Source organism: Trifolium pratense, linkage group LG1 (assembly GCF_020283565.1).
Source record: "Trifolium pratense cultivar HEN17-A07 linkage group LG1, ARS_RC_1.1, whole genome shotgun sequence".
Lineage (NCBI taxonomy): Eukaryota > Viridiplantae > Streptophyta > Magnoliopsida > Fabales > Fabaceae > Trifolium > Trifolium pratense.
The window spans coordinates 10,381,441-10,524,295 of NC_060059.1; the positions used below are offsets into that span (position 1 = coordinate 10,381,441).

The 142,855-nt window shown below is 33.6% G+C and overlaps 17 protein-coding genes, 2 non-coding genes and 1 pseudogene across 24 annotated transcripts; 6 read left to right on the plus strand and 14 right to left on the minus strand.

The window, feature by feature from the left end:
- Positions 1-948: 948 nt before the first annotated feature.
- Positions 949-7,095, plus strand: LOC123922155 (protein BTR1). Its single transcript, XM_045974903.1, has 8 exons — positions 949-1,464; positions 3,198-3,436; positions 3,539-3,645; positions 3,975-4,168; positions 5,154-5,281; positions 6,185-6,280; positions 6,364-6,425; positions 6,558-7,095. The coding sequence occupies exons 1-8, from the start codon at positions 1,377-1,379 to the stop codon at positions 6,652-6,654; spliced, it is 1,011 nt and encodes a 336-aa protein (XP_045830859.1). The 5' UTR covers positions 949-1,376; the 3' UTR covers positions 6,655-7,095.
- A 2,619-nt stretch (positions 7,096-9,714) lies between these two features.
- On the minus strand, positions 9,715-10,323 carry LOC123888178 (glycine-rich cell wall structural protein 2-like). The gene is made up of 2 exons (XM_045937142.1): positions 10,212-10,323; positions 9,715-10,130 (listed from the first exon to the last, which is right to left on the minus strand). Exons 1-2 carry the CDS (start codon positions 10,321-10,323, stop codon positions 9,715-9,717), a joined length of 528 nt encoding a protein of 175 aa, XP_045793098.1.
- A 6,454-nt stretch (positions 10,324-16,777) lies between these two features.
- Positions 16,778-17,975, minus strand: LOC123902295 (peroxidase 41-like). The gene has a single exon (XM_045951982.1). The coding sequence runs from the start codon at positions 17,906-17,908 to the stop codon at positions 16,910-16,912; it is 999 nt and encodes a 332-aa protein (XP_045807938.1). The 5' UTR covers positions 17,909-17,975; the 3' UTR covers positions 16,778-16,909.
- A 5,050-nt stretch (positions 17,976-23,025) lies between these two features.
- Positions 23,026-30,165, plus strand: LOC123908124 (acyl-CoA-binding domain-containing protein 6). 3 transcript variants are annotated; one of them, XM_045958771.1, is made up of 14 exons: positions 23,026-23,207; positions 24,196-24,360; positions 24,575-24,652; positions 24,725-24,838; positions 24,985-25,051; positions 25,182-25,243; positions 25,559-25,698; positions 25,791-25,917; positions 26,881-26,995; positions 27,415-27,503; positions 28,188-28,271; positions 29,072-29,392; positions 29,473-29,532; positions 29,618-30,165. In XM_045958771.1, exons 2-14 carry the CDS (start codon positions 24,271-24,273, stop codon positions 29,789-29,791), a joined length of 1,521 nt encoding a protein of 506 aa, XP_045814727.1. In that variant the 5' UTR covers positions 23,026-23,207; positions 24,196-24,270; the 3' UTR covers positions 29,792-30,165. The 3 variants fall into 3 exon arrangements, with proteins under 3 accessions (XP_045814727.1, XP_045814798.1, XP_045814654.1); XM_045958842.1 differs by having other exon boundaries at positions 24,225-24,360; XM_045958698.1 differs by having other exon boundaries at positions 23,027-23,207; positions 24,239-24,360.
- Positions 30,166-31,033: 868 nt separating this feature from the next.
- Positions 31,034-33,279, minus strand: LOC123908313 (probable CoA ligase CCL5). Its single transcript, XM_045958962.1, has 4 exons — positions 31,838-33,279; positions 31,653-31,720; positions 31,473-31,575; positions 31,034-31,159 (listed from the first exon to the last, which is right to left on the minus strand). The coding sequence occupies exons 1-4, from the start codon at positions 33,251-33,253 to the stop codon at positions 31,034-31,036; spliced, it is 1,713 nt and encodes a 570-aa protein (XP_045814918.1). The 5' UTR covers positions 33,254-33,279.
- A 1,697-nt stretch (positions 33,280-34,976) lies between these two features.
- TRNAL-UAA lies at positions 34,977-35,059 on the minus strand. Its single transcript has one exon. It is a non-coding gene; the product is annotated as a tRNA-Leu (tRNA).
- A 2,007-nt stretch (positions 35,060-37,066) lies between these two features.
- Positions 37,067-41,399, plus strand: LOC123908406 (malate dehydrogenase [NADP], chloroplastic). Of its 2 annotated transcripts, XM_045959143.1 has the most exons (13): positions 37,067-37,553; positions 37,639-37,729; positions 38,873-38,959; positions 39,068-39,152; positions 39,302-39,483; positions 39,573-39,643; positions 39,725-39,815; positions 39,924-40,100; positions 40,206-40,328; positions 40,464-40,532; positions 40,619-40,687; positions 40,840-40,893; positions 41,000-41,399. In XM_045959143.1, the coding sequence occupies exons 1-13, from the start codon at positions 37,393-37,395 to the stop codon at positions 41,051-41,053; spliced, it is 1,314 nt and encodes a 437-aa protein (XP_045815099.1). In that variant the 5' UTR covers positions 37,067-37,392; the 3' UTR covers positions 41,054-41,399. The 2 variants fall into 2 exon arrangements, with proteins under 2 accessions (XP_045815099.1, XP_045815021.1); XM_045959065.1 differs by having other exon boundaries at positions 37,166-37,553; positions 40,206-40,532.
- Positions 41,400-43,691: 2,292 nt separating this feature from the next.
- Positions 43,692-46,954, minus strand: LOC123908545 (NAC domain-containing protein 53). The gene is made up of 6 exons (XM_045959251.1): positions 46,438-46,954; positions 46,026-46,300; positions 45,583-45,870; positions 44,670-45,197; positions 44,466-44,580; positions 43,692-44,327 (listed from the first exon to the last, which is right to left on the minus strand). Exons 1-6 carry the CDS (start codon positions 46,592-46,594, stop codon positions 43,915-43,917), a joined length of 1,776 nt encoding a protein of 591 aa, XP_045815207.1. The 5' UTR covers positions 46,595-46,954; the 3' UTR covers positions 43,692-43,914.
- Positions 46,955-51,937: 4,983 nt separating this feature from the next.
- Positions 51,938-58,194, minus strand: LOC123908634 (NAC domain containing protein 50). The gene is made up of 4 exons (XM_045959366.1): positions 57,741-58,194; positions 57,153-57,448; positions 56,567-56,854; positions 51,938-52,904 (listed from the first exon to the last, which is right to left on the minus strand). The coding sequence occupies exons 1-4, from the start codon at positions 58,015-58,017 to the stop codon at positions 52,155-52,157; spliced, it is 1,611 nt and encodes a 536-aa protein (XP_045815322.1). The 5' UTR covers positions 58,018-58,194; the 3' UTR covers positions 51,938-52,154.
- Positions 58,195-72,496: 14,302 nt separating this feature from the next.
- Positions 72,497-76,259, plus strand: LOC123908800 (annotated as a pseudogene).
- A 1,322-nt stretch (positions 76,260-77,581) lies between these two features.
- Positions 77,582-78,052, minus strand: LOC123888186 (agamous-like MADS-box protein AGL80). The gene has a single exon (XM_045937152.1). It carries the CDS (start codon positions 78,050-78,052, stop codon positions 77,582-77,584), a length of 471 nt encoding a protein of 156 aa, XP_045793108.1.
- Positions 78,053-81,570: 3,518 nt separating this feature from the next.
- LOC123908719 (ras-related protein RABC2a-like) lies at positions 81,571-85,107 on the plus strand. The gene is made up of 6 exons (XM_045959469.1): positions 81,571-81,838; positions 82,721-82,789; positions 83,929-83,994; positions 84,138-84,259; positions 84,359-84,487; positions 84,675-85,107. Exons 1-6 carry the CDS (start codon positions 81,688-81,690, stop codon positions 84,777-84,779), a joined length of 642 nt encoding a protein of 213 aa, XP_045815425.1. The 5' UTR covers positions 81,571-81,687; the 3' UTR covers positions 84,780-85,107.
- Positions 85,108-86,680: 1,573 nt separating this feature from the next.
- On the minus strand, positions 86,681-87,151 carry LOC123888191 (agamous-like MADS-box protein AGL80). Its single transcript, XM_045937165.1, has one exon. The coding sequence runs from the start codon at positions 87,149-87,151 to the stop codon at positions 86,681-86,683; it is 471 nt and encodes a 156-aa protein (XP_045793121.1).
- Positions 87,152-92,438: 5,287 nt separating this feature from the next.
- On the plus strand, positions 92,439-95,683 carry LOC123908886 (monocopper oxidase-like protein SKU5). The gene is made up of 9 exons (XM_045959648.1): positions 92,439-92,595; positions 92,702-92,811; positions 92,901-93,171; positions 93,346-93,466; positions 93,611-93,971; positions 94,196-94,564; positions 94,698-94,954; positions 95,073-95,166; positions 95,429-95,683. Exons 1-9 carry the CDS (start codon positions 92,467-92,469, stop codon positions 95,487-95,489), a joined length of 1,773 nt encoding a protein of 590 aa, XP_045815604.1. The 5' UTR covers positions 92,439-92,466; the 3' UTR covers positions 95,490-95,683.
- On the minus strand, positions 93,207-93,290 carry TRNAL-CAA. The gene has a single exon. It is a non-coding gene; the product is annotated as a tRNA-Leu (tRNA).
- A 4,909-nt stretch (positions 95,684-100,592) lies between the features above and the next one.
- On the minus strand, positions 100,593-102,561 carry LOC123908967 (zinc finger protein ZAT5-like). Its single transcript, XM_045959760.1, has one exon. The coding sequence runs from the start codon at positions 102,162-102,164 to the stop codon at positions 101,103-101,105; it is 1,062 nt and encodes a 353-aa protein (XP_045815716.1). The 5' UTR covers positions 102,165-102,561; the 3' UTR covers positions 100,593-101,102.
- A 6,542-nt stretch (positions 102,562-109,103) lies between these two features.
- LOC123909055 (60S ribosomal protein L6, mitochondrial-like) lies at positions 109,104-110,068 on the minus strand. The gene is made up of 2 exons (XM_045959864.1): positions 109,914-110,068; positions 109,104-109,805 (listed from the first exon to the last, which is right to left on the minus strand). The coding sequence occupies exon 2, from the start codon at positions 109,780-109,782 to the stop codon at positions 109,474-109,476; it is 309 nt and encodes a 102-aa protein (XP_045815820.1). The 5' UTR covers positions 109,783-109,805; positions 109,914-110,068; the 3' UTR covers positions 109,104-109,473.
- Positions 110,069-111,643: 1,575 nt separating this feature from the next.
- LOC123909151 (pullulanase 1, chloroplastic) lies at positions 111,644-120,390 on the minus strand. Of its 2 annotated transcripts, none has more exons than XM_045960038.1 (28): positions 120,004-120,390; positions 119,753-119,891; positions 118,840-118,892; positions 118,577-118,685; positions 118,255-118,391; positions 117,948-118,147; positions 117,632-117,781; positions 117,463-117,523; positions 117,216-117,336; positions 117,011-117,101; positions 116,833-116,926; positions 116,588-116,683; positions 116,350-116,490; positions 115,952-116,002; positions 115,585-115,655; positions 115,366-115,458; positions 115,000-115,090; positions 114,777-114,848; positions 114,163-114,219; positions 113,877-113,945; positions 113,649-113,705; positions 113,481-113,555; positions 113,194-113,282; positions 112,987-113,064; positions 112,483-112,621; positions 112,222-112,331; positions 112,039-112,138; positions 111,644-111,948 (listed from the first exon to the last, which is right to left on the minus strand). In XM_045960038.1, the coding sequence occupies exons 1-28, from the start codon at positions 120,331-120,333 to the stop codon at positions 111,832-111,834; spliced, it is 2,991 nt and encodes a 996-aa protein (XP_045815994.1). In that variant the 5' UTR covers positions 120,334-120,390; the 3' UTR covers positions 111,644-111,831. The 2 variants fall into 2 exon arrangements, with proteins under 2 accessions (XP_045815994.1, XP_045815919.1); XM_045959963.1 differs by having other exon boundaries at positions 119,753-119,897; positions 120,004-120,388.
- Positions 120,391-122,215: 1,825 nt separating this feature from the next.
- On the minus strand, positions 122,216-126,008 carry LOC123909296 (probable disease resistance RPP8-like protein 2). Of its 2 annotated transcripts, none has more exons than XM_045960214.1 (3): positions 125,986-126,008; positions 122,739-125,269; positions 122,216-122,630 (listed from the first exon to the last, which is right to left on the minus strand). In XM_045960214.1, exon 2 carries the CDS (start codon positions 125,049-125,051, stop codon positions 122,784-122,786), a length of 2,268 nt encoding a protein of 755 aa, XP_045816170.1. In that variant the 5' UTR covers positions 125,052-125,269; positions 125,986-126,008; the 3' UTR covers positions 122,216-122,630; positions 122,739-122,783. The 2 variants fall into 2 exon arrangements, with proteins under 2 accessions (XP_045816170.1, XP_045816111.1); XM_045960155.1 differs by lacking the exon at positions 125,986-126,008 and having other exon boundaries at positions 122,739-123,457; positions 123,533-125,266.
- Positions 126,009-136,851: 10,843 nt separating this feature from the next.
- LOC123888206 lies at positions 136,852-139,041 on the minus strand. The gene has a single exon (XM_045937179.1). It carries the CDS (start codon positions 139,039-139,041, stop codon positions 136,852-136,854), a length of 2,190 nt encoding a protein of 729 aa, XP_045793135.1.
- Positions 139,042-142,855: the final 3,814 nt, after the last annotated feature.

Here is a 142,855-nt window from a genome sequence, read left to right on the forward strand (position 1 = left end):
GTCTGTTGCATCTCCCCCATTGAGGGACGTCTTATGGATCACACCGACATCATGAGATTCATGACTAAACGTGAAGTCATTGAACTGATGGTGGAGCTCATTTGAGCAGATTTCTTGTCCTTATACACATAATGCGATATCCCTATAAATTGAGATAAGCTCACAAGGACATGACATCTTCAAACCTAACTCGCTTAAATTGCATCATTTCGATCTTAAATACAAGGAAAAAATGGGAGTATATAATATAAACATTATTAATCATCCTCTTTTAACCATAGTTGTCACCACTTTTTCTCTTCATCTCGATCTATTGGAGAAATGTGATTTAGGTCCAATTTTAACTTAGAATCACCCATCAATCATTTTTTTTAGTTAAATAAACGTGTTTTACCATGTATGTTTATGTTTATTGTTTTCTTTTTTTTTTGTTTGTTTTTTGTGATTTTATCGTCTTAGCGCGACGTTGTTGCTTGTTTGCTTTAATTTTTCGTCTTAGTACGTTTTTTTTTGGTCTTAAGTGTGGGGTATTGTTATTTCGTCTTGGTTGCGGTGTTCATTTGTTTCAGTTTAAAAGATTAAGTTTAATCCAATGCATATTCAATCAATAACTCTAGTGTCATCAAGATCCAAAGACATGATTTTCTGAACACTTTAAATAAAGTCAAATACTCTATTTTATGTATGTTCACACATTTATCATTTTATGCTATTAAAATATGAAAGGTGTGAATTTGTTCGAAAATTCATCATTTTATTTATTTTTTGGGAAATTTTATTTTAATTTTTAGCGATTTTAAATTTATATTAAATAAATATGAATATTATTAAATAAATATTAGTACATTATTACATCAATATTAAATGAATATTAGTACATGACAGTGGTAAATAAACTAGACTGTGATATAATAGTAGCAGTATTTTCTGCAATAAGGTAATTTATGTGATTCAGTGGACGGGACCTATTTACACAGAGAGCGAGAGAGAAACAAACACACACACCTACTCATAAAACACGCACACAAATTGACACATCACAGCAGCATCATCAGCAGCATATTATTATCGATAGATAGATAAACAAAACAAACGTGACGTTGGGTGGGTATGTAGAGAGCACAAACCAAAAACTGCAACATCAACTTCTTCTTCTCCTCTTCTTCTTATTCTTCTCACCCCTCTCTATCTCTCTCTCTCTCTCCCTCGCCGTTTTCACTCAATTCTCTCTCCAACACTTTTCATTTCTCTCCTCACGCCATTACTATGCAACTTTCTCCCTCACTTTTCTAACCATCTCTTTCTCTCGCTCTGAAACAAAGGAGTGAGAATTAGGTCGTCGTTGTTGCTGCTACTGCTAAACAACAACAACAACAATGGAGTCAACGGAATCTTCATACGTTTCATCACCAGAAGGACCAAGGAAACACGCTGGTTCACCTCCTCCCAAATCACCTTCTCAAGGTATATCTCTAATCCGATCTGATCTGTTTTCTCTCTCTGTTTTTCGTTTCTTATTTTTCTTCTCTACACTGTAATGTAGCGTACGTTACTCAATGTCGGTGGTGAATTTTCTCGGTCAACGTTTTCATTCTTAACCCTAATTGTTTACAATGCTAGTTCTTAGATTTGAATTTTTTATTCATTAATTGAGTTCAAACGTGGATGTGATTTTTTTTTTGGTTTGTTTGAGTTTTATTTATTAATTTTAAATTTAGTGTATGTATTTTTTTTAAGTTATTTTTGGTAATTGAATTGAATGCTTAACTTTATGATTTTGGAGTGACATAATTGTTATGAATCTACGTTTCTTCAGTTCTTAATTTTATAGATGTCAAGCAACATAGAAGGAAAATGGAAAACTATGCTCGCCGAGTTAATCGATATGATTGAAAATATACTCTGTTTTATGTTTTTTTTTTAATAATAAAAATTATTTTATATATGGTGTGTTTTGGTTATTTTATCCTGTTGAGTTTGGCCATAAGCAACAAAAATTCATGCTCACCATTTTCAACCTGTATCCTTACTGGCATGGAATTTGTTGAATTTGGATTCCCTGTCGTCAGTAGGTTCCTTCATTCACACAGTTAGCCACATCGGTGACCGTTGGATCAAGATCGGATGGTAGAGATTTCAACGGCCACCAATGTGGCTGATTGTGTGAATGTGGAAGCCTGTTGACTACGGGGAATCCAACAGATTTGAAAATTTTAAAGAAGCTTTTCTTTTGTGTTTAGAAATGTTGGAGTTAATTTGGGTTTTGTTAAGAGTACCGCATCAGATGTGAGATGACCTGAACACGAGTTTATAAGTAAAGACAATCATCACCTTACAAACCGATTTTATAGGGTTGAGTTGGACCCAACTCCCAATTCTAAGAGGTTTCGATAAATCTAAGCTATATTCTACTTTATGCAAATTAGAATTGAGCTTTATCAGCCCACTTGGGTTGGTGCATTGGTATTGGCTTGAGACCTGGGAGTGTGCTCCTCTTGAGGTCTGAGGTTCGATTCTCTCTGGCACCAATTTGGGTGGGCTAATTTAGCTTCTTCAAAAAAAGAATTGAGCTTTATCGTGCAACTAAACTTTCACTCCGACTTATCTTTAACGGAAAAGTTACGATATGGGTATCCACTTAGAATTGGGAGTGGAAAATTCAGGGTTGAGTTTGCCTTGTGATTTTATTTTTCATACTGTTTATTGAAGGGAAAGCACCATCAATTTTCATGATCTGTGTCAAATTTTTCTAAATATAAAATATGGAGAAGAGAAGTATGCTATAGAATGCTTGTTTGGAATTATCAAATTTAAATGTTTACTAACCTTTCTTGTTACTGAGAGGCAAATCAACATCCACATTCACACTTTCATGTGATTTACTTAGGACTTGTTGCTTTCTTGCTTGGTAAAACAGCTACTTGATGTATGGACTTTGCATTTGTTTTGTTTTATGGGTATAAAAGTATGTTGTTGCTTGCTTCAAAAAAAAAAAGTATGTTGTTGCTGGAGAATGTAATCATATAATTTTGTTAATGCTTTTTTTAGGCAATTTTCAGAATGCTTATTTATGTAAAAATATGAAATTCAAATCATTTCTTTTCCCAACTACACCAGTTCTACTTTGATCTCTAAATATGTAACAGTATTTAATTAATTCTTTGTGTCATTTTTATATAATTGTTTACTTCTTTCAGATTCTGTGGAAAAGCCAACATATGTTAGGTTTCTGGTATCAAACTCTGCTGCTGGTTCTGTTATTGGAAAGGGTGGTTCAACTATCACTGATTTTCAGTCACAATCTGGAGCACGAATCCAGTTGTCGCGCAACAATGAATTCTTCCCAGGAACTACTGATAGGATTATCATGGTATCTGGTGCAATCAATGAAATACTAAGAGCCGTAGAGCTTGTTCTTTCAAAGTTGCTCAGTGAGGTAATCACTTGATATTGATTTAATTAGTTAGTGGAAATGTGGAATAAAATATGTCTTGCATTGCTTGCTTGCTTCTGAGCTTAATTTGACTTATATGATTAGCTTCATAGTGAGGATGACAATGACGTTGAGCCAAAAACAAAAGTGAGACTCATTGTTCCTAATGGTTCTTGTGGTGGAATAATTGGCAAGGGAGGTGCTACCATTAGGTACCATTCCTTTTCTTTGTCAAGTTGTAGGGCCTACTTGTTTGCAATATTTATGAAATTAGCACTTATCATTAGTTTTTGATACTTATGCCTTCTGATTTGTGTTTTGGGAATATGTTTTGAATTTTGATTTCAAGAGGTTGTTTCTTATATGAATGCCGGTTCTTTGTTGTCAGAGTTTTTATTTCCCTATGACCTATGCTTCCCCTGCAGTTAAATACAAACATGTCAACTCTTATTTTTCATTGCACGATTCTTTCTCTCTGTTTTTTATGTTATTCAGAGACGGGGTAAAAAGCATAGCTTATGCATTCTTTGTCTTCGATCAGGTCATTCATTGAAGACTCTCAAGCTGGCATTAAAATATCTCCTCAAGATAATAGTTACTATGGACAGAATGATCGGGTAGTGACCCTAACAGGAACTCTTGATGAGCAGATGCGCGCAATTGATTTAATTGTTTCTAAATTAGCTGAAGATCCTCATTATTCACAGACCATGAATTCTCCGTTTTCATATTCTGGTCAGTGTCATTTATTTATCCCATTGAATATCTCTTATCCATTTTTGGATTTCACTAATACTCATTTATTTTGGTGCACCTAATATGGATGATGGCAGTAGTTTATAATCTTTATAATGGCACTTCAATATCCTCCATTAGCCCTGTTTATGTATGGGTCCCTTAGATTACAGACTTCTTTCACCTTTATTGCAGGAAGTAGACGGAAGCATTACTTTAATTAGTATATCTTCCCAACTTATTATTAGTTTAGCTTGTTAAGTTCATGTACATTTCTACCCTTTTGCTTTCTTTTTAATGAGATGGGCCCATCTGTCTTTCTACTAAGTGTATTATTTACTTGTACATCAGGGACAGTAACGATAAGGAAATGTTCTCTTTACAAATTTAAACAGTGTGCTATTTCAAAATATTTAACAATATATTTATGTGTGTAAGGGTAAAATGTCATTAAGATGGTTTCATAACGAATCTGAGTAACAACTGTGATTTATAGCATACCTTTTGATTTCACCAGATAAGGAAGACTTACAAGAGAAGTTGAAAAATAGTAAACATTTTAATATCATTTGACTTTAGGAATAATACCTGCAAGGTTCATACACCTAGTGTGAAAAGACTGGTTGTTGTTCTGAAAGGATAAGGGTGACAACTGACAAGTATCAAACTCTCGGTGATAGTGATTTTGGTATTATTACGCCAAAAAGGTTGAGGCCCAATACTAGTTTAAATTCCTTACTGTGACATTTTCTGAAATAGAGGAGCAATGTATTACCATGGATGCCTCTATAAATACAACAGTACAGGGCATTCTTATAATACAGCAATATACTGATTTTGGGGAGTTGTGTATTTTTAAAATATGAGGGTATTGTGTATTTTGTATGATAGTAAAATGATGATAATGTAGATTTAATATGTTTGGTCTTGTATAAATAACTTAGCGAGTTTGATGCTAATTATAACTTTTTAACATGCATTTTAGGTGTTTATGTCTCGGGTTATCAGGGTGTTCCATACACATATGTGCTTCCATCTGTTGCATCACCAGCATACAACGCACCGAATTACAGGTCTAATGGTACTGGAGGAGGAAAGTTCCAGAACAGCAAGGTTTTCTTCATTCCATCAATTTAATCTCGTTAATGGTTTCTAATGTTTAAGTTGCCAAGTTTTCAGACACACACACACACACACACTCAAATCAAATGTAGAGTAAAGCTATACCCTAGTCATTGCTACTTAATAAATATATCTTTGTACTTGTAATTGCAGATTCAGAGTATATTGTTTTATGTCACTGCAGATTATTTTTTATTCTTAAAGAAAGTTGAGACAAAACTGATTATAAACAACAAAATGTGGCATTCAATTTTTGTTTTGTTTTGTTGTTGTAGTATTTTACAGAACTTTCATATGGTATTTTTATGTTGTAGTGCAGTAGCTAATTAGCTAAAAGGGTGCCAGTTTGTGTTTTTGGTAAATGGCTGGCTGCTCATCCCTAATAACCGCTGACATTAATGGGTACTAACATGTTGGATGACTGAAAGGAAAGATGTTGCATAGATATGATGATTTTTAAGAACCAAACCTCTGAAATAACTAGTTGAATAGCTCTGTGCAGCATTTCGAACCATGATGAGAACCTGCTCGTTTGCTCGAGTATTTTTGGGGGCGGGTGGGGTTATAGTATTTTCTTAAATGAGCACAGAAAGACAGTGTCATGTTTGAGGAATTTGTTACTTTACTTGGCTCACTCTCCACCTGTGTCCTTCTTTTACTATCACGAATTATATACTTATATGTCTATTACCAATGGTGATTAAAAGAAACTACATATCTTTGTTTAATTCATGCATCCTCATGTAACGGTTATTTGCTGAGTCATATGCCTATATGTCTATTACCAATGGTAAATTTAGTGAATGAAAAAAGCTATGCATCTTTGTTTAAATCCATGATGTAATGGTGATTTGCTCTGAGTTTACACTGACATAGTCCTTTGTTATCTTCCAGGAGGATCGAAGTAACTCAATGACCATCGGTGTTGCAGATGAGCATATAGGGTTGGTTGTTGGCCGTGGTGGAAGGAATATATCGGATATTAGTCAGGTTTGCTAATGCCTAATGGTTTAACATGGCATAATGAGATTACTTATATAATCAACTAACTTGACTAACTTTTGCCTTTGCAGACTAGTGGAGCAAAGATAAAGATATCAGATAGAGGCGATTACATATCTGGAACAACTGATAGGTTAGTTTTGTTCACTTACATTTTTCCTTCCCTTATACCTCAAAGTATAACAAAAACCATTAATATAATGTCGCCGCATAAATTATTTGACAGCAGATGTTTTACGCTTGTTTTTATTTCATTGTTATACAGGAAAGTTACCATAACAGGATCGCAGAGAGCAATTCGTACAGCTGAATCTATGATACTGCAGAAGGTTGCTTATGCTACTGAGAGAGTGGCAGAGTAGTTTGCAAGTTCACCGATCTACTGTTAGATTCTTGGTGAACCTACTTGCGACTGCTCATACATTTGCTGAATTTTGGGATTTGTTTACATAAACTATCGCCACTTGATATACTTTCGGAGATCTTTATTGTATTGCTAGAGAGCATGGTTTTTTCCCTTGTACTTAGACCGTTCTTACAGGATTTCTTCTCAAAACCATTGAAAAGGGCTTTAGTGCTTTTCCAAATGTAGTATTTAGAACTATATTCTTTTGTTGTAAGTCAACTGTTGCTGATATCATCCAGAGAGATCACTCCTTGCTATCCTTAGCAGCGGTTGACTTGTATCTTCAATTACTGGCATGAGATAGAATCTGAGACTTGTTTATTTCCACTGATGCCAACTGAGAATTAAGAATTCACTTGTGAGTTGTCACAACCCTACACCACCAAGTTGTTAGTTATGTGTGTGCATGTGTTTGCATGTTTATTGGTTTTGCATTCGTTGAATTTACTACACCATTTATATTTGATTAATCTGATTGCTTGGTTAATGGTTAGTTGGTTCTATTATTGAGTGTGGTTGTCTTGTCTTGATACTTGAGAGTTCAATTTCTATAGAATTAATTAAAGCAATAAGTCCTCTCTTTAGTACAGTGATAAAACCATCATAATTATTTCTTAAAATGAAACTTCAACATTGTTTAACCGAGTATTTATTTAACATAAAAGTAAAACTTAAATTTCTTCAATGATCTGGCTATGATTACTACAAATTCTATCTCTTTCGGTGGTGTGTGGTCATAAAAGTACTGTTGCTTGTTCAAGTTTATTAATGCTTTACGCCAGGTACAAACAAGCATGCGTGATCGGTTGAGTTATTCCTGATTGAAGCTTTTGGAAAGTGGGGGCAGAACAGAACCAAGTTTGGTTACGTCAGGATTTACATTTTGTCGTCTAACATTCATAGTGGACCTGGCTAGCTACATGTCCTATACTAGAAAAGGACTTCTGTCTTCAAACAAAGAGGATTGAATTATAGGTGTCCAATTAATTTGAATTGGACAAAGGATTGGGTATTGTGTAGTTAAATTGAAAAGTTTACTAAGTGCTTGTTTGGATGAGCGTTTTTCAGCCTTGGACTCACGTTTAAAGTGTTAAATGTGATTCTACTCTTTTGTACAGTTGTTTGGGTTGGAAAAAGCGAAGCACTTTTGATGCTCAAAATCGATTCTTTGTGAAGCAACAAAGTGGAGCTTTTGCGTCAGAACAAATCAATTCTACAATTTCCTGGTGTGTGATAATACATGTTCTTCCTTTGTGGCGTTATTACCCTCCAGATGACTATTGAAAATAATATTTGTTGTATTTTATGTAATATTGCTCCAACTCCTCAAAATTAATAAAAAAATGTGTGGACTGCTTCAAATTATACATTAATTTTATTAAATTTATTCCGTCAATTTTTTTTATTAAATTTATTATTTATAGGACATTAAAATTTTATAATTATTTAAAATAGTGTGACAAAGACATTGAAAACTATCACACATACAAAGTGGAGTGATTAGGGTTCGAACCCCGATCATGACGTCCGACAGTAGTAATTTCAACATTTCTTTCAGTTGTGGACACGATTATTTTATTATTTTATTACAATTTACAATGGTCCATACAATTGACATAATTTATTAATTAGTAATAAATATTGTGCCAAAAAACTAATTAAAACACTTTATAATACAATTTAGTAAAAAAGAAAAAACAGTTTATAATACGATATAAATTTATTTAAATATCTATTTTGGTTTATATATATATATATGTATGTTAAGACCCTTTTGGTAATTTATACCTTTAAAAGTAATTTTGATTCAAATTACCCAAACAACATCAAATGTTGATAATCATTTTTACGTTAACTATCCAAACATAAATCAATTATACTCAACTCACTTTTAACCAAAATCAATTCTGTCAAACTCAATTCTGCCAAAATCAATTCTTTCCGCCTCTGAACCAAACACATACTAAGACTCTTTGGCAAGATTAATTTTCGAGTTTGTAGTTGATAACTTATAGTTTATTAGCTCATATTACTGATATTATGTACGCTTTATCGATGTCTGTCAAAAGAGTACAAGCAAACTTCTCCACCTGTATGTGACCCTCTAAATACTAGATGAAATGGCCAAATGGGTCTTCACAAGATGGAGAAAGAAACACTTAATTAACTGAGGCAATAGCATGCAAATTTATTTACTCCAACTTGTTGACCATGATGGAATTATCATTTTAAGAAGAAAAATGGACCCTGTTTGCACACTACATGTTTTGTCAAATAAATGTCATTATATTTTTCCCAACAGAAATAATGGGTTTGGGTTTAATTAGGCATCACTCATCTAATCCATTATATTTTTCCATAAGTTTTTCCCAACAGAAATAATCAATCATATTTGAAGTGTGCCAGAGATTAAATGTAATGTCTGTTTCGGTCGATATTTAAATATTAATTTGCCATGTTATAGAAGTATATCTCAGACAAAATGTAATGTCTCTGTCAATCGAAATTTAAATATTAATTCATCACATCGTGAGTATAACCCATTACATTTATATCATTACTGATTGATCCTAATGTGTTATATCAAGATAATTATGTGTTTACCGGTATGTATGCCTGATGGCTTTAGGATTAGAATTCTGTCAAATGGAGTATAAGCCATAAACGAATAAAGCATAAGGATCAGGGTTGAGTGCAGTCACCACTCATAATTGCATGCAGTTAGAGAGATCATAATCATGTCAACATCAATGTATGATTTTAATAAAAAAAGAATGATTTTAAAGAGGTAGAAATGAAGGGAAAACAACTAATATTAACTCCAACAGAAGTATTCTTTTATTAATGTTATATATGCTTTACAATATTTTTGCAATAATGATGCACATAAATTTAGTAACCATGGTACACTATATAATCATGCATGAAGCAAAATGACCCGAAGTCACAATGCAAATTATTATTGAAAATCACATATATGATATGAAGATTGAATAATGCTATTAATACTATACGTTTAAGGGTACTCATTATTTCCTCCCGAACCAGAACCATATCCCGAACCATAGCCGGAGCCACCGCCAGAGCCATAACCTCCATTACCACCACCGCCTCCGCCACCTCCACCTCCTCCTCCTCCCCCACCACCACCTCTTCCTCCTCTTCCACCCCCTTCGCCATATCCACCCCCTTCACCATAACCAGAACCATAGCCTGAGCCACCTGAACCTCCACCACCACCTCCACCTCTACCGCCACCTCCTCCACCACCACCGCCTTCACCTTTCCCACCACCAGACCCATATCCAGAGCCGTACCCTGATCCATACCCAGAACCATACCCTGAGCCACCATTCCCACCACCACCTCCGCCACCTCCTCCTTTACCACCACCGCCACCTCCTCCACCACCTAGTGATCCTCTACCATACCCTTCACCCCCACCAGACCCATACCCCGAACCACGCCCACCACTACCACTACCACCACCACCTCCTCCTCCTTCACCACCACCTCCACCACCACCACCAACACCTCTACCACCACCAAGTAACCTAGCAGCACATGCTAGGTCTACAATGAACAAAACAATGAAAACAGTCCCTATGAACTTGGAACTTGCCATGACTAGTATAGTACTCTTTTTTTAAAATGAAAAAAAAAAAATAGTAGTAGTAACACTACCACAAACTCAATGTATATGTATATGAGAAAGTAATGTGATGATATGAATATGATTTTCTATATACTAAAGTTTGAGGACAATAAGAATAATATATGTTGCAATTGCACTTGGTTGCATAAAAGTGTGAGGTGAGGGACCCTATTTATACACATTGTAAAGGTTGTTCTAGTAAGTTCGATCCTTTTCATATATTATAATTTTACACCTAACCCGTTACTATTTCTTTGTATGAACAAATTTGAAGAAACGTGTTTAAGGGGATTGTGTTAGTGGTGGTGTCAATGCACGTAAAGATAGTGGGATATTTGGTGTGGGGGAATCTCTGCCTTCTTTTTATTATCCTTTATGCAATACACTGACTTAACCTAGCTAGCTTTGCTTCAACTTTTGACTTAACTCTTAAGCTTAATGTAATTATAGAAACATAGGAAATTAAGCCAATGAGCCGCGTCCCATTTAGTCAATCTGTTCACATGTATGAAGGACACGAAATGTATGATGAATTAATGCATGATTACACAAACTAAGTGTACTTTGCAAATTAGCACTATAGTGAAATATGATTGCATGTTCATATATATTATTAGATAAATATATGATGGTTTGACTTCTAAATATTTTTCTTCATCAATTAACACGTGGCTTTTGTAACAAAAATAAAAAAGATCAACACATAGTATATACTAAAATATTTCATTGAAAGTGGAGACTTTTAATTGTAGAGACTAATCTTCATATTACGTGCTATGTAGTTGAGATGATTTCTCAGAACATCACTAACTTAGGTTCGACACCCGATACACCGTAGTTTCAATAATCTTTAGATTAGGTAGAATCACAATAAGCGGTAAAAAAACTCCTTCAACAAGTTTAACACTTAGGTTAGGAAAATCGTCCTCCAATTGGTTCCTTTGATTGCAAATACGCTGGTTTATAATAAAGTGTATGGATTTGTCTTTATTAATTTTTTTCTTGTTTTACGAAAATTTAGGGTGTCAGGAGATTGTGTTTCAGTCCAAGGTAGAAGAAAAGACCTTAGGCTCGTAAAACACTTACAAAGGTAATTACATTTACCACCCAGATTCAAAACATGGCTTTGTCTAACATGAACAAGTCCATCAAGTTGTGCATGGTGCACAAGTAGCTATTTATATTATAACGAATACGAATTTTACAAAATCTACTATTGGATTGAAAGTTTATATCATATAGATCATCTATAAAAATTTTAATTTTTTTTAAAAAATCATTTGATATGTTATTGAGACTCATCAAAATTAACGGTTTATGAGTTTTTATTAAATACCGTCTCAATAACATAGCAAATGATTTTAAAAAGAAAATCAAAATTTTTATAGATGATCTATATGATATAAACTTTCAATCCAACGGTGAATTTTGTAAAATTCGTATCGATTATAATATAAATCGCTAATTGTGCACCATGCACAATGAACTTGTTCATGTTAGAATTGACATCAAAACATATCTTCTTAGCACTAAACCAATCGCTTGGAGTTGTCTCTAGTCTCTACTAGTGTTTTGATGAGGCATCCACTACCCTAACCTGCACAAAGTATTTGAAATATTCGTGATCTACCAACAAATCGACAATCGACAATCGACCGTGGAGTAATTTTTTTTTGTATTTTTCTACTTTCTTTCAAATGTACTATTAATTTAGATTGTGACAAATGGCAGTATTCATGTCAATATAATTTCTGTAGCTTCCTGTATCCCACTCATGCTTTCAATCATTATAGGATTGAACTATATCAATATTATGGCCTCATCTAAATGGGAACAATGAAGCATGCACCGTAATTTTCTAGTATAATATTCTAAGGTTAATTCGAGATAAACATAATATTAAGAGTTAAGCTAATGTATGGGTTAGACTTAGAATTTAGAGTATTCAGTATTCACAATAGAGCTACTCATTTTTGAGTACTTAAGTGGCCCCACATGTACATATCATTTATTTATAATTTTTTTAATAATAGTACATAATAAGTAGTCATTCCCTCCAACCCAAAACATTTTCAAAAGTTTTAAATTGGTCTCACTAGTAGCACATCTATACAATAACTCAACATCATTTTAAATGGGTCCCACAAAAATTATTTAGGTACTATGTCTTATTGTAGAACTAGTACCTATTAGGTACAATTTTGTTTTTGGTCCAATGAGAGTACCTATTAAGTACTAGTACTTAAAAATATAAGTACCACCATTGAAGACGGTGGTAGAGGCACCACTTATTTTTGTTTTGACATGGCCACTTAATTTTGCTTAGGATTATTTATATTTCTTTTGTGGGTATATGTAGCTTAAAAAATGGTACGCCTATCCTATCAAAAGCATAACACGTACGGTGGTTAGTGGTACGCGTACAAGTGTTTGTCTCCCACCCAAATTAGCTATACGCATGGCAGAATCAAAGTCTAACAAGTCTGGACAGTTACTCGAACTTTGACCAAAATTTTAATATTTTTAAGCATTAGTTAGGATAAAACTAAAAATTTTGGGGGTTAGTTTAAAATAAAATTATGATTTTTTTGTCGAACTATTTATATATAATGTTACATGTGAAAATTTGTCAAGACTTTATAATTTTTCTGACTCTCTCCTAACTATACATGTCATTGGTGGTTAGAGTCTAATCTTCGACTCTCGCATATGTAAAGAAATTGATTGTAAGAGGAGAACTTATTTTATATGCTCTCTAGGTTCATTTTCAAATAGCAGTAAAAACTTTGTGTTCTGGACTGGGCCAAGAGCTGGCCCAATCACTTATGCCCGACATTTGGGGCATGGCCCAACAAGGGGAGACCTCCCCGACACGTCAGCCTATGACGTGTCCTGCTCGACATAACGGATTAGCCCCACGCTAATCACGTGCTCGTCTATCCATGCACGATGACTCATTCAGCCTTAGCTTAACAGCTAAGCAGCACGTTTAACACGTGCTCCATTATCCAACCGCATCTGTCACGGAGTCATCCATTACCCGCCAATAGCGGAACGACTCCAACCAGGATAGATGCAAATAACTGTCTTCCCCTACGATACAGGGACTATCCTGGCAGTTGAGCCTATTGGGCCGGTTATCCAGGCCCAATAGACCAACCTTTGGCCCAGCGCTGGGGGCACTATATAAGCTCTCCTATACAGGAGAGCCAGGTATTCTGAATCATTATTCAATACACTTTCTCTCTCTTCTTTTGTATCTCTCTGTTCACTTTGCTGACTTAGGCATCGGAGCACCTGCAGGTACAAACCCCCCCTTCGGTGTGGACGCTCGCTCAACGGACCGGCCATCAATCTATTCTGATCACCAGGTACGATCACTTTGTATAAATAAATGAATGGTATGTAACCCAAAAAAGTTATACATAGTGCCTTCATCCATTTTTTTACAAGACAAAATAAGTAGGCATCAATACACCGATAGCATCCACAGGAAATTACATTTGATATTTGAGGAGTGAAATGGATTTCCTACGTTATGTTTTTATAAGAGTTTAAAGACTACGCACTGTCAGCGTAAATTAATTTTACACTGACAACCAATAAGAATGAAAGCATTCTTCAACATCATATTAAGAAAGTGGGGTTTAATGAATGATGTGACGAAAAATATGGTTAGTATTGGTTGACAGTGTAAAATTATTTTACACTGTCAGTGCATGTTCTTTTTTCTCTTTTTATAAAGTTTTGACATAGTTTTATATGACAGTTGTCCGATTTAAAATGTGCGGCTGAGATAATTTTTATGCGATTCTATAACTACGTTAATCTAGACCGTTCGATATATAATCAACAACCAAGATTTAAAAATGCATAAAAACTTTGTTAAAAATTACTCCAACAAACCTGCATCCTTTCAGGAGGGAGAGAAATTCGACGCAACTTCATTTTTTTTTTTGAACAAGCCAAAATGATATATATATATATATATATTAAAAAATAGTCTCCCAGCACAAAGGTGTACCGAGATCGACTACAAATATTTACAAAGAGTCAAGGAAAAAAACCATAAACAAATCATAAAATGCCCAAACAAAGTAAATGATTAGACCATCAGCTATGGTAGTTTGAGACTAAAGTCACACTCATCGTCTTCAACCACCTATAGGAGAACAACTTGATTTTATCCAACAATTGATGAAGAGTACTTGTTGAGCCGCTGAATAATCTATGATTTCTCTCCGTCCACATAACCCACACACAAGCAAGCCAGATAAGCTCCATGAAAGACCGTCGTGCTCAAGAACCATCTTATGAAGAAGTGAACTGGACAAAAAGACCACACAAGGAAATGTAGTCCACCATAGGAATGCTAATCCACGAGCGAACCAAAGCCCAAAGAGAACCAAAAGTACTACAGGAAATGAACAAGTGATGGGCCAACTAGACCTCTCCACATCCAGAAACACAAGAGAGAGCTGTAGATAATAAGATGCCTCGGGTAACCAAGTTGGCTTTAGTGGGCAGCTGATCCCGTAGTAAATGCCACGCAAAAATAGAGACCTTCAGGGATACCTGTCTGTGCCAAATAAGATCATAACTAGCATCCAAGATAACCGAGTCCTGAGAAGTCAAAAGTTGATAAGTGCCGCGAACAGAGTAACTGTGGTCGGGATCATGCAACCACATTTGCGCGCGAACACTATACCCCATAAACAGATTACGCTCCACCATGACCTTCATCCACACATTTAGGCCTTCGGCAGCCAGCAAAAAGAGAAAAGGGGAGAGCGGATCCCCTTGTCTCAGACCCCTCTCAAGAGGGAACTCATCTGTAGGACTACAGTTGACTAAGACAGAAGCCATGACCGTACAAACACACTCTTTGATCCATTTCCTCCAGAGAGTCCGGTGATAACTACTTTCTTTGTCAAGGTATCGTAATTTTTCAGGCTCCGTCACCGGTTATATGTGTCATTGTTGGTCAGACTCTAATCTTTTGTTAAAGATTATTGCAACAAATCTGCATCCTTTAAGGAGGGAGAGAAATCCGACGCAACTTAAACTAAGAACCATAACATGAAAGTGATAACTACTTATTTATTAATCATTCGATGGATGGTTAATAAATTGTCACACTTTGTTATATTCATTACTTATTGACTAAAATTAATTAATCACATATTTAAATTTTGTTAACCATCCAAATTATTAACGAATTTTGTTGTCAAATTTTGTCAAAATACTATTTATGGGGGCTTGGTACTGTGTGTCGCGATTCTGCAGGTCAACTTGTCGCAGCTGCTACATAGGAGCTCCCGGGATTTGACGTCAACCCAACTACGGCGGAAGCATGTGCTCTCTACTATGCTGCCCGATTCACCGTAGATTGTTGCTTTAGGGGATTTTCGAAAGCGACAACAGCAGCGCTATCTCTCGTCTTTGCAGAATCACGTCATGGTGCCTACGGTCTTATTTTGGGAATCTAATTTGGGGTAATCATACCAATTTTACGGTTTGTCAATTTCAACATATTGCGAGAAATGTCAATAGGGCTGCTCACTTGTTTGCTAGTTTTGCCCATACAGTGCTCAATAAGATTTGGCTTGAAGAAACACCCCCCACCCAGTTTGTACCTATTCTGATCATGAATTTTATCCATTAATAATATTTAGTTTACATTAAAACGAAAATGTTACTCCGTAATAGCTAAATGACAAATTAATTGCACTTATTAATAATGATTGAATTTAAATATAAATAAATATTTTATCAAATCAAACTTATGCTGCCTACCTGAAGTCCAATTAGGCTAATTAGTCACATACATGCGAGTTCGGATTCTCTCCCATCACATGATAAGGGAGTGAAATCCTGACCATAGATTGAAAGTTTAAAATTTTTAAAAAATCAAAAAATCTCAAAAGTTAAATTTTAAAAATGTTATTTTAATGGTAGAATTGTTCACTGCTAAGCAATTGAGGGAATTTGGTCTCCTCATATGCTTTTAGAGGTCTGGTTGAAAAATACTCTTATCATCTGAATTCACAATTTGATGCTTAAACCCTATATTTTTTGAGTTTTTTACACCCATCTATTTTGACAACTTTATAAGATTGAATATCTTCTTCAACTATTCATTAGAAAATATTATATGGTTAAACTTTTACACAGACATACACATAAATAAATATCTATAAATACAGGTTAAACTTATGGATTCAAAACAAATAAAAATTATGGATTTTTTATATCCTTGAACACATTAATAACAGCAAAATCAAATTGCAAAAATATTTGATGAGATAAAACTACATAATGTCCATCACAATCCCTCTAATTCTTTCTCACACTTAATAAAACAAAAAAAAAAAATAATCAAAAGGAAACCAACATATATAAAATATTCAAATACAGGTAATTAATGTCTCAATTTTCTTTTGATAATTAAGGACAATATATACCCATGGCTCTCTAGATACATCATAAATACATATAAAATATATATAAATACTATAAAATTTCAGTTTTTAGTAATTACTTATTAATCACTCCTCTAATTAGGAATATGATTGAATTGATCACACCTGCTCCTCACTTCACCTTTCTTACCAGTCTTCACTTGAAACACAGAAACTTTCTCCATTGCCTTAGCAAAATCTTCAAAAAATACTTGTTCATCTTTTGCATATAATTCCACAATTGGCTTTGTCCTTGGATCAACTCCCAAAATATAATCAGTTGTTAATAATCCTAAACCCTTCAACACATTTTGAAAATATGCATTATCAAATTTCCCTGGTGACCTCACATCATTAAATGCAGCCATTGTTGGATCATGAGTATAATTTTTACACACTTCTCTTAAACCTTGAGCCAATTTTGGATGAAGTGTTGGATCAATCTCAGAAGTTTTGCTAAAGTTGAAAATCCTATTGGCGAATTCTTTGCAATGTGTGAAACCAATTGTATGTGCACCAGTTAATGCAACCATTTCTCTAATAGTGAAATTTTTTATGGTAAATTTTTCAATTATACCATCTAATGACATTTTTGTTGTTGGAAGAGCTTTTTCAGTTCTTGAAGCATCTGATACAAAACTATCTTTTCTTCCTAACCTCACTGGATAAAATGGACCACCAACCATCTTAACAAGATCTCTAGTTGCTTGAGCAATAATATCGGAACACGAAACAATGCCGGGACATGAAAGTTCTAATGCATTTTTTATCTTGACAATGATATCAAATGCATCGCCGGATAAGGATAGGTTAAGATCAGCATCACGCTCAGCGTGAGGGTTGTATGCGGTCGAAGTAACAAGGAGGGAAGCATCACAACCGTCGGTTATACAATCGTGGAAAAAAAGACGGAGGAGGCCTGGCGCGGTTGCCGGAGTTGTGCTTTGTTTTGTGTAAATGTTTTCTCTAACAATTTTTTCAAAGTCAGGACATGTTGTTTTGTAGTAATTAATGTTGAGTTTGGCTGAAGAAAATGGAAGGGAAATGAAGAGAAGGAAAAGGATAGGGAAAGCCATGGGGTAATAATTATGCATGATATTGTTTATTAATTATTAATTAATTAATTAATAATTATTATTTTTTTATTTCCAAGAGAAGTTATTAAGAGCTAAGAGACTCTTTTTTTTCCTCTCTTGGGTTTGTAAATGAGAATTCCTTTTGGGGAAGGAAGGGAACATATTGAGGTGAGGGGAAGAGAATGAATTATGTGCCAAGTTTTGGGAACAATGTGAGGTGGGAAAAAAGAAACTAAATGTGTGGAAGAGAGGGGTTTGAGGAGAGTTTAGTTATATTTTTGTGATTATGAAATTTCAATTCAGTAGTTTGTTTTTGGATTTGCTATTTTTGCATGGTCAATTAACTTCTATTAACTATATTTATACACTTAAATTGAATTAATCATGAAGGAAACAATGTTATTGTTAATATTATTGTTTTCTTCAGGTTTGTTAATAATAATACAAAATAAAAGAATTAGTGATGCATGTCTTTGGAGAATTTTAAGGTTATTTTTTGTTTACAACTTGTGTTTCAACGTATAATACGCTTGTTCAAAGAAAACTTGAAGTTTTTTTATTTTATTTATAATTTTAGAATAATGCATGTCTTTCTTTAGAATAATATGTTCAATATATTCTTTTTATAAAGTTTATAGTTTAGTAAGTGACAAGGGTTGGATTTAGCAGAAGGGGTTAGACTTCTCGGGAGAAATAATATTGTTTTTTAAGTAAAGTGGAGTAGCAAGAGGACTACTACCACCAAAATGCATTAATAAAGAAGAAAAACAGTACAAAGACAAGTATGAGGTTCAGACCAAAGAGAAACAAATTAATCTAAAGCAAGGCATACCAAAATTGTTCCTAGCAAAATTAGAGCACACTTTAGGGGGAATTTGGTTCTAGAGTGTAATGAATTAGTAACTTATCGTAGCAAAGAATAAATTAAGCACAAGCAAATTTATAATTTTACTTAGTCGGATGAACAAATTTTTAGACCGATGTGAACATTCTTTTTATAGTGAATGTACAGTCTGGATTCCTTTTTTTTTTACGTATTTAGTAGGTAATGATGATAATGATTAAAACTAAAATAATGATGATGATTAAACTAAACTTATGATTTTAACTTTGTATGATACTTAAGACATATTTTTTCTTTGTAATAACCAATGTTAAAATTGTAAGTACTAATTTAGAATAAATGTTAGGTGGTGGAGATACAACTCAACACTTTATACGTAACACTCAAACTCATTATTTATATATTTCTACTTTTAGTAAAATCTTTTTCAAAATACGCGGCGGAAAATCAAAGTTTGTTATTATAAAAGTCATGGTTCGAGCATTACACTCTTCAATCAAAATAATACTAATGTAATTAATTAGTAAAAACAGTGTTTATACAAAATAATCCTCTTTATCAAAATGTATAGTTTTACAAATAAATACAAGAATGTCATAAAGACTCTATACCCTAAGTACACCCTTTTTCCCGTGTCACAATCAGAGCGGAGCTTCACCGACGACTCGACATCGATAACCACAAAACCTGTAAATCTGGACCCCCAACGGTCCAGCACATAACACATAAAAGAGAGTTAGACGACATACTCAAAATATACAAGTGTAAGTAAATGGTACTTAAACACTTCTTCATAAAACATGCATAATCATACATTATACACATACATCATCATCTATCATTCAATTATAAGTTCTAGATCATTATAATCAAACATCATTTCATCGAATAGAAATAAGCACACTTAGCAAAATAGGTGTCACTTAACAATTATCGCATAAATGCAAACATATGTGTCACATATCAAATATCAAATAATGTACACATATCCTAATGCAATCTAATGCCACAATCTTCATGCTATGTCCCCTAGACATATTTAATGCATGTGGTACCATCGTCTTTATTAGAGTATCTCACCTCTAATATCCTTCTTTATCGGATAAATATAATCCGATATCCTTCTTTATTGGAATATCCAATATCCCTAATATAATTCATGAATGCATGTATGTTTTCATGAATATTCTCACATCAACAATCACATTTAGCATTAAGCTCGTCATTTATAAATGTGGAACACTATCCAACATTTCGTCTTTATTAAGATAACACTATACCTTAATATACGTCTTTATCGAATAACATAATTCGATATCCTTCTTTATTAGAATAACATAATCCTAATATCCTTCTTTATTAAGTTGATTAACACCTTAATATACTTCTTTGATATTTAAACAAACATCATCAACACAATCAACACATACCATGCATTTACTCACATTTTTAACACAATACTAATAATATAAGTAAAGTGTGTTAAGCATACATTTTATCATAAAACAAACTCCGAAATCGGAATCTACGCGAAAAACTGGGTAAAATACATAATATAACATATTGGAACCATCAAAGCCCTTCAAATTTCAAAACAGCAAAGTGTTGTGCTGTCACGGTGGCTGAGCGACGGCTTAGCGAGCTATAGCGAACCTGCTCTGTTCGCTGAGCGAAGGCTTAGCGAGCCGTAGCGAACCACACCAGTGGAACTCATGCTCGTGGCGAGCTGTAGCGAGCCGTAGCAAACAGCTCCTGCCAGAACTGCTCAAAACATGCGATTTTCACCCAAATTCACCCAAAAATCCCATTTTTCATGTTATAAACCCCAAATGAGTTTGTATTCAAGTGCAACAAGCATATCTAAACACAAAAGGACGGTTCATTTCACCGATCTACCATTTTTACTACGAAAAAGTAAAGATTTACCACTTTTACTCAAAACACTCAAGAACACAATGTTCTTGAGTTTAATCCTTTATAAATCTCGTTTTTAACCATTAGATTCGTTCATACATCATGATAAGAGCATGTTAAACATGTTATGAACCTTAGAATCGATTTCCATTAAGAAAATTCATCCAAAACTAAAACGAAAATGGGGTGGAGGAAGTTCGGGTGAGGAGAAATCGACATTCTCCCCTTCCTCGAGTCACCCACGAAAATGAAATCTACTCTCTTACCTTAGATCGACGAACTCACGAAGATTGCTCCTCGAATCTCCCCTCCAAGCTCTTGCCCTAGCTCTCCTCTTGCTCTCCCTTCTCTCTAGCTTTCTCAAGAACAATGAAAAATATGAGCTTTCTCTCTCTACCTTGCCCTATATGGGCGCCCCTCACATGCCAAGGCCCATTGGGCCTCAAGCCCAATTGGCTGGCCCAATAACGCGTTAACTCACACTAACTCGCGCGTTAATTAAAACTCTCGATAAATAGCTTAAAGTTACTATCTTACTTAAAAGTCACGTCACCAAATAATTAAACACTTAAATAGTGAATAATAAATTTGGGTCGTTACATTATACCTCACCATCGCTAAACTTTCACCTAGTATCATTTGGAAAATTTCTCATCCCACCCACCACATTTCTAGCCTACCCTCCAAACTTCCGATTTTGCCCCTGCTATATTGACTTCGGAAACAAAATGTTGGAAGAAACATGTTTGGTAGACAGAGTCGCACGCATTCTTCTGCTCGTAGAGAGGCTGCTGCCAATCCTCCTAAGTCAATATAGAAGGGCAAAATCAGAAGTTTGGGGGTAGGCGAGAAATGGGGTGGGTCGGATGAGAAATTTATCATTCGACCATTTTATGATTCCCTAATCATAATTATGGGCCCTTCTTTTTTAAAAAAAAATCACTATTTTTTTATTTTACTTGTGTTTGTTTCAGATTTTTTCAAAATACGTTTTAGTAAAAAAAATCATTTTTTCTTCAAAATGAAAAACTATTTTTAATAGCTTTTTTCAAAATCTATTTTTTTGAAAACCATTTTCTAAAAAAATAGATTTTTGTGATCGTAAACAAATAGAAAATGACTTTAGATTTTCTTCAAAATCTCTAAAAAAAATTCTCTAGATTTTTTTTCAAAAAAAATCACTTTTTTAAGCTTAAACAAACAGGGCCTATATTTTGATGACTTAGCCGATTTTTAGATTATCAAAATTTCATTCTCGTGAAAATGAGAAATAGAGCCTCAATAGAAAAAAGAGTAAATTATATAATAAATCATTTAATCATTTTGATAACGTATAAGAAACATGATATTCATGGAAGAATGAAAGAAAATAGCTCAAAAATATATAATATTGATGAAGGAAAATTATTACAAATGAGAAAAGTGAGTGTAAAAGAGTACATCAAAGCTATATATATATATATATATATATATATATATATATATATATGCATCAACAAACTACTAACTGATCCTCCTAATAACTAACTAACTATATCTTTTTTTTTTCTTTTCTGGTTTACAACTAACTATATCTTTAACAATACTCTCATTCTTTGAGAGTTGTTTAAATTACATTATCATCATCTTTTACGTTAAAATATACACTTTCCTCCTCTCTTGTACAAAATATATTGGATAAAGTTACACTCCCCTTCCATTATAGAGAAGCTTCAATTTCATTTTCCTCCCCTTATTTAAAACCTACATTTATCTCCTTTAATAAACACTTCATTCTAATATAATCAAATTTCTAATACATATGTTTTCATATCTTTTATTCACATAATTAACATCTAATTTAAACGATATAATAAACTATGAAACTATACAAAATAAAATATTTGGATAAATTACTAAAGACAAGTTTTAAAAAATACTTTAAATTGAACTTTATATTCTAAAATCATTTAATTAAATGATAAATTTTTTAAAAAATAGAAAATTAATTTCTTAAAATGATGATTCGAAATTATTTTGAAATAACATAATAGTTTAAAGTTAATTATTATCACAAAAAAACACTTTTTTTTTTCAAGAAAGGAGAATGTAATTTACTCTAGAAAAAAAAAATGTACTCCTCCATCTTATTAAACTTACGATTTTCCTTTATTTAAAATGTCAATGTTTTAAAAAAAAAATTGGGCTCAGGCCCTCTTGTATTTAAAAACAAATGTTGAAAAAAATTAACATAATAATTAAATTAAAACTAATATATCAATTTCTAAATTAATTTTCTGTCAAAAAAAATCTTCTAAATTAATTATTAATTATTTAAATATAAAATATCAAAAACTGTTGAAAACAAAACACCAAATATTCATTGAAGTTACTTTTACTGCAGTACAGAGAGCTTCTAAAGTTATTGCCGCTACTTTTGTTCTGTTGTGTCCGAAACAAAGTCTCGCACTCTCACGACGACGACGTTTCAACTCACATTTTCGACGGTGGCTCACGATCCGCCACCGTCCGATCTCCTCCTCCTCCGTTTCCAGATCTGAAATCTCTCTCCGATAACAGGTTTCATTCTGCTCACATTCAATCCCAATTCATTCATTTCCACGTCTTCCAATTTCGAATTTGAAATTCAGGATTTGAAATTCACCGTGATTTTACACTATTTTCTCGATCTAGATTTGCAATTTCAGATTCGTTTAGCTTGTTATTTAAGCATTTCCGAAAAATCACGTGATTCTGAGAATTGTGTTAGAATTATATTTTTTTGATTGAAGGAGTAATGCTGGAACTTGTATTGTGGACTGTGGAGTAATGCTATGTGAATTTGTTTGTTGTATTGTATATTCTTGATTCATATTGTCTTTTTATAAATTCTTAAAAATAGATAAAGTTCTCTACCATGATTTGGCTTTTTATCATAGTATTTCTTTTAATAAGAGTTTAATTTGTATACACCGTCAACAAATCGCGGATGAATGGCTTAAAAAATTAAGTAGTTATGAATAAAGTCAAATATTTGTTATGATCCAACTGATATGATTGATTGAAAATGTAAAACATTTTTACTCTGACGGTGTATACGAATTAAATTCATTTAGTAATACTAATGCAATCAGGAATACAATAAAATTAAGGACATACTTTGAAAAAGTGCTTTAGGCAATGATGCACTTTTGTTATTATTCTTCACTTAGAATAGAGTACAACTATAACAAATTATTTTAAGGGGTGTAAAAGAAACTTTCTCTTCTATTAAAAAAACTGTCTTTTTTGTGAGAGGAGCGGCGATAACAGGATAAGTGGCACTGCACTGAAGTTTTGTCCTAAAATTAAATTAGTGATATTATTTAGATTGATGTAATTACTAATGCTAACTTTTAAAATGATGTTTCTCTTTTAATTTAAGATTTGTGTTTCTGTGTTAATTTTATTTGTCGCATTTTTATGTTCATGATTGTATATGTGCTTTCTAAATTTTATTCCTTTGGATTTTTTTGCATGTGTGCTTTAAAGAATTTGTCATTTGAGATACTTTGCTTGTTTTTGTCAGTTATCTTATAACCTGAAGTGACAATCAAGGTGATTTGAAACAGTTATTCCTGGACTGAAGGAGAACCGGAGAGATATGGAAGTCAACAATTGGCATAAAGAACTTACATATGATAATTGGGCACCTATTACTGTATCTGGTGCACGTCCACCCGCTCGCTACAAGGTTTCTTTTTCTTTTATTTATTTCTATTAGGGGATGGAAGAATTAGAATTTAAAACTAATACGAAGGCATAAAATTAGTTCATGATTAGTTGGGTCTTTTCATGAGCTATTTTGCTTTGAATGCTAAATATTATGTCATTCTTGGTTTCTTAGCTGAAAACTTCCCTTAGCCTTGGGCCAGATTCTTACTCCATTTGTTGTCCTGTCACTGTAGCATGCAGCAGCAGTAGTTGATGAAAAATTATACATTGTCGGTGGAAGTCGTAATGGTCGGCATTTGTCAGATGTTCAGGTATATGGCATGCTCAGATGCTGTTGAATCTTGGACTCTTTGTAGCGAGTTATATGATTTTGTTGTTTGCAGGTTTTTGACTTGAGAAGTTTGACGTGGTCTTCTCTAAAGCTAAAAGCTGATACTGGGAAAGATCATGACAACAGTTCACAGGAAAATCTGTCAGCCATATCTGGTCACAACATGGTAAAACTCTATGTGCCCAAATCTCTCTGCATGCATACATGTTTCAGTATTAAAAATTACTTTCTTCGGTTTGGCATTTGATGAACCTCGAGTTTTAGTGACAATCTGGATGTTTGATTTATTTAGAGATTTGGAAATTTTTGCAGATTAGGTGGGGGGAGAAACTACTTATTCTTGGTGGCAATTCAAGGGGTTCTTCTGATACATTAACAGGTTACTATCTTTAAAATAATTTTTATAATGGGGAAGAAATATGTATAAGTGCCTCATTTATTTCCTATATGTACATTATAATATGGTGTGTTACATTGGGAACTCACAATGTTCATTGGATTTCTTGCAGTTCAATACATTGACATTAAAACGTTCCAGTTTGGAGTTATTAAAACTTCTGGAAGTGTTCCAGTAAGTGTGTCCATTAATTTTAAAGCTTGAAGTCTCATCCTTGAATGTAAATTTTTTTGTTTGGTTAAGGACTTCGATATCCCACTATAAATGGTTTCACTGAAAAATTGGTCTATAAGAGGGTAATGGTGTTGATTGATTAATGTAGCTAACCCTAGTAGTGGGTGTAAGGGTTGATTGTTGCTCTTCTGTTTATATCCGTACATCTTTTTCTTTTTGAATTATATTTTAGCCAAGGATATTCAAACTGTGCAATATTTTTCTTTTCGATTGTGGTTAAATAGACATTTGAATGTTTTTAGTCAATTTTTCCAGGTAGCCCGTGTGGGACAGTCTGCAACACTGGTTGGTTCAAGAGTGATATTGTTTGGTGGAGAAGATAGGAGCAGGAAGCTGTTGAATGATGTCCATGTTCTCGATCTTGAAAGTATGACTTGGGATATGATAAAGACTTCGTAAGTAGTAGCTATTTAACACTTCCAGAAAATGTGTTTTCATGCTTTAGAGAAATCTAGTGTGATCATACCACCTTCTTGTGTTTTGATAGGCAGACACCTCCAGCTCCTAGATATGATCATGCAGCTGCTATGCATGGGGAACGGTACCTTATGATTTTCGGTGGTTGCTCTCATTCTGTCTTCTTCAATGATCTTCACTTATTAGACTTGCAAACTGTGAGTAGATGTTATTTTCAAACTTTTTTCACAATTTTAATCAAATCAAAGTATTAAGTAGGTTGTTTGACTGTTTCTTCTATCTGGGGCGTTCAGTTATTTCTGTATGTCACCCATACACAAAACAGTTTTTTCTGTATGTCACCCATACACAAACAAAAGTGATTTTTTATAATAGTTAGACCTCCCATTACCCAAGTGTACACTTGGAAGAAAATGGACTGTAGAGAGTCAAGGCATGCATGCAATTTCCTGTGCTGTGATAGCATAATCAGAGGAATCTGAGTTGGTAGAAATAATAACATGATAAGGGGAGGATTGGAAGTAACAAGTGAGGATTGAACGGAAAGGTTGGGAAGGAGGCAGCCAGACCCTGCGAAGTGTCTGTACTATTCAGTTTGATAGATTACATGGCTTGAATTTTGCATATAATGCTAAAAGAGATAGGTTTGTTCAGTTTGAGTGTTCATCGATTGAGCTTTTCTCCCCACCTCAGTTTTTGTCATTAAGTCTGGGTGCTAGCTACTGAATTAGAGAGGACCCTCTGTTCTACTGTGCATATTTACATCATTGTTTCATTGATTGGACAGTTTGGTATTAATGATAAGTTGATAACTGGAGTGCATATTTACAACTCCTACACTTTTATGCTTCATATGTTTGACAACAACTACTAATTTTAGTGATATCCTTTCATATGCTGGTTTTGAAGTAGAATGTCTCATTTGAAACATAATGCTTATGGTTTTACTGTGTTTATCTGAACACTGTAATCCTTGGAATGAAAGCAAAAAACAATTTTGATGTTCCTTTTAAACTTCGAAGTTCAAATTATTATACTTACATTTCTTTATCCTGGAAAATGCTTTAGTTCTGGCTGTTGATCTTAAAAGATGTTGATTTTTTCGTTGTTACAAGTTTAGCACCAACAATCTGATGATCTAACAATCTCATTTGGTTCAGATGGAATGGTCCCAACCACAATCTCAAGGTGATTTAGCATCTCCCAGGGCTGGACATGCTGGTATCACCATTGATGAAAGCTGGTTCATAGTTGGTGGTGGCGATAACAAAAATGGTATGCTCTAAATCAAGAGAAATAGAAAATAGTGACGGAGAGAATGAATAACGCTGCATGGAAGTCCGATTCATGTGCATTTTAGAATAATAACTAACTTGAAAGTGCTTTGACCTTAGCACCGGGAAACCTTAAACACAATCTTATCTTGCAGCACATTCCAGGGGGAAAATGACTTCCTCCAAGTATTTGTGGACATACTGCTCAAACCAAATATATCAGAGGACTGCTGCATAAACCCCACACTCCAAAATAATTTTTCCTTTCTTATTTCTAAATGAACCATAAGAAACTGCTTAAAAGCAAGGGATTGTTAAATTAATTATTGACGTCAACTATGCATACATTAATGATTATGCTCTCTAGATTAATGAAACTCTTTTCTTTATTGATGTATGATTATCTGATTTTTGAAACAGGTTGCCCAGAAACCCTGGTCTTAAACATGTCTAAACTTGTTTGGTCAGTATTGAATGTTGTGAAGCAAAAAGATCCACTTTCTAGTGAGGTAATTACTTTATATAATCTATCCATTTTATATATTTTTAATATTTCCAGGAATGCTGTATGGAGGATTGTAATTTTCTCTTTCCCAAAATCTGTTATTGTATAAAAATATTTTGTTCTTTATTTATCCAAATTTCAATCCTGCAAGGGGGAACCACTTTCTTTTCGACCCACATTTTCTACCTTCTGACTAAGTGGCTAGGTCTGTTTGCCCTTGTTATTACCGAAGTTGTAGAAGATGCATCAAGATTAGTTTCCATTGCATCTTAGCATTGGATATTGAACCTCGTTCTAATCATCTTGGACTTCGACCCATGTCATTAAAAAAAATTCATGTCTACCAAAGTTCAAGTTAGATTTAAAGGATTTATTGAAAGAAAACACACAAAAACTTTACAAAAAGAGAACAGAAATGATTGCCACCTTGGAGAGAGGTACAGCAACGGCCCCAAAGGGCAACTTTGAAGATGAAAACTAGAGATGCTATCGAAAGATGAAAGAAAGTGGGACCTTAATTTTTTATAACTTGCTAAGTAGATAATCAAAGTGAGCGGGATGCTCTTTATATATAATTAAATATTATTGTAGTTGTGTGAGCATTTGCTTGTATAAAAAAATGTGAGATAATGATTTACGCCCTTTGCATATTGATTTATATGTGACGTAAGTTTTCATTGCTTATCAGGGTCTTAGTGTCTGCTCAGGATTGATTGATGGTGAAACATATCTGTTTTCTTTTGGTGGCTACAATGGGAGGTATAGCAATGAGGTATGGAATAATCTCATCTCTATCTGAACATTGAGTATTTAATAACTAAATACCATTTGTGTTGTTAAAATCGTAACAAAGATTATTTTTCTCATAGTAGATGGATGCAATACATAGTTAATTGATTTTATTGAATTCAAGTAAATTAGGCTCTACTATAAGACGAGTCCAAATTGGTTCAGGTTTTTAGAATAATTAGCTATTTTTGTTTGTTAACATCGGCATACCTTCGCAACTTGACTTGGATAATTTTTCCGGATAGCTACGAGACCAGTGATTCTGTTGGTTGTCGATGTTGGGCAGTAGTGACATTTCCACAAAAGAAAAAAGATAATGTTGTGGAGATCATAATGCTGAGGTGGATGAGTGGACATACAAGAAACAAAAACAAAAAGATTAGGAGTGAAGATATCTGGTCATAAGGCTGACAAGTCGTTCAAATAGGAGATAGTCCAATTCGGAAGACCGTACGCTATGAGCATTGTGACTAAGATTAGGATTGGTTTTATTGAAAATTTGGCATTCAATGCTAATAAAACCCGGTAGCATCAATTATCCACATAGGAAGCTAGTGTGATAAGGTTTGATTATTATATCATGCAAATTGACAGTTTAATTCAATCAAACTAAATTCTAATTTTCTACCTGACACCATGCATTGCAAACGGCATGCTATGCCACAAATTTTGAACTTGCTAGTTTTACATATTTTTAAGTGCGGTTTTATTTTTGAATTAAAATTTTGGTGTATTCCATATAGTGGTTTATGTGACTGATGACTAGGGACTATGCAAATTTAGGTTTTTGTTATGAGACCCAAGGAAAAGGACACCTTGCGTCCCAAGATTTTCCAGTCACCGGCTGCCGCAGCCGCAGCAGCTTCTGTTTCTTCTGCTTATGCATTGTCTAAATCTGAGAAGTTGGATTTCATGCAACTAGATGATATAAATCCCAAGTCATCTGTAAATGGTCATCATCAAGATGATGCCACAGTTAAAATTGAAGCCATTAAAGAAGAAAAGCGCTTATTGGAATTGTCAATTACAGAAGTCAGGGCCGAAAATTCTAAGCTTGGAGGTGAGATACATGAAGTAAATAGTACGCATGCTGAATTGACCAAGGTATGCATTACGATTTCTCTGCGAATGTGCACTATAGTTTAATTGATAATTGTAGTTTTCATCATTAAATATATTTTCAGGAACTCCAATCAGTTCAAGGACAACTTGTGGCTGAGAGATCAAGATGCTTTAACCTAGAGGTTAAAATTCACTTTCCCATCTTTGAAGTTAACTCTGGATTATGGTCGTGTAGGATTTGAGTATATATGTGATGTTTGTTTCCAGGCCAAAATTGCAGAACTTCAAAAGTTGCTGGAATCAATGCAGTCTGTGGAAGATCAGGTACAGGCTCTTCGGCAAAAGAAGTCTGCTTTGGACCAGGAGATGGAGCAGGCTGCAACTGCTCAGAGGCAGAGTTCTGGTGGAGTTTGGCGATTGTTTGGTGGGAGTGAAAAATGAAGATTGTGAGGGAAATGCAACTATGGTGATTTGAGAGTTTAGTCTCAGAAATTTCAACTTTTTTACAAGCAGCCGATTATTGTGTTATTTTAGTTCCTGCAGAAAATGGCATTTCCTTCTACAAAGCTTTGGGCCGTCATCTTGTGTTGTAATGCATGATAGATAAGATGTTGAGCTTCAATTTTGATGGACTGCAACTTTCAAAAGATGGGTACACAGGGTTTTGGTATTTGTAATCCGTACTTTTCACAGGTTTACTTTTGTCTGGTTCATTTCATACTCATGTTTCCATTGTATTCGACAGGATTAACTTTGATTTCATTTATTTGAGTGTTTATATTGACATTTTAATTTTATTCACTTGGTTTATTCCATTTTAAATCAACTAATTAGTATGTTACTTTCAATTGCTAGAGGAACAATTTTTATTTTTTGTTTCAAGCATTATGACTGCTTTGGCTACACCTATATTATCATCTTATAGAATAGAACTTTTGATTTGGTGGCTGTGGAACTCCCATCACTATTCCAACGGCTGCTGGTTGGATTCTTCAACTTTAGCCCCTTTTCATTCATTCAATAATCCCAATGTTCTTCCTTGGTTTTCAGTTTGAGTCAAAGAAGAATGATTACAGGGTAAGGTTAATACCACCATGACATGGTTCCCTTGGCTGGTGGTCCTACCTTTTCGGATCATTGTTTGTTCATGTCTTGAATGATTTCATCAGTATTCAAATATGAAAACGAGCATCATTCTTCTGCCATAGGCAATGAATCCACCGCCATAGTCCAAGATTGTAGCAAAGCTTTCAAATTTGATTGTTGCTCGTTGAATTATTTCAAGAATGAAGCGTTGCTCATTGTATTATTTCAAACTATTCTTTTATTTTTTGCCCGAATCTTTATACTAAACCGAAGTTTTAAGAACATTGTCTACTGATTTAATTAAAATTCTTAAGCGTGTATGAGTAAAGTTTTGAACTAGAAAATTTATTTAGCTATCCATTCACATCGCTCAAGAGATATATGAACAACATTTTATCCCAACTGATATGTTAATTAAAACTGGAGAAACATGCACAGAAAATGACCATTTCCCATGTAAGTTCCAATTGAAAAAGGGTGGCTTCTGTTCAGTTTGGAACTTCCCTTCATAAATTGAAGACAAAGTTAAACTTTCTGTAGCGCCACCATTTATATCCAAGTTACTCATAACTTGGAGACAATCATAAAAAAGAAAACTCATAACTTAGAGATAAGTTGATATTTGCTTTGAGCAACAAGATCCTTCCGCAATATCTTGCCAGCAGCTGACCTTGGAATACTGTCAATGAAACTCACCCTTCTCACTTTTTTATAGGGAGCCACCTGAAAATTCTCAATTTTAGTTTGACTGAAAAATAAAGATGAACAAATTAAAATGACTCTAAGAAAAAAGAGGAGGCAGGAGCTAAGAGTGGCAGGAATAAACTTGGATGAAAAGTTTTTGTTTCAAGTTTGTATGTTAAACCTAATTAGGTGAAATCAGAATATGAAGTTAATTTTTAACTTCATTAAATTGTGTTTAAATAACAAACTTAGAATATGAATTGTTTGATCTTCATCCAACGACTGAGCAGCAATGAATACAGCGACTGCGGATTTTTTTACTGCACGAAATCAGGATCCAAGAGTGGAATACCTGGCCTGCAACAAATTGAATGACCTGGTCTTCTGAGAGTTCAGAACCAGCTGCTCTCACCACATACGCCATTGGTATCTGTCCAGTTTCTTCATCTTCAACCCTGCAACATATCTTTTCACATGAGAAAGTCACAGAGAGAATGAAAATAAGATCGAAAACGTACTGAGGGTAACGTACGGTATAACTGCTGCATCAACAATAAGGGGATGACTTAGCAGCACAGATTCCAGTTCTGCAGGAGCTACCTGACACAAGCAATTCACACATGTATCAGTGAAAATTAAAACTATTACAAACTCAATTTGATACCTTAGAACTACTTGTCACCATTGAAAACTGAAAATATTGATGGCTTTGAGTACCTGATACCCATTGTGCTTGATTAGTTCCTTTATTCGTTCAACTATGTAGACAATTCCATTCTCATCGATATAACAAAGATCTCCTGTCTTTAACCAACCATCTGAATCAATTGTTGCAGTTGTTGCCTCCACATTTCCTAGATATTCTTTCATAATAGTAGCACTTTTCAGCCATAGCTCTCCTTCTTTGTGAGGAGGCAAAGGCTTCCCTGTTTCAATATCTATCACTTTTGCACAAAAAGTTGGAATCAACTTTCCACATGCTTCTGGATGAGCTTCAGCATCTTTATCCGATCCGAAAAATGTTGCTCCACCACAACTTTCTGTTAGTCCATAACCTGACCTTAGTTCAACCGAAGGAAATATCTTTCTGAACTCCTGTGACATTTCCTTACTCAAAGGTGCAGCACCTGAGCCAACTCTTCTCAGGCTAGACAAGTCACACTGATTTTTGCTTGCGTGTTTCACCAACGAATGGATCACTGGTGGCACTGCTGGTATGTTATTAACTTTGTGCTTCTCGATAGCGACAAGCATAGATTGGAAATCATATTTCTGCATCAAAACTGTCGTAACACCAACACACAACAGCCCTAATCCAAAGAACATCAGTCCATAGATATGAAACATTGGAATGAATGCTAGGAAAACATCGTCTTGAGCTGAAGATACATCGGCAGACCAGCAGAGTAGTTTCATTATGGTTATGAGATTTGCATGTGTCAAAACAACACCTTTGCTTACTCCTGTAGTACCTGAAGAGTAAAGTATAGCAGCAGTGTCTGATTGTTCCACAGGAACATGCGGTAACTCTTGTGAACCGTAGCAGCCTTCTATTAACTCTTCAACTGATAAAAACTTTCCGCCGGATGAACTGGAGGTGAGAATTGTAGGAACTCCAGTCGGAACCAATTTGTGTAACTCTTCTGGTGCTGAGATGGCTAGTTTAGCACCTGAATCATGTACTTGTTTCGCGATTTCCGACTTAGTATTAAGAGGGTTGGCAGTGGTAAGAATTGCACCAACTGATAACACAGCTAAGCATATGGTTGAGTACAAAATTGAGTTTGGAGACAACAAAAACACCACGTCGCCTTTTCTAAGCTCAAGTCCATGAAACAAAGCTGTTGCAAGGGAGTAAGCTGATCGATGAATCTCGCCGTAGGTTACACTGTTATTAGTACTTAAATCAATGAATGCAATTCTTGCATCAGCAAGTTCTCCTGTTGGGAACTGTGATAGCACAAGACTTGCAGTGTTAAGATCTCGCTTTGTTGGGATTTCATGCTTGGTTTCAAGCTTAACAAGAGAGTGATAAATTCCTGTTCTTGAATTATAGCCACTACTGTTATCAAATGGAGGCATAGATGTGTTAGATTCTTCTTCTACTGGTGGCCAAATTTCCTCTCCTGACATTTTTTTTATCCTGCAAAATTGTTTGATTTGTTGAGCAAATACTAATAAGTCAATGCTATGTAGTGAGTTCTGAGGTAAAATGAGTGTGAACCTTAAACAACATATATACAAGGCTTTTTTTGTAAAGTACTAGGTCTAACATTGTTACCTATGTTGGTACTATTGAGGTTAAGGTTAGTAAGACAATTATATCTTTGTCCTGAATATTTTGTTGCCGGCCAAGAGAGTGAGTGAGACATAGATAACTAGAAGATATGTACTTGATGTTCTCTGCATAGGCCAAGAAAAATAATTGAAAAATGAATATTCTTTTCATCAACAATAGAGTATTTGAAAGTGTTGGTATTTCCTCCTTAATTGATTATGCATTGTCAAATCATCACAATAGTTTCAATGCATGGGAGGGTTGGACAATTCAAGGTCTTGGAATTTCTTCTTTCAACCTTTTTTTTTATAGATAGAATTCTTTCAACCTTGAGAATATACATTCAACTTAGAAAATGTGAAGATGAGAGTTATGTCTTGCAAATCTAAACATTAATTATCCATCTCATTTGAAGTTTCTAGGCCATGTTCTTCTCCTATAAATAGGAGGATTTGTGAAGAGTTTGTTCATTCCATCCAATATCTCCTAATTAATTACTGCTCCGTTAGTAAAATTCATTTTTAATGGAGTATAGATTAGATATATCAATTATACAAGGTAAACAAAAAAAATTAGTTATAATATGTAATGGAGATTATGGAAAGAAGTGAGCTTATAATTAGTTATAATAGTTATAACTTTGTTCTATATGAATTGACTCAACAAAAGAAAAGAAGTGAGCTTATGGAAATAAATAAAATTTTATGCTAATTTATAATAAGTTCTCAATGACGAAAATCGTATTTTTATAAGTTATTTTTATCATAAACTACTTTGAAAAACTTATAATAATACATAAAAATGTATTTATTTGCATAACTTGTTCTGCATAAGCTGAAAAATAAGTTAATTCAAACGGGTCTTAAGAGGATTCAAATTTGAGAACTCAAGAGAAACACACTCTAAAGTGTTAAGTCTTTCCTAGACCAACCTATGTGGATTTGCTAATATTAGCTAGTTAGTTCGTCTGAAATGTAGTGTATTATTTTCCTCTAGTCTTTTTTTTTGAAACATTTCCCTCTAGTCTTTAATATAAAAAACTTTTGTTTTTTATATTGATAGAATGATTGATGTATTTGTTCCATTTTTTAGACCAAATACATTAATCATAGTCATTTACAATTCCCAAAAAAAAATCTCGAACTTATAATTGAACTTTTATGATCTGTTTGACTGAGTGGAAAGAAAGATGGAGAAGAAAATTACAAAAATCAATTAATGAACAAAATTTCACTAACGCTGTCATTTCTTTTCTAAAAAAATTAATATACTAACATTTCATATTAACAAAATTTATTTTATCTAAGAGTTTAATTGTTTACGTTAATAGTGCATATAAATTAAATTCTTTATCTAGAGATATAATTCCATTTCATTTTCTATTTAAAATTTAATTATATGATAAATTAAAATTTAATGTTTTTTTATATTGTCGTGGAAAAAGTTACTTCACTTTTTTTTTTTTAAAAAAATAAATTTCTTATAAATTTATGTTTTATTTGTTTTGTTTTTAGTTAAAACAATTATTGAATAAATAAATAGTTAATAAAAAGAAAAAGTGCTTCACAAAAAACAAGATGCAGGCTGTGGGGTTCGAACCCACGCGCACTCAGTGCAGTAGGTCTTAAGTCTACCCCCTTAGACCACTCGGGCAAGCCTGCTTGATGTTAAAGATGGATTTGTATTTGTTTATGAACGTATGATTACGTATTGAAACCAATTTGATCAAAATTAAGTTTTTTACTCAATAAAAAGAAGTATGTAAAAAAAATAATTATGGTTAATGTTTTAAGAATATATAAAGTTGATGGATAAAAAAAGAGAATTTAAATATTACATCATTAGATACAAGTCTTTCTTGTAATTATTTTATAAGGTATCGTTTGACCTGACTTTTTTTTTCCTCTTATTTAGAGCTTATGCAAACAACTTATGTAATTTTTATATATTATTATAAGTTTGTCAAGATAGTTTATGATAAAATAGCTTATAAAATTACAATTTTCACTAGTGTGAACTTATAAAATAACATAAAACTTAATTTATATTGCATAAGCTCAAAAAAAGCTAGGTCAAACGGACCCTTCCTTTTACGTTTTCAATTGTATTAGTATTTTTTTTCATCAATATGTATATGTCCCTAATTATGTTATATTTTTTCTGCAACTTGTAAACTTGTAATTAACACTATGATTAAAACATAAACAAACTCTTTCATTAAGTACTAACTATCAATAATAAAGTTAATACCATTAAGTATCAATCTTCTCAAATCTCGATTGAATTTTTTCTAAGACGAACCATTCAGAAAAATACGAGTTTGATTTTCGGTAGAAACAATTTTTGACCAGTTTTTATTTACTTCCTAGCCAAACTCTGAATTAAAGGGACACCTTTTCCGAAAAACAAGAGGATTAATAATAAAATTATAAAAAAAAAGCAAGTGGAAAAAATAGGAATGAACTCTCTCATGTGACATGAGAGTCCATTTAAATTACTAGATTAGGGGGATTCAGACCAAAAATGACTCCCCCAAGAAAAACGAGTGTAAAATTTTGGCTAATCTACGACCGTTTCAAACTTTGATGTTGTCGGATGTGGATTGTGAATTGGTCGGTGCGGTTTATTCTCATCAGCACATCAATAAAGAAATGTATGTGCAATAATATATAAAGATAATAATAAAATATTTTCACTTTAAGATAATTTGTCAATGGATACCACCGAGAGACTAAACCAACAATACAATAGATCCATAATTTAACTTTTTTTTTGTTACAAGAGAGAAAGCTAACAACAACAAAAAAAAAACAAAAAACAAAAACTAATCCCTAAAAAGGCAACTCCCCATGCATCAGCAAGAAAGGGGATAGACAACTCAGCAGGAGGAACTTCAAGCTTCACAATGGGAAAGATAGAATTAGCTCTCATCTTAGCTAGCATATCAGCACACGCATTACCCTCTCGGAGCGTGTGATCAATAACAACATGTCAATCTCTATCTAGTAATTATCGGATACTACTAATCTCATTTGCAAATTTATGATAAGGCGAGACGCCATCTTTGACAAGAGTGACCAATTTAACTTTACAATAATACTATAGTCTAAACCTTGTGTATAAATGGCTTGCAGTTTTTCTTATTTATAAGAGAAGCGATGTTTAATATCTAAAATAAAACATAAAGACCCGTAATCTTACAACCTCGATCGAATTCGATTAACTATATATTTATTTAATGTCAAACTTGATCACGTTTAACCATTTTTATTCATTATTTATCAACCATAAAACTTATATAAACGGATGCACCAAATGTAATTTAGATTAATATAGATTAAATCGATTTAAATATTTTTCCTTACCTCTATTATAAATCTTTACCTTCCATCGTATCGTAAAGGAGAGGATGACTTTTTAATAAAATACAACTAACCAACGTAGTGGACACAAATAATAGATATTTGAGTCCCTTAACCATTTAATTTGGGTTCGATTTTTGGCTGGTGCTATGGAGGAATATTTGTTGTGAGAAGTTAACTCTTTAAATGAATCTCAGTTATCAACCTCGAGAGAATTAGTCTTTATAATTGCGCGCGAAGAATATATTTGCTTCGAAGATAAAAATTGTGATGATCAATAAATAATTAGAATGACAACTCAACCTCAAATCATTTTAACCCAAAAAAAAAAACCAAGTTGTGGATGATGTTTACAGTGATTGAGTACATTGACAAGTGTCATTACCTTAGCCTTATACTTGTATTTCAAATCCATCCTATTTGTTCCCTCATACCCTCCTTTTTTCTTCCTTCCTTCCCTACACTTCTCTTCATCAACTTTCCACAACCTCTGAACCAAAATTTCTATCTTTTCTCATTCTCTTATACCCTTTTAGAAACTTCTTCATAAAGTGTTGTTTTTTATCACTCTTTTTAAGAACCACAAAAACAGTTTTTCTTGAATTCTTAGATTTTTTTTTCTTCCTGTAACCATGGCTTTGGCACAGTTAAACAACCCCACTTGCTCAAAAACTCAACTTCATTCATCACAACTCTCATATCTGTCTAGGAATCTCCCTAAGCAATATAACTGTACTTTTGCACCACTTCATAGAACTCAACATGGCAGAATTACTTGTTCTGTTGCACCAAAGTGAGTAACTTTACTCTTTTTGATGCAAATTCATATCAATTCAGCTTATTGGGTCTGAATGAATTATACTTGTTTTCATTTTCAGTCAAGTGCAGGCTCCAGCTGTACAATCACAGGATCCTAAGAGTAAGCCTGATTGCTATGGTGTCTTCTGTCTTACCTATGATTTGAAGGCTGTAAGTAATCCTTCATTCATGTTTATAAGTTGTTTCAGCTTGTTTTGTATTCAAATTGTGGGGGTTTTCCATGGTTCTTTGGTTAATATGTAGAATTTTGTTATAAGAAGCACTTGTGGTGTTTGTTAATATGTGCATGTTGATGTATAATTTCCTTTGTCATGTATATAGGCTATATATATATAGAAGTGGAACTAATTGGTGTATGTTAAGTTTGTGATTTGATCAGATGTCTTATTTTTTATGTTGAAAACTATGAAGCATTGACACAAACACGGACACCAGGCAGACATGACATGACACATAGATATCCGTAATAATTTAAGAAAATATAAGTGATTGATAAATCACACGTGTCATGTGTCAGTGTCGTGTCGTGTTGGATATTGACACATGTCAGACATCGGACACATCTTGAATTTGAAGTGTTGGTGCTACATTGGTTGAAAGTTGAAACACTAATAGACAACCAAAGCGTGGGGGTGGGTAGCTCAATTGGTATGAGCTAAGGGTGAAAGGAGTTGAGGAGTAAAGTTCAAGTCCTGGCGACGGGGAAAAAATACTAACACTAAAAACTCATTACTAACTTTGGCCGTTTAAAAAAAAAAAAACTAGTAGACAACCAAAAGACTTCAAGAGCACTACTGCCTGTCTCCCATAACAAGTCTTTGTTGCTGTGTCAAAATGCAGAATTTAATCAGTTTTTTACTTCATTATTATTTAGTCATAATCTTCTAACAGAGAAGTTTTCAATCTTCTTGGTGTAATTGGAGATCACCAATATGTGAGGAAAATCTAAAAGACAACTGCTGTCTGAGCAGTTTAGGATCAAATATGATAAACAACATGGAGTTAAATCCATGGATTCGTCCTCCACTTCTTGGAAATTCATACTACCTTAATCCTATTAATTCATCCAGATACAAAGATTCTCTGTTCAGAACAAAATCATTTGCTTCATTTGGCATCCTTTCCAAGTTTCACGCTTCTGTTTAATGTAACAATGGCTTTCCAGTTTTCTGTTTTCATATTCGATTGAACATCCAATCTAATGGCTCTTTGATGTCAGCACACAGTTAAATATGTTAATCCTTACTATGTGTGTTGACGTCCTGTGGAAATGTTTGGCCAATGTGTTTGCAGGAAGAGGAGACAAAATCCTGGAAGAAATTAATCAACATTGCAGTCTCAGGTGCTGCTGGAATGATTTCCAATCATCTACTTTTCAAGGTAAGTGTGTCTTGTATAAATCAGGATTATGTTGGTGAAGCACAAGTGATTTACTGCCGATAATGGTCACGAAATTTAGTTCCATTCTGAGTTAATTTCTTATGCCAGCTTGCATCTGGTGAAGTTTTTGGTCCAAATCAACCTATTGCTCTGAAATTATTAGGATCAGAAAGGTCATTCCAAGCTCTTGAAGGTAAGCTTCCTACAAGCCTATCATGAGGTGTCAGCTCAGTTTTAAGAGTATGATTTTGTAACTTCAAGGGTTGTAATTCAATTCCCTTTGGAGACGGTTGTAACATGGCCATTAACGTCACTTTAATTAATAATAATTTAACATTGCAGGTGTTGCGATGGAACTGGAGGATTCTTTGTTTCCTTTGCTGAGGGAGGTTGTTATCAGCATTGATCCTTATGAGGTGTTCCAAGATGCAGAATGGGCTTTGCTAATAGGCGCAAAGCCTCGAGGACCTGGCGTGGAGCGTGCAGCTTTGCTAGACATAAATGGCCAGATTTTTGCGGAGCAGGTAAATTTGTTTACAAACAAAATTAAGCCATATCTAATGGTTTCTCTGTTAACTATATTATTGACACTATCTTTCCATGTGTACAACAGGGAAAAGCACTAAATGCAGTCGCATCTCGCAATGTCAAAGTTATAGTTGTGGGAAACCCTTGCAATACAAAGTCAGCTCGGTGCTTCATGTGTAAACTAGAAGTTGCACCTTATTCCTAGTGTTGCTAATGTTCATGTGTATTTTAATGCAGTGCATTAATATGCTTGAAGAATGCTCCAAATATTCCTGCAAAAAATTTCCATGCTTTAACTCGTTTAGATGAGAACCGAGCAAAATGTCAGGTAACAAAGTATATAAACTTCCTTTACTTCATTTTTAAAAAGAAAAACTGTTCCACAGAAGAAGCAATAACATCTATTTTTTCTGTATTGCTTTGACCGAATGTGCAGCTAGCCCTCAAGGCAGGTGTCTTCTACGATAAAGTGTCAAATATGACGATATGGGGAAACCACTCAACTACTCAGGTCCCCGATTTCTTAAATGCCAGAATTGATGGTTTGCCTGTCAAAGAAGTGATTAAGGATCAGAAGTGGTTAGAGGAAGAGTTCACCGAAAAAGTTCAAAAGGTAAATTTTTTAAATTGGCATCCGTAGATTAGAGTTAAATATGTGGAATAGATAATATTTAGTTTCCTTGTGTAAGAAGTTAACAAGTTATTGTTTGATTTGTAGAGAGGTGGCGTACTTATTCAAAAGTGGGGAAGATCGTCTGCTGCATCAACTTCTGTGTCGATAGTTGATGCCATACGATCTTTGATCACTCCTACTCCCGAGGGTGATTGGTTTTCTACTGGTGTAAGTTGTTATTACTTAAAGCACCTCATGTATTTACTTGATATAGAATTATATGATCTTTTGGTGAGATTTTGTCTTCATTCTTTTCTGTTTTCTGGTATCTACTTAAATCACAGTTTGCAATTGCAATACCAGGTGTATACTGCTGGAAATCCTTATGGAATAGCTGAAGATATTGTTTTCAGCATGCCATGTCGATCAAAGGCAAGTGTGTCTGCTATATATTCTTCATTATTTATAATTTCTGAATTGTTTTTGTTCCTCCTGTGACAAAAAATATTGTTCATTAGGGAGATGGTGATTATGAACTTGTCAAGGATGTTATATTTGATGACTACCTACGACAGAAATTAGCAAAGGTGAGTGTGAAACTTCATATACTTTATACAGCAAAAACAACTTCAGATATTTTGTGTACAAATTAAAAAATCACAGTTACTATGATATACTGTCTAATTGTTTTACAAGCATATATGTTTCAAATTTCATGTAAAAATATCATATTTTGCAGACGGAAGCTGAGTTATTGGCCGAGAAAAAATGTGTGGCTCACCTAACAGGCGAGGTAAATATCGCAGCCCAAATTGCAGTCGTTGCAAACCTTCTTTTTAAAAAAATCATGCATGTTCATAATGTTCACTTTAATCTAAACATTTATATTCTTTTTTCAGGGAATTGCTGTTTGTGATCTACCTGGTGATACCATGCTCCCAGGAGAAATGTAACAAGCTAATCTTCTGAATATCAAAGCAGATATGGAAGTAAGATCATACGAACTGATGTAGAATAATATGGTTACGTAATAGCCAAGTCTCGTGGTAGATCATGTGGTGGAAAAAACAATATTCCTTCTATGTGTCCTGGGTTCGATTCTTGTTCGCCAAGAAAGAAATAGGAATATGGTTATGTAAAAATAAAGGTGAAAAACATTTATTCAGCAATAATATAAATTTCAAAACATTCATTTGTTGTAAAACCATAAAGCTCATTAACAATGTAATAAGTGGGATTTTGTATAACCTATTTCTAGATATGAAGCTTGAGATGGGGTCTGTCTAATGTGTTATACAAGTTGGAGTACGATTTGTGTCTTAACTCCTAAGCATACTCTAAAATTTCTTGTATTGTCAAATTAAACTAACTATTTAAGTCTCATAAGTATAGCTCAAATGGTAAAAGGTTACAAGGATATTTGATTTGTCGAAGCACGAGCTTAAATCCGCAACTCTTCATTTTCTCAACGCTTAGTGTGTGTGTGTGTGTGTGTGTGTGTGTGTGTGTGAGTTTTGCCGCTAGGTGCTATGAAACCAAGACAAGCTTGAAGCAACACTATTTAATTTAATTTTTTTAGCTATTTCAAGTTAATTTTAAATAAAATTGAAGTTTTATAAAATATGTTATTGAATAACTAGGTTGGTTTTATCAAATTTAGTTGGTAAAAATTATATTAGAGATTGTTTATCTTATTTATTTATTTATGCACAACTCAAATTTTACAATAGTACAAGAGTTTCTCTTCGGGTCATCTGTAATGTTGTCTACACAGAAAGAGATAAATTGAGTGAAAGCAAATTATGTGGAAGGTAAATGGTCAGAGCTGTGGTGTGTTCAAGCACCACCAAAGGCTCGTCATTTGGCATGGCGAGTATGCAGGGACTGCATTCCGACGCGTGAGAAGCTGGTGCGGTGTCACGTTGATTGTTCACCACACTGTCCTATGTGTGATGAGAATGTTGAAGATACAGCTCATGCATTTTTTACTTGTCCAATGGTGAGTGCAAGCTGGACAGTAGCAGGCGTAGAAACAGTTTTAAACTCACGAACGCATCTGTCACATTCTGCTGCAGAATTTATTTTCAATGTGTGCAGCACTGAAGATAGTTTAGTTGCCGGTCGTGCGTTAATGCTTATGTGGTGTCTTTGGCAAAATAGAAATGACATGGTTTGGAATAGTCACTCGCAGGAAGCACATCAAATTGGACAGCAAGCTTTCAACAGGTGAATTTATGCAAGCTCACCAAATGGATTCACTCTAAGTTATCTACAATTGAAGGAGAAGGAATAGCTCTTCTTGAAGCAATTTCTTTTGCTGTCAAAAGTGGCTGGGACAAGATTATATTTGAGTCATTCTCAAATCTTGGTTGGTTCTATTTATGCTAATAAAATATGAGTTTCAGAGTTTACTTCTATCATTACTAGAATTAGAGCTAGTTTATCTTTTATTCCCAACTTTGAGGTAAAGTTTATGAGGAGACAAGTGAATATGGTTGGTTGCTCACACCCTTGTGAGGGTGGCCATTTCTTGGGTTAGTCACCGTGTTTTGGATACAATTCCTCCTTATATTGAACTATTATTATTGATTAATGAGAATAGTTAAGTTTGTTTGTTTCATAAAAAAAATTACCACAAACCCTCACAACTCATCAAGTCCTCGTCAATTCTTACTCTCTCGCAACGACACTCTCAATGACTTCATTTTCGGACCCTCCCAACTCTCTCGCTTGCAACGACATCATTTTCGGACCCTCGCTTGCAATGACATCATTTTCGGACCCTCGCTTGCAACGACATCATTTTCGGTCTCACTTGCAATGACATCATTTTCAGACCCTCGCTTGCAACGACATAATTTTCGGTCCCTCGCAACGACTCACATTCCTCGTCAATTCATAACATTTGGTTAATAGTTTATAATATCTTGAAAAATCCATCCTATTAATCCTTAACGTTTATGAATATGTAGAGGAATAATATATTAATATAGCAACTATTTATAAAATATGGAGTACTTGTTTATATAAACTTTAAAGACCAAATAATAAAAGGAGTGATACTATCACTTATTTTTTTACAAATAGTGATACTTGACAAACTATATTAAAGACGACGACGGTTTACAAAAATAAAACATATTTAAGAGGAACTCGTTTTAATAACAGCATTTGTCTTTGCAACACCCATCATAGGATCATAGGAAATTTAACATCATGTTGGATGGAGGATAAAACGCTCATATTTCAAAATTGAACCTTCTGAAAGACATTAAATATGAATGGTTGAAATATTATACTAGCAACTAATTTCTTAAAACTACAAGGTCGATGTCTTCACAACCCTCAAATATGGACTGCCTTCTGGTGTTCCAAAATAAGAGGAATCAAAGTTCCTCAACAGAAGAACACTGCCGAGAACAAGTAAAAAAAAACCACCCCTAGAAAGAGCAGAAAGCCACCAACTTGGTTTTTAAAAGTAGAAGAAAATGGGTATCACAGAGATGACAGAGTGAAGAAAATTTAGTGGAACAAAATCTACATTGGTTAAAAGCTAGGCTAATGCATAACCTATAGGTCGGAATTTGAAACTATTGAGGTAAATAGTTACTAATATGTATAACTAATTGTATCAAATAATTCTGTTTGCACTCTTGAAACCAAAAAAAAAAAAACATTTAAGTTACAATGAATCGGTATGACTAAATTACCGTAAATAAATCTACAAAGTCATGGAAGTCATTTAATGAGTGCCATCAAACAAACCATACTTAACTGACTGCGGATTATTCTATCGAAGCCAACCTTGCATTTGTCATTTACCCGTATACATGAAGCATCCAATCTTGAAACTGAGTGAAAGAATCACAACTGAGAAACCCGTTAAGAAAAGCCAACCATGTGATAACACAAGTGCAGTTTTGCTACAGATCAAGCCAGAGAGAGGAACCATAGTAGGAGAGTTAACATCAGGTTGGGGAAACCCAGTAGACATTATGGTGTTAAAACCTCCATTCTTGCCCACCATCCAATCCATTGTGTTGCCTCTAAAAGTAATGTCTGTTATGCTGATCATACCTGCAGCTATATGAGCTGAACTGGAAGCCTCTGATCCAGAATGCATCCCAAGAGCAAACTTCTTAGCAGGAAACTCTGAAGCAAATGCAGGTGGAGCTGGTATGTGGGCTAAATATTTATTGGCTTGCTTCACAAAATAATTTGCATCATCTGCCATATCAATAAAAACAGAAGTAAGAAGTGATAGATTACACTAATGTACATGCTATATCAATCAACAATAACACGCATGAAAAGAACAGCTTAAGAAATCAGAATGTAAAGTGAAAACGTGAATGAGATTGTCACCTGAAACCCAGTTTGATCCATCAAGATCGTTGTTTGGCAAAACTTTATTGCTAGACTGTGCTTCAAAAAGATGTTTGTTTGGCAAGGAACTACCATTGGTTTCGCCCTCCAGATTCTGTCAATGACCCAAAATAAATATTAAGACAGCTATAATCAAAATAAGTATACAAATGACTTACAAATCTAGAGCAAACCATAATTAACCTGATCAATCAAAGGTTGTCCATAGTTGGCAATGAGGCTTTCACTCCCTGCATTCATAGGAGAATCGAAGCATATATATTTGGAAATATCTTCATCAGGGTAGGTAAGATACTCATCTACCATTGCTGCAACAGAAGGATCTATCTCAGAGGGAACAACTTCGTTAAGATTCCTAATATCATTAGTTTCAAGGTACTCTTCACCCAAATCTTCACCCAAACCCGTGAGATAAGCAGAGGCATCAAAATATAGATCTGGATCTTCAGATGTAAAATTGAAATTCAGAGGATTCTCATTATGGGTTGTCTCACCATTGTATCCATCTTGCACTGAGTCAATATTCACACCATATAGATCAGCCATATTATCAGGTTGATCAACCTGATTATCATAAATACCAACAGCAGCTTCCAATTGCTTATTATCATTAATAAATGCTTGGGAATACTGAGGAAGGTTACTAGACTCCCCATAGCAGTAGTTTGATGGAAGATCAGCGCTTCCAACTGTGTCACTAGTATCAAGATCCTAGTAATTGAATAGATTTTTTAAAATTAGAAGAATTAAATATGCAGGAAACATCAGGAAAAGCAGATCTTATAAAAACAATAATTTTATTTTAAAAAAAAAAAATTATGCTTGAAGAGGAAATCACAAAGAGAAAAATAAAAGACAACTGCAGATGTCTACATTCAACATAAAAGGCCCAAACAATGATAAAATCTGTGCAAGAACATATCGGAATGACAGACATAATAACAAATAAATAAATCTCTACCCCATGGAAAGTTTAGTTAAAAAATCAATCAAAGCTACAATAACATTAATACAACATACAAACATGCGTCCAACAATCTATACCATGAGCACAGTTTAATTAACAATCCAACATCATTTGGGATACAACACAAACCTGATCAAGGTCAAGGGTTTCAACAAAATCATCATCAACGGGAGCAGGCAGTTGTTTGAAAGGTTCATTATCAACAGCCACCAAGGAGTTCACCCATTCATTGACATCAGGAGCATGAGCAGACACTTCTTGTTTCAAAACAACCTCGTTGTTAACAGGCGGCAAAGGAAGCGCTTGTCCTTCAACAACATTCTCCCATTCAGCTTCAACAAAGGGTGCCCCATATTTCTCCCCATTCTTCGGCCCCGAACCACTCTTCTCAAATATCCTACACAGAACATATGCATCCTGCTCCACCAAAACCAAACAAAAATCAAAACATACACAAACCTCATCTCAAATAACAATCAAATCAAAACCCAATTCAATAAATTCAATCGATTAAACACAACGATAACAATTCAATAAAATATTCACTATCTATGACTACTATAATAGTATACCTGCACTCCAGCTTTTGCCAATGATTCATCAATCATCCTATATTCATGCATAACCCAATTTGACCTGTCACCATGTGGAGCCCTACCCAAGTGATAAACAAGAGTCTTCTTCATTCCAACAGTAACCTCCCCATTCTTGATAACACGATCCTTGCCAGTAGTCTTCCAGTAACCTCTATCAGTAGCACGGTTCGTCCTGATACTATTACCATACTTCTTGTCCAGCCCAGTGAAAAAGTACCATTCCAAATCCCTAGTTTTCAACTTAGACAAACCTATAAAAAAAAATCAAATTTTTAGACAATCAAAAAATCAATTAACCTAATTCAAAAAAAAATCGAAAGAAACCCTAAACCTAAACCTAAACATAAACAAAATAAATGAAATTGAAGAACAAGAGAAAATCACATACTTGGAAGATCCCAGGGCTCGAACTTGTAGATATCGATAACGGCGAGATGATCAAAACACGAAGGTAAATTTCCGGTGAGTTTTCGTTTCAAGTAGAAACAAACGATTTCTTCGTCCGTAGGGTGGAATCGGAATCCAGGACCCTGATAGATAGCCATTGATTGATCGATTGAATAGAGAAAGAATCGGTGAAGAAATAAAAGAGAGAGAGAGAGAGAGAGAGAGAGAGAGAATTAGGGTTTTATGTTAATTGAAATCTGAGATATGAGACATTTTTGGGAAATTTTTGAGATATACTTGTGGGAAGGTTCTAGTAACATTGAATTGTGGCGGAAGAGGGAGGTAGGATATTATATAGGTACTCCATGGTGAGGTTGGAAGTGTCGCACGTTTATAAGTGTGTGGGAGTGAAAAAAAAGGGTTTGGATACTACGTGGTTTGATGTGATTGGTTGAGTGATGTCTACGCGGACAAAAATAGTAAAAGGAAAGGAAAAAGAAATACTCCTATGATAATGTGAGTAAAATGGAAAAGTGTGAATCTATAGACTATATCATATAAGAAAAAAGATACATTGAAATATTTTGTCAAAAGATATATTAAAATATTAAAATATTTTGTAAAAACAAAAAAGATACATCGAAATATTAATATATTTAGTCTAATATATCAATATTTTAATGTATCTAGAATCTGTTTGGATTGACTTGTTTTTTGAATCTATGTAAAACAACTTATGTAAATAAATAAGTTTTTATGTATTATTATAAGTTTTTCATGGTAATTTATGATAAAACAACTTATAAAAATACAGTTTTTGTCGGTGAAAACTTAAGAACTAACATAAAAGTTTATTTATTTGTATAAGTTCGCATAAGCTCAAAAATAATTGTCAATCCAAACAAGCCCTAAAAATGTACTTCTTTTTATATTAGGGATTATAAGGCAAGTAATTTGGATATTTTATTTTATTTTTAAAAAAATAGAAGGAATAAACTATAAACAGAATTTGATTAAGTTTAATAATCTAACATAAATATATTTTATCATACTTATGTTATAAATATATCCACATTGTTGTAAAAGTATAAAATATAAATGAAAGAAAAATATAAATGAAAGAAATCGTTCACAAGTCATAGTCCAACTATCTCACGTATGTGAATTCATGATGACTTTATTATTTTGTCTATGTACAAATATTTTTTGAAAGAAACTGTAAAATTATCTTCAATTTGTTATTAAACTATTATTTTTATTTATTTTGGTTTTAAAATATTTAGAAATAGTATGTTACAAAAACAATTATCCTTAGAAGGTAATTCTGGGAGGACGGTGGACCAAAAAATTGGGGACCCTATTAGAGGCTCCTTGTATAGTAGTACTATTGTATATTTTGAAAGGAAAAGATATTCAGGAAAAGTTAAACAAATAGTACATTCGTCCCTAATTATAAAATTCTGTTTAACAACTGCACGTACGTCAATGTACAATTTTGATCACTAATATTTTTAATTGTATATTAGTAAAAATTATAAAAATTTAATATTTTAAAAATACTCATCAAAACAAATTGAACAATATCTTATATGTTAATATTTACATTTATATATTATTAAAAAAATACGATCAAAACAAGGTAAATGAATAATACATTTTTATCAATCAGGATCTTATAATTAGGGATGGAGGTAGGACTTTGTATTATGGTTAAGACATCAATATTGACAATAACTTAGACAGTTAAAGATATTTTAAATTGTTTCCGGGTTATTTGTGTGTTTTTTTATATTATATAATTTGGGTTATTTGTGTGTATCAAAACAATATTTCTAAAATTATAGATTCATAATTTGTAAAAAAAAAAAAAAAAATTATAGATTCATAAAGTAAACGATATGGTCACAAAGAATGAGGGTTGAAATGTGATACCTTAAAAAAAAATGTTGTTGAGACTATGACAAGTACCAACCAAATGGGACGGAGCCAGAAATTGAGTTTAAGGAGATCAAGTTTAAAATTACAATTTAATAAACAAAAAAACAAAATTTTACAAGATAATATTATAAATTTGCATTTTATGGTTATTGTTTTTAAGTTGAACTTTTTTTGCCCTCTATTTTTACATTTGGAAAATGTTAAACGGTGCCCCTTGGACCCAAGTTAAGAAAATTAAAAATGAAATTTCGTCTTGGAACTTGTGCATTCAATGCCTTGAATACTAATTTTGTCTTCTTTTTTTTATATGCTTAACAAGTATCTTGGGGCACTGTTTAGTATGACCCTTTACATTTATTGGAATTTTGGTTTAAACTCGTGTATTTTGCCCTAAAAAATGTTATTTTTTGGGTAAAAAAAGATGAACTATAGTCTCTTTTTTTTTTTTGGAGATGAACTATAATCTCAAAAAAAGAAAGATATTTTGCCATTAAAAAATATTGAGACAATAAAATATTTTTTTGTCAAAATAAATACCTTTTTCAATGAGAAAAATCCGTTGAGATCAAATTTATAAATAAAGTCCAAAATTTTGAATTAGAAAAGGGGCTCGTAAGTTTAATAAAATAGGGGGAAAGTAAAAATAAGTCAATAATATAATAACATACTAGTATAAAAATAAATAAAACTTAGAGGGTTAAACAAAGATACCATACAGATAGGGATGACAACGGGCGTCCATGGGTGCGGGTTTGACACTTACCAAACCCACACCCGAAATCATCACCCAAACCCAAACCCAAAGACTGTTCGGGTGGCAAAACAACACCCACGTCCACACTCATTGGGTTCGGGTTTTTTCCACCCAAACCCAAATCCGCAACACATTTAAAAATAATTTGCAAATTTAAGAAATTAAATTCCAACATAGACTTTGAATTAAATTACAACTAAAATTAAGGTCTTCCAAGGAAATTCAAACATAGACTTTCAAGAAATTAAATTACAACTAAAATTTAAGATCTTCCAAGGAAATTGAGGGAGACTATGGGGGTAATTAGGTAATTATAAAATATTTCGGGTGGGTGTATGGGTTTCGGGTGTGGGTTTGACTGATACCAAACCCACACCCATATTATCGGGTGTCACCCGAACCCAAACTCAAACCCAAACTCAGTCAAATCGGGTTTCACCCGTTGACTAGGGTTTGAGTTCGGGTGGGTCTCTCGGGTTTAGATTTTTTTGTCATCCCTACGTACAGACAAAGTTGTAAAACTAAAGGTGCAATATAAACATTTCAGGGTTAAATAAATTTTTCCTTTCTAAAAAATTACCAAATTTTATTTTTCACCCCCATAAAAAAAATTGGCATATTTGTGTCCTTATATAATTCTCTTGCATGCCGTTTTAGTCACTATTTTTTTTCCTTTCCAAAATTGTTTAATTATCCTTAATCTTATACTTTCCTTAGTTTTTTTTTTTTCCACCGCCAGTTGATTATGGTTCGGGGGTCAATTTTGGCATCAAATGATTTCAGCTCTCTCCCATCGCAGTTGCAGGGGATCGAATCATTGTACTTTCTGTTTCATGGTTAATCCTCCAAAATTGTTTAATTATCCTTAATCTTAATTTTGTTTTTAAACTCCGAATATTATATCAAAGAAAAAGTGGAGAACCAAGAGGGGAGACCAAACCCTCAAAAGATCGACAAAATCTAAAACAAGAAAGACCATGTTTATGGCCAGCAAGGTCTTCTCTAATGCTAATAGGAGCAATATTCCACCAAGTGAACTTAATCAAGGATAAATATGTTGCAGCAAGCTTGTGAGCACAATGGTTATCTTCCCCGTAGATGTGAGAACTGATAAAAGACATGGACTTGACCTTCAACATACAATTTAAGTATTTAACCATCTAACTTTCAATTGCCAAGGGACAATGTTGAATGACTTAACAACTAATGTAACAAGTCTAGAATCACTTTCAATCTATAAACGATCCCATTGCTTGTCACAAGTAAACTCAATGGCTAGAATGACCCTCAGAAGCTCAGCATGAAGAGCATTTGCAATGTCAATATTTTGAGCAAAACATCCAACATTTTCACCCTTGAAATTCCTGAAGATAATTGCGCAAGCAGCTTGCCAGGGTTACCAAGTGATGTGCCATCAGTGTTACACTACACAAGTACATTGAAGAAATAAATGTGTGGAAGTTTCAAGTGCTTATTGCACAAGGTAAACATAGAAGGCGTCATCAAGCAACTCAACTAGCTGATAAATGTAAAATGACATTAAAGAATAATTCATATTAAGAATTTCGTGATTTAAATTTAAGGTTAATTGTAGTTAGTAGAATAAATAAGTGAATAGTGAAATTCAAAAAAGAAGAGTATACTAGTGAAAATTAATAATGATTGTTGTATTTCTAGGATTAAATATGATTTTTTTCTGTAGATAGATAAAATGACAAAACTATTATAAACTCACACACATAAGTGAGAGAGTCGGGGTTCGAACCTTGGTCAATTTTAGTCCTCTATTAAGTTTATTCCCTATTTAATTTTGATGGTAGTTTTAGTCCTCAATATTATTACAATTTTCAAGAATAGTCCGTATTTTAAAAAATGGATACTTTTATTCCCTCAAAATCGTCCCTATAAAGTGCAAATAGGGTCTAAAAGTGTGTAAAATATTTGAGGGATTAAACTTAAAAATTCATAATTATGTAGGGATTAAAAATATATTTAACCATATTCTATAAGGATAATCATTTTGAGACGGAGAAATAGTGTAAATATGACACTTTTATGATATCGAGAGTGTATAGGAAAAAAGGAAACACAGTTAAAGTCGAGATGAATATCCTCGAGTATAAATTCTATTGTCATACCTAATTATAACAACGAGAGTATTTACTCGATTTACTTTGTATATATGAGTTTGATACATAACACAGTTGAATTGTCTCCGCATTCTGATATATGATTTCGGACGTAGTAAAAACCAAATATATTGTCCGAAAGTACACATTCAAAAACACATAATTTTTCAGAAATGTGAGGTAAAAATCATAATTAACCAACTAAGATATCAAGAAGAATTGTGTCATAAGAAAGGCAAGCTGAGTAAGGAGTATGATTGTGGTCTGTGGAGTGTAGTTTACTAATTCTAGAAATGAGAAATGTCCATTCTATTTTTACCACTATTTTTACTCTTTGATGAAATTTTAGTCAAGTCACGCTCAGTAGTAAATAAGATAAACCGATAAACTTTCTTATTTATGAAAAGTATTTAAACTGGTCAAAATGAAAAGTACTTCAAAAAAAAAAAGTATAGAAGATTTTATTAAAATGTTGGCAATATTTCTCTTTAGAGATCATTCATGTGGAAAAATGTTTGAAGTTTCACACAAAATCCCAAACTAAATTTAAGCAACATACAAGGAAGTCTCAAATCCGATGTCTGTGGCGTTACGACATGTGCCGACGCACAAGTCTCTTACTAGTTTCCAGTTAACATCGATCATGGAATTGGATTGTTAAACTACTCATTCATAGAAAGTTTAAGAACTAAGATGACCATTTTTGACAACATTTGGCAACCGAAAAGTCATGCCTTACAGAAAGATGAGTTTTGAAATGATGCATGCCCTTGACATGTTTTAGGCAAAGAAACAGACTAGAAACAGACATGAAAAAATAAACTAAATATCCCAAAATTAACAGTAAACATAACTGATAGTACATCATCTTACAAGGAGTGAGATCACTCCCAACATCTAAGGATTTCTCATCATCATCATCTTCTTCATTTCTCCGTTCTCTTTACTGAGAGTTTCGACACGAGACTGGAGGATGTTAATCATGGCTTGAGCACTTGTTAACTCGAACCGCATTGTCTCCTTTTCAAGGCCAAGCTTATGAGTTTCACTCTGCAAGCGTTTGATGTACTTTGCAACACTCGGAGGCACAGTCGATTCAAAATTTCCCAAGTCAAAATCTTCTGGCTGAACCGAGACCTGTTTTTCCTTCTTCGATTCAAGTGATTCTAGCAGAGAAAACTCCACCAGTGCAGACAGAAAATGTTTCTTCGGTGCAGCGTTGGTAGTTTTGGCAGGGGCAGCAGTTGTCGGGACTGTTGTCGCGGCAGTGGTTATTGTGGATGAGCATGGATCCTGACTGTTAGGGAATGAATCTCTGGAAACATTAGAGTGATTGGTGTTCAAGTTATACCGCCGCCTTTTGTATATTTGAGGTAAGGGAAATGGCTTTGGGTTATTAGTTTGGGGTGATGGGTCCACATCATCCACATGCATACGCTTAGAATCATCATCCACATGCATACGCTTAGAATCATCATCCACATGCATACGCTTAGAATCATCCTTTTCTGGTGATGAAAACTCAGTCATGCTCTCCCTCTTGCACACGGCAAGAAGATTTTGGGTCTCAATCGGTAGCTTGTTCACATCAAGTGGAGTTTTATTGTTTTGAACAAGAAGTGGAGTTTTATTGTTGGATTGAGTGTCCTGTAAAAGCGATGAAATGTTAACTGGCAAATTATGCATCAAATAAGAGAAGTTGGCAAATAGATACACAACAATGTAGAAGCTAATTCTTCTATTAATTGAATCAACAGCATCATCGTTTTACTAAACACAAGCAATTATGAGTTACACAACAGACAAAATGCCGCCATACAACAGTGACTTAAAATTGAGTGAGGAGAATAAATAAAGAATTTGAATACATCAGTATGCTTTCACACTCGGCGAGAAAGGAGGAAAAATGATCTACCATACCTAGAATCAGTGAAGAAAACTTGTATAAGGAACAGTGAAATCCATTCATAATTCTTTGAAAACAAGAAACAAAGTGAAAATAAGAATTATAAAAAAGTCCTGAAACTACGCACAAACGTTGCAAGGGTTGTTATCAATTGCATCCCCAAAGATTAAAGCCAGGTCAGAGTTCAGACCAAAGGCTTTATTCATCTAAAACATTTCAGCAGTTATCTATCTAAACTTTGCTTGGCCAGTGAATTTCTATCAATCACCTTAGCAAAAGCCTCAGTAGTCATTACACAGGCAAGAGCCTTGACTTCTCTTGGCTCTGTTTGCGAGTTAGGTTTTGGAGGGGAGGGCTTTGAAGGGATAAGTCTATATTTTGATAAACATGGAAGACCTCTAACAAAGCCTTAGAAAAACATGGAAGACCTCTAACACCCAAGGTTGATAAAATCATGGAAAGCTCTTCAATGATAGGTAACTTGATACCATGGTCTTTGGGATGAGATGCCTTGTGTTTATTGAATTTCCTAATAATGAAAACATTATCTACCGATGCAAGTTGCAAACTCACAAAGTGGCATCCTTAATGTGGATGCTTTGAAACGTCACATCTGTTTCTCCCTCCAAAGAAAGATAAATTCTTCCCCAAAACTCAATTTTCTGAGACACAACTCCGCGATAGGTAGACTTCAGAAAACAAAGTAGGGTATGTTCGAACAGACTCAAAATAAGGACTCAGTTTGGTTGCGTTCAACAGTAGAGCTACAAAGGTTCTTCTTATAATTACTACCATTATCCAAAATAAATTCGGACATTGGCTCAAATTGAGCCAAATTGATCTCCCAATTCACTATCCACCATAGCCTATTTGCAAACAAAGTAGGGTATGTTCGGACACAGACTCAAAATAAGGACTCGTTTTGTTGAGTTCAATAGTAGAGCTAGAAAGGTTCTTCTTATAATTACTGCCATAGTCCAAAATAAATTCAGACGTTGGCTCAAACTGAGCCAAATTGATCTCCCAATTCACTATCCACAATAGCCTATTTGCACCATTTGATGCTAAATCTTCCGCAGCATCTTCATCATTAATGCATTCAGAGACAGAACAAGACTTGGATGATGGGGTTACTACTTTAAAAAAACAAGGAAAACAACTAATTAGTCAAATGTTTTGAAGATGAAGTTTCTACCCGTCTTCATCAAGTTCATACTACCTACTGGATTGAGGTTCCCCTAGCAATTAAAATAACCACTAACTACTCATTTAGTCTTGGCGAAATCAATAATTGACGGAGGGTTTTTTAGAAGAGGTGGCGAGGAGTTATTTAATTGGTTTAGATTTTGAAGAGGATGTTCGCCGTGGCCGGAATAAGAAGTTGTGGAGTAAGGGAGAGAGAAGAAGTTGTGATCCAATAGTTAGTTTTGAAGATGCTAATCCTGAGCTTAAACTGCTACTGCCTTTTACCACTGCAGAAGCATCACAATACAAATTCTTTTGATACAACACAAGAATCTCAATTAACTTTCTTGTTCAAGGATCAATCAATGACCGATGTCAAATAAATGACTCAAGAGACCATTAGGTCCGATAACCCATATCTAAGCAAGTGATGTCTAATAGTAAGTAACTATCAATTCTAAGTCAGCTGAATGCACAAATATCTTCTTACTAACATGTCTCGGAATCATGTTCAAACTTTTGAGTACTCTACTCAGTGCATCCTGATAACTTCTATAAATGTTTTGTTTTCACTTCTTACATCCAAGCAAACAATTATCAATGGCACTACAAGTCCACCCACTTCCTTTCTATCTCGTTGGGCTTTCTACTCAAATAGCAACCCTCACTTATGTTTTGCTAGTAAGTCAATAACTGATAGTCAACCTTGTTTTCATCATCTACGTCGCATATCAAGCATATATCAATTGAAAGGGTTGCAATTTTCCATGCTTTTCACCCGTCAATTTTAGATGCTGCTGGATATCCCACCATAGAACAAGTAGGTAGCTATTTGTTTTTCAGTTAAATGGTAGATAACTTAAAGAAAAACAATATATAAAGTACTCCCTTAATACATGACAGGGTCCAATGACAGTCCATAATTTCGAAATATCTCCAAACACCTTCTAAAGCCTCAACATGTCAAAAAAACGGTATGACCCAACCTAGCATCAACTTACCAATCCATGACATGTGAGTAACTTCTCTGAAAGGAGGAAAAAACAAAGCCTACTACTGATTCCGAGGTCAAAACTTTTCTGAACAAGAATAGTATAATGTTTGCAACGTAAAGGGACTACCCTGGTATTTATATTTTTTCCAAGGTATCAATACCCAGCCAGGGTGAGTCAACTAATTGACCACTGGTCATATTACATTGACTTCAAACTTTCATTATGAAACCAACATAAATACTTTATAAACCCTTGCAAATTGCCAAAAGCATTCATTGCAAGTATACCATATAACCAGTGAAACAGTTGCCCCTAACTACAGGGTGCTTCGAGCCAGCTTAAGACCTTCACACTACAATACCACCTAGAGCTTCCGCCTATGCGGAGCTTGGTTTGCCATATGAGCCATGTGCCATCAGTGATTATAAATTGCCTATCCTTCGAAAAGATAAACTTTCACGTAGCAAGAACTATACAAAGGTAATATTAAGTACACAAGATACGGGGAAAAATCACTCATTTAAGAAAACTAAAGGATCAGCAAAGATAAATTATTTGTGTCCCTCAAAAAGGATTCTGCCCAGAGACACAAAGGTATATACAAATTTATTAGTTATGGTACGCATTGATCCTCGGTTCTCAAAATTTTGATAGTGTGTGAAGGGAATAAGAAGGTTCATTGCATCAAATGATATTTAAGAGACACATACCCAAAAGCCTTATAATTAGAGAATGTAGTTTTGTTTTTTTTTGTTCTCGCAAAAAAAGTGTCTATCAAGCTGAAGATAAGTAAAGGTATACGATGGATAAGGGTTCAAGCAAGTCAACACAAAGGGAAAAAGAAAGTGGCGCAATTAAAAGTAGCCCGCAAAACATTCCAGTTGTCAAATTTACTAATTTTTCAACAAAGGAAAAAATCATAAAGACAAAAAGAAGAAAATACAATGAGTTTGCAGGATGAAGAGTCCTTCTTATCCAAGAAAATGCAAAATAACCAAAAAAAAAAAACAAATAATGCAGCAAAGCTTCTTTCCATATTCCATATTCCAAAATGAATAATGTCACCTACTTTCCATATTCCAATTACTTTTTCACAAACATGTAATGGCCACACACAAATTAAACGAAAAGCAACAATAAATGTGTTCCATTGCAAATCGACAAAAGTAATGACTGACGGCAAAGATTATATATACACACCAAAAGACTGGGAAAGAACAAACCTGCACAATGTTATTTCTTCCTTCACTGCACGAAACACCACCGTTGTTGTATTCAATACGCAGAGGGCGGTCAACAGGGCAATCAACAGGACGATCAACAGGGTGATCAACAGGGCGATCAACAGGACGATCAACAGGGCGATCAACAGGACCATTATACACGAGCTCTGCTCCAGGAACCATTCCCGAGCATTCTTCCCACTCTTCTTCAACAAAAGGTGCATATCGTTGTCCATTTGGAGGTCCAATGTTATTTTTGTGAAATACTCTACACAAGACATATGCATCCTTCTCCATTGAAAAGAGAAATGCACAAAAATGATTAACCAATTGCAATATAACAACAATGTACATACTGCAGTACATAGCAAACTATTGTTCAAATTTTTACTGAAGAACAAAGTTTAAACTCCTGTATCCAAGAGTCATACACAATTCGGGTTTTGGAACCACATAAAAACAACAAACTCCTCGTTTTATCAACATCAAAATGAAGAAAGTCTTTAGTAACTGCAACGAAACAACACAAAAAATCATACAGTTTAGGCTCAAGTCACTTCAATTTCTGAAATTTGTAAAATCTCACCTGTGGCTGAGAGGATCCATTCCCAGCCCTCTCCCTCTCCATCTCTTCTTCAACGAGCCTGTACTCGTGCATAACCCAGTTAGTTCTCTTACCATCAGGAGCTCGGCCACTGTGAAACACCAAAGTTTTCTTCAACCCTACGGTCCTTAATTCATGCTTAACCGGACGATCATTTCCAGTAGCTTTCCAGTACCCTTTAAGAGTAGCCCTGTTCATTCTGCCCCCATTTCCATACTTCTTGTCCAATGCACTGAAAAAATACCACTCTTGGTCCCTGGTCTTCAACCTTGACTTATCTAAACAAACATTCAAAACACCAACATTAACCTCAGTTTATAATCTAAACCTAAAACATCATAAAAAAAAAAACCAAACATTAAAAACCCACGAAAATTTAACCTAGAAAAACAAAACCCATTTCAACAATTTTAAAAAAATTAAAAATAAAACCCTATCCAACCCAACCCTACCCCCATTGAGGGTAACCTAAACGAAACCACCCCACAAACAATAAGCAATAAAAATCCAACCTTTACGACACAAAAGCTAATAAAAAGTTGTAAATTTGGGGAAAAGTGAGAGACTAACCAGAAAGGTCCCAGGGTTCGCTCTTATAGATGTCAACTTCAGCAATAGCGTCAAATCGAAAGGGTTTTCCACAAACCTTGCGCTTGAGGTAATAGATAACGAGTTCTTCATCAGTTGGGTGAAACCTAAACCCAGGAGCAAGAGAAGTAGGTGGAGCAGCAGTAGAAGAAGCAGATGGTACTGAAACAGCGAGAGGAAGGGTAGTCACAGTGGTGGTAGATGGGGCTATGGGTAGGGTTGGGGTTGGGGTTGGAAGTAAGAGAGGTTCGCGACCCATGATGTGGAGAAAAAAGGGGTGGTGGCGGTGGTGGTGGAGATGGTGGATTAGGGCTTTGTGCAGCCAAAGTGAAACGGAAAAGATGGGTCTTTGATTGAGGGTCAAGTAACAAATGAAGGGTACCTTCAATGACAAGAAATTCTTAACGCTTCGTTCCTTTCAAGGATTCTTCATTTTTATTTTTATTTTCTCAAAAATCATTTTATAAATTAAATTACAAGATATTTTTTTTACTTAGGTTGCAATTGCAATTGTATTAATATAATTTTTTTTGTAAAAATGAAAAATATACTATATAGTATTAATATCTTTGGAAATGATATTGTTGTGGGAAATGTGTATGATTTTGTTTTACTGATTTATTATTACTGATGGAAAAGTGGAATTTGACTCTTCAAAAGTGAAAATAAAATAAAAATGGGATTAAACAAATGATATGATTTTTTTCTCTTTTTGTTATTTTAGTGGTTATTTGGGTCCATTTTGGGCATACTTCCCATGTATGGCCCATTGTTGTTATCTTTTTTCTTCATGAATGAAGCAAGTGTTGAATTTCTAGTCATGCTAATAGTGTTGATTTGCTAACTGAAATTCATTGGATTTATTGTGTTGAAATTGTTAGGATTTGAAAATGTTTACCAAATATGGTTGGCATGAATTGTTAGATCTTCTACTCATGTATGTTGTGACATTGAATTTAGGTTTAGAATATTTTTTTTCTAATGCTTTAGTGGCTAAAAATTTAACCTTAAACGTGAATAAGTAGAGTGTTCGGGGTTCGAACACAGTATCTGCAATATGCAATTTTTATTTGTAGGCCTTACTAAATTGTTTCATTGCAAATCACTAGTTATGAAGGCAATGTCTCTCTAATATCAAATATGACTTTAATGTACGAAGATCTCAATATATATTTTAGAGATATTTTTTTATTTTTTTTTGTAAATCGGATATCCGTGCGCGCAGCTGCAGAGATTAACCCTTAAACTTTGTAGAACTTAAAATAAATAGCAAATTCTCTCTAAGATTTTTTTTTTAATAGAAAAATTGTATTTTAAGTGATCCTACCCTTGCATAACAGAAAATACATATATGCTAAGAGATGTGTGGCTTGTTTGTTAGGGTTCTAAATCATAGAAGTGCTGTGTTTTGGTCACAAAATAATGATTAAAATTCTAAGATGACAAAAAACAACTTTTTGAGTGTGTTCAAAAAATAAGCACTTCATTTTTTTTATATTTTTTATAAGTCATTTGTTGTTCTCATTTTTAGTCTTTGTTTGTTTTCAGTCCAATGTGGTGTCACACATTTCACTAATAACTCGTTTAGATTTACAGTGTAGCTAAAAATCTCACATCCTAATGTTTTATTTGTGTAACTTTTGTAAAACAACCATTCTTAACACTAGTCAATCACACATTAGATGAAATCTCATTGTAGTTACAAACACAATATAAAACTACAATTCTCATCTTGTGTAAAAACTAAAGTCATGACATGCGGCAAATTGTTCTTAAGACGCAATATGTATGTTTGGTTAATCTACACAAATTTCTTTGACTAAGCATTTAAACGTTATTATTTTCTTCGCACACAACTTCAAACTTAAATGATCTCCTTTGTGTTTTATAAATATGTCAACAAAAAAAAAACTATTTGGAGTAAAATTTGAACCAAAGCGGATATTAGTAAAATTTGATCACTCTTCATTTATTTTTTTATTTTATTTCACTAATGAAGGATGATAGTATGTTAGAGATCGTAGGTTCGATCTTCAGCTTCCAATAATATAAATAAAAAAAATGAATTAAATAAATTAGTATAAATAAATAAATAATAAGAATAAAACTTCTTGTCAAAAAATAATAATAATAATCATAAAACTTACTGTAACATAAATTAGTAGTAAAAAATAAGAATAAAAGTTAACCTATGAAAAACGCAGGATGGAATAATCCTTCCTTCCTTTTATGAGAAAAAATTAATTGATAAGTAAAAAAGTGAAACAAATTTTAGCAACAAAAAAGAAAAGAAAGAGAAAGCAATTGCTGAAATTAGGTGTGCACTGTACACTTCTCTCTCACACACAGACCGTACTGCAGGCTTTTTTAATCTTTTTGCAGTTCGATTTTACCGTTCAGTTCACAGTAAATATAGTAATAAGAGGAGGGCTAGCAACACACTCTTTAACAAACACACTCTAACACACTCTTTTCTATTAGTCAAAATTTATATGGGTCCCATAAAAGTTATATGGGTCCACATTTTTTTATGGGACCCATGTGAATTTCAACCAATAAAAGAGAGTGTGTTGGAGTGTGTTTGTTAAGAGAGTGTGTTGCTAGCATTATTCTAGTAATAATTGATTGAGTTGGGTTGTTCGAGGATCTATCTATGACTGTGACCAATCCATTCAATTTCATCATCCAACCTTACACGTGGCTCCAATCATCTTCAACCATCTCACAACTGCACTTATAGTGCGTCTGTACTTACTCTATGTTTAACTTTTTTCTCCCGCCCATTTCGCCTTTGCTCACTCACGTGTGGACTCCCTTCACATATCTTGTTCAGAAAGAACCCTAATTTAAATTTGAGTTACTACATTTTTTTAAAGTAATTTAGGACTGTGATATCACTTTTCGGTCCCAATTGAATTTGGTTTATTTTTAAGTTTATGAAAATAGTTTATGCAAATAATTAAATTTTTATGTTAATTCATAAGTTTTTACTAACAAAAATCATGTATTATACATAAAAATTTATTTATTTGCATAAGTTGTTCGTATAAGCTCAAAAATAAGTCAATCCAAACAGATTTTTTTTTGTTGAGTAGCCTAATTGCTGGAAAATTCACCTTAAAGGTAAATAAGTGGAGTGTCCAGGTTAGAACCTCAGCTCATACACATATAGTGCGATGTCCACGCCAACTAAGTTAAACTCACAGGGACAATTCAAACGGACTTTTAAAGTGAATAAATAAGAGTATTGGAATTCGAATCTCAGTTCTTATATATTACATGCAATATCATTACCAATTGAGTTAAGTTCAGGGAGACACTACGTAGACAATCGAAAGCTAGTTTATAGCTTATTATATTAGTTATAAGTTTGTCTCGTAAAATTAGAGGTGTTTGATAATAAGTTTTTTTTCACTAGCTTGTAGATTTTTTTCATAAGATATTTCAAATAGCGTCTGAGTTTATAGCTACCTTATAGTTTTTTTTTACTTTCATTGCAATTTAAACCTTTTTATTTTTTTTAATAAAAAACTACCAAAACACAAAAATAACCACCTACTCGTATAAAATAGTCATATACTTTTATGTTATTTTGTACTTACAACAACTAAATGTATCAAACACTTTAATTTCACTCTACTAAGCTATAAACTAGCTTATCAGCCAGCTTATAACTTAATTTTATAAGTAAATTTTATAACTTAATTTTAATGTATCCGGACATTATAATCCAGATACATTAATTATACAATGAATCTAAAAATATGGAATTTGCTTATGGAGGTTGGAGGGAGTATATAACACGGATGAATACATAATTTTAAGGTATTTATTTTTTGTGTTCCGCATATATATGGCGCCCTGTTATGTTGTAGTTATTTTTATACCGATATTTATTCATCTTGTGCAGAGACCTGATTAATAATATATTTGTTGTTAAAAAGAAATATAGTGACAATAAAAGTTGTTTTATTTTTGTACCAAAAAATTAATAAGATTGTTTCATTGGAATGTAATGATCAATGAGATAGGACAGGATGTTTTCCGTTTATCAAAAGAAATAGAGAGTCCTGTTTAAAAGAAGATAGACACAAAACGTAGTGAGATTTATTTAGTATTATTTTTGTTTTTTGTGATTATTTCTGTTCAAATAAACTTTCTTTTTTTAAAATGGAGAGAATGATAACTCGTGGTTCATACTCATAACATGTGTTCAACTTCTGCTTAATTTTTCATTAAAAAAAAACTTCTGCTTAATTTTAACATAAATATATCTTTGATAGATTATCTATAAGTGTATGTGGTGACTATGAGTAGAGTTGTTAAAAATGGGTCGGGCCATTAGTCTATGGTCTTGGGCGGGTTGGACCACAAAAACATAGCCCAAAATGTAATATGGATTTTTCGGGCCAAAACCATTTAGCTCATATGGACATCGGACTGGGCTAGCCCACCGGGCTTAGGACTGGCCCATTAGCCCATAATTTAATTGATAAAAACACATTTTTGTGATTTTTGTAAAAATAATATCAATGAAATATTATCATTTAATTGATAAATTATTATAAAAAATATATTTAAATTTGTAAGCTTAATAAAAGGGGTCATATTTACCTAAAATTAAAGTTTAATTGATTTTTAGTGTTGATGTAAAAATTATTTACACTTGCATCAAATAATATCTCAATAAAATTGATAATTATTAAAAACTAATACATCAAAATAATATAAAAAAATATTGAATAAAAAGGAAAAAAGTAAAATGAAATGGGCCGGACTGACCCATTAGCCCACAAGGGCGGGGCCGGGCCAGACTTGATAATTGCTAGCCCAACAATAATCGGGCCAATCTGGCCCATTTTATTTTGACTGTCCATCGGACCGGACCGGGCTGGGCCTGGCCAGCCCATTTGACAGCTATAACTATGAGATTCAACTCATCTAAATTATTTTATTTTTAATTTGTTTTTCAATAGAAGACTTTTTATGATTTTTTTTCTTCCCTTTTTATAAGATTTTTCTTGAATTTTCAACTACATTTATCATTTATTTACCAACACACATTTAATTAATTACTCTCTCCGATTTCATATATAAACAAAAATCCACTTTTTAGATCTATTCAATAACAAATATATCTAATCTATATTATACGTCGAATACATTAGTTATTAAACGAATCTAAAAATTTATTTATATTTGAACCAAAAAATAACTTTGATTAAACAAAAAAAAAATAGTACAAGACGATCGCTAGGATCCCGCCCGAAAAATAAAAAACGGACAAAAACAGCCAAGACAAAATGAGCCTAGTGCATCATAAGTTGAGCTAGGTGTGTCTTTAGCTTCCTATTGGTCGAGCCTCTATAAACTATAGTATCAATTATTTCCTCCTCAATATGTTTATTCTGTACAGCATTACCAAAACTATAGTCATTCCTATATCTCCAAATATCATAAACACTTTCAGTAAAAGCCGGTTTCATGATCTTTGACGCCAGCCCAAAGGATTGTGATCGACCTGTATCCACTCCAGAACTTTCCTCCAAATACTCTTAGTTTCATTACAAGAAAACAGACAGATGCTGTTGCGTTTCATCATCACTACAGAAGCAACATCGAATTGTGTCAATGAACCCATATTTATGTAATTTGTCACGAGTAGCCAAACTTTCATTACAAGCAAGCCAAGGGCTGACAAGAGCTGCAGGACAGGCCAAGTTTCCATAGAACAAAGTCCTCCACGCAACACTTTGAGAATTGTCATGAGTTGCCAAATACATTTTTTTTCATACTAAATTTCTGAGCAGTCATCATGTTTTGCTACGCTTGATTTTGATGGATACCATCACACTAATTCATAGCAGCCTTCATTACCCAAGAGGCATTATCCGGAATACACGCCTCCATAATTTGTTGGTTTTTAATGTAGTATGCATGGACCCATTCCTCCCAAAGGCTATCCGATTTACCACTCAAATTCCAAAGCAGCTTCAGCAAAGTAATGTGATTCCAAACCTCAAGATCGATGAGATTCAGACCACCATTATATAATATAAGTAAAAAGTTATTTTTTACTCATATTATATATGAACCGAAAGGAATTTTCTTTCTTCTATAACTTAGTATATGTTTTTTATAATGACAAGAAATAAATAAACTCTTTCCACTTATCCACTTTAAAAGTATAATTTTTAGTCACTAAATTACTCGAAAAAAACTTATAAATTAACTACCACTAACAATTTTTTAACTGCGTAATTTAGTAAACATGATCTTCTTTTTTTTTTCTTTGAGTAGTAAACATAATTTAAAGACCGAGGTCGTATATATTAATTGGGTCATACTAAACAATAATTCCGTTATTAAACAGATTAAAAAAGAAAACAAACGATAAAATTAATGATAAGAGATGATAACTTTTTATATCTTTAAAGCTTTGAATATACGATTTAAGAGATACAATTTTCTATTTATATACTTAACTAATGTCCGGAGGTATGAATTGTCTCGTGTGACATTACCATCCGGTTAAATCCCATTCTTTAATTTGGCTAGGAGAGAGAGGAAAAACAGAAAAAGATGGATTGAAGGTTGGGGATAAACAATTTAATTCCTGCGGTGGTATTTTCACGGGAGAAACCATTTCAGTATCCGGGATATTGTTTAGCATTTCCCGTATTAATTTTAAATAAAAAAATCATAAAATAGCTACAGTAATGTGCAAAAAAAAAAACTATTAAATCTGGAAACGAACAGGATGGTGACACGCGGTAGATGCATGCAATACGTAGTGTACACGTGCAAGACATGCTACTCAGTTTGGCTTGGAAGCAAGAGAGCAAAGACCCACGCGCACCACATTTCATACTTCTATTTCTATGGGTTCTAAGCTCCACAAGTTAGACTAAAGTCCGGTCCAAATTTATTCATTTATTTTCGTAATTTTCTTTTTTCCCTTTTTTTTTCTTTAAAACAAACATACCATTAGTGATAGTCATTATGTTTGGCTTTAGTTGTTGATTTTAATTATGATTTTCATTTTTATTTTTATAAGCAAATAGTACTATAATGTTATGTTAGTTTTTTCATTGTCAGGACTTAAACCATGAACTTTCAACTCCTTAATTCTTAATTCAACTATCTTAATCAGTTGAGTTACTCATCTCATCCCTAATTACGATCTTCGTTGAATTTATTGTAAATAAAAAAATGAAAAAGACATAAAAATTCTAATATATACCCTATATGTTCTATTTTAATTAATTCAAAAATGTAGTATTATTTTTTGTTTTCATCACAAATTTAATCTGGTTCGGGGTCAGTTATGACATCAAGTGGTTCAAGCCCCCTTCCGATTGCAGCTACGAGGGATCGAATTGCGGTCCTTCCTACCAAGTTCAACGCCAATCACCATTAAACTAACTAACGATTAGTTGGAGTAGTATTATTTTACTAGTAAATAAAAAATAATTATTCTTTTTAGACCTTACTGTAACAAAAAATTAACTTTTTAGATTTATAGAACGTTTGATATATTTGATCTATAATATGAACTAGATACATCAAATATTTCATGAACTTAAAAAAATAATATTTTCTTATAATATGACTAGACGAAGTGTAATATAATATGTTTAATTTATTTTGATAAATATTTCAAAATTTTAATTTTTTATAATTTTTACAAATAAATAATATAAATCATTATTGGTCAGTATTATAAACTGACATACATGAAACAATTAATTTATTCACTTAATATAAGACAAAGAGAGTACATATTCACACGTCAATCATAGATCAACATTTTAAAGAAAATTCAAAAGAAAACGTTATGAAATTAAATATAAAAATATTTATTTTAAAAGTCGTCAATTGAACTTTTTTTATTACGTATATTGAACTTTTTTAAATCAACATATTATATATTTTCTGGATACGGATTCATTGTCGTGAAATAATGACACAGTTTAACGCAATAATCAATCATGAACATTGATTTAAGATCAAACAGCTCAAATTTAAAATACAATTTTATTACTCAAAATAATCTCAATTGTCGGTTAGAAATTGAATAGCCTAGATCAATTACAACACTATGCTATAATGTGGAAAATTCAATCCCTGTTATGAATAATTTGATGGATGTCCATTAAGTATTGACTCATTCCACTGACCCATTATATTGTCCTATAAATAGGACTTGTATTGTCATGTAAACACACACCTTGAAGAGAATAATACAATCTCTATTCTTTCTCTCTTCTCTTCTTCTCTCCTCTATACTTATATATTATTACTATTACTTATATTTCATAACAATCCCATAATTTTTAATGTAAAGTTTCAACTTTTAAATTTCATAGAACACATGTTAAATTACGTGAAATCGTAACAACTGTCAATAATGCTTTTTTTTAAAGTAAAAAATCATAACTCTCATACAGGTTAACTTTCGTGAAATAATGACGTTTATTAACGTCAATTACGTACGAGTTACATATTTATTATAATATATGTTATTTTAATCAAATTATTGTCAATTAAGTCATTATATCAACCATAAAAATAACCATTAAATTGTACTTTCAAATAACAACATATATTATCAATAATGCTTTAAATATTTATTAAATAATTATACACAAGTCGTCCTGTTAGAATTTATAGGTTTGAAATTCCCTTAAAAATACAGTATATTCAAATAAACTGACACTCTTGGCTAAATTGGATTCAGTCTTGGTCACGTGATAATGACGTGGAACCTAGGTGAGTCCTATGAGTCTATGAGTATGACGCTTATGTGTTTAATTTAGATGATCTAGTAAAAGATATGCCTGCTCTGTGCGACTGTGCCTGCTTCTTGATTTAGCAACAACAACAACATAAAGAAACATTTCCAACTTAACAAAAACAACATTCTTTTCACTAAAAAAAGAAAAAGAATGAGCAACATTTCCAAAAAAATTTGTGAAAAGATTCGGCTTTTTTGCTACAATTTATTTTCCATTTTATATATAAAAAATAAATAAAATTGCTTGACCAATTTTTTTTAAGTTGAAAATCTTATATCAAGGATGTGTTGCAAATAACTTGAATAAGAAGGATAAGATACTATAGTGATTGCACAAATACATTTTAAAGTGGAGGAAAATTTTTAAAATATTATTTAAAAGGATACATTGGTTAGTTTGAAATAAACTGTATTTTGGTTTAATCTTGGGACATTTTTTAATCATGTCATTGTTTCATATTAACATTACATGATATCTTTCAAGAATTGTTTCCCTTGATCAAATAATATGAGTTTCTGTATAAATAGATGAGACAGGAAGACACATTAATTAAAAAATCATGAGTCAAAAATTCTACATAAAATATGGAATTCATTTTTTCATTTCTATAGTGCATGAGAGGAATCGAATGAACTTTATTCTGTAAATTACTATTGATCGATATGCTTAATATGAGTGTGTAATTCGTATCATAGTTCCAAAGTATCTTGAAGGAGATTTGTCGGTGAACCCATTTGCATCGAATTTACATAAACTGGTGGGGGCTTATCGAATCTAAAGCTTAGTGTGATATACACACTTTGAAATTTATGTGCAATCATTTGTTATTCTTCATCTTTTTCTTTAATTTGTTCAAGTTATTTGCGGCAGACCCCAACATAAGATCTAACACAAAACTTGTGTATTATATTAAGCTTTAAGTTTGATTCCACCGACCAATTTACACAAATCAGATACAAATAAGATAAACCGACGAATCCTTAGGATACTTTAAAAACCACGATACATATGAATGCACAGTCATATAAAGCATGTTAAATAATAAGTAATAGTTTACAAAATAAAGTTTTACTAATTACTCTCGTGCACTAAAAAACAAATAAGTGACCAATCGTTAGTTGGTTCAATGGTGATTGACGCTGAACTTGATAGGAAGAAGAATCATGATTCGATCCCCCGCAATTGCAATCGGAAAGGGGCTGGAACCACTTGATTCCAGAACTGACTCCGAACCAGATTAAACTGGTGGTAAAAGTAAAAAAAACAAGCAATTTAAAGATATTTTAGACATAAATTTAACATATTTAGATTTCTGCAACTGCAATCGGAAAATGGCTGAAATAACTTGATTACAGAATTAACTCCGAATTAGATTAAACCGATCGTAAAAGTAAAAAAATAAATAAACAAGCGATTTAAAAATATTGTAGACATAATATGAAATTCATAATTTTCATATAATTATTTTTGGCTTTAGAATGACTCCATTTACGGGTTAGACAAACAAACAATATACTCCTATTTTCTCCGTCCCAATTTGATTGACACAGTTGACTGTTTTATGCATGTCAATGCATAATTTTGACGATTAATATTTTTAATTGTATAATAGCAAGCAATATAAAAATTTGATATTTTGACAATACATATCGAGACGAATCAAACAACATCTTATATGCTAATATTTATTTTTGATTATTAGTAGAAAAATAATGTCAAAATGATATGTGTGAATAGTGCACAACAGTCAATTATGTCAATAAAATTAGAACGGATGAAATACATACTAACAAACTCTTTTTTTTTTTTTTTTTTTTTTTTTTTTACCGATATACTAACAAACTCTAACCAACTCATAAGAGGTTGGGACTAACTCCTAACAAAATAGTAGCTTAGTCGAATACCAAAAAAAAATGGTAGCTTAGTCATTAATCAATCAATATTTATATTAGAAGAATCCTACTTTATCTTGCTTCCACTTCTTTCGGCGTTTTGTGCTTGAGTTCTTCCTTATTATATCATTTTTATGTTTGGTTTTATATTTAATATTTATCATGATGATGAGCAATATAATTTCTTAAAATTAATTTGTAAGGTAAAAATTGTCTATTACTTTCTAACAGCACTTTAACGTGAGACCCTAATGAAATGCTCTTAATATATGTAATGAAAATAGATGAAACGAGATTATTAGTTAGTATTCATCTTAGTTAAGTCACTAAACTATTGAGCTGTTAAGGATGAAAATGACAAATAGGGAAACTTCCTTTAACACGGAATTGGTATTGCTATTAAAATACGTTTTGCATATGCATATATATGATCTTTGCACTATTTGTGATCTATTTGGAGTTTTCTGAGGAAAACTTCTGTATAAAATTGCATTGTCATTACCTCTTCCACCAAAACTTCTCTATAAGAAATAGATTTAATTTTTATCTTTTTAGAAGAAATATACAGTATTTAATTATTATTTATGGTTGAAGTCAGGGGCGGACCCATACATGGATTACCGGTGTGGTTAAATTTTTTAAGCATTACTGAAAAAAAATTCATCGTTATCTTAATAATTCAGTTAAACAACAAACAACATATGAAATTATTATTAATACACATGTGTATCTAAAAAAACACCAACAATTCAGAAAATTTCTATTTTAAAAAAAGAAATTAACAAACTATATCAGAAAACTACAAAATTTCTATTCGGAAAAAAAGAAAAGACTATAACTTATTGAATATATGTGAAATCATACATATTACTATTGTTTGATACATTACAAGATTATATCTTGGACCAAAATATATAGAACCCAAAATTTTATTAGCTTATAGTTTATTTTGATAAACTAATTCAATTAACTTATAACTTATTAATTTTTATTCCAATTTTACCCATATCTTCTTACTTGGAAAAAATTAAACCTATTGTTTTATGTCATTTCATATTTATATGCCACAATCGTTAAAGTTGATTATTATACAATTAAATTATATAACTTAAAATAATACACTTTGTATAAACTAATTTGCACTAATGTTTAAACTAATATGTATCGAGAGACTTACCGTCATTAATAATAAATTCAAAACTAATATTTACATTAGGTGGCTTCTAGGGTGAGGGGTCAATTAAGTCCCTCACCGGTGAGGCATGAAAAAAAATACCACCAGATTAAATCAATGGTTTAGATTTATTTTAAATAAAAATGAGAATATCTGCATATCTTCACACACAATTTTTTCCCTATTTCTTCCTCTCTATTCTAATTTCTAACCTACCCTTTTCTCTTCCCCATATGATTCCTCTCCAAAATTTACATGAAGATGCAGAGATCTACTTGTATAGCTAACCCCAAACAAAACATAAAAGAAACATGAGCTTTATTCAATTTCACCATGACGTGTTTGTTTTTGCCGCTAATTAGCGTCACAAGTTTGTGTTGTGCAGAAACATGTTTTCCTTACTTTGATTGCTTAATCCAATTTATCAATTCACTCATCCACTCCAAAATATCATCAAATAATTAACCTCCTTTTCTAATTACAACTCAAATTCTTCATCAATTTGCCGTATACATGTATGTCCCTCTGCTTTCGCTTTCACTAAAATCCAACCACCGCAAAATATTATACTAATCACCGTCATCACGATTTTTTTTATTTTCAGAGTCATCTTTGCACAGATTTTTGGTCGAAGGACAGAAATTGAAAAGAAACAGAGAAAATATTGTGTGCGAAAACATGTAGATGTTCTCATTTTTATTTACAACAAATCCAGACCAATGATTTAATCTAAAGGTATTTTTTTCATGCCTCACCGGTGAGGGACTTAATTGATCCCTCACCTTAGAATCCACCTTTACATTAATATTTATACAAATATGTATACATAATAATTTAAAATTATTTATAAAAGTTTTATTATTATTTTTAAAAAATATTTGGGCTGGTGTGGCTATAGCCACACCAAGCCTCACACAGGTCCGCCCCTCGTTGAAGTAGAAATACGTCTGTCTCGCATGACAAAAAAAAAGGTCCTTGATAGAGGAATATAAGTTTTTTTATTTATTTAAATTTTTGTACTATCAGTATTCGGCCTATTAGAAGTCATAATAGAATTTGGGAGTCAGTTATAATAATATTAAGTGGTTTCAGCTCCCACCCGAGTACAGTTGTAAAGATCGAACCGTGATCTTTCCTATCAATTACCACTCAATCAATTAATAATTAATAAGAAAAATAAGTTTTAGTTATAATTCCGTGGTTAATTAGTTAATGGGTTTGTTTCACAAGTGAATTGATTAAGATGGAGACAAAACACATTATTTGAGATTTAAGGCCGGCACCATTGAAAAAGATATCGTATATTTATTTCCATCACTGTTATACATAAATTTGATTTTCTGGCACATTGAAAAATATATATCATGGAGGAAGTATATCACACAAATATAATAGGATCGGACATGCCATAGATATTCTCATCCGTCTTAATTATATAATTTTTTTTAATTTATTAAATAATTAATATATCTAATTTATATTATAAACTAGATAAATTAGTTATTCAATGAATTTAAAAATTAATTTTTTCTTATAATTGAGATTGAAGAGAGTATTAATTGGTTGAAAGTTTCATCTCTAACTAGAGTGTATGAAAAGTAATTTGTTGAAAAAAATTAATGCTCTCAATAATTTTTAGTTATATCAAGATTTTTTTTGTTTACAATGAGCTGGAGATCGAACCCAGAACTTATAGCATACTATCCAAACTCCTCACCATTAGACTAAACTTAGTAGCTTAGTTATATCAAGAAATTAAACAATTGAGTCATGCTAAATAGTATCCCATGACACTAGTTAGAAATACCAAAAATAAAAATAAAAGATAAAATTAATGTTGAAAATACAACATTTTAAATGTTTAAGGTATTGAAAACTCAAATTCCAAGATAATTTTTTTTATTTGTATGCTTAACGAGTGACCAAAAACTCTAACCGATTATGATTTTCTTATAAAAAGTAATTAGTTTGATAAAATATCAATTGGTTTTTTCACTTTACAATTTACACACTTTAAATTATCTAAATCTATACAATAATTAGAAAATTTATTTTAGCCCAGACTATTCTTTCGACTCTTATGCGACCCAAATGGATCGAACCCATAACATTGGTTAAGCTATAAGAAACCCGTGCTATCTCATCGGTGCTCTTGGGTTATAAGTTCTAATTTAACTTACAATGCCGATAGCATTTGAATCCTCTAATGCGAGTGAAATGTAAAGTGAGAAAATCAAGAGTTGTGATATAATAACCATCATTTATTATGATGTACCAATAATATCTACCTTTATTAACTAACATGATATTTCACACTTTATATTCTAAAGTGAACCACATACTTTAAAGAATCCAAATTCACGTTGATATTATTAAATTAAATACTTTTATAATGATTTAAATTTGAGACCTTTCGATGTTCATATTAGTTTAAGTACTACTATAGTATTTTTCATTTCATCTACAAACACATAAAAGAAAAAGATAACATAACATATTAACATGTTTAGTTATAAAATAACTGAACTCATATATCTTAAACACGATTTTAGATTTAAGCTTTGTAAATAAATAAAAAAACAGTGATTCGAAAGAGGAACCCTATACAACATGTAATCAGCAAAATTCCTTAATAAAAACTAATCCTTGTTAAAGTCGGTAAATACTTCACAACTACCTCATCCCCATAAACTTAACTCAATTGATAAACGTTATATTTTATATACAGAAGTCGGAATATGAATCTCGGATATTCTCCCAACAAAAAATACTAGTATATCTCCACTTACATTGTGAATGTGTTGTGAGCATAACACAAACAAGAAACGGCGCGTGGACTCAAAGAAAAGCTATAAATAAAATAACATAGTTTAAAGGAAAGAGGACATTTGTCCTAACCAAGCTAATTTCCTTGGACCAAACTCTCAACCGCCTGGACGGACGTATTACTTGCCAACCTTACCTTCTTGTCTCATTTTTCAATTCAATCTTTCTAATTTTGGTTTTTTCTTAATTCACCCTTTTTGTGAAAAGTTATTATTATTATTATTATGATCATGGTGAAATGATTCATATTTGGTTTTGAAGTGTTGATTGTGATAAAGGAAACATCATCATGTTGGGTTCTTCTCCAAAAGTTGGAAATATTAGCTATGATTACTCTTTTAAGGTTTTGTTAGTTGGTGATTCTGGTGTTGGCAAGAGTAGTCTTCTTCTCAGCTTCATCTCTGACTCTAACTCAGTTGATGACCTCTCTCCCACTATTGGTTCTCTTCTTTTTCTTTCTCTTCTCTTATTTGCAGTTTATAGATTAAACGTTTATTTTAGATATGCTGTTTTTATATGTAAAGATAAAATAAAGATAACTTTTTTTATATATGTTACGAGCTGTGTGTTTTCAAAAGCTATATTTGAAAACTTATGAAAATAAGCTTACAAAAGCGCTTATGAAAATTGTCGTAAGCTATTTTTATAAGTTTTATCAAATAGTCTCGCAAAACTTAAGCCTCAAGTAAGCTAATCCAAATAGGCACTTTGAGTGTTTGATTGGTTTTTTATTTTTATTTTAAGTTGATGTCTTGTTGATAATGGTAATTATAAAAGTAGCTCATTAATGTTACTATTATGTTTTGAAGATTTTCTGAGGGTAATTTCCTTTCCACAATCTTGAAAACAATAAATTACATAAAACATAATTTGACATTTTTGTAGTTATGAAATAAGGAGTCAAACTAATAGAGCATATGCTTAATAACTTTTATTTTCAATGTTATATTCATTGAAATTTACAAAATGATCATGTATATTTTCTTTCATCATCAGTATCTTGTTTTGAGTTTTGTTTGTCTGTGAGGTGTAACTCAATAGGCATAATCCGGTAACTTCAAGGGACAAAGTTCAAAACTCCCGAGGAACTATTGTAAAATGGTCATTAGTGTCACTTTAATTAATAATTTTTTTTGGTTTGAAATTTTGATCAATGTATCCATTACACACTATATATGAAATTTGTGGTGTTTGGCTTTGAAGTTTTCACTTCCTAATTCCTATATGGTTTGGTCCTTAGTAAGTTAGTAGCATAAGAAATTTTCGCAGTTTAATTCTCTTAATATGGTTTTTGTTATATACTGATTTGTTATTATGAAATCATTCACAGGAGTAGATTTCAAAATCAAGCATTTTACAATTGGTGGTAAAAGATTGAAGCTTACTATTTGGGACACAGGTAGGTGTTTTCCTAGTTATTCGCTATCACATTTTCGTTTAGTCAGAATATTAACCGTTTCTGCAATGGAACTATGCTCTTTGATTGATGCGACCAAGTGATAACTGATAAGTAATGATAAGAAGACATTAATTTTTATATATTTAAGAAATAAATTCAAGCACGTGCCATAAAAAATCTGCGAGACTGTAAAACTTACGCGTAGTCACCCAATGAAGACTAGAACAAATGAAATTAGGATACATTATATCAGGTTGAGGCTTTCATTGGCCATGTTGGGTTCAGTCGTTGAGCTGAAGGCACCCCATGTTTGGCGCAGAGCACAAGACATGCTACACACATGAGAAAGGCTAATCCCGGGAGCCTAGCGTCTGTCCCCTATTTGATCAGGACGTAGTGTGCTTGGCTCTAGGCTGCACGGGGCGCAAGGCACTTGACACATTTTCTGCACTTTTATGCAGATGCCTTTTCTCATGTTTTTGGGTTCTAAATGGTGTGACTCTCCATGGATTTGATATTCAAATGTATAGATGTGATTTTCCATGTTAGTTCATGAATAAACACATCACTTTGATTCAAATTATATTCCACGAATCATTATGAATCTTTGTGAATTGTGAAGAGTTGTTATTCTTCACAAATGAAATAGGCGTCATAAAAGGGCACAAAAATCATTGGCGTTCGTTCTGATTCAAAACTCTTCCATTTTCATTCCCTAAATCATTATTCTTATCTCTAGTGCACACAAACGAGTAAAGTGAGCAAAACATTGTTTGCTAAATACAATTGAGAGATAGTACAACTGAGAGATAGGCTTGAAGTGTGTGAATCAAACTTAAAACTTGGTATAATACACAAACCTTAAAAGGACTCGGCACCAATGACGTCCAAATCAAGTAAATTTAAGTTAGCCTTGTCAAGTCTAATTGATTTTCTACTTTCAAAGTGTTGTCAGGTGAGAACACAAACCAAGCCTGTCAACGAAACTCAGCACCAACATCTTTTAACTGATAGAACTAGCTCAACACTGATCATTCGAATATTTTGTCTCCATTAATAAGTATAATCATAGTCTGTTTATATGAAACCTTGCGGTGGTGACCTGTTGAAGTTAGAGTATAACATTTAGTATTTTTTCGGCAGCTGGACAAGAGAGGTTTGGAACAGTGATATGCTCTTATTACAGAGGCGCTCATGGAATCATTCTTGGTACGCTATATATATCAGAAAGTTGAATATATTTTATATATACGTTTAGATTTTTGACATGTAAAGACATATTTTGTCAAGTTCAGCATTGCCTTAATGTTGCATCTAACAGCTTTTTTTCATCAATTTTCTACTTTAGTGTATGATGTTCACGGCGTGAGACATTTACAAATCTGGTGGGCATATGGGCCAAAGAGGTTGGACATTACTCCACAAATCATGATTGCATCAAAATTCTTATTGGCAATAAGGTGGATAAGGTAACATTTACAGTGTATGGTCTTGCAGTCCTTTACAGTGTAAGGTAATCATGATATTGAATGTTTTTCGTTTCTGTTGTATGAACTTTCACTTTTCAGGAGAGTGAAAGAGCTGTAAGCAAAGAAGAGGGAATGGCTCTTGCAAAGGAACATAGATGCTTGTTCCTAGAATGTAGTGCCAAAACTAGAGAAAATGTTCAACAATGCTTCGAAGACCTCACATTAAAGGTATCGTGATTTATATACATCTCAGTTGGTCTAGTTGATTCCGTTTATCATCTTGTTCACTTCTAGACGCCATGAGGATACTTAGTACCTTTACTCGGGCACGTTAGTGTCTGTCTGAACGCTAGTTGCTTTTAACAGCTTTCAACAAGCTAAATTATGTTGTTCTACCATATAAATTGATTTGCAGATATTAGAGGTGCCAAGTTTGCGGGAAAAAGGATCTGTAGAAGTGAAGAGACAAAAGCAAAAGCGCATATACGAGACATCACAAAGAGGCGGTTGTTGTTCTTAGTAAATACATGCTGCAACATGAATTGTGCAAAAGTTTTTAACAGAAGGAATACCACAGTTACTATCAAGTGACACAATCACATACTTTGGACTTAGAATGCTTGAGATGGATATTGCTCTCTCAATATCTCTTGGAGACACAGTTTAGTATTTAGAATTTTAGATGATACGAAAACTCTTCGGTATTTTGCTTTTTTTTCTTACTTCTGTTATAGTTTTGGAAACATCTGCAGTATTGTATATCATATGTAAATATATGCCTCTAGTTTGAATGTGTTAGAATTGATTTTGAGGTTTGGTTAGGATATGCAGCAAATTTGTGATGTACTATTTTTTGTTTTGTTTTTTCCCTACCCTTATAACTCTAAATAAGAGAAGATTTATTCATATCATATTATGTCTGAAGATGTATGGGAACTGGAAATCAATGTTTATATAGCTTGTTTTGCTAATAATTGTTTACACCTAAAAATATATTACTTGTTTGCCGAAATTGGCAACCGGGTTATGGTCAATGAGTTTCCCTCATCCGAGAATCGGCAGGCGGGTTATGGTCAATGAGTTTCACACATCTGATAGAAGGGTAGACGAGTACAAATACAGTCGAATATAAGTTCGTCGAAGAGCTACCAAACTCGGTAGCGGGAAAACTTACACACTACCCGTGTAAATAGCCGAGCAAGGCTAGTTTATGTATGTCACATTGTTTTGGCCAGCAGGACTAGTGTTTGCTTATAAATATTGAACTTTGTAAAATTTTCAAGCTCAGAAATCTTTATACAACATTGAATTTTTCAACCAATCAAGCTATTCTACGCATTTTGATCCCCTTTTCTATCATTTTTATGCATTTCTTAGTTTAGTAGCACAACGTCCAAAATTACTGTGCTTTACACTCTTTGGATCGTAGTTAAGGAACCCACAATTGAGGAATACAGTTCATTTGTCAGCGTAATCGTTTGAAGAAAAAAGAATCACTATTGAGAGTTATTAGTCTTAACCTCATCTAACTTTCATGTTCAACAACAATAATTAATGAGTAACAAAGTTTTATCAAGCTTTTGTCATGTGAAAATGAAAGACATAACGGTAGGTAAATATTAAATCTTCATAAATTAGTGAATTATATATTTTATTCTTCTCAAATGATTGAATATGAGGTTTGAAACCATAAATTTATTATTCGAACCAAACGAATTTAGGTTTGATCGGGTTGGATCGACTGACCCAAACTATAGAACAATTTGAACCAAATGTTTTAGGTCGAGTCATCGAGTTGACCAATACTCGTGAGGCTCTTTGAAGAAAAAATTTCCACAAAAAATTTCTACAAAAATCACAATATTATGTCTTAATTGAATACCACAAGATTTATTTATATTTCATAAAAGTCTTGATTCAATACCACCTGATTCTTTTTCAATCAAAATGTCTTTTAAAATCCCATGAAATCTCAATTGAATACACCCCCCTTAGAGTAATATTGTTTTTGTGTAATAATGTTACAATAAATTCTACGCATAAATTTATTCTTTGAAAGAAGGCTCTTTGAAAGAAAAAAAAAGGAGGCTCTTGATAGAGGGGAATTACAAAGACAAAGATTTATAAATATTTTATTTGAATCCATGAATTTTATTCAGGTGATCTAAAGATATAGATATCACAATGCTCTGAGAGCAACAATCAAAATTACAACTTAAAACAATATCAAAATTCCAATAGATAGATCAAAATAACATTTCATCATCAATCAAGTGTATTAATCTTGTTATCAACTTCCTTCAGCATCTTCCCAACAACCTTATCTAAATCTTTCGCTTCTTCGGGAGTTAGGTCGTAAGAGATATTGTTGTTTTGCAGGTACTCGAACATAAGAAGATTCAGCTCTTTCTCACGATTGCCATGTTTCAACTTTTTTAGTTGGTCTCTGGCTTTAGCTGTCCTTTGCATGATGAATCTTTGGTGGCTGACATTCTTGCTTTCATTTATGACTGTTGAATTTTGATACCTCTCAATCACATTCTTGGTTCCCTCTAGATTTGGCCAAACATCTATGTGGGAATCAAAAGGACTGGAAATTACAGCACAAGCTGGAACATCACAAAGAGTTGTGAGTTCTGTCACCTTCTTTATCAGACTCCGTTTTCTTTTAATGTAGCTTGCTCTCCTTTTCGATTCGTCGGAGATAAATGCAAGTTTCACCTTGTTTCTCGCCATGTTTGCAAATCAATTGTGAAAATATTACGACAAACAAGAAAAAATGTGTGCCTTATTTTTCTCGTGTTGTTTGGGTTTTTATAAAGAGGTATGTCTCGTATCCCGTTTGAAATGGACAATGGATATTACCTCGAAAAAAAAACATGTCTATGAATATATTATTTCCTTAATTTTACAATGTCTAAATTTGTATATTATATCTGTTCCGGATACATGAAAAATAGTTGGACATTGCTTGGTAATCGAGGTTAAAGGTAGTTTATATACAACACTCATACATTTCAAACTACTGAGGCGCCTTTTTACAAAAGACAAAACCATGACTGGTTAACCCCAAATCGAACAATCTCTCAGACTGTAGGATAGATCGGAACATTGGGGTCGTCTGTGGGAAACGAACTCGAGCATACTTGTGGGTCAACACCCTTTAGACCCTTAGCCTCAACTGAGGGGCTATTGTTCTGGATATACCAAAAATAGTATCACACCGCTTGATAATTGAAGCTAAAGATAGTTTATATGCAACACTCACACCTTTCAAACCACCGATACGCCTTTTCTACAAAGGACAAAATTATGACGGGTTAACCACAAAACGGACAATCTCTCGGAGATGTGGACCTGAGGTTAGATCGAAAAAATATCTAAAAAGATTTAATTTATGTACACCGTCAATATAAAAAACATATCGTCAAATAATTAAAAGAATTTAATTTATATAACCAACAATGTAAAACTATTTTACAGATGCATCCGATCAAGTCATGTGATATAGATATTTGAAGCTATATTTTAGAATCAAACCTATAAAAATTGCACTATGATGTAATTTATTAGATGCATGTATAGATGTTTTAAACATGCATAGTCGTTAATCTCTAATTAGAAACATTTAACTTCAATAATAACTACTCAGATGGTCTCCGTGAGCTTAGCTCAGTTGGTAGGAACATCGCACTATATGTGCAGGAGCCCGTGCTCGAACCCGAGACACTCCACTTATTTATATTTAAGGTGCTATGTTACTTGACAAAAAAAAAAAAAACAACTTAGACAGACATGCACACACACGCTTAGTTGTAATTTATTCACCGTGTATTTATTTATTTATTTTTGGTTACCATGATATCGGTACGAAGTTTTCACTATCGTTAGCGATGACTAATCTCCGTCGAAAAACTTATAAGCACACAAGTTGGATTAATCTATTTTCCTATTTTTCATTTTGTTAATTCATAATTTAATTCTATATCAGTTCTGTATATTCAAAAATACAAATAACATAAAAGATATAAAATTTTATTATAAAGAAAATTATATTGTATATTCATATATAGTATTTTTTTTTTTGTAATGTATTCATATATAGTATAACTGATATACATTGACGATAAAAAGTTTATAAAGACATCTAATCATATTTCATTATTTAGTAATACCATAATATTATTTTCTACTCTCTTTTATAACCAAAAAAAAAAATATTATTTTCTATAATATCTGCATAAATTTCTAATTCTAACCGATGAGCTTAAGAGACATGATTCAAATTTCACATGTAACAATTATAAAATGGGCTTTGTCTAACATTGATAGTGTCACTATTATTACTAATATTTTTATTCCGATTCCTTTTTTTAAAAAAATCCAATTTATGATCTTAAATTAAAAAAATTATAAAATTATTTATATAATTTGTGCCATGTTCTTTTTATCAATAATAATTTATCAAAATCTTCTCCATGTCATCTCCATCCACCGAAAAATATTTTTCAATAGTGTAAATCTAATAAAAAAATATCTTCGAATAATATTTTTATAAGTGTGTAAGCAATGCGGAGGCTGAATAGCAACCATCAAATTTGAATTCGGTAAGGCCTAAAGTCATTGAGTCTCTTATAATTGGGCCCGGCCCAACATTATGTATACTTGTTTTGGAAAATAATTTTACAAAATGGTTTTAAAAACTAAAATGAAACAAAATACAATTATAAATCTCCCCTACCATTTTGTTGTTTTCCTAACTACATCCCAACATTAAAAAAAAAAGAAATAAAATAAATAAAAATGTACCTTTCACAACATCCCCAACGTGCAAGTTAAGGATTCATCAACTATATATTTGTTGCCTTGTGATGTCTCAAGCACAAAACGAAGTGGTGATAGACTCAACTACCAAAAGCCTGATCAAGTATCTTCACATAATTATTTTTTTTATCAGATAGCCTAGTGACATATCTTCACGTAATTAATTACCGGCGAATATGATAAAAATATACTAGTAATTTTCTGATAATGATATGTACTACTAGTATTAATTGATCATTCAAACCAAATTTGCATATAATTATATTATATAAACGAGATATTTTTAATTATATGAATCTCTAAAAAAATGTTCAAAGCGAGTTCTTATTACTAGTAATAAAACATGAATAATTGTCTAGCCACTAGGCTATTTGATAAAAAAACATGAATAATTTTTTTTTTTTTAACAAGCCAAAATGAGATATAGATTAATAAAAACAGTCTCCCCAACACAAAGTGTATCGAAGTAGACTACAGAGATTTACAAAGAGTCGGGGAAAAAGTCCATAAACAAATCATACAAGACCCAAACAAAATAAAAGTTTAGACCACCAGCTATAGTAGTTTGAGACTAAGGTGATTGTAATTCTAAAAAAAATTCAAGGAAAAGAGAAGAGAGGGAAAGAGAAAAAGGAAAGAGAACGGAGAAAAATAAATAAATGAAAAGAAGAAGAGAAAAGGAAATCAGAGGAAAAAAAACGAAGGAATAGAAAGAAAAAAAAAAAAGTAACACTCATCGTCTTCAACCACCTATAGGAAAAGAACTTGATTTTATCCAACAATTGATGAGTAGTGCTTGTTGAGCCTCTGAACAATCTATGATTTCTTTCCGTCCACACAACCCAAACGCAAGCAAGCCAAATGATCTGCAAAAAAGACTGGTGTGCTCGAGATCCACCTGCTGAAGAAGTACAAAGTGATCAGTTTACTTCCCGATCGCAGTTGTGGAGGATCGAACCGTAGTCTTTCATACCAAGTCCAACACCAATCACCACTAGCTCAATTAACAATTGTTCATGTTTTTTTTATTTGGTTTATCCCCGTAACGTGAATGTGAATATTCTCCCGTTTACCCACCCCCCACCCCCCCCAAACACACACCCCCACGGGTTATGTTGACTTAAGATTCCATATAAATGATGGCGTGACATGATCAGTGAGGGGAGTAAACCAAAACTCGTTAATATTACAAAAGGCAAAATGACAAAATCTTAAGCCAACATATTCGGTGAGAGAGATAAATCTTAAGCCAACATAATTTTTTTGGTACCCAATTTATATTATTAGGTACCGGTACTCCACAGACAAAATTCATTTAAAACGTTTTTTATAAATATAAATTAATATGAAAAGCTATGAATGTTATTTTTAAGAGAATTGATTTTGTCATTCAACATTTACCTTTCATTCATATGTAATTACCCTATATATTGGTTTTTTCTTAATTCACCCTTTTTGTGAAAAGTTATTATTATTATTATTATGATCATGGTGAAATGATTCATATTTGGTTTTGAAGTGTTGATTGTGATAAAGGAAACATCATCATGTTGGGTTCTTCTCCAAAAGTTGGAAATATTAGCTATGATTACTCTTTTAAGGTTTTGTTAGTTGGTGATTCTGGTGTTGGCAAGAGTAGTCTTCTTCTCAGCTTCATCTCTGACTCTAACTCAGTTGATGACCTCTCTCCCACTATTGGTTCTCTTCTTTTTCTTTCTCTTCTCTTATTTGCAGTTTATAGATTAAACGTTTATTTTAGATATGCTGTTTTTATATGTAAAGATAAAATAAAGATAACTTTTTTTATATATGTTACGAGCTGTGTGTTTTCAAAAGCTATATTTGAAAACTTATGAAAATAAGCTTACAAAAGCGCTTATGAAAATTGTCGTAAGCTATTTTTATAAGTTTTATCAAATAGTCTCGCAAAACTTAAGCCTCAAGTAAGCTAATCCAAATAGGCACTTTGAGTGTTTGATTGGTTTTTTATTTTTATTTTAAGTTGATGTCTTGTTGATAATGGTAATTATAAAAGTAGCTCATTAATGTTACTATTATGTTTTGAAGATTTTCTGAGGGTAATTTCCTTTCCACAATCTTGAAAACAATAAATTACATAAAACATAATTTGACATTTTTGTAGTTATGAAATAAGGAGTCAAACTAATAGAGCATATGCTTAATAACTTTTATTATCAATGTTATATTCATTGAAATTTACAAAATGATCATGTATATTTTCTTTCATCATCAGTATCTTGTTTGGAGTTTTGTTTGTCTGTGAGGTGTAACTCAATAGGCATAATCCGGTAACTTCAAGGGACAAAGTTCAAAACTCCCGAGGAACTATTGTAAAATGGTCATTAGTGTCACTTTAATTAATAATTTTTTTGGTTTGAAATTTTGATCAATGTATCCATTACAAACTATATATGAGATTTGTGGTGTTTGGCTTTGAAGTTTTCACTTCCTATATGGTTTGGTCCTTAGTAAGTTAGTAGCATAAGAAATTTTCGCAGTTTAATTCTCTTAATATGGTTTTTGTTATATACTGATTTGTTATTATGAAATCATTCACAGGAGTAGATTTCAAAATCAAGCATTTTACAATTGGTGGTAAAAGATTGAAGCTTACTATTTGGGACACAGGTAGGTGTTTTCCTAGTTATTCGCTATCACATTTTCGTTTAGTCAGAATATTAACCGTTTCTGCAATGGAACTATGCTCTTTGATTGATGCGACCAAGTGATAACTGATATGTAATGATAAGAAGACATTAATTTCTATATATTTAAGAAATAAATTCAAGCACATGCCATAAAAAATCTGCGAGACTGTAAAACTTACGCGTAGTCACCCAATGAAGACTAGAACAAATGAAATTAGGATACATTATATCAGGTTGAGGCTTTCATTGGCCATGTTGGGTTCAGTCGTTGAGCTGAAGGCACCCCATGTTTGGCGCAGAGCATAAGACATGCTACACACATGAGAAAGGCTAATCCCGGGAGCCTAGCGTCTGTCCCCTATTTGATCAGGACGTAGTGTGCTTGGCTCTAGGCTGCACGGGGCGCAAGGCACTTGACACATTTTCTGCACTTTTATGCAGATGGCTTTTCTCATGTTTTTGGGTTCTAAATGGTGTGACTCTCCATGGATTAGATATTCAAATGTATAGATGTATTCTTCCATGTTAGTTCATGAATAAACACATCACTTTGATTCAAATTATATTCCACGAATCATTATGAATCTTTGTGAATTGTGAAGAGTTGTTATTCTTCACAAATGAAATAGGCGTCATAAAAGGACACAAAAATCATCGGCGTTCGTTCTGATTCAAAACTCTTCCATTTTCATTCCCTAAATCATTATTCTTTTCTCTAGTGCACACAAACGAGTAAAGTGAGCAAAACATTGTTTGCTAAATACAATTGAGAGATAGTACAACTGAGAGATAGGCTTGAAGTGTGTGAATCAAACTTAAAACTTGGTATAATACACAAACCTTAAAAGGACTCGGCACCAATGACGTCCAAATCAAGTAAATTTAAGTTAGCCTTGTCAAGTCTAATTGATTTTCTACTTTCAAGGTGTTGTCAGGTGAGAACACAAACCAAGCCTGTCAACGAAACTAGCACCAACATCTTTTAACTGATAGAAAGTACTTAACAGATTTTTTTTCTCTGTGATAACACTAATAAGTATAATCATAGTCTGTTTATATGAAACCTTGCGGTGGTGACCTGTTGAAGTTAGAGTATAACATTTAGTATTTTTTCGGCAGCTGGACAAGAGAGGTTTGGAACAGTGATATGCTCTTATTACAGAGGCGCACATGGAATCATTCTTGGTACGCTATATATATATATCAGAAAGTTGAATCTATTTTATATATACGTTTAGATTTTTGACATGTAAAGACGTATTTTGTCAAGTTCAGCATTGCCTTAATGTTGCATCTAACAGCTTTTTTTCATCAATTTTCTACTTTAGTGTATGATGTTACACGGCGTGAGACATTTACAAATCTGGTGGGCATATGGGCCAAAGAGGTTGGACATTACTCCACAAATCATGATTGCATCAAAATTCTTATTGGCAATAAGGTGGATAAGGTAACATTTACAGTGTATGGTCTTGCAGTCCTTTACAGTGTAAGGTAATCATGATATTGAATGTTTTCCGTTTCTGTTGTATGAACTTTCACTTTTCAGGAGAGTGAAAGAGCTGTAAGCAAAGAAGAGGGATTGGCTCTTGCAAAGGAACATAGATGCTTGTTCCTAGAATGTAGTGCCAAAACTAGAGAAAATGTTCAACAATGCTTTGAAGACCTCACGTTAAAGGTATCGTGATTTATATACATCTCAGTTGGTCTAGTTGATTCCGTTTATCATCTTGTTCACTTCTAGACGCCATGAGGATACTTAGTACCTTTACTCGGGCACGTTAGTGTCTGTCTGAACGCTAGTTGCTTTTAACAGCTTTCAACAAGCTAAATTATGTTGTTCTACCATATAAATTGATTTGCAGATATTAGAGGTGCCAAGTTTGCGGGAAAAAGGATCTGTAGAAGTGAAGAGACAAAAGCAAAAGCGCATATACGAGACATCACAAAGAGGCGGTTGTTGTTCTTAGTAAATACATGCTGCAACATGAATTGTGCAAAAGTTTTTAACAGAAGGAATACCACAGTTACTATCAAGTGACACAATCACATACTTTGGACTTAGAATGCTTGAGATGGATATTGCTCTCTCAATATCTCTTGGAGACACAGTTTAGTATTTAGATGATACGAAAACTCTTCGGTATTTTGTTTTTTTTCTTACTTCTGTTATAGTTTTGGAAACATCTGCAGTATTGTATATCATATGTAAATATATGCCTCTAGTTTGAATGTGTTAGAATTGATTTTGAGGTTTGGTTAGGATATGCAGCAAATTTGTGATGTACTCCCTCCGTCCCAAAATATAAGGGAAAATTGGTCAACTAAAGTTGATGTATCTAGTCCAAATTTTTAACCAAATACATCAACTTTCTTTGACCAATTTTCCCTTATATTTTGGGACAGAGTAGTACTATTTTTTGTTTTGTTTTTTCCCTACCCTTATAACTCTAAATAAGAGAAGATTTATTCATATCATATTATGTCTGAAGATGTATGGGAACTGGAAATCAATGTTTATATAGCTTGTTTTGCTAATAATTGTTTACACCTAAAAATATATTACTTGTTTGCCGAAATTGGCAACCGGGTTATGGTCAATGAGTTTCCCTCATCCGAGAATCGGCAGGCGGGTTATGGTCAATGAGTTTCACACATCTGATAGAAGGGTAGACGAGTACAAATACAGTCGAATATAAGTTCGTCGAAGAGCTACCAAACTCGGTAGCGGGAAAACTTACACACTACCCGTGTAAATAGCCGAGCAAGGCTAGTTTATGTATGTCACATTGTTTTGGCCAGCAGGACTAGTGTTTGCTTATAAATATTGAACTTTGTAAATTTTTCAAGCTCAGAAATCTTTATACAACATTGAATTTTTCAACCAATCAAGCTATTCTACGCATTTGTCAGCGTAATCGTTTGAAGAAAAAAGAATCACTATTGAGAGTTATTAGTCTTAACCTCATCTAACTTTCATGTTCTACAACAATAATTAATGAGTAACAAAGTTGTATCAAGCTTTTGTCATGTGAAAATGAAAATGAAAGGCATAAGGGTAGGTAAATATTAAATCTTCATACAACATTGAATTGGGACAACGAATTCAGAAAAATGAGAATACATTATTGAAATATAGTGAATTACATTTTTTGTTCTTCTCAATTAGTGAATTATATATTTTATTCTTCTCAAATGATTGAATTATGAGGTTTGAAACCATAAATTTATTATTCGAACCAAACAAATTTAGGTTTGATCGGGTTGGATCGTCTGACCCAAACTATAGAACAATTTGAACCAAATGTTTTAGGTCGAGTCATCGAGTTGACCAATACTCGTGAGGCTCTTTGAAGAAAAAAAATTCCACAAAATTTCTACAAAAATCACAGTATTTTTTTTTTTTGATAAAGTAAAATTAGAGTAATATTTTTTTTTTTGAACAAGCCAAAATGAGATATATATATATATATATAAAATAATAGTCTTTTAGCACAAGACGTACCAATAAGACTAACCAAGGTTACAAATACAGTCAAAAATACATGAACCAAAAGAAACTATGCAAGACCCAAACAAAGCAAAGGACAAAAATTAGAGTAATATTGTTTTTGTGTAATAATGTTACAATAAATTCTTAATGTTTTAAAGTGTCAAATTAAAAGGAGGCTCTTTGAAAGAAAAAAAAGAAGGAGGCTCTTGATAGAGGAATTGCAAAGACAAAGATTGATAAATATTTTATTTGAATCCATGAATTTTATTCAGATGATCTAAAGATATAGATATCACAATGCTCTGAGAGCAACAATCAAAATTACAACTTAAAACAATATCAAAATTCCAATAGATAGATCAAAATAACATTTCATCATCAATCAAGTGTATTAATCTTGTTATCAACTTCCTTCAGCATCTTTCCAACAACCTTATCTAAATCTTTCGCTTCTTCCGGAGTTAGGTCGTAAGAGACATTGTTGTTTTGCAGGTACTCGAACATAAGAAGATTCAGCTCTTTCTCACGATTGCCATGTTTCAACTTTTTTAGTTGGTCTCTGGCTTTAGCTGTCCTTTGCATGATGAATCTTTGGTGGCTGACATTCTTGCTTTCATTTATGACTGTTGAATTTTGATACCTCTCAATCACATTCTTGGCTCCCTCTAGATTTGGCCAAACATCTATGTGGGAATCAAAAGGACTCGAAATTACAGCACAAGCCGGAACATCACAAAGAGTCGTGAGTTCGGTCACCTTCTTTATGAGACTCCGTTTTCTTTTAATGTAGCTTGCTCTCCTTTTCGATTCATCGGAGATAAATGCAAGTTTCACCTTGTTTCTCGCCATGTTTGCAAATCAATTGTGAAAATATTACGACAAACAAGAAAAAATGTGTGCCTTATTTTTCTCGTGTTGTTTGGGTTTTTATAAAGAGGTATGTCTCGTATCCCGTTTGAAATGGACAATGGATATTACCTCGAAAAAAAAACATGTCTATGAATATATTATTTCCTTAATTTTACAATGTCTAAATTTGTATATTATATCTGTTCCGGATACATGAAAAATAGTCTGACTTGGTAATCGAGGCTAAAGGTAGTTTATATACCACACCCACACATTTCAAACTACTGAGGCGCCTTTTTACAAAAGATAAAACCATGACTGGTTAACTCCAAATCGAACAATCTCTCGGACTGGAGGTTAGATCGGAACATTGGGGTCGTCTGTGGGAAACGAACTCGAGCATACTTGTGGGTCGACACCCTTTAGACCCATAGCCTCAACAGAGGGGCTATTGTTCCGGATATACCAAAAATAGTATCACACCGCTTGATATTTGAAGCTAAAGATAGTTTATGTGCAACACTCGCACTTTTCAAACCACCGATACCCCTTTTCTACAAAGGACAAAATTATGACGGGTTAACCACAAAACGGACAATCTCTCGGAGATATGGACCTGAGGTTAGATCGAAAAAATATCTAAAAAGATTTAATTTATGTACACCGTCAATATAAAAAATATATCGTCAAATAATTAAAAGAATTTAATTTATATAACCAACAATGTAAAACAATCAAGTCATGTTATATAGACATTTGAAGCTATATTTTAGAATCAAACCTATAAAAATTGCACTATGTAATTTTATTAGATGCATGTATAAATGTTTTAAACATGCATATATAGTCGTTAATCTCTAATTAAAAACATTTAACTTCAATAATAACTATTCAGACAGTCTCCGTGAGCTTAGCTCAGTTGGTAGGGACATCCTACTATATGTGCAGGAGCCTGTGCTCGAACACGAGACATTCCACTTATTCATATGTTACTCGATCAAAAAAAAAAAACAACTTAGACAGACATGCAAACACACGCTTAGTTATAATTTATTAACCGTGTATTTTTTTTATTTATTTTTGGTTACCATGATATCGGTACGAAGTTTTCACTATCGTTAGCGATGACTAATCTCCGTCGAAAAACTTATAAGCACACAAGTTGGATTAATCTATTTTCCTATTTTTCATTTTGTTAATTCATAATTTAATTCTATATCAGTTCTGTATATTCAAAAATACAAATAACATAAAAGATATAAAAATTTTATTATAAAGAAAATTATATTGTATATTCATATATAGTATTTTTTTTTTGTAATGTATTCATATATAGTATAACTGATATACATTGACGATAAAAAGTTTTATAAAGACATCTAATCATATTTCATTATTTAGTAATACCATAATATTATTTTCTACTCTCTTTTATAACCAAAAAAATAATATTATTTTCTATAATATCTGCATAAATTTCTAATTCTAACCGATGAGCTTAAGAGACATGATTCAAATTTCACATGTAACAATTATAAAATGGGCTTTGTCTAACATTGATAGTGTCGCCATTATTACTAATATTTTTATTCCGATTCCTTTTTTAAAAAAATCCAATTTATGATCTTAAATTAAAAAAATTATAAAATTATTTATATAATTTGTGCCATGTTCTTTTTATCAATAATAATTGATCAAAATCTCCTCCATGTCATCTACATCCACCGAAAAATATTTTTCGATAGTGTAAATCTAATAAAAAAATATCTTCAAATAATATTTTTATAAGTGTGTAAGCAATGCAGAGGGTGAATAGCAATCATCAAATTTGAATTCGGTAAGGCCTAAAGTCTCTTATAGTTGGGCCCGGCCCAACATTATGTATTCTTGTTTTGGAAAATAATTTTGGAAAATTTTTTTTCTACCCCAACACTTATTCCTTTACCCCAACATATTTTTCAATATGTCCATTTTACCCTTATCAAATTTTAGTATATTTTAATATTTTTTACTTTATCGTTTTATAACTTTTCCGGTAGACTGGTCACACCTGCGAAACACCGTTTCAGTACTTTTTTTTCCGGTATGTTAATTTTACCAGAACACTTTTCAAAGTGTTCCGGTCTGAAAATAAATTATGGATTGTTACCGGAACACTTTTTTAAAAGTGTTCCGGTTTGTATCATATTCATAATTTTTATATTAGATACCAGAACACTTAGTGTCCAGGTATTATACAAAGTGTTCCGGTATGATTTAGAAACAATTGGACCTGTACCATAGGAAGAAAAGTGCATATATAAGAAAAGGAAAATGCCGTGTAGTTTTTCTTTACCGTCATCCACTTATCTGAACATATCCCCTTTATTTATATGTATTTTCATGTCGACAGTGGTACATCACCGCTTCCATCATCGACCTGCAACTTGTTCCCTTTGAAAACCTTAATGGAAAAATTACTAAGTTGTTCACAATCTCTGACCTTGCGCCTCCTCCTGTATATGACACGCAGCTTTCTTGTAGCTTACAACAGGCGTTTCTAATACATATCTTCCTCGAATGGAAAAGTGTATCACTTTCTCAAAAAAAAAAAAAAAAACGTATCCAAATTGCAAAGTCATTTCATGCGACTAATTCATTTGGCAGATGGATACATGGAATTACACATTCTCCTCCTTCACGTCGGCGAAGTTCAACTCCCCGTTGGAATTACGCCCTTCTCATCCGTCACCGTCTCCAAATCGTCAGCAAAGCTCTGCCCGCAGTCACCACTGACTCGTAGCTCTCCTTGGATCCAAAAATAGTATTTAACCTGAGTAATTTCTCATCCTAAACACGAGCTCACAAAAACTAGGCATGCGAAAGATTTTATGAATACATTTTTTAATAGAAAAACAACACATAAGTTGATAAAGTACTTGTATAATACCAGAACACTTAGTGTTCCGGTGTCTAATATAGAAATTCAAGTGTTCCGGTGTGTAATATAAAAAATTCTGCATATGATACAAACCGGAACACTTTTTAAAAAGTGTTCCGGTAACAATTCATATATTTTTTTTAAACCGGAACACTTAGTGTTCCGGTAAAATTAACATACCGAGAAAAAAAAAGTGCCGGAACAATGTTTCGCAGGTGTGACTAGTCTACCGGAAAAATTATAAAACGAAAAAATAAAAAATATTAAAATATATTGAAATTTCTGTACCAAAAAAAATACTAAAATTTGATAAGGGTAGAATGGACATATTGAAAAATATGTTGGGGTAAAGGGATAATTGTTGGGGTAGGAAAAAAAAATTTCAATAATTTTACAAATGGTTTTAAAAACTAAAATGAAACAAAATACAATTATAAATCTCCCCTACCATTTTGTTGTTTTCCTAACTACATCCCAACATTAAAAAAAAAAGAAATAAAATAAATAAAAATGTACCTTTCACAACATCCCCAACGTGCAAGTTAAGGATTCATCAACTATATATTTGTTGCCTTGTGATGTCTCAAGCACAAAACGAAGTGGTGATAGACTCCACTATCAAAAGCCTGATCAAGTATCTCCACATAATTATTTTTTTTTGTCAGATAGCTTAGTGACATATCTCCACGTAATTAATTACCCGCGAATATGATAAAAATGTACTAGTAATTTTTTGATAATGATATGTACTACTGGTATTAATTAATCATTCAAACCAAATTTGTATATAATTATATTATATAAACTAGATATTTTTAATTATATGAATCTCTAAAAAAATGTTCAAAAGCGAGTCCTTATTACTAGTAATAAAACATGAATAATTGTCTAGCCACTAGGCTATTTGACAAAAAAAAATAAAAATGAACAATTGTTTTTTTTGAACAATCCAAAATGAGATATAGATTAATAAAAAAAGTCTCCCCAATACAAGGTGTACCGAAGTAGACTACAAAGATTTACAAAGAGTCAGGGAAAAAACCATAAACAAATCATACAAGACCCAAACAAAACAAAAGTTTAGACCACCAGCTATGATAGTTTGAGACTAAGGTGATTGTAATTCTAAAAGAAATTCAAGGAAAAGAGAAGAGAGGGAAAGAGAAAAAGGAAAGAGAACAGAGAAAAATAAATAAATGAAAAGAAGAAGAGAAAAGGAAATCAGAGGAAAAAAAACGAAGGAATAGAAAGAAAAAAAAAGTAACACTCATCGTTTTCAATTATCTATAGGAAAATAACTTGATCTTATCCAACAATTGATGAATAGTGCTTGTTGAACCTCTGAAAAATTTATGATTTCTTTCCGTCCACACAACCCAAACGCAAGCAAGCCAAATGATCTGCAAAAAAGACTGGCGTGCTCGAGATCCACCTGTTGAAGAAGTAATCTGAACAAAGTGATCAGTTTACTTCCCAATCGCAGTTGTGGAGGATCGAACCGTAGTCTTTCATACCAAGTCCAACACCAATCACCACTAGCTCAATAATTGTTTTTTTTATTTGCTTTATCCCTGTAATGTGAATGTAAATATTCTCTCGTTTACCACCCCCCCCAACGGGTTATGTTAACTTAAGATTCCATATAAATGATGACGTGACATGATCAGTAAGGAGAGTAAACCAAAACTCGTTAGTATTACAAAAGGCAAAATGACGGAATCTTAAGCCAACATATTCAGTGAGAGAGAGAGAGATAAGCCAACATAATTTTTTTGGTACCCAATTTATATTATTAGGTACCGGTACTCCACAGACAAAATTCATTTAAAACGTTTTTTATAAATATAAATTAATATGAAAAGCTATGAATGTTATTTTTAAGAGAATTGATTTTGTCATTCAATTTTTACCTTTCATTCATATGTAATTTGATAGAAGATTAGTTAGTTACTTAATTAAATACAATTACCCTATATATTGATTAATAAATGTCAAATGTACTATTTAAACGAGTTTAAATATAACATAACATTAAATTTTGTCTATAAATTACCAACTGATATGCTAGAGGGTGAATTTCAATTGTATGTCAAAATTTAAAATGGAGGTAAAAAGTGGTGTCACAATATTAGATCAATGAAAGTACATGTATTTTGTAACAAGAAGCTTAAATATAGTAGTAATTTTCAATGAAAGAATAAAAAACGGCAACATTAGTCCAAATTTGAGGTCTTGTATTGTAGTTTTGGCCGGCTGAACTCTATGAATTTAACCCAACTTCTTGTACTTTTTCATCCTAACACTTAACAATTGATAAATCCAAAGCTATTTAAACACTTTAACATCTAGCACTTATGTGGTCACAACCAAAAGCAGAAGTTAAGGTCTTGTTTCAATGAAACTTATTTCATGTGCAATTGTGGTGCTAGTGCTCTTTGTTACAGTTGCTACTAGTGCTGATGTATTTCTTGAGTGGCACGTTTCCTTGGACTTCAATATTAATCCAGTGTCTACAAATCAACCGGTGGAGATTATCGATTCATCGCCTTTAAAACTTTTTGTTTTTTCATTTGTATGATTCATTTCATACACAAATTGTTGGCTGATATTATTGCTGATGTAATTTTCAGGTTATAACAATCAATGGCTTGTTCCCTGGACCACTTATAAATGCAACAACAAATGATGATATTCATGTCAATGTTTTCAATGATTTAGATGAACCCTTGCTATTTACATGGTATATAGATATATATGGTGCTTTGTGTTTTTAGAAATTGTGTTATGAACTAAACATGAAGAATTATGGTTGTGAATTGTGTTGTATAGGAATGGCATACAACAAAGGCTAAATTCATGGCAAGATGGAGTTTCTGGTACAAACTGCCCTATCCAACCTGCAACAAATTGGACTTATAATTTTGAATTCAAAGATCAGATTGGCACATTCTTCTACTTTCCTTCCATCAATTTCCTTAAAGCCGGTGGAGCGTTTGGTCCAATTCGAGTCAATAATCGTGCAGTTATAAGTGTTCCGTTTCCTAAACCTGAAGCCGAGTTTGATCTTTTAATCGGTGACTGGTACAATAGCAGCTACAAGGTAGTGTTTTTTTTTTTAAAAAATAAAATAAAAATTGTCAGAAGTGGGATTTGAACCCACGCCCTCTCTCGAAGACCAGAACTTGAGTCTGGCGCCTTAGACCACTCGGCCATCCTGACTTGTTTTTATATACTTTCGATTTTCTAATTCTATATTTTATATGATTTCAAGTAGGATATTAGGTCAAGGTTGGACACTATAGATATTGTTTCACCAAATTGGATGTTAATAAATGGAAAAGGACCATATTTGAACAATTTTTCAAAATCATATGAGACCTTCAATGTGACACAAGGTAATAAGTGAATAAAAATGTTAGTGACTTCAACTTTATGATAATTTCTTTTTTTTCTTTGTACAGATTGACAAGTTAACTTTATGATAATTTCATTTCATCAATTAATGTAACTCTTTTTATGATAATGTAATGTGTCCAAAGGCAAAACATATTTGCTTAGGATATCAAATGTAGGAACAGCATGGAGCTTCAATTTCAGGATTCAAAATCATAAATTACTTTTGGTTGAAACTGAAGGATCTTATGTTAATCAAATAGATTTGGATTCTCTTGATGTTCATGTAGGACAATCCTATTCAGTTCTTGTCACTGCAAATCAAAATGCTGCTGATTATTACATAGTGGCCTCTCCTAAATTGAGTAATGCCACAAATAATAACACTCTTGTTGGCATTTCTGTGCTTCATTATGATAATTCCACTACACAAGCTAATGGTCCTCTACCAAGTGGTCCTGATCCATTTGATTTGGAATTTTCCATCAACCAAGCTAAATCCATTAGGTAATTACTTACTTGTTGTAAAATGGTGCTAGTTCAGAGTCTATTTGAATTGACTTACTTGAAAATATGCACTGACATGAACACTCGTGAGACTGTTTGGAAGAGTTTATGAATTTTTTTTATGACATGTTCGTAAGCAATTTTCAACTTATTTCTATAAGCCCTCAAGAGTAGCTTATGAAAATAACTTTTACGAAAACAATTTGACTTTATTTGAATTGAAGGTGGAATCTGACAGCAGGAGCTGCAAGACCTAATCCTCAAGGAACATTCAATGTAACAAATGTGACAATATCTCAGACTTTTATTCTAGAAGCATCAACAACTACGATTGATCGATTATCTCGCTACACTGTCAACAATGTGTCATACTTGACACCAGATACACCATTGAAGCTAGCTGATCACTTTTCCAATGGATCTGGAGTATATCAACTTGATGCTTATTCTAAGAACACTTCAAATATTAAAGCGGTTCGCGATGTTTTTGTAGCAAGTGTGTTGCATAAAGAGTGGGCAGAGATAGTGGTTCAGAACACTTTAACCACCATTGATTCTTGGCATTTGGATGGATATAGCTTCTTTGTTGTTGGGTAAGTATAAATGTAAAATATTGATTCTTGCTCTTACAGACGTAGGCACAATTTACTGAACTCGTGAACAAAATTTTGTCGCGTTATTGTTATGTTTAATTTTACGGAGTTACAATAAAATGTTTGTGTTTAGATTGGGAGAAGGAGAATGGAAAGAAGAATCACGTTCGAGTTATAATCGTTTTGACCCCATAGTTCGCTCAACCGTGCAAGTGTTTCCTGGAGGGTGGAGTGCAGTTTATGTGTTTCCTGACAATCCAGGAATGTGGAACTTGAGATCACAGAATTTGCAAAGTTGGTATTTAGGTGAAGAGCTTTATGTGAGAGTTTATGATCCTGATCCTAATCCTGCAAAAGAAAGACCCCCTCCACAAAATCTCCTTTTATGTGGTTAGTGTTGCATTTCATGTAAAATGTTTATTTATGATAATGGTATTCATTGTATTGAATTAGCCATTAATTAGGAATATTATGGTATTGCACTATTAATGATGCTATTGAATTCTAGGCAAGTATCAACCTTCAACTCCACCTCCTTCAGTGTCACCACCACCTCCACCACCAAATGTCCCATCATCCAAGGCATACAATCCACATACAAGGTATTATTATTACTAACTTGTTTTGAGTTGTGACATAATTTAAAATACGTATTCTCGGCATTTACACGCATTAATTGATCTCGATCATCGATTTCATATCAACTGACTTACATTTTAACATCATCATTTTTAAAAAAAAAAAAGTTTTCACCGATGATTTGAGATCGAATAGTCAATACATATGTTGTGTGGAATCTAAATCCCATAAATTTTGTGAAATGATTATAAGCTAAGTGTTTTTCTTTGTAAATATTTTTATTAGGTCCCTAATTGCTATGATCACCACCATTGCCATGTGTTTTCTCTATATTGGTTTCCACTAAGGGGTGCACCTTTTGCTAAGGAGATTGGAGACATGCAAATATTGTGACAAAAACATTAAGTTGTAATATCAAGAATGAAAGCAATACTTCCTCCCCATATTATTTTTGTTCTTTAATTTTGCACCATATTATTTAATTATGCCAAAGTATGAAAGCCATATATAGGAAACAACATTTGGTTGCTTAATAATACAATTATGTTATCAAGTTAATTTTGATTGTATACAAGTTAAGGTTAGCATTTTGCAATGTCAATTTTGGCCACTACAATTGATATATAGATGCATGTTTTAGTGTCATTGTCAACATCATGCAATTGCAAGGTCGTCTTGATTGCAATATGATTACTACTAGCAAACACTTTTTACAACTTAATTTCATGCTTCACCCCCCCTTACATGTATATATAGTCCACTTAATTTATTTATATTATTCTTAATTATCATCAAATAATTAAATAGTAGTGTTTCCATTTTCTTTGGTAGATTTTATGAGTGTCCACTCTCACTAGATTGACATATCAACTGATAAGCTATTTCTCTTCAACCTTTCCAAGATTCACACAATTTGTAAATTAAAGATTATGCAAGCAATGTGCTTAACTAATCAACACATGCAATTGCAAAATTATCTATAACTATAGCAATTCACATTTACCTTTTTATTGGCAATGAATGTCTCTCCTAATTATTTTCTGTTGAAGCTGGAAATAATCACTACCCATATTGGTTTGGACTGGGCCTAAGGTCCAATTCCGAGGATATCCTCCGAATTTTTCTCTTCCCACCCCCCGTGTTTCTTTTCTATCCCCCATTTTTCCATTTTTGCCCTTTTGTACAACGCGTTTTCTGAAGATTCTCTAGTTCAAATTCGAAAAAAATTCGGAAAACATATTGCTTCTAGGAATCATTAACATTTACCTGCAAAACCAATTCCCCCAAATCAGCATTTCTCACCTACTGAAATATTCTTATTTAACGATAAATTAAATAGTCTACTAAAATAACTTAATTTCCCCATTACCCACCTCAATCTTAATATTGTTCTCATTACCCACCTCCCTCTTAACTATATCGAGAGCAACCCTAGCTAATTGACGAGCAATAACTACGTTAAATTGCCTTTTAGAAAATTCAATCAATGAGTTTGAACATAATTTATTAAAATTGTCAATCACCACTTTTACATCAAATTTAAATTGCCGATCCACTATGTGTCGAAGAAAACTACACAAAAATTTGGTATTATTTTGGTATATAATAAAGTATAGATTAAAGACTAGTTGAGAAAAGAGCAGTTAGTATTTGAAGTATCACGTTACACGTACCGTACATGTTTGAAGAAACGGATAAAAGAAAAGAGGTGGTTAAAGTGTAGTGTAGGGTAGAGGCAAGGTATATTGAAGTCTCGTATATTGCGTATACTCTGCGTATAATCTAAACTTCTTCTGTGTAGTAGTAGTAGTATAGTATAAAATAAATATAAATAATCTTAAAGCAAAGAGTGCTTCAATACAAAGCATTTGTCTACTGCAACTGCAAGTATGCCACTAGCTGCACAAGCAAGTTCAGTAATGCCATTGCAAAGAGGGTTTTCTAATAAAATCAATATTTGGAAATAAATGTGTAACAATAATTCCATAAGTACAATTTAGTTTTTTTTTTTGGTTACATAAGTACAATTTAGTTTGATATGTGATTTTTGAAATGTGAATTTAAACCCATAATTTTAATTTTTTTTACATGTGTGATGTTTTCAATAAACTAATTGTCAAAAAAAATTATCTGTTGTTCCGTTATGGTCTAAACCATATATAGGCAATTATAAGAGCAATGTAGATTCTCATTTTCTATAAAGCGTAATAAGGTATAGATTGATATTTGTATCAGAGATGATCTAAGAAGTTTTGTTCTTACGAAAACTTAATGGGTTTCGCGATCCTTGATGTGGATATCGGTGACCTGGTAGGTTTGTTTCTTGCACTTAAGTTAAGTGGGTTCAAATAGATTTTGAACTTGATCATAAGAATGTTGTGGCAAAAATAAAAGGTATCTCTGGTTTAGGTAATATCATTAAAGATAGTTAATATATTTACATGTCTCACGTTAAATTTGTTAGAAGATCAAATGTAACTTTTTTTTTTGTTTTGGTCAAGTAATCTAGTGACTAGAAATTTCACCTTAAAGGTGAATAAGTAGAGTCAACCCCCCAACTCTTGCATATATAATGCGAAACCAACTGAGTCACACTTACAGGACGATCAAATGTGACTTTATCCTTAACTAATTTCTATATTTTTATTGATTTGTCTCTTTATATCAGTATACTATTGTTAATAGTGAATGCTATAAGTTTTCTTTGCAAAAAAATAATAATTATATCTACATTTTAATTAAAATAAAACAAGAGGTTAATCTGTAGCATTATCTTTACTACTAGTAGTGTACTAGTATGACGTCACCGGGAATAAGAGTATTGTTTGATGTCAAGTGTGTATTCTTGATGAATCAAGTGGACCACTTGAAACCAATTAAATCTATCACAGAAATTTAGACTTCAATGGTGTATCAATTTCAGAGGAAAAAAAGTCATTGATCTATTTTCTCAATGCTAGGAACTGAATTTACCACTATTGGATTTCAGGGTGAATGATTAAATTTTCTAACAACGAAAAAAAATATTGGATATATAAAAGAGGTGATCAATAAACCTAATGCATTAAATTTTTTGTTGGAGACACGGTGTCCGTCTCTTTTGTGGTATTTGAACATTGACACATTATTTCTCCTGAACTCCCCTAGACGTTTTTGTCACAAGCTTTGGATGAAAATGTGACGTCGTCTTCTCTTATACTCATGGAGCATTGACATGTTGTACAACTCGCGAACTCCCCTATACTTAACCTTAATTTGTTTGATTTAATTTATTTTTTACCAAACAATTTCATCTAGTTTTTTTAATCCAATTTCACTCTCTTCTTTTTCATGACAATTTAACAATAAATTGGCAACTGAACCCCTAAATTAGCAACCTATTCTAATTGGCAAATTTTAGCTGCCTCACCATACACCCTCTCTCCCTCTTTTTCTCTTCCTTAAATTTTCATTTATATTATTTTACTATTTTTAAGTAATTAAATACATCCTCATTTTTTTGTCAAAAAAAAAAAAATACATCCTCATTTTTTTTTTGTGTGACAAATACTAGTATACATCCTCAACTTGTATATATATTCACATAATTTCATGTTGCATTAATTAGACTATTGACTTCTTATTATACTAACAAAACTTTGGTTGTTATGTTCATTAGTTAATCATATACAATGACCCTACTAATAATAGGTTGAGTGTAAATCTGTATTTGTAGAGGGGCTCAAGTTTTCTTCAACGCCTCTATTTTTTTCACTTCATCTAAAAGAAAAGAATATACAATTCAAAATACTTTGTAGTCTAATAGCTTAATTCAATAGAATTGCACTATTTATTTTCCTTTGTGGAATTGTCTTTGTTCTAATTTTGGCTTTTATTAGCTGTACATCTATAATCCTCCAATGGAGAAATTTGAGAGTTGTGAATAACGAATTACTAGATGATTTTCATGAGTTGCACAGGTGTAATGAGTAGGCAATTAACTAGCATAGAGATGAGATGGACCATGGCAAGAAAATAACAAAACTGGCTGAACAGTAATATTTTTGTTTTGAGGGTAATGGCAGAAACTCTTGATAAAAAACACCCCTTTATTTAATTTCTTATTTCAACAGCAAAATATATATTAAAATATGGAAGAAAATAGAAAGATTACTCTACCCTGTAGACAGGATGAAGTACAAGGAGTACTCACCTTACAGATCAAGGTACCAACCCAAACTGAAAAAAGGAGGTTTATAGAATTACCTCAAAATACAATATAAGGATTAGAAAATCATTCATAAAAGTAAGGATGACCCATTTTCTTATCCACAAAAAAAAAAAAAAACTTATCGGGGTCGATATATATTTTGGAAGAGAAAATAAAGGTTATTTCGAACTTACTAAATGATTCACATTTTTATTTGTCAAATTAACTAACAAAAGATGAGATTAGTAGAAAGGATTAGACATTCAATTGAATTTCGATTGAGAGAGATACTTATACTCTATTTGGCGTTAACACACTTAGAATATAATTAATTACCTCCAATAAAGAAACCTATAAGATAAAAAACATCTAAAATTATTTTTTACAAAGAACTAATTTGATTGACATTTAAGCACACATTATTGGGAGAATACTGATTCAAATCCTAGTTGAAATAATGTAGTTAGACTTTACTTATTTGTTGTTTGAACTCAAAATTATTAGGGGTCTCATTCTGTGAAAGAAAGTTAGATGGTTAAGACCCAAAAAACAACCACCAACATGTAGTTGGTCCTTGTAACAAGAGACTCAGTTACCTTTGCAAGTTGTTAGAAATTTGATCACAGACTCTTATACATGAAGAAAACTCAATTGAGATGAGAATCTGTATTGCCCGCAGTCAGGGAGGTTGTGACCGTCGGACAGTCCAAATCCCAAAGGTCAGTAATTTTAGGTTTTATTTTAGAACATAATCAAGTTTGAAATCCGAACCGCCTAATTGAGATTGGACAGTCACGATCTCCTTGACTATGTGATTGTGTCCAGCCAATGTCCGAAGACAATCCAGGTTCTTGAAATGAAAGACCCACTTCGTGCGGCAACATATTTTCCAACGGAGATTAATCAACATTGAATGACGTTATACATCGTATCTATAATATATAATGTAACTAAGTTATAAAAAGAAACAACCATAGATCTAATCCCTATGTCTTTACTGAATTATCAATTGAACCTTATATGATTTTTTATATTAAGGCTCACTCATATTTACAAAACTTCTTCCTTAAATATTTTTGTTTTAATGTCAACATATTGATAAAGGAGAAAAAGGACAGCCTGAAGATTCATGTGGGAATAGTAGTTACTCACTGGCTTTCCATACTTTTATTCCATCTCCATAACCATATGATATGAGGGGACACACACATAAACAAACACACTGTGAAAGAGAAAGGGACAGAGACAGAACAGAACATGTATATACTAAATAGAGAGAGGAGGTAAATTTTCTTGTAAACAAAAAACAATGAAACTTGCCATCGGGAGGGGACTAGTACCACTTATGCCAGAACTGACCCCGAATCAGATTAAACTGGTGGTAAAAGTTTAAAAAAAAAAAATGAAACTTAAACAAACATTTTTAAGATAGTAATGTAATAGTACTAATAACCCCCCTATGCCTCTCTTTCTCTTTGTACCCATAAATAATACATCATCACATTCTTTGACAAAAAAAAAAAAAAACAATGAAAAATTGAAAAAAGGTACTCAACATGAACTATACACATGATTTGTTGAGAAACCTTTTCAGAGAACAATTTAATAATTTTTTCCTTCAATAAACAACTGAATTCTTAAAAATTATCAGGTGCTTGTTCAAGTTGATAAAGAATAAAAAGAATATAATATTTCTAGAATTTCCAGAATTGAATGTTGATGATCAACAAAATGTTTGTTAATCCCAAAACCAAAACCTTGTTACTTCTCTTAGTAATGACAATCCACCAAAGCCGGCGAAGAGAAGACAAGATTTGTTTGTTGTTGTTGTTGTTGTTGTTGCTGTTGCTGTTGTTGTTTTTGGCCATGTTGTTGTTGTTGCTTGGAAGCAAAGGCAAACTTTGATTCTCTATGTTCATCTTCAGGTGCAGGAAGATTGAGATCCAAATCCAAAGACAAAACATTCCTTTTCTTTCTAGGTTGATCTTCATCATGTTCCAAAGCCATTGGTGTCAAGGAAAGTGTGGTGTTGGCAGGAGCAGTGGTCCCCACCGGCGCGCGGTGTCGCCTCATATGCCCACCAAGTGCTTGACCAGATGTGAATTCAGAACCACAAATGGAACACTCATGAACCTTAGACTTATTGTTGTTGTTGCTGTTGTTGTTTCCGCCGTAAAGATTTCCCTTACCATTGTTGTTCAATTGAAGGGAAATTGATTTATGATTGGTTTTGAATTGAAAATCTTGATCATCATCAAAAAGTTGTTTTCTCTCTTGAGCAATTGCCAATGCTTTTGGCTTTTTATGACTTGCTCTATGGCCACCAAGTGCTTGGAATGAAGGAAAAGTTCTATTACATGTTTTGCATTCATAAACATAGTAACCTGCTCTTCCAGAATCCAAAGTAGCAGCTTCCATGAATTTTCTACTGCTGTATTTCGTATAGTTCATCATTCCACCGTCATATTCATCGGTATTTTTCGATGAATCCCTTGATTGTCCTTGTGCCAATAAAATCAAACAATTTGCCATATCATATTCTTCATCAAGAATATTGTCCTCCTGTTTTTCAGCTACATAAGAAGTTGTTGGAGAGCTGTTATTATTATTATTGTTGATATTGTTGTTGACGACGACATCATTACCGTTGTTGCAATCTTCTCTTCCTCCTCCTCCTCCTGCGCCTCCTTCGGTCGAAGAATTAGCAGTGATGGAAAAAGGTATAGGAGATTGTGGCCTAACCCTTTTGGTTCTTTTGCCTTTGATGATGTTGGTGTTGGTGTGATCCCTAGAGGCCAAAGAAAGTTGTTGAGGTTCAGGGGCTGGTTCCATTGTTGATTATTTTTTTTTTGGATTAAGAGAGAGAGGCTGAACCTTAACCTTAACCTTAACCTTAAAAGTTAAGAGAGAGAGAGGGGTTTTTGTAATGTAAGGTAGCAGAGAAAGATGAGTGGTTATTTATATATAAGAAGAGAGAGATTAAGTAATAATAATAAAGGGATAAAATTTAAGTTGGGTTAGAGGAGTCAAAAGCCACCCAATACAGTAACTGTGATTTGATTTGTGAATATAGAACAAGTGTTTAATTATAGATAATTAAGTGAGGAAAAGTAAAATATAGAAAAAAATTGAGAGAGAATATAGGTAAAATTAACTAAAGAAAAAAAGAGACCAAAAATAATGAAAAATTAACAGAAAGTGACCAAATATGGAGAGTGTGGCAGAGTGGACATATATAGAGATAGTCCGTCACACACTCTCTTTCTCACACTTTGCCAACAAACTTCACCAAAACAAAAAAATAAAACTACTCTAACAAAAGCTTGGTGGCACCAAATATATATATTAGCATGCTCTTAGTTAATCAATTAATTAATTAATTTATAATTACTATGTGATGATTAGTAATTACTATTTAATTACTACCTATATCACAATCATGGGGTGAATGAAATTCCCTAAATATAGCTTGCTTGGATCTCACACCAACCTCTCAATCTTTTTCACTTCACTCTGCCTTTTCATATCTAAACCACACAAAGGTTTAGTAGGTTGTAAGTTTGCACCATTTATTTTTTGGTGAATGAATGCTTTGAAAACTAGATGATCAACCATTTATTTGATGCCAAAAGAATATTTTAATTATTTTATTTTATATAATTATCAGATTTTTTTTTACTAACGTATAATTATCAGATATGAAGTATTAATTTTGTGATAGTAGCACTATTAATGTCAATTATGTTTTTAAAGAAAAATTTTAAATGATTAATATTTTTATTTTATCTTGATTCTTTTAATAATAGAAATGCGTACATTAAATTCAGAAATGAAGAAGTTAAGATATGAATAAAACAATTAATAGACTTTTGAGACTCAAGATATGAAATATATATTTTTAGATGATCGTAAGGTGTGATATTCACTATTAGTTAGTGTATGTTAAAAAACGTCTAATTTTCCTGACGACGGTGCGTGATGAACACAAAAGTACGCTAGCCAGTGGTGGGTTGCATGATGGACGGGTTTCGATCATTTCCAAACACATTTTTAATGTATGGTCGAAGACGTCTAATTTTCCTGACGACGATGCGTGATGAACACAAAAGCACCCCAGCCAGAGGTGGGGTTGCATGGTGGATGGGTTTCAATCATTTCCAAACACATTTTTACAAAAGTTACACTCAAAATGATAAACGTTCTAATCAAAGACGCGTCTATTATACGATTTACCGAATCTTAAAAAGAAATGTAAAAGTCATGCACTAAAGTATACATATATACAAATTTATTAGTCGATGTTTTCTTTGAAGTGCAATATTTATAACAAATAAATGGAATATTGTAAAATATAAAAAATTTAATATGATGATTAGGTCTTTTTTTTTGTTTTTTTGATAAGCATATGATTATTAGGTCTTGTAAATTTAAGATAAAACTATTTTTAAGTAACTTATTGAATTTTATGGGTTTTATAGTGTGAAAAAACAACTCTATCTATATATGTTGAGTGAAGTACCAAAATAACTAAAAATAGACTATGAAAATGAAGTTTAATGTGTGAGTGAACATAATCATGTGAAGAGTAATAGTTCAAAAGACCACAAAGGAAAAGCCAATATAATGTATGTAGCTAAGATTTTTTCTTTTTGAGGAAAAACATGAAGCTTTCTTCTAATCCCCTCACTCTCTACTTTGTGATCTCTAGACCACAAAAAATGTGTGGCATGTTCAATATTTCTAGAATTAATGCCCTCCCACAATTAATCTCGTTTGTTACTACCCTATAGCTAAATTCAAGTTCATAACAATGAACCTAATGATTGTTCAAATTTTATGGAATATTTTAATGAATAAGTGATGAGTTACCACAAAAAAAAAAATGTTGTAGTATAGTTGCTAACACGTTTTGGTTGAAGAATATGACATAATATTATCAAGTAGAGTGTAAGATAAAGGTTGATATATACACTATCTTTAGAGAGAGATTAATTTAAAGGAAGCAATATAAGATGGCCATTACTTTGGCTCAACGATTTGTGCACGAGATGATTAATTGTAGTGCAAGCCTGGAACCACGGAATCTGCGGTGATCCCTATTATGCTACTTTTAGTACTCTGTCATGTTTGCATTACCATACATTTTACATTCATTCCATGGACTTCTTGTGCTACCTTCCCACTCTTTTTTACACTTCTCTTAATTTTATGCCCCATTTGTAGTAAATAAATAGTAGATTAAAATTAAAGTGAAGATTTATTTTGGTACATATGGAGCTCAAATTAGTAAAAATAAATAAATAAATTCATGTTTAATCTCTTAAAAAAAAATAAACAAGGTCATATTCTCCAGCTGATGTTAGTGAGACTATTTTTTCTAAATAATTTTCTTTTTATCTTTTCCTTTCTTCTTTCATCTCGTACCAAAAAAAATATTGTCCTTGAACCAACATCCAAATAATTGAGTATGGCTCGTAGACATAAAAGAGGGGAGAGGAAGTGTAGTGAGTGGAGCGACGACCTTCGACGACCTTCACCCCTGCTCTTTATGTTTGGCCCAACTGTTTGTTGTGGGGTGTGTCAATGCCAATAATTATTCTTCTAATACCAATTAAACAAAACCATTAAGAAGTAAAAACAACAATAATAAAGAAAAAAAAATAAACTAATGAGTATCTCTCCCTCTTCTTCTCTTTCCTCTCTCCGACCATGTGAAACATTGTAAGCAAAAATTTGTACACAATCATTAAGTTCATGTGAGTTCACTTACATGCAGATCTAATTTTTTTAAACTATAACCTGACATCTTTTCTCCTATTGTATTTGATTAATGACCATTATCTACTCATCAATTTCATACGAGATTATCCAAAGTCCAAATTAAACCATAAAATATGACAAGATTTACATGGATAAATTTAGTGTAGGATGACAAATTTGAGTCTCAACATTATTTGCTTAGTGTGTGAGTGGAACCATTTATGCAAGTAGTATTCACCTAATTAAGCACTTTTTTATTTAACTCTTTTTGGATGAAATCTATTTATATGTTTAAGGCAAACAAAGCAACATGGATTAGGACATCTCTTAGAGAAGTGTTTTTTAAAAGGGAACGGACCCCCCCATTTAAGAGTATCCATGTATCCACCCTCTCCACATGTTTATCTAGCATACTTACTAATCAATTCCATAGCTCCATTTTTTGTGACTATAAATAGAGCATTTCTTTAAAGAAATTTTTTGGATGAGATTTTTTTTATTAATTTAACTAACATTAATTAATAATGTTTTTAAATAACTTTTTTTTTTAATCATTTTTATATATAGAGCCGAAGTTTAGGAAAAAAAAACTCCTGCAATATAAATAAAAACAAGTATCTAATACGAACCGGACAATATTCATAAAAAATCACTTCACAATAATCTTCACAACCCATTGAAAAATATTTTTATCCTTTAGTTATCACTAATTTTCTTAGATCATTGTATTGTTCCATGCTCATTTTCTAACAGATTTTCGTATGATTAATTAATATCAATCTTTACTTCGTTCTTCAAATTGATGATAGTTTACTATAGTTGACCATTAAATTCTATCATGCATCACGATTTAAAAGTCCACTTACAACTACTACTTTTTTTTGGACAGTGTACAACTACTTGTTGATTTCAATATCCATTCAACTTGGATATTTCTTTGGTCAAGATAAAACTTTTTTCATTCTATTAAAAAATAAATTGAACTGAAATTTTATTTGTTCCTTTCCCATGTATTATTATTGTTTTTAAAGTAATAAATGAATCCAACAAAAGGTACTTCAAAAACAAAAAATAAATAAAGGCATCATGTCTGAAAATTATGTTACTTTAAGATTCCCCAAATATGAATTATTAGTTTAGTATGTTACAAAATATAATTGCATGGTGTAAAAGATCATAACTTGTTTAGTGTCTTTTGTATTAGCCTATTTATCTCATGTATATATAACTCATTCAATCTCGTATTACAGTGATATGAGTTGAGACGCTGAAGAAGTACTTAAGAAGATGAGTGTTTAATTCGTTCGTGTCTAATGATGATATATACACATATTAAATACAACAAAATATCAACCTCTATTTAAAAAACAGTAAATGTTAACTTTGAAATTTCATTTTCCATCTAATTTGTATTCTTGTACATACTTTTGATTAAACTATTTCCACTGAAATATCTGCTAACATTCATAAGAACATGCATGCGTTGACAATATTAAAGGTCTGTTTTTTCCATTTTAAATTTTTGTCCCAAGCAGCAGCCTAGTTAATCATTGAAATGACTTAGGTAATGAAGCCCAATTATTGACATTAAGATTGTTATTTGCAGCTTATTGTGTGTATTAAGCAAAACAAAACCAAAACCAAAGAAATCATTCTTTAAAGGAAGAAATAATTCCCCCTTAATGAATTCATATATCATGTCTGCTAATTCTTCTGTACCTCCACAAATCAAGACTCTTATCTTCAACAAGGAAACATGATATTATTGAGATAAGAAATCTTAATAAAGAAATAGTTTCATGTTAAATGATAAACAAAAAAGTGGAAACAAAAAACTAAGTTCTAAGCTCTTGTATCATAAAGATTGTGGAGTATGTATGCTACTCCAGTTAGTGTAGCTGGCTTACAAATATTTTATATCAGTATTATTGTTATGCTGTTTGTACTTAAGGAAGTCATCGAATAGAGAATTCTTTAGTGGCTTCTTAGACACTCAAAAAGGAACTATCTCAACTAAGAAAACCAAACAAAAATTAGTTAAAAAAAACAGATAATTTCCAAGTCATATTGTACAATAATTCCCTCTTGTGTATAAATTACTTGTTCAATGAACTTCAATGTGTGAGTGGGACGAAGACTTTTCCACTTGATTTCATATAAATGATTAGGTACAAATTTTTGTTTGACTTTCTAAGTTAGATAAAAGCATACAAGAACTGAGAATAAGAAAATCAACCACCACAAAAATATCACTCAAGTCAAATGGTAGATGTACATATATTCATATATGTACGTCCAACACTACAAAAGCATAATGAGACCAGGTTCTTAACATCAAAATGTAGGAAGCTTTCAGAAGCACGAGATCAAACTGAAGCTTAGTTAAGGACTATATCTATCCCTATATATAAGATTAGTTGACCAAATCACAAGAATTACGAAAGTTGGGATAAGTTTATGGTGCACATGTGAAACAAGTCTTTCACCATGCACAAACTTGTGTTCACCATTGGATCAATAAGTCTCACCATTGGATCAAATGAGATGTGATGTGACATATTGATTCAATGGTGAGACATATTGATCATATGGTGAAAACAAGTATGTGCATTGTTAAAGACTTGTTTCACTTGTCACTTGTGCATATTACACAAAACCGGAAAGTTGATAGTAATATTAAATTGCCTCAAACATCCATATTCTGCTAAATTGCTGACTGAAATTTTTACTAAGGAGGTGGGGCATTTGCATGGAATACCCGCATCCATCCTCAGTGACCAAGACCCTATATTTGTGAGTTCCTTTTAGAAAGAACCGTTCAAGCTGCAAGGTACTCAATTGAAAATGAGCATTGCTTACCATCCTCAAACGGATGGCCAAACAAAGGTTGTTAATCAGTGTTTGGACTTTGGAGACATTTCTTCGTTGTTTTATTGCTGATCAGCCCAGGCAGTGGTTGCCATGGGCAGAATATTGGTACAATACCAATTTTCATGTGTCCACCGGCACCACTCCGTTTGAGAGTGTGTACGGGAGATCTCCACCAGTGCTGGGTGGTTTCTTACCCGGAGAGGTCATAGTAGAGGCTGTTTTAAGAGAGCTGAAGGATTGGTACGAGTCTTTAATGCAACTGAAGTGGCACTTACAATGGGCTCAACATAGCATGAAGATGCAAGCTGACTGCCACAGGACTGACAGAGTGTTTGAAATAGGTGACTGGGTTTTTCTCACGTGACCCCACAGTTAGCTCACTATAGGAGCCAGAATTAGTCCCAAGTTATCTCCTCGTTACTATGGCCCTTTTCAAGTGTTGGGGCTCATCGAAGTCATGGCGTATAAGCTCCAACTGCCGGCAACATCGCGAATTCACCCCGTTTTTCACATGTCCTTGTTTAAGAAGGCTGTTGGTAATTATGATGTGCAAGAGAAACTGCCACCAGAGCTGGAAGGAAACACCGGTAGTGGGCTAGAACCTTCAGCAGTGCTGGCTCGCAGAACTGTAGTGCACGAGGCAACTCGGTTCAGCAGATTTTGGTTCAGTGGAAGGGACAGGGTGCAGAAGACGCGACATGGGAGGATGAACTCAACATTTGCAGACAATTTCCTCAACTACGACTTGAGGACATGTCCGTTTCTCTAGGGGGAGGTATTGATAGGGAAGTGGGCCTGGATGGGGGATCAAAAAAGTTAGTTACATCGTGTATTGGACAGAGAGTGCGAATTCTCCGTAGGAGCATTGCTCTTGGCAGTTTAGGGATATTCATTCCTAACTTAGTTTATCATTGAATAAAGAATACACAATCCGGTCGACAAATCCTAGCTCAACTGGCAGAAATGCCAAAATTGCTAGTGTCGGACGTCAGGACCGGGGTTCGAACCCCGGTCACTCCACTTTGTGTGTATGAGAGTTTTCAATGGCTTTGTCATTTCGTCTATCAACCAAAAAAAGAAAAAAAGAATACACAATCCGTTTCTCTCAATTCTTGCTTCATTATTCACTTGCAGTTTCTGTTTGTCTATTACATGTAATAATATTTCAACTCTCAGTAGAATGGAACAAAAACAGAATGGTTACAACCATCAGAAATTCTAAAGTAGCCAAAAAATTGTGTCATAATCATATAATGATCTTATCTTATTAAATAGATAAAATATCTCAACAAAGATAAACTCTAAATGATACGTATCAATCAATCAATCAATCACATTGAAGCAAAAAAAAAACAAAAATGCTGCTATTTGAAACTAGATTATCCATTCTCAGTTTAATACTTCTAACACTCAAATTTTCCAAAGACTAGACAGATAAAAAATCTGCAAAATCTAGCCAATGTGCACCTAAGTCATAAACTTGACGACGAAATCGACTAAAATAATACAATCATTTAGACTTCTTTCCTTGTTTTTTCTTGATAACTTCATCAGTATACATTATACCCTTACCTTTGTAAACTTCAGGCGGCTTACAATTGCGAACGGTAGCGGCAAACTGATGCACCCTTTGCTTGTCAATTCCGGTACAACAAATGACATTGTTTTTGAAACAGAAAACACGGACAGCAGGTGGAGCAGATAATTCAACCTCATGACTGTAACCTAATTTGAGATACAATAAACGGCCTGCAGATTCAGCTCTAGCTTTGTATCCAACACCAACTATCTTAAGAAAGCGGAAAAATTTTGCTTCCATTGATTCAAAAGTGAATCAGTTTCCTATAACATTGGAAGAGAGGGAGATTTATGAAAAAGTAAAAATTATAATCAGAAAAAAATCCAAAAATAAAAATCGAAAAAAATAATTTTGAACAATGGAATGAATACCTGACGAGTTTGTGATCGCAGATGTTGAACTCCGGTTGCGTTTTCCGGCCAGATTGAGTTCAGTGTGAGTCCAATTTGTTCTTTTTTGTTGGTACAATGATGTTTTTTAGGATTTTATTTCTTTGTTAAAAAATTGTGTTTACTTTTTGTATTTTTTTTTATGTCTAATAATAAATAGAAAAATGAATAAGTGGGAAAGCTCAATTTTTTATTTATTTATGTCTCATATAAAAGTTTGCAATTTTTAGTAAATAAATGAAAATTAAGTCCACAAATTTTAGTTCAATTGGTTGAAATATTGATAGATCACAAAGAATGGAACCGAGCCGAATTGAACCATAACAATGGTTCAAAAAACCGAACCAAACCGTTATGGTTTATAGCCAAATGAAATTGAACTGAACTGTTAAGCACAATATAAATGTATTTATGGTTCTGGTTAACCGAACCGAACTGTTAAGCACAACAAAGTTACTTATGGTTTACTGAACTTATGTCTTATGGTTTACTAAATTTTTTGTGGGGGAACTATGGAAAGTTCATGAATCATTGTAAATAACGTGTTTAAAACTAAGATTTTGAGAGTTTTTTAGTTTTTTAGTTTTAGGTTGGTTATCGACAGTTTGGTTTGGTTATTTATGGTTCGGTTCACAATTAAAGAACTGTTTTGAGATTAATGGTTCGGTTCGTATAGTTCGGTTATTTTTGGTTTGGTACGGTTTGACGGTTTGGTTCGGTTCGCAATTAATAATGAACAATCCTAGATTAAATAACATGACCGGAGTTTGAACGCCTGGTGCTCCATCTTGTGTGTATGAATTTTCATCATTTTCCATATCGTCTATCTTTAAAAAAATAATAGAAAAGGAGACATTTGTCCCTTTATATACAAACACGCATAACTTCGAAACATAGGTTCTGAAATAGTAGTTTTTTTAATGGGTCATGCTAACTAGTGCCCAGAAGCACTAGTTAAGGAAATAAAAAAGGATAATTTTGTATAGAAAACATTTTTTACACTTTTAGAAGTTGATTACACAAGTTCTAAGAACATTTTACCATATTTAGTTCCTTAATTAGTGCAACAGGGGCATTAGTTTATATTTTCCTTTTTAATTGAGGGTATTTTTGAATTTTTGGGGGGTTGAGAGCATTTTAAAGGGTTAATTTTCTATTTTTAAGTGCATACACTTCAGCTTTTTTTGGTGGTGGACTACTTTCAAATATCACGGTCTTGGCTTTCATGAAGATACTTTGAGCTCCTAAAACGCATGTCAATTCCAATTTTTTGTTGATCGTTAAACAATGCAGCGCCGATGTTACATTTGACAACTTCTTCCTCTGGTGGCTGCCAACGAACCACCCTTTCCGGAGCCAGTGCAACTACATTTTCTCTTTGCATTCACACCTCTCATCATTCAATAACAGTTTCCTTGGAGCTTGAATGATACTCGTACCTGCTTCTCCACAAGTTTACGGGGAAAAAATGACGAGAAAAAGATGTGTGAAATTATGCAACACGAAGATCTTTTCTTAGAATAATAGACAGTGTGATTGTGCTTTCCCATGGACAGACACCTTCAACTAACATTAGCTTTTACATAAAAATTTGTGGATAAGTGTGTGAAACCTGTTAAAAGAAACATAGGTTACTATTTTCCCGTGTTCAGTTCCATCGCTACCTTATGATTCAAACGTGTTTGGAGTGTGAAGGTCGCAAAAGAACCATCTTGATGAACCAAAACTAGCATCATAATCATTAGTAATATAGTATGCAATTATTACATTATTGGCTTAACCTTCAAAATTGAAAGACAGGGCCGGTCCAAGGGTTAGACCACCAATTCAAGGGTAAGGCCACAAAGACAAATCGCCTTAGACTTCCAAAAACATAAAAATTTAGTTCGTTAAAAAGGCATCATATTTTACTTTTCCTTGGCTCGACAAACACAGCTGTAGTCCTTCGAGGTATAACAAAGCAACCAGACGAAGCCTCATATTTTGAGCTCTTAACAAGATCATCAGATGAGATTTCCTGCAACACGTAAACACCGTGGAATTGAACCCCTCGTTTGAAATTACTAATGGATACAATTCGAGCAATTGAAGATGCAATTGATTGTACCTGAATGGGATGCAAATGAAGATTTCTTGATTGCAGGGAAGGGCTAACAAATGATACTTCTTGTGGACTTGCGTTGAAAACGACAACAATGAATGAATATCTGCCCAACACAAATGTCAACAAAATTAAAGCAAGTTCTTGTACTAGTCATCAACGTAAAAGTTGCTACATGTTTTAACATACATGGGATCCAGCTGAGACAACCCAGGAAAGCCATCATGACCATCTTCAATACTCATCACTATGACTCCATAAGCCAACGATGGTCCAGTGTTGTGAAAGCGTACTCGTTGCTGCAAATGACACCAGAAATTAAAGTTGATTAATGTGATGAAAATAATTAGTTGCTGATAAAGAATATTTCTTAAGTTGATTAAGAACTTCAGTATCTATGTACTAATTGATGAAGAAATTTATACAATGATGACATTTAAAATGTCTCACCTGTATAGCGTTTGCCGTCCTCAAGCGGAAAAGTGGTGAAGAATACCTTATACGCAACAGGTTTAAGAAATTTTCCATGGCAGCAAGGATGTCAGTCTTTTGAGGCCTGAAGGATGGGTCTGCCAGTCTTGGTTTCATTCTGAAAAGTCAAAGGATACTCGAGATCATCAAGTAGTAAACAGATGCAATACAAGTGGTAAACTAAGAAAATGATTGCCTTGCATAACAGTTTCATTTCAACAACCCACCAAATCATGAGTTTTCTCGATATAATGCTGGATACGTTGTTGACTTGTTTTAGTGTGGCATATTTTATGAAGGCAAATGCCAACAAGTGCGATAAGAAAATATCGCATAGAAAATTGCAATACTTGATATTACTAATACATTGAATGTAATACATTTAATAAAAAAATAATTTTATTCATTAATCAGTATCCTTGAGGCATGCATTTACAGAACCGTTTTTTAAATGGTGATAATGAAATATATATAAACGCTTACATCGGCCAGCTTTTTTCATTTTTCTCCTGTGGAGGAAGACCAACTCCCCAATTATTGGAATTATATGTAAAGTCAAGCCTGAAATTGTGACATTAAAAGTGAAGTTAGATGCAGCTGGAAGCAAATTATTAAGTGACAACCAGTATAAATATTAGAACAGTAACAATGATAATTAATATGCACAGAAGTTGAATGTGTATGGGACACCTGTTAAACCAATCCCCAGAATTGTATGAATCTCGATCCAGTGACTTTGAGCGGAGTATCTCATCACCAGAGTGAAAAAATGGTATTCCCTAACAACAGAAATTGACAGTTACAATCTGTTGAGTAATCAGATTATACTTTCCCAAGTTTGTAACATCTTATCCTAGATTTTGTCAAAAAAATACTTCTTATCCTACGCTATCCTATTTGTTGCACTTACTGAAGCCTCCAACATAAATGCATCAGTATAAATAAAAGAATCGTGATTTTAGCAGTGAACTTCTTACCTGTGATAATGCTATAACACTTGTTGCCAAATGGTTTATCCTGCATCTCTCAGCTACACCGATATCCATTGGAGTCTGAAAGTAAAGAATGAAATTGTACCGGAGACACGGAAAAAAAATTTGCATGAGCAAAATAGAATGTTGAGAATATTATCATATCGTTATTACCTTTAAGCTCACAATGTCAAAGAGGGTTTCATTATCGTGAGCAGAAACATAATTGACCTGCAAAACGACCAAAGATATTTAAAATGTTTTTATCCGCTGTCACAGCCACATTGTTGAAAAAGATCTTTAATATTGATAATTTAAAATCTTGATCATTTCTCAAATTACAGACATGTTTAGAGAAAGTAGAAAATTTAGGTTGGGGGATATACATGGGAATACACTTACCGTCTCTATGGGGAATGAGGCAAAAGCGACCGGTGTCCCACCATATGTTAAAACTTCTGACCCTTTCACCTGATATCATCATAATAAGTTATTAGACAAGACTTCTCATACAAAGAGTTCCATATAAATCTTTTTGGATGCGATTACTAGTGCAATTCAATTACTCAAATGTTAAAACTTGGTTTCATGATGCGATTTTAAATGAAACAGAGCCGCAATGATATTTTTTAAACAGTATGCACACGTTTAATTCCAATAAACATAGCAAGTGGAGCAATGTCAATACCTCTTCTCCTTTGGAGTTGGTTAGCACAAAATCTTGCAAGTTTCCAGCCATTCCAATCTAAAAGCATGAAAGAATATGGATGACTTATATACGCCAAAACTTTTTATACAGAATAATATCGAATTGATCTGAATAGTGATAAGAGGATGTTACAGAATACTAGCCTTCTAGCAGTCCATAATGCATGTATATTTTTTGTATTGCATTGATACAGTTATATATATATAACCAGACACTCTAACTCACTAAGAGGGAGGGGTGAAAGAGAAATTAAGAGAAACTGAGTAAATTGTTAACTTTGTATGATGAAATTGCCCCATCAAAAGCATATGCAAGTCACAAATTACACATATGATATATGATAATTGATACAAGTTGTAGCTTCTACAGCTACCAAGAAATGCTAACTGTTCGGATAAAAGTATAAAATGACACGCGCTAAAACAGACGAAGAAGAAAGGATGTGAGTTGAACATAAAACATCAAAGTTTAGATGAAATAGAACCAGGGAAATATCAACTTCGCCAGCTAACACTGCAATATTCAATAATTCCAACAGTATGTTCCAATATTTTTAAATTGAAAAATAACACAAAATTTGATAAAGCCAAAACCTGGATGTGATCCATTGATGCAGCAAGCATGGATTTTATATTATCTTCTGTTCCATGATCATGGCCATTAGGCTGCAAAAATAGGATGAAACTCAAAACAGAAGTTTTCAAATTAAAAATTGAATGCAAGCATTGAAGGGGATTACTGAGTGTATATATATAATTTATTAAGAAACTTGAGAAAGAGTAGGAATTAAGTTTTAAAAGAATGAAAAGCAAACACCTGCAAAAGTAGACCAGTCACAAAACCCTGTTGTAGAGGGTTGCCAAATGGAGATCCACCAAGCACAGAATCACGAATTCGATCATTAAAGCTGAATATTACATTCCAGAACGACAAATCAACAAAAAATAAATTATTTAGAGTATTTTCAAATTTAACAGTCAAAAGTTTAAGCAATGATGGAGAATTCTTAAAAATTAGAATGTGACATCTTTATCAGTTGAACTTGCATCGACAGATGCATGTTTGGATTGTCTTCTTTCTTAACAAAAGTAAATAAATTTAAGCCGGAATTTCTATCTTGTACATTTAGAATTAAAAAACGGATTATTAAGCAACGTATGGCAGAAAAAAGACAAAGCCTACCTCCCAATTTGTGTTCCAGAAAGATTAAACTGAGAAGCATTTATCCCACGCCCATTATTTGCAACTTCTCCAAAGTCCCATCCTTCACCATATCTGTTTTTCAATTAAATTGAAAATTAGAAAATTAATGACAAAATGAGGAAAAAATACATCATGCACGAGTAAAATGAAGAGGGATGAAGATCATAAAGAAATTCACCAAAGTGTGAGAACAAGTACATGTAGATGCTGGAACCATCAACTCCGTCCTTTTCTTTTGTTAAACGATGGAGAGCATTCTTAGCATTAACCTGCATCAATGACAAACTATTTATTTAAATTATTTTATTTGAATAGTTTCACTTAAACTTTGATAATATTTTATAATAAACTTTATGATGTCAGATTCATCTGTTATTAACAATTTATTTTTTGGATTCAGCCCATAATCTTTTGATAATATTTTATCATAAACTTTAAATATTTTAATAATATAATGTCTAACTTAACATGAAAACAACGATGCACGAACCGTGCAAATGCACTAGTATTTTGCTAGTTTCATATTAAGTCACAGTAAAATGCCAAAGTGAGTTACATTACATACCATTGTCCTCTTCATTATATGACCCATAAGGTCAAATCTGAACCCATCAATCTGAAAAGAAAAGGCATCATATGGTCAACGATAATCGATTCATGGAATCGCATTACATATTTTTTTATATTAATAGAAAAAGAAAGGGAAAGTACAATTAAGGTGGGATAAAAAATCCTTCAAATCAGGATAACTTATACAGAAAGTAACAACAAAACTACAAAGCCTGCAGGCTGCCAAATCTCTCTACAAATCAGAGATAGAAACTCGCCAACTCCCATAAAGCTTCCATGAGTTGGGAAAAATTCTATAAAAAATTGTATGCCGCGCATAAAATCAATGAGGTACTTTTAGGAATTTAGAAGGTCCATCCCAAAAACAGAAAGTTTCTAAATCATACAAATCACCTTGTAATTGACTGCCCAGTGTACAAGATCATCAAGGATTAAACGCTCGACCATAAAGTGCTCACTCGCAGTATTATTCATACAAGTACTGTGCTCAATGAAACCATCTGTGTTCCTTCTTAGATAGTAACCTGGAACAACCTATAATGAAGAAATACTCAATAGGGAAGCTACAGATATACTTACCTTAATAATGAAGAAATACTCGACTAAAGAAAAAATCTTTATAATTTCTGACCTTATCAAGGACAGAATGTTCACCGGAGGGTCCACTTCCTTGCAAATGATTGTAGACAGTATCCAACACAATGCGAAGGCCGTTATGATTAAGAGCCTGCAATGTATATTAGTATCAAGAGACAGAACAACAAAAGAATTTATATAACCAACAGTTGACAATGGCAATACTCTTCCACGTTACAAAATTAACTACAACTATTGATCCTGAATTTAACACTGGGTTAAAAGACATTGAAACCATACCTGAACCATCTTACGAAACTCAATGGCACGGTTTGGACCATTTGGATTACTTGCATAGCTGCCTTTAGGGACACCCCAAAGAACAGGATTGTACCTTTTTAAGACGAGAATATGAACAAGTTAACTTTGCGTATATGAATGTTTGAATTGTCCGTCACTTTGGTTTTTAGAAACCTACCCCCAGTTATATCCGTCAAAGTTTTGGATGGCTGTAATAAGAGCTTGTTGCTGATCTGAATCAGGTGGAAAGCTTTCCAGTACCGACTTATCTATCAGAATGGTTAAGTCAGAATGTCAGATAATATATATAAAACAACATATAACAAGCTGCATGATGGAAGGATGTAACAAATATTTAGAGGATAATATGTTATTAATCTTACCAACATTTCTCCAGTTCTCCTTTTGATCATCAACCCCAGCAAACTGAAATGTTGGCAATAGATGGACATGCGTGATACCAGCACTTGATAATTTCTTTAGATGAAGTACACCTGCCGAATCCTTCAAGCATATGATTGTAGATAGTTCCAATAAGACAGCAAAACAAGCAAAAAGTGAATTATGCCTCATAAAAGATGGAAATTCTTCTTCTCCATCATTAGAAAGACTATAAGATATTAGAATTACCGGCAAAGTAAAGGCCAAATAACCACCACGAAATTCAGGTTGCACAGAGAGGTCATTGGCACTAAATCGCAACAAGCAGAAGGTAATCAGAATAACATCACTTATAGTAAACTTACAGCAAAGATAGAATCATCTCTGAATAAAATTAAAGATATCAATAAAAAGCTACCTGAAGTCCCTTATATGCAGTTCATATATGCTTATATCAGAGAAAGAATGTAAAATGGGCTTCTCATTAGCCAGATTATCCCATCCATCAGGTTTTAACTCATCAGAGTCAAGATTAAGCAGAAAAGTCCGCCTGCCATCTGATGAAAGTCTGCTTAAATACAGAAAAAGAAGAGGTTAAAACAAAAAATCATTAAGGAAATTGAATTTTGTATTTAATTACTAAGAATATGTATTACTAAATTGTTCCTATGAATTCAAGAATCTAGATTATAGAAATAATTTGGAAAAGATAATTGATGGAAAACTGAGCGTACCCTCTAGCATATGGATCATTAGCATAGCATTTTTCAACACGTGAAGTACTAGGGTGGTATACGCATACTTCATAAACATAGTAACAACCCTCCCAACTTTTTCGCCCTTTAGTTCTCCAAACACCATGCTCCTCCTCAAGGGGAACGATTTCTATGGGATCATCTCCTGATGGATGCTTATAGATGTAAGCACGCACCGACTGTTTTCACCCAAAAAATAATGTGCAAAGGTCTATCTTAATATTAAGATAAGGTTGAAGAGAGTGTCCGCAAGATTTTTAAGTTATTTCAATGGAAGAAAATATACTTGAGCAGTAGGTGCCCACAAGTAGAGTGACACGGCTTCCTCTGAGAAAAGTGCACCAAGGGGACCATTATATGAGAAAAGATCATCTAAAACACCAGGTAATTGCAAACCAGTACAATTCCTGCATTTCTCATCAGCTGAGCAAAATCACGAGAATAAATACTTTAGTAGACACTAGTTGTGACTGCAAGGCGCTTCTTCTTCCCACATTTACACAAGAATACAATGACATAAGCCTAAATAATCATCAAATATAGTGCAAAACGCACGCTGCATAGATTTTTCGATTTTACACAATCTAGTGAAGACAGAAAGGACTTACAATCATAAATAGCAACCGCCAACTGGGATTTAAGAAGAGATTTAACATCCGAACCAGGTGGCACATTGAAAGCTCTGTAACCTCGAATATGTGGAAATTTCTCCACCACCTACAAACACAAAGTTTGCATTAGTAACTAAATAGTGCTTATTTTAAAAGCATCAGTGTCAAAAACAATGGAACCATAAAGCAATCAGAGGTATTTAGTAGTGCTTGCTATAGAAAAATCATAAAGATGAAACATACTAAAAAGGGTATATTACATTTGCAGGAAGGCCAGCCTTATCCTCTTGAAGCTTAATTTTCAAATCCTCACCTATCAATTAGGCAATACAATATGAGTCATTGTTCATTTGCAATCAACTATAAATAAGAAAAACAGAAATTATGAATCACTGACTCACACACGCAATTAAAAATTGAAGAAAATGGAAGTGATTAAGGGTCTATTTGGATTGACTTATTTGAGTTTATCTGTTACCGTGAAAAAGGCCGTGACAAAAAGGTTTAGGCGCTTACCGTTACCGTTTTTCACCGTTTTTATATGGTGAAAAAAAATCACGCCGAAACGCCGATACGGCCGCGACGAAACACCGAACGAAACGCAATACGGCCACGACAAAATGCTAATAGATAGAGACTTCTATTTTTTCCAATAGAAATGAATAAAAATCACATTTTTATTACAAATATGAACATAAATTATGAAGTGTTATCTCATTTTAACTCTTTCCTAGTTCAAAACTTTACATTTATCTCATATTTAAGTTGTTATACATATATTATAGCACAAATAATTTAATAAGATTCGTGGGATATTGTGATTAATTCACATCACGACGACCGTATTTCGTAGCGCAACAGCCGTAACAACCGAAATCACGAAATCTTTGTGAGATTGTTTGGATTGTCTTATTTGAACTAAACAGTTAACAGCATGTACAAAAATAAAATTAACTTTATTTTATCTTTTGCTTTAGAAATAGCTTATGTAAGCTTATACATAAGCGCTTATCATGATAAGTGCTTGTGTTATAAGCTGCAAATAAGTTGTTTATCCAAACATGGCCTAAATGTAACTACATGTGTTGGCATCGTGTCAGACACTGTACAATCTGAAGTGTCTATGCTATCAACCAGAAAACCAAAATAAAGCAGAAGGTTATAAAATAGAACCTTGAATTTGAGAATTTGAAATGGTTAAAGAAGCATTTTTGCTGGAAAGTAAATAAGAAAACCCATTTTGAACATCAACATTCCAAGCAATAACAGATTCAGTGACCCAATAAGCTTTTGAGTACAATAACAAATTATCCTGCATCTGGGTCATCATGTTTAAATAAAAAGTTAGAAATTCCAATTAAAGAAATGGTTTTTATTGAGGAATGAAACAGTGAATGCAAAAGTAAGTGCGATTAAAACTAAACCTGAGAAATGGAAGTAGTTTCGTCCACAGTAGAAGAAGAAGAGATTAAGCAAGAAAGAGGTGTTGATGGGGAATTGATGATGCGAAGTGAAGTTGTTTGGAAAGTAGAAGAAGAAGGAAGTTGCAGTGAATGGCCGCGAGAGAAAGATGAAAGAAAATTGGGTTTGGAAATTGAAGGGAGAGAAAGTGAAAATGGTGATGTTAACCGAAGAAGCATTTTTCTTTTGTTCCACAGACACACAAAAACACAGTTAGAGTGTGACTGTGTGTAGATGAAAGACAGAAAGAAATCACATGCATGCGTGTGTGTGATGAAAATATCTACTATCATTCACAAAAAGTCAAAAGCCTTTTCAATTTCAATTAATTCATCATGTGTTCTAGTCTCTATATCATGTGTCATAGTTCTAGATTATATTCTATTAGGATGCGTTTCATCTCATAAAAAATAGGCAATTGGATAGGACAACTTTAGTTGTATTGATTTTCATTTTAAAACTATTTCGTGATACCGGACAAACTGAGGGTGATGGGAAATGACAAGTTGTTTAAAATACTAAAATAACATTTTATCCATCAATCATCGTACAAAAATTGTCATGTCTTGTATGATATTGAATGTTGGACAGTAAAGAGCTAATAATATAATTAATTCAATTTTGTAGAGATGAAGATGAGAAGTGGTTATACAATATAAGAAAAGATATAAGAAAAGATTAGGAATAATAGTATTCAAGATATAAGTTGTAGCAGCACTTATTGTGGAAAATATGATAGATTCAAGATATAATGGTATGAACATTTATGTGGTGGAGAATAGGGCCATGGAATAGAAGCACTAGTAAAGAGCATAAATTATATAGAGGACAGTTCCATAGTTACAAGTAAATGGAAACTAAAGAAAACTATAGGCTTAATCATTAAGAAGAATATGTATATAACATTCTGGTATGAAGCCATTTAACCAGTTTTAGCTGAAGCCCTTGCTATAAAGTGTTGCCTCCAGCTTGCTATTAATCTGAAGCTAGACATAATCCTAATCCAACTTGATGCACAAGATGTGAACAATTTATTACTATACATTACTCTGTTTCATCAAAGCCACTGGTACAAGACTAGTGATAAGCGCTTGGTCGAGTTAACCTCAAGGAACGAAGTTCAAATCGCACAAACAGTTGTAAAATGGTCATCAATGTCACTTTAATTGATACTAATAATAACTTCTGTTCAATACTATAATAATCTCATACCCTTAGAAAACAAACCCCCACACAAGCCCAGCTCAATAACTATATATTAACAGAAATTATGCACCCCTTTGCAAAATAATAAATCCACCTTTCCGAATCATGATCCACAGCCTTTATGCAAGGATACATGACTTATGATTTTCCAAACTAAATTAGAATCAGCGCCGTTATTAAATTATCTGATGCTCCATCCTCTAAGCCGATTATTTCCGCCCAAGGCACCACCAAATCAAACTGGTCATTCACTACAGGCTGCCACTACACATTTGATTACCGTTGATGCTGATAACAAATTTTATAATTCTTTTCATGCCAATAAACCAGACTTCACCAATCAGTGCCAACAAAATCACAACATTGTCTACTGCGCGGACAAAACAATTAGCTACAACAGAAATATTGCACCTAAAATTCTCAGCCATTTACAATATTATATAACAGACCAAACTCAGCACAAAAGACCGTCCATCCTTATAAAATTAAGCTACTGCAACAACGGAGTAATAATAAATTATGCACTATTTGCATTCTGTGACCACCTGTTCCGATATTGGCACACAACAGCTCTTCGCAAAAAACTGTTACTATATTTTATTAATCACAATGATTTACTATGCTCTCTTATTTTCAACTGTTGTCTGTCTCTATATCTACTCATTTACCACAGAAACACACAATATTCACCGCCTTCTATATTAACCAAACACACGCATACGAAATTGTCTCAATGATAAAGTGATATATATATATATATATATATATATATATATATATATATATATATATATATATATATATATATATAAGTGCATTGGAATATTGTTTATTTTTTAAACTGCTGCAGAGCGGAAAAAAAGTCAAGAACAAAAATATAGAAAGTTGTTATTGGTGAATTCTTTTGCGATTTCCATAGAATAAAAATCAACTAAATCATTTCTTATTATAAAACACTGACATGCCATGTTGAAATAGAAATGCTCAAACTAAAATTTGGCTCTCTTCAATCAGTATTTAAACTCCACACATACAAATCAGAAGTTTTCCATTCATAATAGTCTAGGAATCTTTTTTTCCAATACTACTATTTTTCAATCAACACAATATTATGACTCCACAACTCAATGTCAAAATACAACTCAATATTATGACTCCACAACTCAATGTCAAAATACAAATTATAAGTCTACAACAAACTTTAAAATTCATACACACACTTCAAATAAATAACGAAACTCAAAACCATCCTTTATTATTGTTCCACAACAACATGTAAATAGTAGTTTCACTAGCACGGCAAGCAACCAAGTTGGCGAAGGTTGTTGAGGCCAAGTAAACCTTTCTTCAGAACAAGCCACTGTAGATATATCCCTGCAGCACACTGCCAAGAGTATTTTATATAATTAAAATACAGTACTGTGTTTCAATTGAAAGTAAAGGATAAAGAAAGAAGCCATATATATAAAAAATGAGGCAAATGAGTACTTACTGTGCTGTACAATGATGGAAAACTATTATTCTACTGAAAATCTTTTCAGACGACTTTACAATTGGGTGGGATGTTATCCGGCCCAGCATTGATTTCCTTTGGCATGTTTGTTAACTTCAACTCAAGCAGAGTGTTGACATGCTTTAGTCCATCAGGAAGTCTTTGCAGGTTCTGACACGATCTGATTTCCAGTTGTTTGAGACACGGGAGTGCTCCATGCTCTATGTTCCATTCCTGTAATCGCTCCAGCACCCAAATTTTTAAGACTTGAAGCTGAGGAAAGCTTTGAGGTTTGCAAACCATAGATGTTTCTGTGTATGACTCTGCGAGTAAACACAGTTTCTGGAGATATGGAAAATCTTTCAAAGTTATCATGGGATCATCCTCTAGTTTCGAATGTGATAGGGTAAGTTCAATGAGTCTATGAGGAAAATCGGATAGAAGAATAGATGATCTTCTCAAGCTTCCTAGCAAATACATGTTAGTGAGACTTACGTTTTTTTCAAAGGACTTCAAGTGTAAATTCCAAGGTTCCCCTTTTTCATTTCTAGATTTTAGTCTCAGTGATTGAAGGTGTACTAATGTACTGATCCAGTCAGCCACAGCCTCAAGTTGAGCTATCATTGTGTCTTGGTTTAGTGACATTGATTGGCATGCTAATCTCAACTTTTTTATGTTGGCCAATTTATCCAAGCCATCCTTCACTGTAGTGTCTTCGTCTATAAACAGTCCCGACAAGGTTTGGAGGTCAGATAGAGAATTGTTTTTGAACAAGAGGTCAGATAGACAATTACCTTTTGGTTTAGGTGGAAATTTGGTGCGGTAAGTCTCACTCAAGAACAAGTGTCTGAGTTCCATCTTCCAGACAGAGCTAGGTATTGTATGTATGCTAGTATGTTTGAGATCAAGTGTCTGTAGCTTCAAGAGGCTGCTTATAGATGATGGAAGTGACTCTAAGTAGGTCCAGCGCAAGCCAAGATATGTTAGCTGAGTAAGTCTTTTTATGCGTTTAGGCAATTTGGGCTTGTAAACGCCTTCAAGATCAAGCACCCGAAGGAGTAAGAAGCAATCACTTGAAATACATCCCTTAAGAAAATGACCTACTTGTTGCCCAGGTTTACTCCCCTCCCGAGTATCGAAGGAAAGAAAGGAGATAACTTTCTTATAGTAGGTTTTGAGGGTGGTTGAATCAGTAGTGTCACCATGAATGTGATTGTTCCAGATATTGCCATCAAGAAGATGATCTGCAACCCGAGAAATAATGTTTTTTTTAAGCTGTACATTAGAATCCGGGGAAGTGGTGGTATGGTTTTGTAGATCTCTGAACTCGTATGTCTGTGTTAACCAGAGTTGTCGTAAAGCACTAGGGAGACGGCATGTTTTGACCTTTCCATTGGGCTTTCTCTTGACAACTTGGACCATGCCGTTATCTATCAACTCTTCCAGGTACCTTTGTGCAACTAGCTCTGGGGTTTCTCCGCGGTTTAAATGAGAAATCAGACCCTCAGCAACCCACAAAACAATCAACCTTCTAACAGAGATCTCAAATTCCACGGGAAAATACACAAAGTAAAATAGACATGTTCTCAGTTGATGAGATATTTGTCTGTTAATTTTGTGAACTGTTTTAGACCAATTGTGTTTTTGAGATATATTAAATAGTGGCCCCTCCAACACCTTTGTCCATGCCTCATGTGTACGTGGGACATCTTGATGTGAAAGCAAATCACACATTTGGTGTATTTGTGATTCCAGCCCCCCGCATTTCATCACAATTTCTCTTCCAACCTTCTCCAAGTGTTTCTGTTTCAGTTTCAGTTTCAGTTTCACCTTCAAATGAAATTTGAATACCATCAAGCTAGTTTCATCATCTAACAAGTGTGAAGATGTAGGCGACGATGATGATGATGATGCTTCTTCATGTGGAGATTCAACAGAGACATCAAACTTGGGTTTGTCGTTGATTCCGGCTATCTTCCTAACAATATCTTCCAGATTGCTGTGAATAACAAACTCCTCAAACCGATTCATAGCACTAGACCTGCTACTCATTAAATTTTTAATCACATTCTCTATATCATCGGTAACATCTTCAAAGTCCTTTTCCCACTTCTTGAAATATGCTTTGTTTCTACTGTGCCCGCGCAGTCTAATTAGTTCAGACACTTCCTGCTTTCGCGTCAGCTCTCCTTCAATCAATCGTATCATATGAACCATCTGGTTGTTCAACCACCGACGCCCTTGAGTCCGAATATAGAATAGAGTGTTTTTGTTGGATGAAACCATCTTACAATCATGGCTCTTGTCAGTCATGTGTAATAATGATGGAGATGCAAGCTCTGCTGTTTGGAATGCTTCCAAATGTCCTTTTGGGATTGAAATAGGATAATGGATGAAAATGTTACAGGGACAGGGGGAGGGTTGGTTTCTTTTGTTTGGGGAATGGAACGAGGCTGAGAAGAGAAGATGGTCTTTGGGAGTTGGACTCTGGTTCTTAAATAGTCGTTTCTGCAGTGTTAGGGAGGGTATATTTGCCAATGATGTCAGAACCGGACCAGTCATCGAACCGGCGAGTTCACCGGTTCAAGGTTCAATTGGTCGGACCGAGTTCAATTGGGGTCGAACCATTTTTAATTAAATATATATTTTAATTGATATAAAAATAAAAATATATGAATAATTGTTCAATATTTCATAATTTCACACATTAAAAAGATAAAATATCACAAGTCAAAATAAAATAAAATTTATAATTCAAACCAAATTAGAAGTTATATAATAAACTAAGTTCAATAACACAAAATAGCATCATAACATCAATTGACAACATACTGCCTTCAAAAAAATCAATTGGCAACATACTACCAAAACAAAGTGCTAAGTGAAAAAGCAAAAACTAAATGTTCATCAGGTTCATAAAGACTAGTGTCATAACATCCGTTGCCAAATGCATAGCTAAATGCAACGTAGTGTCAAGTTAAAAACTAAATGTTCATCTAAACATAAAAATTTAAAAACTAAAAAAAAAGAAGGTTAAAATGACGTCGTTTTGCCATGTTTTTTTAAAATAAAAAAAACTTGTAGAATCGCTTGAACCGCCCCGACCGGTTCGTCCCGGTTCGACCTCGGTTCACGCGTTTTTTTGCCGGTCGATTTCCTATCCATTTTTTGCTCATAATCGAAACGTTTTCATGACCGGTTCACGGTCCGACCGGTCGGTCCGGTCCGGTTTTGATAACCTTGATATTTGGATAATAAGTAAGTTTTATTTTATTTTTTTCATTCAACTTTTTTAATTATAATCTTTAAAAAAAAAAAAAACCCTTACCCTCTTTGTTTTCATTTAGTAAACCAAAAGTAATTAACTACCGCTATCTCCTCCGTAAAAAAAAAAAACTAATGCTAACTCGGTCCATATATATAATATTTCATTGACTAAATCACGGGTATTAATCTCTATTTCTTTTTTTTTTACCGTAACAATCTTAACTCATTTCATTAATCAAAATAGTTTCAATACAGGATGATATATAATCAAAGTCTTGGCGACTAGCAAAGGACAACGCCGCTCTTGCTAACAAGTGAGCAACATTGTTGGCTTGTCTCCTGGTAAAACTTATCCTAAAGTTTTGTAATAAACGTAAAGAAGTTTTGCACACGGCTAACATAGCACCGAATTCTGTACGTAGATTTAGTTTACCGCTAATGCCATCTACCACTAGTTTGCAATCTAGTTCTATAACAACATTAGCAACGCCTAAATTTCGTAACCAAGAAATAGCTGCTTTCAATCCCCATGCCTCTGCTTCGTATGGAAGTGGATTGCCATAACTCCATGTTGTTTGAGCACGGATGAAATTTCCTTTGTCATCTCTTAAACACATACCCGCACCGAAACAGTTTTGCTCCTTAAATATCGCCGCGTCGACATTACATTTAAGCATACTAATCGCTGTCGTACGCGGTCAAAAATAAGTTTTATAAAATATAGTACAAGGGAGTTAACCTTGGTCGTCTCACAAGGATCTCTAATTTAATAATTAGTAAAAATAAGAACAATGAATAACACAATTAGATGGGGTTTTGGTTTTTAGATTGAAAGAGTATTTGAAATTCAATTGATAAAAAAAGACGATCAATCCATTGGTTTTAGGCAAACTTCGTTATGATTCTATCCTCGGTTCACATAAAATATTGTTTATATATTCATGTCTTGGTTGGTTTATAAGACCGATTATACAAGCGATAAACAGTTTATACGAATTCATTCGATTAAGCAAAGAATGTGTTCAACTAACCATGAGTAGTGAACAAGCGTCACTTAGAACACGGTTTGTATCATGACAAATTTCGACCAACCCTTTTTTGCTAAGCGCGAAAAAACCTATATCAATTCCTATTCGAACTAGTCATACAAGCGATGAATCAATCCGAAAAGTCTCACAATATATAACTCAAAATAGAGATTAAGCATCACTATATTCGAGTTTCATAAATAAATAAAGAGCATGAATTGATAAGAGAAGACAATAAATAAATAAACTGAATTACTATTAAGAATTGAACCTCAAGAAGTCATGAACGATGTTCCCGTATACCAATGGATCAACCTAGGGTTGCTAGTTCTCCATGAGAATGTAGCAGCCTTTCTTTTCTATTTTTTTGCGTGAAATCAGAATAATCAAACCCTAGCTGTGTTTTTGCTTAAGTACTCATAGAAAATTGGGCTTAAAAAGCTACGGGTCAAAAAACATAAGTTTGACCCGAAATTACATTATTTTCATAAAGTCTGGAACATAAACGTAAATATTTGACTGCGTTGCGCTCCGAACTGGGTTCTGTCCTTAACATGAAAGTTGTAGCTCTTTCTCTTGTCTTTCCAACGCATATTCGCACACCTCAATCCGATACTCGTAGCTCAAGTTATGACCTGCAGACTGAGAAGGATCAATATGTCATTAAATACGAAAATTGGTCAAATAAATTCATTAAGGCTCAATTGTGACCCAAAACTTAGAAACATAATAAAAACTCGATATTATTGTAGAAAGACTACTAATATGCTAAATTATAATACTAGAAAATATGTGCCAAAATGCACAAATCAAATTCCCCCACACTTATTCTTTTGCTCTCCTGAGCAAAACTCAAGAACAAAGCATGCTACAATCATCACAAGCAATCAACAAATTCTAGGATTCAAGCTTCCAACCGTGGACTGTATTTCAAAGATTGACATAACTCTTGTATATCAGCTGTCAACGATAACCCTGCGTGTGTGTGTGTACTGCCTATTACTGTCAACCAGAGTCATAACATGATCCTTCTTGAAAACTATACAGTCAGGATACTAAGCTGTCTTTTCTTTCCTACAACTCAGAGTTTGAGTTCGGATTTCAGCTTCAGGGGAAGCTACGCTTTTCTTGTTCTCACAGGCTTTTTGATTTTTATACGCAAGGATACTACTTAAGTTCATTTTAGTTATGCTTTAGGTGCTACTCTACCTTTTCACCTGACGGGATCTCACTTGTAATGAGTCCAACCTGTTACTCCGAATAGAGCACCTTACACAGCATTTGTTCCTCCAGTTTCGGGCACAGGAACTCAACATATTCATTATTGTTCCTCCAGTTTCGGGCACAGGAACTTATTCTATAATGAATTTTTTTAATTTTTTTTTTATTGTGTAGTATCCCATCATTTAATCTAGCCATGATCCTACAATCAAGTAATCCAGCTTTCCCTCAAACTTAGTCCTAATCATACCTCTTTATCATATTCTATACTCAGACAACTTAGGATAATGACTGTGTATTTTAAAGATTTATCAAGCCACTACTAAGTTTGCATGTTTTTCAGCAGTTGTGCATTAAGGTGCAAAGATCATCATATCAAGCATGAAAACAAGAATTTCCAAAAATTTCACCAATCCTACAGCTATATTGCTCTAGTCTTAAAACATGTAACTACTCATAACAATTGCATGCATGCTAAATTTATTTTTTATTTTATTATTACTATTTTTTTTAATTGACAAAAAAATAAAATAAATAAATGTCCCCCCCACACTTAAAACAGACATTGTCCGCAATGTATAACAATAAGCATAAAGAAAAGGAAGGAACACACCCGAGGGCTAAGGTGTAGCTTTCATGTCTGGTGGTTTTGGAGGAGGTCGTTCCACACTACGAATACACGTAACAGGAAGAAGCAAGTGGCAAGTGGACTTGCCCTTTAGTAAAAATTCTGGTGGCTTAGGAGGAATAGCCAATGTATATGGTGGACCTGCAATAACAAAAGCATGAATATCAGAAAATCCACATTTAGCTTGTGAGTCAGATAAATTGGGTGGAAGAGATGCACAAATGATGAAGGATGGCTGCTTGTTGTGCGGCTTAATCAGAGGTTCCACCAACAATCTTTTTGCTATAGACAATGGTTGCTTCCGACTAAAATCCACACTTTTTGTGTTAACTTCAAGAGTTATTGAATTTGTTGGGATTTCTGCACAACTGGTTGCCGGAATCAAAATGTCTTCACCTAAAATAGCTGCATTGATCTCATGACAAATATTACAAACACCACATTCACAAGCAAAAATTTCAAAAGATTTATCTACTTCAAGAGAAGTATATAATTCATCTAAATCAGATTTCAATAAATTTTGTGGTGTAATCTCTTCCATGCATTCACTTGAATTTATGTTGCTTATTTTGTGTTCATCAACGGAAACAAGTATTGTTTCAATGGGCTCACTTGGAGTTTCATCAAGACTTGTATCACATTGCATTACCTCTAATAGTGCAGCAGGTTGTACATCAACATGAGACATCTTCTCCTCTTGAATTCGATGGACGGTGGAGATTATTTGTTCAACTTGATCAGTTTGGACTTTCATAACTTGCATATGTTGAAGAAATTGCAAATGATCTTCAGCCATTCTCTTATTATTTTCAGCCATCTGCATTATCATTTCTTCCAAACTAGGTTGTGGTTCAACTACCAATGAATCAATTTGCTGAAACTGTGGATGTGACCAAATAGGCTGTTCTTCAAGATATGAATTTTGTTCTTGATAGTATTGTCCTTGAAAATTACCTACAAATTGGGTCTCACCACAAAGAGCAGTATCTAACAATATAGGACATGCATCACTAATATGAAAACTCGAAGAACAAATATTACACATCACAGTTGGAATATGATTTTGATAGCATGCTTGTTGTTTTCTTGCATCCAAGCAATTAATTATATAAGTCAACTGGTCCAATGAATCTTCCATTTTTTTTATAGGTTTTTTTTTTTTTTGTCTAAATGAAATGAAGAGAAAAATAAAAAATTGAGTCAAATAAAATCTAAAAAAAATAAAAATACCACCTAAAATCTCTAAAAATCAAACAAATCTATATAGAATTTTTTTGGATTTTTTTAAATATATGGAAAATTCAAAAAAAATAAAAAGTGGTCTAAACGAAGGAATTTCGCAATCTCAGCCTGAATTTTCGTATCAAAGATACGAAAGTTTTGTTCCTTGATTTTTTTCGGATTTGTGGACCAAATTTCGGATCAATCCAAGATATGAACCGAAAATTAATTATTTTTCAGCTTCACTACAAAATTCAACGTCAGAACCTGAAACACAACTAAAACTCACAAAACAAAATTGTTAGTAATGTTAGTTAGTTCTCAATTTTACTAATCCTAATCAGAGATCCCCGGCAACGGCGCCAATTTGATCGCTGTCGTACGCGGTCAAAAATAAGTTTTATAAAATATAGTACAAGGGAGTTAACCTTGGTCGTCTCACAAGGATCTCTAATTTAATAATTAGTAAAAATAAGAACAATGAATAACACAATTAGATGGGGTTTTGGTTTTTAGATTGAAAGAGTATTTGAAATTCAATTGATAAAAAAAGACGATCAATCCATTGGTTTTAGGCAAACTTCGTTATGATTCTATCCTCGGTTCACATAAAATATTGTTTATATATTCATGTCTTGGTTGGTTTATAAGACCGATTATACAAGCGATAAACAGTTTATACGAATTCATTCGATTAAGCAAAGAATGTGTTCAACTAACCATGAGTAGTGAACAAGCGTCACTTAGAACACGGTTTGTATCATGACAAATTTCGACCAACCCTTTTTTGCTAAGCGCGAAAAAACCTATATCAATTCCTATTCATACTAGTCATACAAGCGATGAATCAATCCGAAAAGTCTCACAATATATAACTCAAAATAGAGATTAAACATCACTATATTCGAGTTTCATAAATAAATAAAGAGCATGAATTGATAAGAGAAGACAATAAATAAATAAACTGAATTACTATTAAGAATTGAACCTCAAGAAGTCATGAACGATGTTCCCGTATACCAATGGATCAACCTAGGGTTGCTAGTTCTCCATGAGAATGTAGCAGCCTTTCTTTTCTATTTTTTTGCGTGAAATCAGAATAATCAAACCCTAGATGTGTTTTTGCTTAAGTACTCATAGAAAATTGGGCTTAAAAAGCTACGGGTCGAAAAACATAAGTTTGACCCGAAATTACATTATTTTCATAAAGTCTGGAACATAAACGTAAATATTTGACTGCGTTGCGCTCCGAACTGGGTTCTGTCCTTAACATGAAAGTTGTAGCTCTTTCTCTTGTCTTTCCAACGCATATTCGCACACCTCAATCCGATACTCGTAGCTCAAGTTATGACCTGCAGACTGAGAAGGATCAATATGTCATTAAATACGAAAATTGGTCAAATAAATTCATTAAGGCTCAATTGTGACCCAAAACTTAGAAACATAATAAAAACTCGATATTATTGTAGAAAGACTACTAATATGCTAAATTATAATACTAGAAAATATGTGCCAAAATGCACTGATCACATCCCTTGCACCAGAGGTGTCCATATTACATGTACGGCTGATGCACTAGCGCTGACACTGCTTTCCTCCCTTGGAACATTTCTCGCTGCTACTGTATGTGGCAAAATAGCAGCGCTGGTCTGCTGTTTTTGATGAGATATTTGAGTTGTTTTCCATTGGTAAATGATGTCGGTTGCTAGTTGTAAAGAGACCGATGGACGCAGTTCAATATCCTCCCATATCTTTTGATTTCTTCTCTTCCAGATACACCAAAAGGCAGCAACAAACAAGATAATATTATGTTGTGACAACAGTTCTAATAGAGAGAAAAATAAAGAAACAAAACCTTCAGCCGATTCAAACATGCCTTCAATTAAAGACCATAGCCCCGCTTCCTCCCAAATTTCTTGTGCCTTCACACAACCAAAGAAAACATGCCAATCATTCTCAAAATTATTTTGACAATAAGCACAAGTATGAGGACAATTTACACCCTTCCGTTGGAGTCGATATCTTGTCGGTAGACATCCTCTCGCCGCTCTCCAAAGAAACACCTTCATTTTTTGTGGAATTTTTAATCCCCAAATTTTTCCCCAATTTCCTTCAACTCTCAAACCCGTATTATCCACAAGATTTTCCATTGTGTAATAATAAGCGGATTTGACGCTATACTCACCATTTCTTGAATGCTTCCAACTAGGCACATCTTCTTGCATGTCACCAAACAAAGGAGTACTTAAAATACATTGAGCATCTCTCTCATTGAAAGAGTCCATAATTAAGCTCCTTCTCCACTCTCTACCACCCTCCTCTATCAAATCATTAACACACATGTCCTCCCTTCCTAATATCATGGGAGTTGTAACATAAGAGTCCGCTCCATCTCTTAACCAAGCATCACGCCAAACTCTAATATTCTTTCCATCTCCCAACCGCCATCTAATGCCTCCCTTGACAATTACCTGTGAAGTGTGGATACTACGCCATATAAAACTTGGATTATGGCCCAAATTGGCCCCCAAAAAATTCCCTCTTGGATAATATCTAGCTTTGAAAATTCTTGCCACTATAGTATCATGGTTGGTTGCTAATTTCCAACCTTGCTTCCCTAGCATAGCCAAGTTGAATCCATATAGATGTCGGAATCCCATGCCGCCATGTTCCTTCCGCATTGTTAACTTGTCCCAACTCAACCAATTGATGCCTCTTCCATTGTTCCGATTTGATCCCCACCAAAATGAGTTTAGCATTCGTTGAATCTCTTCACCTAGAGTTGTGGGGAGAAGAAAAACACTCATGCAATATGTTGGTATAGATTGAGGCACCGATTTGATTAAGACTTCTCTTCCTGCCTTTGACAAGTGTTTGCCTGACCAATTCTGAATGCGTTGCCAGATGCGATCCCTGATGTAATTAAATATAGCCTTCTTTTTTCTACCCACCATAGATGGTAGGCCAAGATATTTATTTGACCCCGTGCTTTCAATTACCTGCAAAATATTTTGCACTTTCTCCTTCAACTCACCTAATGTATTTTTGCTGAAAAAAATCTCTGACTTTTGCATGTTGATAGCCTGGCCTGATGCTTCCTCATATTTTTTAAGAGCTTCTACCAATACGGTAGCTTCTCTTTCTTCAGCCCTGCAGAATAAAAAACAATCATCGGCAAATAAAAGGTGAGTTAGTATTGGTGATCCCCTACAAACTTTTACCCCGTGAATTTCTCCACGAGATTCTAGTCTTTTTAGTAGGACCGAAAGACCTTCTGCACATATGATGAAAAGATAGGGAGATAGAGGATCCCCTTGTCGGAGTCCTCTACTCGGTGTTTGCAAACCAACCCTCTCTCCATTAACTTGCACATGATACTGCACACTTTCCATACACAATCCCATCCAATTGACCCATTTCTCATGATAGCCCATCATCCTCATCATGTTTTTTACATATCCCCAATTGACTCTATCATAAGCCTTACTGATATCAATTTTCAAGGCCACCTCTCCTACTCGTCCCCTCGTTTTACACTTCATATGATGCAAAATTTCAGAAGCTACCATCACATTATCAATTATGGATCAATTTTCTACAAAAGCTGATTGTTCTTGAGAAATGCATTTTGGTAATAACAATTTCAATCTATTCGCCAACACCTTTGAAATAATTTTATAGAGAACATTACATAAAGAAATTGGCCTAAAATCCTTCATGGTGACAGGATTGTCTTTCTTTGGAATAAGCACAATGTTTGTTTCTACAACTTGCAAGGGAAAAGCACCTTGCTCCAACCACATAACCCCTGTCCTAAAAATTTCATCCCCGCTAATATCCCAAAATCTTTTATAAAATGCCGGGTTGAAACCATCTGGACCCGATGATTTATCTGAATTCATTTGGAATAAAGCTATTTTAAATTCTTCCTTCACAAACGGGGCCATCAACATATCATTATCTTGTTCGTTGATTGTTCGAGGCACATAATTTAAGATAGATTCTGAAGTACTTGTGTTGTTGCTAAATAAAGTATCAAAATATTTTTTGCAACGTTGCACAAGTCCTCTTGCTTCTCCATCATCTCTCCACTTTCCGATTGCAACTTCATTATCATATTTCGCTTCTTTCTAGTGCTTGCCATCGCATGAAAAAATTTGGTATTTGAGACCATCTTGTAGCCAATGGACCTTTGCTCTTTGTCTCCAAAATGCATCTTCTTGGGATAGTAAGAGACTCATCTTATTTCGTATGGTTGTGTACTCCTCATGGAAAGCTTCATCCTCCCTCAAAGCTTCAAGTTCAACTCGGCATTGATCAATGTCCTTTTTGAAACGTAACCTCATCTGTTTTCCCCATCTTTCAAGATCCTCCCTACATTGATTTAATTTTTCCAACACCTCTAGTTCCTCGTCGCGCCTCCAAGAGCTAGTAACAACATTTTGAAGTTCATTCTCCTCCAACCATGCATTCTCAAAACGGAAAGATCTCTTCACATTTCTATTATCACGATCAATCAAACTTAATAGAATAGGTGAGTGATCAGACCTATCCGCTATTAATCTCTATTTCTATAATATAATATAATATATATCTATGTGAAAACTGAAAAGGGATCCGTTGATTTGATTATGGGAGTAACTCTCTAAAGTTACTCCAAATCTCTACCCTCCATTTCATTTAATCTATCTCTATAATATTAATTTTTATTGTACACAGTATATTGGTGGATTAAAATTAAGGTATAATAGGAAGATATACAAAAACATACTTTCTTTATTTGGTTTTCTTCTTTCTTTTCTAAAACGACAAATAAAAAGGAACGGAGGGAGTATATAGTTAGGATTCTTTGACACCAAATCTCAACCGTCTATTTTTTTCAATCAAAGGCTAATAATAGTTTTCTATACGAGTTAGGATCCGTTGACACCAAATCTCAACCGTCTAATTTTTTTAAAACAAAGGCTAATAATAGTTGAAATTCTGGCACACTAGTATTAAGATGTTGTACTCAACGCTTCACCACTATAGTACACTTTAATGCGTGAATAAATGATCCAACATCCAACAGCGCATACACAAGGAATAATAAACTAAACAAAACTGAAAGTAAATTAACACAGTAATTTGTTAACCCAGTTCAGCATAAGCCTACTCTGGGGGATACCAATCCAGGAGTGAATCCACTATGATAGTATTAGTTTGAAGCCCTCAATAAACCTCCCGTTTATGACTTCTCACCTAATTACCACCCGTGCTATATCCTACCTAAGACACACCTAGGTATGAGAACCTCCGCTCAACTCCTCTTAATCACAGCCACTGTGATCGTACACATAACAACTTGTAGATGAAGACACACTTCTTAAACATTCACCAATTCCGTACTTCAAAGCTTAGGAATGGTTCACACACACTATCTCCTTGCTTAGAAGCTCCAGAGATATTACAATGCACAAACACACAGTTCCTAGTCTAGTGGGAAATCAACACAAGACTTAGAACACAATAGACACAATACTAAAACCTAAACTCACGCTTTGTAAGACTCAAATCTGGTTTCAGTGAGTTGAACAATGGAGTCAACCTTCTTTAAATAACCTTCACGAGCTCAGGCTAGGTCTTCAATTAGGCTTTAATAGCTCAGCATGATTAATGGTCCCTTCAAGGAATATTCTTCAATTAAAATGTTTTGTTTCCTTAACTTGAAGATCTGATTAACAAGCAACACTTGATCACGAGATCCATTAATAATTATGCGTGACAACGCTCCTTATCACAAACGAACATTTATTGTGGATTCCAAATTTAGAACTTAGGCGCGAGATCTCACCATACACAGGCCCGGCCTACTGGATGTGGTATCCAATGTTGAAGCATTGTACCGAACATCTTGCTTATACTGGATGATGGAAGCATGTAGTTCCACATCAGGAAAGATCACATGTTTTAGCAAAATGAGGCCAACTATACAACGCCAACAATCTCCCCCTTTGGCAATTTTTTGGCTAAAACATCCTAGGATTATTTCAACCGTTCTAAAGGGATACACAAGCTACCTTTTCTTCAACTCAACGTAGGCACACAGTCATGAAGTAAAGTAGAACAATTTAACATGCTTGTTTTAATAACCCCTCATATAAAAATAGCATATTTAATATGTATCAATTTAGACCTTCAGAGGCATGCAACAGCGGAAGGATAAGCACAAGAGCCTCACAGGAATTTGCCAATAGAGAGTATAAGATTCTCATAAAAGAAACACTGGGGAAAAATAAATTCCCTCAAAGCTGAGAAAAATAAATTCTCAGGAACAGATGATGCTTCAACATGCAGTAGCACATTGTGTGCTAAGCAGGAAATATTGCTCCCCCTCAAAGGTAGAATCGAGTACCAGGATCATGTTACTCCCCCTTAATTCATGCATAGGGTTATTCAGATGATCCAGCATCTGGTGGCACATCAAAGCCTCAGCAATTATTCAGATGATCCAGCATCTGGTGGCACATCAAAGCCTCAGCAACCTATTATGGCATACAATAACTGGCATACAATAACTACTCCCCCTTTTTAGCCACAAAATAGACAAAATGGGAACTGCATAAAAAAAATATCCAAACGCAGTGCAGATAGTAGCAGAACATAAAGTGCAGACAAAATATTACACACCATGCACACTAGGTGCTAAATTCAGGGCTCAGCCCACAGACATGCAAAACACAAAGATCCAAATAGAGAAACATCAGATTTAAACAGAAGCACTTGGGGAGGAATCACTTTCTTCTCCTTCAGCATCTGAGTCAGCTTCTTCTTCACCACTAGAACCATCATCACCTGCATCAGCTGCTTGAGCTGCAGCCTCTTCAACCCTGAGAGCATGTATCATCCTTTCAAACTGCAACTTCTTTTCATCTAGCTCTTTACAGTTTGCTTCCAGCATAGCAATCATCTCCTTCCTTGTCATAGGAGTGTCAGTAGCAGCATTTGATGGTCCAGCAATATCTGGAGCATGCTGTTTACTGAACAGCTTCTGATGAATGGCCAAAGGAGTTGCCCTTTTCTTAGCAGACTCATCCTCATGCCTTATATTCGGATGTTGGGACAAGATGATGTCACAGATCAAGGTTGGAAATGCAATGGGTTGCTTGGTGACAGAGGTTTTAGCATGCTGCACAACTTGATTGAAAATATATAGACCAGCATTAAACTTAGTACCAGTACCAATCATATAAATGAGCTTACCCAGATTTGTTGCAATATCAGATGCATGTGTTGTAGGAACCCAGTTGACAGATGCAATACGATTCAAGATGGCATACTTTTGGGTTAGCTTGACAGCAGGTACCTTCGCCTTCTTTGGCCAGGTTTTCACCTTTTCAGTTGTGATAGTTTTGCAGACCACATTGTCAGATACATCTATGTCAGGGTGAGGATCATCAGCATTACCTAGTACCTTGTTGATCATACTTGGAGAAAATGTCACACATTTTCCTCGAACAAATACCTTCTGAAATTCTTTGTCCAAGGGATTGTCACAACCTACAGGAATGTTGACAACAAACTCCCTAACCAGCTTCTCATAGCAGGAGCCTAAGCCCCACACAGTTTTGATCAATCCAGCATCATTGATCAAACTCACAATCTCTTCACATTCCAGAATATCTTTACCTAGTTCCCTTTCCAGAGCCAATCTTCGTTTGCAAATGATTCCCCATCGTTGAGCATAGGATGGAAGATGAAATGAAACATTGTCACAAGGAAAGTCTTCAATGTCAGGAGCAACAACTTGAGGCATGGCCTTCTTAGCAGACATAGCCTTCTTAGCAGGAGGCTTGATGCTTGAATCATCCTTTTCAGCTTCAAAATCAGAGTCACTAGATGGTGCACTCTTCCTTTTCAGTACACCCTTTTTCTTTTCAGGAGGAGGTATAGACTTGCTCCAACTTTTCTTAGGACCATACTTGACAGGCTTCAGAGTAGTGTCCTTTGCTTTCTTGGTGACAACAGGGGTAGTGGTAACAGCAGGTGCAGGTGTAGTGGTCCTGCTTCTCAGTCTTCTCCCAATTCCTTTCTGAGTAGGTGGAGGTTGCAGATCTTCTTCAGAGGGGACTTCATCAACATCTACTATGTCCTGCTCTTCATTGGTGGTTTTCTCAGAATCTTCACCAGCTTCATTTTCTGGTTCAGAATCAGCCACATCTTCAGGGGTACTTTCTTTGTTTACTTCCTCTTCAGTGGAAGCTTCAGTATTAGATCCACTGCCAAACGACCCAGTGGCAGTGTTAGCGTGTGGGCTAGATCCTCCTTTGGATGCTTCAACATCCTTCTCAGCATCAGTTGGTATAGAGGATGGTTCAACACCGGTTGGGGCATCGGTTACAACAGCCTTTTCTTGAGATTTTTCAGCAACATCAGTTATGACATTCGTGGGAACTGTCATATTCTCAGGAACACTAGGATTATTGCTCACACCAACATTCTCAGCAATATTTTGGGTTTTTCCTAGGGTTTCAACAGTACTAGGGTTTTCCTCTACAGAAGGGTTTTCTTGATTCACCTTTTCTGACACAGATTTAACAGACGATTCAACATTCGCATTTTTGCCCGAGGCAACATCATGCGATTCCACATTCGCAGTTTCAGAAGGATCCTTATTCAAGTATAGATCAGACATGCTCAAACCCCTTTTTATGGGAGATTGGGGTTTCTTCTTCTTAGACCTAACAGAATCAGACTTAATAGAGATTGAGGGAGACGATTCACTTACTTTCTTAGTGGATTTTGCAGACTTCTTCTTTTTCGAACTAGTAGCAGGGATACTTGATATGGGTGTCGCATTGACCACAACAGTTGATCCTTCCTTCTTAGATTTTGATCTTGTTTTCACAGCATCAACAAGTTTGTTTTTGATCTGAGTGGAACCGGAGGATTGAGACATTTTCACACGGAAATTGTTGAAGTTTTTGAAGTTTTTGATGATTTGCGATGATGGTTTGTGTTTGCAGATCGCAGCAAAGAGTTCAGAGGAAGTTGAAGGTTTTGGAAAGGAATAATGATGATATGAGAGATGATAGCGTGTAATTGAGAAGTTATGGAAAGTTATTTTTGTCTTTCCTTGATTTACGTGCGCCAATAGTTGAAATTTGGAGAAAAAAACGGTTGCGCGCACATAATGCCTTAACTGCTATAATTCCTCATATAGGCAAATCCCCAATTTGCCCCTAAGCCTTTCAAACTGATTTGCATCTAAAGCTTTGGTAAAAATATCAGCTACCTGTTCTTCAGTTGCAACATGCTCCAATTTCACAATATTATCTTCCACCAAATCCCTGATGAAGTGATGGCGAATGTCAATATGCTTTGTTCTACTGTGCTGAATAGGATTTTTTGAAATATTTATGGCGCTTAAATTGTCACAGTACAATGTTAGAGCATCCTGTTCAACATTGTATTCCTTAAGCATCTGCTTCATCCACAATAATTGAGAGCAACTACTCCCAGCTGCAATGTACTCAGCTTCTGCAGTGGATAGAGAAACACAGTTTTGTTTCTTGCTAAACCATGAGATAAGATTTTCTCCTAGATAAAAACATCCACCAGAGGTGCTTTTTCTGTCATCTGCACATCCAGCCCAATCTGCATCACAATATCCCATCAACCTAGCATTGTTGGTGTGGGAATACATTATTCCATAATCAGAGGTTGCATTGACATACTTCAAGATTCTTTTTACTTGTGTAAGATGGCTCATCTTTGGCTCAGCTTGGTACCTAGCACATACACCAACAGCAAAGGTGATGTCAGGCCTACTTGCTGTGAGGTACAGTAGGCTCCCTATCATGCTTCTATACAGGCTTTGGTCTACATCTACACCTTTCTCATCCTTGGTTAATTTTAGATGTGTGGCAGCAGGTGTTCTTTTGTGTGCAGCATTTTCCATGCCAAATTTCTTTATGATATTTTTAGCATACTTGCTTTGAGACACAAATATTGTGTCTTCCATCTGTTTCACCTGTAATCCAAGAAAATAGGTTAATTCTCCTACCAAGCTCATCTCAAATTCAGACTGCATCTGTCTCACAAAGTGTTGGACCATCGGTTCCGCCATCCCTCCAAAGACTATGTCATCAACATATATCTGTGCTATCAACAAGTTTCCATTCATTTCTTTGACAAATAAGGTCTTGTCATTTCCACCTTTCTTGTATCCTTGGTTAATCAGGAATTCAGTTAACCTTTCATACCAAGCCCTTGGTGCTTGTTTCAAGCCATACAAAGCCTTTTTCAGTTTGTAGAAATGATCCGGATGATTTGGATCTATGAAACCTTTGGGCTGTTCAACAAATACTTCTTCATGAAGATACCCATTTAGAAAGGCGCTCTTGACATCCATTTGGTAGAGTTTGAGTTTGAGGATGCAAGCTACACCAAGAAGCAGCCTTATGGATTCTAGTCTTGCCACGGGAGCAAAGGTCTCATCAAAGTCAATTCCCTCCACCTGAGTGTAGCCTTGAGCTACCAGTCTTGCCTTATTCCTTGTTACTGTACCCTTCTCATCAGACTTATTCTTGTATATCCATTTAGTGCCTATGACATTTACTCCATGTGGTCTTGGAACAAGGTCCCAGACTTCATTTCTCTTGAATTGATTCAATTCCTCTTGCATTGCTTCAATCCAGAACTCATCAGTAAGAGCCTCTTTTATGTTTTTAGGCTCAAATTTTGATACAAAACAAGTGTTTGAGATAGCATCAATCTTTCTTCTGGTAGCAATGCCCTGGTCTGGATCACCTATGATTAGATCTTTAGGGTGATTCTTCTGTGTCCTAATAGATGGTGCTTTTGCTGGGGCAGGTGCAGAGTCTTGATCAGATTCATCACCTTTTAATTCAGACTTTTCACTTTGTGTCATCTCATCAGAGTTGTCAGGAGATGGTTCAACATCAGTTTCCACATCCGATGGTTGAGTGGATGGTGCATCATCAATCACAACATTGATCGTTTCCATAATGACTTTGGTTTTTGTGTTATAGACCCTGTAGGCTCTGCTATTCAAGGAATATCCCAGAAATATACCTTCTTCACTTTTAGGATCAAGTTTTCGTCTTGGTTCTCTGTCAGCAAGAATGTAGCATTTACTCCCAAAAATGTGAAAGTGTTTCACAGTTGGCTTTCTTCCCTTCCATAATTCATACAAGGTTGCAGATGTTCCCTTTTTGAGTGTTACACGGTTGTGTATGTAGCAGGCTGTACTCATAGCCTCTGCCCAGAACTGATATGGAAGACCCTTGGCATGAAGCATTACCCTAGCAGACTCTTGAATGGTTCTATTCTTTCTCTCTACTACACCATTTTGTTGTGGTGTTATGGGAGCAGAGAATTCATGTTGGATACCTTCTGCTGCACAGAAGTCATAGAATTTGCTATTCTCAAATTCCTTTCCATGATCACTTCTGACCCTTATGATGACAGACCCCTTTTCTCTTTGAAGTTGTACACATAAGTTTCTAAATGTTTCAAAACTATCTGATTTTTCTCTAAGGAAGTCTATCCATGTAAATCTAGAGAAATCATCCACCATAACAAAAGCATACCTTTTTCCTCCAATACTTTCAGTCTGCATAGGTCCCATCAAATCCATGTGTAACAATTCAAGTGTTCTGGTAGTAGATTGATGTTGAAGCCTTGGGTGCGCCACCTTGGTTTGTTTGCCTATCTGACATTCTCCACATATTGTTCCTTCGTCTATCTTTAGCTTGGGTAATCCTCTGATTGCTTCTTCAGCTATGGCCTTTTTCATTCCTCTCAGGTGTAGATGACCCAACTTTTGATGCCAGAGTTTGACTTCCTCATTTTTGCTTATGAGGCAGGTAGACATATAATTTCCTTCTTCAGACACCCACAAGTAACAATTGTCTTTGGACCTTACTCCCTTCATTATCAGTTTTCCTTCTTCATCTGTAACACGACATTCAGATTGTGTGAAGTTCACCTTCATGCCTTGGTCACATAGTTGACTGATGCTAATCAAATTTGCTGTAAGTCCTTTTACTAACAGAACATTGTCTAAGTTTGGTAACCCATTATCAATTAGGTTTCCAATTCCTTTTATTTCTCCCTTAGCTCCATCTCCAAATGTTACAAAGCTTGTGGCATAGGACCTTAGGTTGGTTAGATACCCTTCCACTCCAGTCATGTGTCTAGAGCATCCACTGTCAAAATACCAATCTTGTCTAGATGATGCCCGCAGTGATGTATGAGCTATCAAGCTTACACCATCTTCCTTCTTCTTCCATTCTTTCTTGACATTCACGTTCTCAGATTTGGGTTCAAGTGGCCGTGAATTCTGTGGATAGCCGTACAGTTTGTAGCAATAAGGTCTAATGTGCCCTTTCCTACCACAATAATGACACCTCCAATTCCTTCTTTTAGTCCTAGATCTTGACCTGTTGTATTGATGGTGAGGCGGGTGTTAAGGCATCGAGTTAGTCTGGACATGCTGCTTGGGTTTTAACCATGTGTCAGTTCCCTGATGTGTGGGAGGATGAGGAGGTAGTAACCCACCACTAACAGGAAAAGTTTTATCAATGGGGGTAGTGATTGTAGCTTTGTTGTAACCCATTTCTTGATCCACTATCTCGTAATCAAAGCCAATAGGTTTCTTACCAGCACTTTGTTTTAGCAGCATGGCTTGAAACTTTTCTTCTCCTGATGCAAAAACTCTAACTTGTTTTCTAGCATGCTCCAAGTCT

Bases quoted from the DNA above. Each gene is read 5' to 3' on its own strand.
- LOC123909055 (XM_045959864.1), bottom strand. From the start codon at position 109,782: ATGGAAGCAAAATTTTTCCGCTTTCTTAAGATAGTTGGTGTTGGATAC.
- LOC123908406 (XM_045959065.1), top strand. From the start codon at position 37,393: ATGGCTTTGGCACAGTTAAACAACCCCACTTGCTCAAAAACTCAACTT. The intron at 37,554-37,638 runs GTGAGTAACTTT...TTTCATTTTCAG, and splicing joins ACTTGTTCTGTTGCACCAAA to TCAAGTGCAGGCTCCAGCTG. The intron at 40,894-40,999 runs GTAAATATCGCA...TTCTTTTTTCAG, and splicing joins TGGCTCACCTAACAGGCGAG to GGAATTGCTGTTTGTGATCT.
- LOC123908719 (XM_045959469.1), top strand. From the start codon at position 81,688: ATGTTGGGTTCTTCTCCAAAAGTTGGAAATATTAGCTATGATTACTCT. The intron at 81,839-82,720 runs GTTCTCTTCTTT...AATCATTCACAG, and splicing joins TGACCTCTCTCCCACTATTG to GAGTAGATTTCAAAATCAAG. The intron at 83,995-84,137 runs GTACGCTATATA...TTTCTACTTTAG, and splicing joins CGCACATGGAATCATTCTTG to TGTATGATGTTACACGGCGT.
- LOC123908634 (XM_045959366.1), bottom strand. From the start codon at position 58,017: ATGGGTCGCGAACCTCTCTTACTTCCAACCCCAACCCCAACCCTACCC. The intron at 57,449-57,740 runs GTTAGTCTCTCA...ATGTTTGTTTAG, and splicing joins CGAACCCTGGGACCTTTCTG to ATAAGTCAAGGTTGAAGACC. The intron at 52,905-56,566 runs GTTTGTTCTTTC...TCGCTTTTACAG, and splicing joins GAAGAAATAACATTGTGCAG to GACACTCAATCCAACAATAA.
- LOC123908124 (XM_045958771.1), top strand. From the start codon at position 24,271: ATGGAAGTCAACAATTGGCATAAAGAACTTACATATGATAATTGGGCA. The intron at 24,361-24,574 runs GTTTCTTTTTCT...CTGTCACTGTAG, and splicing joins GTCCACCCGCTCGCTACAAG to CATGCAGCAGCAGTAGTTGA. The intron at 24,653-24,724 runs GTATATGGCATG...TGTTGTTTGCAG, and splicing joins GGCATTTGTCAGATGTTCAG to GTTTTTGACTTGAGAAGTTT.
- LOC123888191 (XM_045937165.1), bottom strand. From the start codon at position 87,151: ATGGCGAGAAACAAGGTGAAACTTGCATTTATCTCCGATGAATCGAAA.
- LOC123902295 (XM_045951982.1), bottom strand. From the start codon at position 17,908: ATGCATAATTATTACCCCATGGCTTTCCCTATCCTTTTCCTTCTCTTC.
- LOC123888178 (XM_045937142.1), bottom strand. From the start codon at position 10,323: ATGGCAAGTTCCAAGTTCATAGGGACTGTTTTCATTGTTTTGTTCATT. The intron at 10,131-10,211 runs GTGGTGGTGAAG...GTGGGGGTGAAG, and splicing joins TGTTGGTGGTGGTGGTGGAG to GGTATGGTAGAGGATCACTA.
- LOC123888206 (XM_045937179.1), bottom strand. From the start codon at position 139,041: ATGTCTCAATCCTCCGGTTCCACTCAGATCAAAAACAAACTTGTTGAT.
- LOC123909151 (XM_045959963.1), bottom strand. From the start codon at position 120,333: ATGATAGTAGATATTTTCATCACACACACGCATGCATGTGATTTCTTT. The intron at 118,686-118,839 runs GTAATATACCCT...TTGTGTTTGTAG, and splicing joins AGGCTGGCCTTCCTGCAAAT to GTGGTGGAGAAATTTCCACA. The intron at 115,091-115,365 runs GTAGGCTTTGTC...TGTAATATTCAG, and splicing joins TCTGGAACACAAATTGGGAG to CTTTAATGATCGAATTCGTG.
- LOC123888186 (XM_045937152.1), bottom strand. From the start codon at position 78,052: ATGGCGAGAAACAAGGTGAAACTTGCATTTATCTCCGACGAATCGAAA.
- LOC123908545 (XM_045959251.1), bottom strand. From the start codon at position 46,594: ATGGCTATCTATCAGGGTCCTGGATTCCGATTCCACCCTACGGACGAA. The intron at 46,301-46,437 runs GTATGTGATTTT...TTTTTTTTATAG, and splicing joins CGAGCCCTGGGATCTTCCAA to GTTTGTCTAAGTTGAAAACT. The intron at 45,198-45,582 runs GTTTGTGTTGTA...TTCAATTACTAG, and splicing joins AAACCCTTGACCTTGATCAG to GATCTTGATACTAGTGACAC.
- LOC123922155 (XM_045974903.1), top strand. From the start codon at position 1,377: ATGGAGTCAACGGAATCTTCATACGTTTCATCACCAGAAGGACCAAGG. The intron at 5,282-6,184 runs GTTTTCTTCATT...GTTATCTTCCAG, and splicing joins GAAAGTTCCAGAACAGCAAG to GAGGATCGAAGTAACTCAAT. The intron at 6,426-6,557 runs GTTAGTTTTGTT...ATTGTTATACAG, and splicing joins ATATCTGGAACAACTGATAG to GAAAGTTACCATAACAGGAT.
- LOC123908313 (XM_045958962.1), bottom strand. From the start codon at position 33,253: ATGTCAGGAGAGGAAATTTGGCCACCAGTAGAAGAAGAATCTAACACA. The intron at 31,576-31,652 runs GTACGTTACCCT...GATATGTTGCAG, and splicing joins GTTGATGCAGCAGTTATACC to GGTTGAAGATGAAGAAACTG. The intron at 31,160-31,472 runs GTATTCCACTCT...GAGAATTTTCAG, and splicing joins TTCAATTTGTTGCAGGCCAG to GTGGCTCCCTATAAAAAAGT.
- LOC123908967 (XM_045959760.1), bottom strand. From the start codon at position 102,164: ATGGAACCAGCCCCTGAACCTCAACAACTTTCTTTGGCCTCTAGGGAT.
- LOC123908886 (XM_045959648.1), top strand. From the start codon at position 92,467: ATGAAACTTATTTCATGTGCAATTGTGGTGCTAGTGCTCTTTGTTACA. The intron at 93,172-93,345 runs GTAGTGTTTTTT...GATTTCAAGTAG, and splicing joins GGTACAATAGCAGCTACAAG to GATATTAGGTCAAGGTTGGA. The intron at 93,972-94,195 runs GTAATTACTTAC...TTTGAATTGAAG, and splicing joins AACCAAGCTAAATCCATTAG to GTGGAATCTGACAGCAGGAG.
- LOC123909296 (XM_045960214.1), bottom strand. From the start codon at position 125,051: ATGACTGACAAGAGCCATGATTGTAAGATGGTTTCATCCAACAAAAAC.